This window comes from Canis lupus, chromosome 24 (genome assembly GCF_003254725.2).
Source record: "Canis lupus dingo isolate Sandy chromosome 24, ASM325472v2, whole genome shotgun sequence".
Classification (NCBI taxonomy): Eukaryota; Metazoa; Chordata; class Mammalia; order Carnivora; family Canidae; genus Canis; species Canis lupus.
Window position 1 is genome coordinate 46,663,096 of NC_064266.1, and position 116,155 is coordinate 46,779,250.

Genomic DNA, 116,155 nt, shown 5'->3' on the forward strand with positions numbered 1-116,155 from the left:
GGGGACACGGGCTGGGGCCGCCTCCGCCTCCGCCGCCACCGCCCCCCGCGCTGGGCGCGCCGCGCCGCCGCCAGCCGAGTGGAGGCGCGGAGCCCGGGAGGGCGCGGGCGCGGCGGGAGGTGTGGGCGCGGGGCGCGGGGGGCGCAGGGGGCGAGTGACCGAGGCTGCCGGGCGCCAGCGTGCGCCCCTCTCCGCGCCCGGACCCAGGTGTGCAGCCGGAGCGGGGGAGCCGGTGCAGCGGAGCGCGGGGAGCCGGGCGGGCGGGAGCGGGGAGCCGGGGCCTCGAGCGCCCGGGGAGCGCGGCCGGGGCTGGACGGGGCGCCCGCTCGCCGTCCCGGGGCCTCCCCGCGGGCTCCCCCTGCTCGGCCCCCGCCGGAGCAGCGCCCACCATGCGCCTCAACGGCTCGGCTCCCGGGCCCCGGGGCGCTGCTCCGGGCGCCAAGCCCTTCCCGCTGCCGCCCTCGGGGCTGGAGGCGGCGCTGCTGGTCCCGGGCCTGGGCCTCGGCAACGGCTCCAGCAACGAGTCGGAGCGGCCGCGAGCGGCGCCCAGCAGCGACCTGGACGTGAACACGGACATCTACTCCAAGGTGGCGGTGACCGCCGTGTACCTGGCGCTCTTCGTGGTGGGCACGGTGGGCAACTCGGTGACGGCGTTCACGCTGGGCCGCAAGAAGTCGCTGCAGAACCTGCAGAGCACCGTGCACTACCACCTGGGCAGCCTGGCGCTGTCCGACCTGCTCATCCTGCTGCTGGCCATGCCCGTGGAGCTCTACAACTTCATCTGGGTGCACCACCCCTGGGCCTTCGGGGACGCCGTGTGCCGCGGCTACTACTTCCTGCGCGACGCCTGCACCTACGCCACCGCCCTCAACGTGGCCAGCCTGAGCGTCGAGCGCTACCTGGCCATCTGCCACCCCTTCAGGGCCAAGACCCTCATGTCTCGCAGCCGCACCAAGAAGTTCATCAGCGTCATCTGGCTCACCTCGGGCCTGCTGGCCGTGCCCATGCCCTTCACCATGGGCCAGCAGAACCGCAGCGCCGACGGCCATCACCCCGGCGGCCTGGTGTGCACGCCCGTCGTGGGCACCGCCACCATCAAGGTGGTCATCCAGGTGAGCAGCGCGTCGCGGGGGGGTGGGCGGGCAAGGGCAGGGGCCGGCAGGCACTCCCTCAAGGCGCGTCCGGCTTCTCTGCCCCTCAGCTGACAAGACTCCCCAGGCTGCGCACCCTCTGGGACAGGGAGCGGGGTCACCAGGAAATGTGACTCCTGGGCAGCTGGGAAGGGGCGGGGGGGAGGGGGCTGGGTGCTGGGGGCAGCCCCACCCCCTCTGCCCTCCTTTCACTGCGGACCTGCCAGCTCTCGGCCCCCATCGCATCCCCTCCTTCTACCTCAGGAGGCTGGGCTGTCAGATCAGTGACGGCTCTGACGCTCCACAGATGGGCCTCGGCTGTCCCCAAAGTCCCTGAGAGCTAAGGCGGCCACTTTCATCGCTTCCCAAAGGCTTCATGGCCCCGGAGGCTACGTGCATCCCCCCATGTGGCCCCCACACCGCCCCCGTGCCTCCTGGCTCTCCTGCTCCTGCTCACACTTGGGAGGGGGAGCCGAGCCCGATGCCCCCTGCGCCGGTTCCTGGGTTAAGCCCCAGAAGTCCTGGCTGTGAGCCAGGTGATGGCAGCCCTGACCTCACGGGGGAGAGGATTCAGGAGAAAGCACGTGGAAGCGCTCGCGTGCTTCCTGGCACGTCTTGGTGGTGATGACAAAGTTGCTTTTGCTGGGAAGGTCTTACGTATTTGGGCGTGGTGGCAGGTGGGGAGCTGCGTGGGGGGGCAACACCGGGGCCCAGTGGCCAGCAGCCCCCGAGGGCCTCAGCAAGGTGCTGCGGGAGCCTGGGGGGAGCCCCCCCAGGAGAGCGGCTGGGATGAGGCGTCCCGACAGGCAGGGGAGTCGGCCCTGGAGAGAAGGCATCTCGGTCAGGGAGCACTTGGCAAGGGCCCTGAGTGGGAGGAGGTCTGGGCAGAAATGCCACTTGGGGTGGCATCATGGCCCTGGGACCGGGCAGCCATGGAGGTGCAGCGTGGCCTGAGGATGGAGGGTCTGGGTGGGGCCTGCAGGTGCTCAGCGGAGCCAGAGGAGGGGGCCAGGGTGCCCCCCGCCCCGTCCCCACCTGGCTGTCCTTGGACGCCTACAGCAGGGCCCGTGCTGGAAGTAGGACGGTGTGCTGGGGCGGGAGCTGGCGTCTGCCCCTCATCCCCTGGGCTGCGGCTGACCCTCCACAAGCCACCACCGAGTGCCCCCCACAACGCCTGTGCTGAGAACCTATGGCTGCGGGGTCCCCTGCGTGCAGAGCACCCCCACCCCAGCCACATGCAGCAGGGAGGTTAGTAGAGCCCGGCTGCCTGTCTGCAATGTGGTCTCTGCACTGGAGGCAACGGCACATGGGGCCGCGGGCCATGAACGGTGGGAAGTTGCCTGCTGCGGCTTCAGGGGCCCCGCGCCCCCCCCCCCAACCGCTCCTCTCTGGCCGGCTGTGCCCAGGGGCCTAGCAGCACGCCTCCTGCCTTCAAAGGGCTCACGTGGCCGGTTTGGGTCAGCAGATGAGGCCCGTAGCACTCGCTGCCCACCCGGGAGACGCCCCCACCCAGGCCCCAACCCTCTGGCTCCCAGGGCTCGGCCAGGAGCTGGTGGGTTGGAATCCTCATCAACAAGCCACAGCAGAGCAAGCGCAGCCCCCGAAACATCCCCTCTGTGGGTCCTGTGCGATCAGACGCCTAAGTGGCACCACTTCACCTCCCAAAGGGTCATTACTCGGACTCCCTGTGCTCGGAGGCTGCGACAGCCACGCATGCAGGGTGCGTCCTGGTCGTTCCCCCATTTGCCAGATGTCTGCTGAGCGTCGACTGCAGACAGGCCCCCCCTCTGCGCCACAGACATAGTGCCGCCCGGGCATTGACTCGGTGCTTGCTGGCTTCCTGGCGCCCTTGGAGACTGGCCTGGCTTCCCCTGAAGGCCCGAACCACGTGCGTGGAAGACTCGCACCAGGCTCCCTTCCCTCCGTGCTGACCGCTGCGGGGGCAGGGGGGCCTCACCACCATCCCTGCTCCCTTCTGCACGCCCCGGGAGAGGTGCCCCGGGTTCGCGTCCCCCACCTGGCCTTCCAGGCCACTGGGCAGGTCAAGGCGAACATCCACTGTTTTTAAGCAGTGACTCCTGACGGGGGTGGGGGGTGCCTGTCTGTGTGTGCCCCTCTCCCCGACCGTGCTGCAAGTGGGGAGGTGTTGGCCGATCAAACAGCCCCCCTTTCCAAAGCAGAAAAGCCTGCATGTCTCCCAGGAGGCGGCCGGCCCTCCCCGTCCACAGGAGCCCATCCCCGGGCACTTGTGCTCAGAAATCATATTTAGAAATGAGAGGATTTGGGATCAGATTTCTGAGCAACTTTGAATAGTCATTCCTGAATTCAGCCGGGCATTTTCTGAGCATGCAGCCTGGAGCTGGGCTGAGCGGAGCTGCTTGGGAGGGCAGCTGGAGCAGAGGCCCCCGGGCCTGGGCCCCACGTGGACAGGCGGCCGGGAGGAGGTGCCCACAGAGCCCGGGAGGGAACGGGATTCAGTCTCCCTCAGACTGTTGACAGCAGTGAAGACTTCCAGAATGGAAGGCTCGTGTGTGCCAGGCCATCGAGGGGTCTTCCCACTAGACCGTTGCCCTGAGAAATAGCCCTGCCTCCACCACGTACCCGGAACGCGTCTCCCTGGGTGCGCGGCGGTCCCCACGGAGGCCCTGCCCACGTGGAGCAGCTGTGCGGCTCCTGTCCGGTCCCCTGCAGTCCTGCCCGCTGCCCTGCTCTGACCTCAGGCACCACGTCCGTCCTGTGCCCCGGCCGCTCTGTTGCTGGCTTCAGGTGGGGCAGGGCCACGTCCTTCCCTCCCGCGAACGTGTGCGAGTCCTCACTGAGTACGCGGGCGGTCCAGAGGGCCGAGGGGACCAGTGACCAGCGGTGGCAGAGGCCTGGGGCTTCGAGCGTCTGGCTCAGCTCTGACTCTGCCAGAGGCTCGTCCAGCCTTGTGATGCTGGTGACCCCCAGCCCTGACCCAGGGCTCAGTGAGGGTCCAGCTGCCCCCCAGGGCGGTTGCTCACCTGCTCGCCGGCTCTGGTGCAGTTGCGGCCTCAGCGCCTAGGCACGTGCTGCTCCTGTGCCTGTTCTCATTTCCCCAGTTAAAGAGGGAGGGCCGGGGGGGTGCTGACCCCCCAGTCCAGGGTTCTAAAGCCTGGGGGACTGTGCCCATAGTCGTGCAAACACCTGTAACGCACACACAGAAACACACATACACGTGTGAACATGGAGTGTACATGCATGCACACAGACACGTACACACAGGTTGTACACACATACGTGCACACACACACACTTGTGCATGACCGCATTCCCACGCAGCATCCTGTCCACGTTGCAGGGTGGGATCTGGGGTTTGGACGCGTGCAGCGGGCAGGGGAGGGAAGCTCAGCGCCCAGACTTCTCTAACAGGTGTCCTGAGCATCGACACCCAGGATCAGGGTCGCCCCGGCCCTCGGTGCTGAGGGACAACGCGGGCAGAGGCCCAGGGCCCACGCTCGTCCTCACCTGGTGCCCCGTGGTGGCTTTGCCCTGGCAAACGGCAGGGCTTCTCCTCTGCCAAGACCTGGTTCTGCTGTTTTGGCAGTAAATTTAGTTTTTGTGATGCTCAGACCAGTGGTAAAGTATTTGCACACCGGGTGCAGGTGTGCTCCGTGAGCAGGGACGGAGGGAACGTGGGCGCCTCCCGGGGCAGGACGGCCCCTCCGCGGCCCAGCGGTGCCCAGGCGAGGGGGGGGAGCGGGAGCAGAGTCAGGGACCGCATCGCGGTGGCAGCCTCGCCCCCCAGCGAAGGGCAAGGCCTGGGCGGCCTGCGCCAGCACTGCCGTGTTGCTGTTTTCATGCCCCGTGCACCTCCCGTGGCCCCCGGGCTGGAGGACCCGCTCCTGGGGGCTCCCTGCTTCTGTCACCTGCTCAGATGGAAGCGCTTCCGCAGGGCAGGAGCTGGGCCCCACAGCCACCTGCCCCGGCCCTCACCTGATGCGACTCCACGGAGCAAGAGGCCGCAGGACCTCTCTCCACTGAGGCGAAGAAAACTGTTCCAGGAAAGCAGACCATGAGTCGTGTTCTCAGGATCTGCATCCTGCGGCACCTCGATTCTCCGCTCCTCCCCCAGCCCGTGAGCCCCCGTGACGCCGGCACCTGTGGGAGAGGTTAGCGAGCCACGGGGTCCCCAGGAAGGTGGCTGCGCGGCGCACGGACGCTCCTTCGGGTCCCCCAGGCTCTGGTTCAGGGACAGTGTGACATCGGTGTGCAGTCCCGACAGGGGAGCCGGCGGGGAGGGGGCCGCATGCCCCACAGGAGACCGAGGCCCAGCACCCGCCGCTTCCCGCCAGGGGCCCGCACCCGAGGGGACATCGCGGTGAGGTGGCTGCTGAGCCCGCGTCACTCCGGGGCCCGTCGGCCGGGGACGGGGAGGCTGCGTCACACCCTGACAGTCGTGCGCGCGTTGGGGAAACCCAGGAGCTGTGCTGGGGGTGACCTAGCGAACGTGGGTCCGTGAGAGGCGCACATGAAGCGCTCTGCGGCCCGGCCCAGCCCGTGAAGGCTCTGGGGGCGCCCGGTCCTCCGGAGGCTCCCTGCCCCGAGGGGCCAGCGGGGTCCCCCAGGCGGCGCTCTCCCAGCCGCGCGGCACCCGGGGCCAGGGGGAGGGCCTGCCACGACCCAGTGCTGAGCTCGCCCGGCTCCTCCCCAGCAGCACCTGCCGTTTGCTTGGCCGCTGCCCGCAGACGTGCAGCCACCCGGAGGCCCTGCGGCCGGCCCGGGCTCTTCAGGTCCCACCAGGAAACTGAGGCCCCGGGAGGGAGCCAGACCCGGCACCCGGCACCCGGCCTCCGCCCGCGGGGTGACGGCACACGCGACGGCAGCGGGGTGCTCCACCAATCCCTGGGCCGGGGTGGGGACCCGGGGGGGGGGCGCCCGGAGCGTCCCTACGGCTCGGGGGGCAGCTTGGGGCTCCGCAGCCCGGTGGCCTCACCGCTGGGCGGCCGCAGGACCCCGGCCGAGCAGCGAGACTCTGGGCCTCGTTCCTTTGCCTGCCGACTCCGGGCTCAGACCTAATACACGCGAGATGCCTGCCACGGCTCCGGGCGGCGGCCGGTGAGGGCGCTGGGATGCAGCCGCCTCTGGGGGGGCCGGGCCGTCGGATGCGTGGGCTCCCCTCCCGGGGCGGCGAGCTGTTTCTGTCACCCAAGGGCATCCACACTCTAGGGGTGCACACAGCAGGGCCCTGCAGGAAACCCTTTACTTTAACATTTACACTTAGTGAAAATCACTTTTCCTTTGTTTACTTCTGAGTTTTGGCAAGTGCACAGGCCCGCGGAACCACCTCCCCAGGGGCTGGAGGCCAGTCCCGTCGCCCCGGAGCTTTGTCTCATGCTGTTGCTTTGGGGCCCGCCGCGCCCCACCCCACCCTGGAACCCAGGATCTGTTCTCCGGGCCTTGCACCTTCCCCAAAATGTCACATAAACGGGGCCTCTGGGGTGTCCCCCCATGAGTCTGGCTTCTTTCACGGACTCTGGCACTGGTGGCTCATCCAGGCTATTGCCTGCATCAATAGGGTCTTCCTGTGTCGGGGGAGGATTCCATGGTTTATTTATCCATTTGGCAGGTGAAGGACGTTTGGGCAGTTTCCAGTTCGGAGCAATTATAAATAAAGCTGCTGCTAATATTCGGGTATAGGATTTTGTGTGAACACGCGTTTTCATTTCCCCCAAGCAGACACTTAGAGCTGGATTACCGGGTCATGCAGGACATGTGTTCAACCTACTAGGGAATTGCCAAGCCTTTCCAAAGCGGATGTGCCGTACGGAGTGTCCACAGCCACGTGGGAGGAGGACTCGGGGCTCCGCATCCTTGCTGGCAGCTGCGATAGGGTTTTTTTTCTTTTTTAAATTTTATTTATTTATGAGAGACACAGAGAGAGGCAGAGACACAGGCGGAGGGAGAAGCAGGCTCCATGCAGGGAGCCCAACGTGGGATTCGATCCGGGGACCCCTGGGGTCACGCCCTGAGCCAGGCAGACGCTCACCCACCGAGCACCCAGGTGCCCGGCACCTGCAACAGTTGTAGGTTTGGGTTTTATTTTCATTTAGCCACCCAGGGGGTGTGCAAGTGGGGTCTTGCTGTGGCTTGATTTGCGTTTCCCTAACGACAGGTGATGTGGAGCATCTGTCCGTGTGCCGTGGGCACCTGTGCTCCTTCTCTGCCGAACTGTCCGGCCAGGAGCTTGCCCAGGTGTTAAATGGACTTGTTTTCTTGTTGTTGCATTTCGAGAGTTTTAAAAATACATTCTGCATTCAAGTACTTTGTCCAGACATGTGATTTGCAGACATCTTCTCCCCTTCAGCGGCTTATCTTTGCGTTTTCCTAACACTGCACGTCCCCAAGGAAGCAGCTATGGTTCTGATTGGGTCCAACTTACCAGACATTTTAACGGATCATGCTTTTGGTGTTGTGTCTAGGAATTCACAAAGATCTTTCCTGCTGTTGTCTATCGTCTTTATAGTTTCATATTTAGGTCTGTGATCTGTTTTGAATTCATTTTTCTATAGGGTAAGATATGGGTGCCTTTTTTTTTTCTTTTCTTTTTTTTTTTCTTTTTTACATATACGAATCCACGTGGGCAGTATCGGTCATGAAAAGATGATCTTTTCAGCACTGGAGTTTTTTGGGCACCTTAGTCAAAAGCCGCCTGACCTCCTGTGCGGGGCCCCGCCCAGGCCCCGCTCCATCTGTGTGTCTGTCCTGCCCCTGCCCCCACAGGCCTCCAGCACCGCAGCTCCACAGGACGCGTTCCAAGCAGCCTGCGTCCTCCAGCTGTGCTCCTTTCCAAAACTGCTCTGCTACTTTTGTCCCTTGGCCTTCTACGTAAATTTTAGTCCCCACAAGAAAAGCATGCAAGGGTTTTGATTTAGAGGCGGTCAGTGTGTCAAGCCGTGCTGGGGAGACACGGCATCCTGACCCCGAGACATCCAGTCCCCGAGTACAATGATCCCCCCGCCAAGTTAGGTCCCCTTTGCTGTCCTTGGAGCCAGCTTCCCAGCATACAGATCCTGACGTAGTTTCTTAGATCTATGCCTAAGCAGTCATGTTTTGGGAATTATTTTTCTATTTCCAGTTTTCCATGGCTAGCGTAGAGAAGTGCGATTGGGCTTCGTGTGGTGACGTCCTGTCTTGCAACCGTGAAGAGCACACTTATTAATTCTACAAATTATTTTGTGGGTTCCCTGGGATTTTCTGCATAGACAGTCGCGTTTTCTGCGAATAGAGGAAGTTTTATGTCATCCTTTCCAATCTGTACACCTCTGATTTCCTTTCATTGCCCTATTGCTCTGGCCCGTGACTTCCAGTAGGATATGGAATTGGAGCGGAAGAGAAAACTTCCTGGCCTTCTTCCCCATCTTAGAGGGGAAGTCTTTCCACTTTACAATCAAGGATGAGGTTTTTTGTTCAAGGTTTGAGTAGATGCCCTTTATTGGATTAAGAAATCATGAATGGATGTTGGATTTTGTCCAGTGCTTTCTCTGCATCTATTGATTGGTATGGTTATGTGGTTTTTCTTCCCTAGTTAATATAGTGAATTACATTGATTACATTTTTATTGCAGTAAAATACATATAACATAAAATTCACCATCTTAGCCACCGCTAAGTGGACAGCTCAGTGGCCCGAGGCATGTTCTCGGTGCTGGGTGACCATCCCCACCACCCGTGTCCAGCAGCCTTTCACCTCCCAATGGGAACTCTGTCCCCAGGAAGCAGCTGGTCCCCGGCCACCACTCCGCCTGCCCCGGAGACCACCGCTCTGCCTTCTGTCTCTGTGGATTTGACGACTCCTGGGACCTTGTGTCAGTGGAAAATGTTGACTGGTGTTCAATGTCGGACCAGCCTCACGTGTCTGGTCTGGGCTCCTTTTTATATATTGCTGGATTTGGTTTCATATTTTGTTGAGAACTTTTGTGTCCATGCTCATGAGAGATGTCGGTCTGTGGCTTTACTCTCTTGTGCATCCTTGTCTGGCGCCAGTATCAGGGTTGCGCTGGCCTCATGGAGTGATCTGGGAAGTACTCGCTCCCTCCTGTTTCCTGGAAGCGATTATGTGGACCTGGGAGTCTGTCTTCTTGAAAGGTTGAGTAGAGTCCCCTAGTGAGTACATTGGCCAGGGGTTTTGTTGGAAGGTTCCAGCCATGGGTTCAGTTCCCTTCATGGGCGTCGAGAGATCCCAGGGTTGTGTTTCTGCCTGAGCAGGTTTGGGCAACTTGTGACTTTCAAGGAATTGGTCTATTTTCACATTTGGGGGCGAGGAGTTTGTGGCATTCCTGTCGCCCTGATGCTTCCTGCAGGTGCCAGGACCCCCCCTGCTCTCACGTTCCTGGTGACCGTGCACCCTCTTTCCCCTGGTCTATTCTGCTGGGAGTTTATTGATATTATTATGCTTTTTTGAATAACCAGCTTTCGGTTTCATGATTTTTTCTGTTGTCTCCCTGGTTTCTTTTTCTTTTTCTTTTTTTAAAGATCTTTAATTTATTTACTAGAGATACAGAGAGAGAGAAAGAGAAGCAGGTTCCATGCTGGGAGCCTGACATAGGACTCGATCCCGGGTCTCCAGGATCAAACCCTGGGCTGAAGGCGGTGCTACACCGCTGAGCCACCGGGTCTGCCCCCTGCTTTCATTTTTATTTACTTATGCCCCGATCTTCATCTCCTTTCCATGCTTCTTTTGGATTTAATTTGTTCACAGTCCCCTAGATTTCTTCAAGGTGGAAGCTTAGATTATTGACTCCGGGCCTTTACCCATCTGTAGTTTAAACATCGAATGCTCTGACTCCCCTCCTAAATGCTTGCTTTAGTAGGATCTTAAAACTGTGGAAACATATTCTAATTTGATTCAAGATATTTTATTTCTCCTGAGACTCCCACTAGTGTTTGGACTGTTTAGAGTCGTGTTGTTTAGTTTCCAAATGTTGACAACATTTGTCATGATTTGTAATTCCGTGTGCTTAGAGAACACACTTGCATGATTTCGGTTCCCTGGAGCTGTTCACATCTGTCCGGCGGCGAAGAGGCGCGACCTGTGCCAGTGAGTGACGTGTGCACAGAACACACACTGGCTCTGGTGGGTGTCTCTCCCTCTGAGGGTCAGTTGGGTGGATAACATGGTGTCATTTAGTTCAAAGCTTCCATTGGTTCTTTCAATGTAGTTTCTTTTCATCTTGCAAGAACTTGTATCTTTCCATTGATTTCAAGAGTGTTGCCTTTACCTCAAGGAGCATGGTTCTTGCACCTGCTCCAGAGTCCTCATCTCAAGTCCCACCATATACGCCTTCCTGAGGGAGGTCCGTATATTGTCTTTCCTGTGAGTATTAGTCATGTTTTCCTGGTTCTTTCCATATCAAGTGGATTCTGGGTACTTTCTGAACACTTTGAATATGGCTGTGTTGTTTAGAACCCCCTGGAGAATGTTGATGTTTTTAGTGGATTCTTTTCTTTGGGCAGAGAGCCCAGGTAGAGTGGCCAGTCGGCCTCCCTGGTGGTGGTGGCTCCGTCAGTGCTATCTGCAGAGCCCGTGCACACACCACGCAGGGTTTCGTTGGGAGGTGGCTTACTGGTGTGGTGCACCTTTCTGGTCCTTCCTTTACGCTGCTTCTTTAGGTGTGTCCATGCACGTGCAGGTCAAGGGTAAGCTCAGGATCTGTGTCAATTCGTGCACAGAAATTGGGGATCCCCTTGCCAGCTGTCTCATGGCTGAGATTTCCTCCCACACCCACCAGTTTCCAGAGACTCTTCTCTTAGTCCTCTGACTGGAAAGCCAGAGCACTCCATTTTATTTCCTCGCCCGACTTTCTTGGGTACACCCGTCTGTATTTGTTCTTGTAACGGCTATTCTGGGGCTGTAAGCATGCATCCTTAAGTGATCAAAGTCTGGTAAGAATTCACGTTGTGCCCATTCACGCCTGACACTTCTCACTTCTCATTGCTCACCTGGAGGGCTGCTTTAATTAAATAATTAAATTAATTTTTTAAATTAATTTAAATTTAATTTAATTAAATTTAATTAATGTCTGTTAAAAGGTGAATTTATTGTAAAATTCAGTAACTCTCCCTTGACGTATTTAACAGGTCACATTTTCCTGTTTCTTTGCATATCTAATAATTTTTTATTTATGCTGAACGTAGTAGATGGTGCATTGAAGAGCCTCTGTGTTCTGTTACCTTCCTTTCAAGAGTGTCGACTCTTGCTGGGGTGGGTCTTCCGGTTACAGACTGATCACCCTGGTTTACAGCTCGTCTGTGCAGCTTAACCAAAGGCCCAAGCCCCTCTGACTCAAGTCCCAATGTCCCCTGTGGATTGGGGGGTTTCTTTCAAGGCTCAGTTAGGCTTAGTTTAGGGCACAATGCTCATTCCTCAGGTGTGGACCTCCTGGCATCCGAGCAGAACACTCGGAGTGTTAATGAGGCCTCTGCCCTCCAGCACTGCTGGGATGCCAGGATGCCAGCCACCTCCCACAAGGCTGTCAACATTTCAACCTGTGAACCCAGCCCAGCCAGCCCAGAGCCACGAAGAGCCCCTCACAGGCTTCTGAGAACCCACCCGCCCAGGAAGTCCTCTCTTTTCAGTGACTTCTCTGCAGATTCAGACTGCCCTGCAGCCCCAGGGCTCTTGCTGAGCTCTGTGTCCTCCGCTGGAATAGCCATGCTGGGTCCAGACCTCAGCTCCTAATGTTACAATCAGGAAAATGTCCCCAAGGAGAGAAACGGGTGACAGTGGGGCTCGCCTCGGGAGTTTCCCTGCTCTCGGCCACTGTGGTCTTGTGCCGAAGCTCGTCCTGTGCCTGAAACGACTGGCTGGTGCATTGTGTACAGTTGCATGGTTGTTTATGACAGGAGAGCTAGTCCAGTACCCAAGTGGGAGTCATCCTGGATTTTAAACACTGCCTACTTTCAAAAATATCTGAGACAGTTTATGATAGAAGATGTTGGTTCAAAGGAACTATTAAAACAAAGCTGCAAAGAATACCCAATAAAGAAACATGGTTATCCTAGAAACGGGAAGTTGAAGAGAGCCACTGTGTTTGAGTAAATCTTATACTGGAGCTTATGAAAAACAGAGACATTATTTGGACTTAAGCATTTTTAGCACACTGTCTGTTAAAAGGTGAATTTATCGTAAAATTCAGTAACTCTCCCTTACATATTTAAAGGTTAAGAGCATTCTTCAGCGAGTTCTGTGCTCTTATAACTCAAAAATGCTTCCTCTATTTAAAAAAAAAACAAAAAACAAAACAAAACCCACATGATTTCAGCCTCCTGAAGTTCAGAGAGTACGGGCTGTTTGGGATGAGTCCCTGTTCGGGGGTTGCTAAGTTGTGACTGCTCCCAGCAGGCCGCGGGAGGCTGCTGTCCGGGGTCTAAGTTCCCCCGTCCTCTGGCAGGACCACGAAGCCTCCACCTGCGAGGGCGGAAGTGCACCTGGGTCATGTCACTTGGGAGCCCCGGGCGTCGGGACATCCAGGACTTGCTGGTGCCGAGCCAAAATCAAAGATTTGTCCATTTGTAGGTCCGTCTGCTTCAGGCTCTGTGCCCAACAGGATGTGCACGGTCGGAAGCTGTTGAGGTCACTATTTATTGCCTGGGGCTGAGGGAGAAGCGATCACATCTGTCCGGCCTCCCTCCCAGGATCTCTGCGTCTGGGCTCACCAGCTGCTCCTGGAAACCCGTAAAGGGAAGGAGCGCCGGGTGGGGGCAGGGAGCTCCCCAGCCTAGGGGAGACCCCTCCTGGACTGCCGCAGGGTGCGTAGCCCCGTAACGCCGTGGCTCTGTCTCCCCCACTCCAGGGGCGGGCCTGGCGAGGCGGGGGTCAGCCAGATGGAAAAACGTTCCGATTCTTTGAAACCAGCTTCTGGTGAAGCCTCGCTCTCCGGCGGCCTCCAGGGGGTCGTGGCCTCCAGGGGTCCCCTGTCTTCCCGGGACGACCGGCCAGGAGCACAGGCACCAGGGGCCAGGGCCCGAGGCAGGATAACGAGACGACGCAGATGCGAGCCCCTGTGAGCCAGGCGTCGGGCAGCCGGGTCGTGGCCAGTCCCCTGCGGCGCTGGCAGCGAGGCCCGCGTGAGGCAGGACTGGCCGCCCAGAGGCCCCCCTGCTCCCCACAGGCTGGCAGACGCCTGGGCCCTGGACTCTGCCCCGAGGCCTGCTGTGCTGAGGGGGCTGCCCTCGGGGGCACTGGCGCCCGCTGGAGGGACCCCTGCCGCCTTGGTGCTGCGTGGAGTTTGAGGAGCAGCGGGCACTTGCCAGGCCTGGGGCTTGCAGGGTGCAGGTCCGTGGGGGCCCTTTCCACCCTCGGAGGCCCAGAAGATTGGGGAGGCGGCCACGCAGACGCCTGAGCGTGGTCTTGTGCCGAGGTGCACCCCAGCCGCAGGAAGCTTTCGGGAAGAGCGAGGCGCCTCTGAGGCACCCCTGTCACACTTGCCAGCGTGCTAGACGCAGATAATTGCAGGGCACTTACACAAGCTTAGCACCCGTTCGACTTCCTGCAATTCATTTTCCTGACAGCTTGTTTAAAAGACGCCCGTCTAATGTATTAAAATGCCTACATTTATGTCAGATGTGGAGATGAGCTGGAAGAGGCGCAGAAAGCTTCCAGTTCAAACCAGCTGGGCGGGCCTTCGTGTCTGGAACAGGCTGTAACCCCACGCAGCTTCCTGCTCCTGCCCGTCCTGAGACCCGTGTAAGTGTCCTGGGGCCGCGGTGACCAGGGACCACGACTGTGTGGCTCAGGGGGCAGGAACCCAGCCCCTCGCGGCTCTGGAGGCCAGAAGTCTGAGGCCAGGGTGTGCGCAGGGCTCGGCGCCTCTAGAGCCTCCTTCCTGCCCCTTCCAGCGTCCCTCCCGTCTGCTGCCGGTGTCTTCTCCTCGTGTCTCCTGTCTGTGACTCTCCTTTCTATTATAGGGACGCTTGTCACTGGGTTTAGGACCCCCCGAATCCAGGGTGAGCTCATGTCGACATCCTCACCTGCATCTGTAAAGACCCTTTGTCCAAATAAAGCTACACTCACAGGTTCTGGAAGCAGGACCTGGACATACGTCCTGGTGTCCCCCAGCAGCCCCACTGGACAGCTCCAGGGCCGCCCGGCCCGGCAGGGGGCTTGCTCCTGGGCAGACGCTCTGTCTCCTGGCAGGTGACTGGTGCCCTGGGTCCAGAAACACAGCAGGTGCCGGGGCCTCTCTCTACAGGACGGGGGTGCGCGCAGACCCCGCGGCCCCCCATGAGCTTGCTCCCCAGCCCTGAGTACCTGCCGAGACCCTGGCTGTGAAGCCCCGACCCTGCCCTGTCCTAGCCCTGACCCTGCCCAGCCCCCGCCCTAGCCCTGACCCTGCCCCGACCCACCCCCACCCCCAACCCCGCCCCACCCTCGCCCCGGGACTCCCCAGGCAGGAGCTGAAAGGAGCCACGGTCCACGGGGCTCCGCAGGTGGGCAGCGGGCGCACAGGGGCCATGCTCACCCGCAGCCTCGTCACAGCCCCAACGGGAGCCCTTCGTTGGCATTTAGGGCGTCGAGCACCACTTCCAGCCCTTTCTGAGGTCCGCCTGCCGGGTTGTGATGACCCTTCCCTGACCTTATTAACGAATCACAAGGTAGTGGGGGCATCCTGGGGTCAAGTGCCCCCGGCTTCCCCCGTGGTGCGCTGGAGTCACCAGCGTGAAAACCCCGGCTCCGCCGCCTGGACAGGAGCGGATTGGCTCTGGGGCGGCAGCTGGGCCCGGCCCCGGGATTTCCGCCTCCATCGGTAACAAGCAGACGCCTCGTCATCCCTCCTGCCCCGGAGGAAGGGCCGCGGCGCGGGGAGCCCAGGAGGACGGGCTCTTTCCGAAGGACGCCCAGGGGGTGCCCGGCCTGGGGGGTGGCGGCGTCGGGCCCGGCCACCCCTCCCTGCACCCCGTGTCCCGCCTGTGAGGCGGCACCTGCCGTCCCCTGCCACCCGCACGCTGGTCCCCGGAGAGGCCAGCTGTCCCCTCACGTGTGGCCCCGGAGCCCAGCGCGGTGCTTCCCGAGCTGCCCAGGACGTGCCTCCCTATTATTATTCATTATTGGCGACTGACGTGGGGTCGCGTGGTACCGTCTGTCCTCCTCTCCGCCGACATGGGGCCCCCACCGGCCGCCCGCGGCCCTCCCACGGGTCACCGAGCTTCTGTCTCCAACAGGCCCGTCCTGCAGACTTTTACTGTCTGGTTTCTAAAAGCGGCAGAGCTCATTTCTCAACATCCCCTCTGCAAAGCTGTTTCTATTTCAGTAAAACTTGAAGCCGTTTGTGGCTTTAACTGCCCGCCGGTGCTTGGGCCCCATTTCCACACGGGGCCGGTTGAGCGCTCGGCGGAAGATAGCTTCTGACTGGGGTCAGACGGGCCAGGCAGGAGCCCCCCGCAGCACACCCCCGTCCAGGTCCCCACCCGGGCATAGCCCAGGGCTCAGGCCGCACCCACGTCCAGCCGCCGGGATCAGGACCCGTAACCCCTCTCAGCAGCCCGGGCGGGGCTCAGGGCGACCGGCCAGGACAGCGGGTGGCCGTGCGTCCAGCGGGGAGCGGGGAGGGCGGATGACTCAGGTGTTGGGGTGAGCGGTGATGTCTCAGCGGGGCGGGACCCAGCCCGGGGGCCTCCCTGCCCTGCTCCTGTGGATACGAGGACAGTGTCTGTCCGTCTGTCCATCCGTGGAGGGCCCTCGGCCTCAGCCAGGCAGCCCGGCTCTCAGCTGCGTCCCCTACAGGCAGGGCCAGTGCTCGCCAGCACCGGGGCTCCAGGCCTTGGCGTGAGGCTGGCAGGTTATGGGGGAAAAGGAACAGGAAGGCTGACGGGCCCCGAGGGCTCAGCCCCAGGCCGCCGCATCCCTGCCTGGCAGCCCACCAACACGGGGGCGGGGGGGGGGACATCCAGGACCCCCTGTTGGACCTGAGCTCAGCCCTGCTGGGCGTGGGGGAGGGGCAGCAGCAGGAGCTCAGGACCCCCAAGGCCCTGAGGGGGTGACCACTCCCCTGAGCCCACGACTGAGAGCCTCCCGAATGTGAGGCTGGGGCGCTATTGGGCCAAATGGGCAGGGTGGCCCCCCGAACGCCCAGGACGGGGCCCGGGGTACACCCCGGGCTTGTTGAGCAGAGAAGCTTCGGGGTTTAGGTCTAGTTGGTTTGGGAACCCTGGCAGGATGTGAGGCGTGGTGACAAATGCTGAGACCCCCGGGAGTGTCCCCCACAGTGGCCCCACCGTCGGGCCCAGGGGCAGGGCTGCTGTGATGCCGCCTGCAGCTGTGGACCCTGCCCGCCCCCGGGGGCTGCTGGGCTCACGTGGCAGCCCCGTCCCCCCGGAGCCCCGGGGGCAGGTTCTGCTCCCCCACAACAGGCGAGGCCGCAGGGGTGGTGGAGGGGGACGGGACCCTGGCCTCTAGCTCCCCGCAGCAGGTGGAGGATGTGGGGCAGCCACCTGCAGGGAGGGGCTGGCGGCCGTCGGGGCCCTCAGAGGCCTTCGGTCCCCCTCGGGCCATGGGGGGTGAGGACGGGTTCCCCGCCTGTCACCACCGGGGGGCGGGATGGATATGGTGGCTCAGGGAGTGCACAGCGGCCCCGGGTCCGGCCACAGCTGGGCGGCCTCCCCAGCTCTCACAGGGGCACCTGGCAGCCCTGGCTTAGGTCTTAATCCTGTAATTTTGCGTCTGTTTTAAGTGGAACTGGGTGCATCCTGAGGAAGGTGACGGTGGGCGCGGGGTCCCCAGGACGGCCGTGGGAACTAAGAACTACGGGGACCCAGGGACCGTTCCCAAACATCCGAGGGCCGTGACGGGGTTCTGCCTGGAAGCTGTTCCTTTTCTCCATTTCCGTGGTTGTGCCTTTTCCGCACGGCGGAGCTGGAGCCATTGGGGGGGTCCCTGTGCCGATGGGCTCCTCTCTCCCTCCTCCCTGTTTCCCTGGCCTGGGAGCCCGTTTCTTCCTGGCCCTGAGTAGCTCCCGCCGTCCGGATGTCCGCAGTTCACCGTCACCCGCTCGAGGGCCGCCCGGCCGCTCCCAGGGTCTGGCGATGCTGAGCCCCGCCGCCGTGGACACCCACGTGTGACACTCGTGTGGCCGGAGGTCTCTGCTCCTGGGAGCAGAGCCACCAGACCACATCCCGTCAGTTTTAACCAGCAGTTCCCCGATGACATAGGGTGTCGAGCATCACTGCACGTGCCTGTTGGGTCACCCGTAAATCTTTGATGAGCTTCAGATCCTGCGCCCGTGTTTTGAGGTATTTGTTTGCTTATTGGGTTTTAAGAACTCTTTGTATGTTTGTAGGTTTCAGAGAATTTTTCTGATTTTTTTAACGTGGTGAAATTCACATAAAATCTACCGTCGTAATCGTATTTGAGGGCGCAGCGCCCTGGCACTAAGCACGGTGCCGCCGTGTGCGGCTGCTGCCCCAGCCGTCTCCAGGACTCTCTTCATCTTGCAAAACGGACACTCTGTCCCCCCCCCGACCTCCCCCAGGGCCTGGCGGCCTCCGTCCCCCCTATATCCATGAATTGGTTCCCCCAGGGGCCCCCGTACGTGGGTCGGGGTGTTGTGACTGGCTCGTGGCACGGGTTCGACTCTGTAGGAGCAGGTGCCAGAACTCGCTTCCTTTCTCAGGCTGAGCCACATCCCGCTGTGCGGACGCAGCACATCCTGTTCGTCCCCCCCCGTGGGTGGACACTTGCTGGCTGTGGGGCTGGTGCTGCGGTGAACGTGGGCGTGCAAACGTCTCTCTTTGGGGAACACTCCCAGGTGGGACACACGGTAGTTCTTTTTTTCATTATTGTTATTGTCTGAGGAGGTGCCAAGCCACGTGGCACAGAGGCTGCATGTGCGTGTTTTACTTCCCGCACAGGAAGCGACAGGGGCCACCATCCTGCGGGCCCGCCTCGGGCTGGCCGGGTCACGCAGCCTTGGCAGCAGGTCAGACGTGGCCGAGGGTATGGGCCCCTGGTCACCCCAGCTGTCCAGGCTCGCGGTGGGGGCACCGTGGGGAGCGCATCCCCACGCCGTCTGCTCCCTGCTGGTGAGGGACGGGGACGGCCTGCCGTGTCCTGGGGGAGCCGCAGCTCGTCCCGCTCCTGCCCACCCCGTCCAGCCCTCCTGCCCTTCCTGGGCTGTGCCTCCCGGCCCGTTGGGACCCCCCAGTGGCGACCCTGAGGACTGTGCGGACAGCCGCGTGCAACGGGCGGCTCCCAGGTTCCAGAATGTGAAGCCCCCACCAGCGTCGGAGGACTTGTCACATGGCAGCGGAGAGGCGGGGCCCAGGCCGGCTGTGCCCCAGAAGGGAACACGCAGCCATGAATATTCACGCCGGCATTGGACTTGCAAATCCCCAGTAATTTAAATGTCATCAAGGCGTGCGGGCACCTTTTGGGGAGAAGATCTGTCAGAGAAAATGAATCGTGATCACCAGTCATGACGGGGAAGCGGCCTCCTCAGTCCCCGGCGGGGCGGCCGGAGGCTCCTCCAGGGTCACCGCTCCGGGGGCGTCGTGAGCGCTAACTCCAGGGAGCGGTGGGGGAGGGGACCCTGCCCGGCTCCCCACTTCCCCGGCTCCGGAAGAGAAGCCCTGGAAAGCCAGGCCATAGAGGCCGCCGTGGGCCACAGGTGGGGGACAAGGGCCCCGCAGCCGCCTGCCACCTGGGACCCCCACGGCCGAGGGCTGCGCCCACCTGGCTGAGCGGCGCTGCTGCGGCCAGGGTGCGGCTACTGGCTTTTCTGGGTGAAGCGCGACCGCGCCCGCGGGTGGCTCCCGCTGCTCCCGATGGCGTTAGGAGCTGGCTCCGACCCTCACGGCCGCCCTCCAGGCTGGGGACTCCTTGGACCGTCCCAGCTTACGGGGCAGGAGACTCCCCAGATGGGGACACCGGGGTCTCAGACACGCGGTAACATTGGGTCGGGGCGGCTTCTCCTTGGCGCTCCCACCCGTCCCCAGCGTCCTGTCCTTGGGGCTTAGCTACTCAGCATGACTCTGGTTCATTTTTGAGATGCAGGGGCCAGTGGGGGGCAGGTGACGGGGCAAGAGGGGGAGCCCTCCCCGCACACGCCCGTGGGCCCGCCCTGTGAGGCTCTGGCGTCCTCGGCCCGCTCGTCAGGCTCCGCTGCCGCTCGTGGGGGAAGCATGGGGGGCCCTGACATGTCTCCGGGTGTTGCACACGGACTTCCCGCCCCTTTGTTCTTAGGGGACGCCTTCAGGTCCTGGCACAAATGTTTCATGGGGGGGGGTTCTTTAAAGATTTTATTTATTTACTTATTCCTGAGACACAGAGAGAGGAGGCAGAGACACAGGCAGAGGGGGAAGCAGGCTCCACGCAGGGAGCCCGATGTGGGACTCGATCCCGGGACCCCGGGGTCTCACCCTGAGCCCAAGGCAGACTCTCACCCACTGAGCCCCCCAGGTGTCCTGTTTTGTGGGTTTTAAATGACCAAGGACAGTGGCCTCCAGGCCCCGGGGCTTCCCCGGCAGGTGCGCCGAGGCGGCCCCACTTCTGCGGGCAGGTGCACAGCCCCTTGGAGCCGGGCCGTCTGGTCTGAACAACGGACACGTGTGCCTCCCGGGGTGGAGGCTGCGTCCGAGGTGAGGACACGGCGGATCCGGTGTCTGGCGAGAGGCACAATTCCCTGCTGGTGATGGCGGCTTCTCGCCTGTCTTCACACGGTGCGGGGGCACAGGAGCTCCCGGGGGTCCCTGGTGCAAGGGCCCCACCCTCACGGCCCACTCACCCCCGACGGCCTCCCTCCCGACACGACACCCGTGGGCGCCACATCCCAGCGTACGAACCAGGGACGCAGCACTCGGTGTGCGGCAGACCGACCTCCGGGCGGCGGGAGGGGAGCGCACCCCCAGGCCGTGTCGGGGGCTGAAGAGGAAAGGCTCGGGCTGGGGAGAGGGCGGCCGGGGCCTCCAATGCCCCCTCGTCCCCATCTGCGAGGCCGCCCAGGGGGACCAACGAGGAAGGGTGGCCCAAGGTGGGGCACCCACCGATTCCTGTTCACAGTGCAGCGCCCTGCGGGGGGTCCCGGCCGCGGTCCCCACCACGCAGCCTGGTCGTCAGGGCCCCGCACTTACCCTTCCCGCCCCTGCAGGACCCGGCACAACCCGGAAGCTCCATGAGGGGACAGTTCGTTCTGAACACAATCCTTCAGCGGCAGCCTGGCTCAGGGCGCAGGGCAGCGGGGACGCGGAGGGCAGCGGGGTGAGGGCGCCAGGCCGGGTCCCCGGGGCCCGCAGCACCACGACGCGAGTCCGTGTTTAAGGGACTGCCCTGCTTCTGCTCACGCCGAAGCCAACTGGGAACACATATGGAGCCACACGCGCACGCTCAACACGCACACGCACTCACAGAGACGCACACACTCATGCGCTTGCACACACTTTTGCACGCACTCAGACACGCTCACGCACACTCACACACACTCGCCTACATGCTCACCGTGCACACACACACAGAAATGCACATCTGTGCACACACGCACACGGGAACGCTCATGCCCGTGGACACGCAGACGCACAAGTGCACATGACAAGCCCACGAAGCACGAAGCAACGTTTGCTGATGGTGGGGACAGAGGGAAGGTCCCCCTGAGACGCCAGCGAACCCAGACCCCGAGGGCCCCAGGCCCGCCGGCTCAGCTGCCCGGCTCCACGTGTCTGGCTCCACGCTCGAGTTCCGAGCCGTCGGCACAGAGCCCGCTCTCGCGCTCAGGTTCACTGAGATGCTGCTGCTCTTTCAAGAAGTCAGACCCACGGGTGAGCCTGTCTCCCCAGGAAATAAAAACGAAAGGAAACGGTCCCCCGGCCCCCTGTGGGCCCCTCGCCCCCGCTCTGCAGCACAGCCGACGGGGGACGCCGCAGGAGCCGTGACTGTCCTGACAGAACCAGCCCCCAGATTCGGGGGCAGGACGGCCCGCTCGGCTGCGTGATGATGCCCTGCCTGCCGTTCCCCAGCTTCCTCGGCGCCCTGCCTTCTCGGGGCTTCTTGTCAGCCCTGGGGTGGGGGGCGGATACTTACACGAGGGGTGTTTCTCTTCAAAGAGAGTGTAGTGATGCGGCTGATAAATCAAGAGCCACAGGACTCGTCGGGAAGGCAGTGCATCCACTAGCTTCTGCTGCGTAACAAAACAGCCCCAACCTCGTTGGCACGAACAGTAACGTTGCTTGCGATCCTGGGGTGGCGGTTGGGCTGGCTCTGCTGGTCTGGGCTGGGGTCGCCTTGGTGGCTGCTGTCCCCCGGAGGCTCCCCGGGCCTGGAGGAGTCCGAGACGGCCTCACGTACCTGCGTGCAGGTTGGCGCTGGCCCTTCCCTAGGCCTGGCCGTCCAGGAGACCAGCCACGGTCTCCTCACGCTGTGGTGGCCACGAGAGCAGGAAAGCGGCGGCCTGGCTCGGGACGCAGGGTTTCCGCTGCATGTCACCGGTCAGAGCCAGGCCAGCACGGGCTGGGCCGCAGACTCCACGTCTCGGTGGGACGGGTGGCCAACCACATCGCCAGAAGTGTGCGCCCAGGGCTCTGGAAACCGTGAGCAGCGTTCGAGGACCCTCCTCCATGGGCCACGGCTGGCCAGTTCATGGCAGTCTTGCTAGCGGAGGGACCCGTGACAGTTGTGTCATGACCCAGGATGTCTAGGGGAGCACCTCGCCGGGGTGGGGGGGGTAGGGAACATCGCGAGGCCACGGCTGCCCGTGATGGTTAAGAAGGCAGCTGGGAGGTCCCCAGGATTGCAAAGATGCAGGCCACCACCGCGATGGCCACGGGCGGCCGTGCTGCTTAGGGACATGTGGGGGCGGGCGGCAGCCGGTGTGGGGACAGCAGGCACGAAGGCCAGAAGACACGGCTGCTCACGCGGAAGCAGCCACAGCGGTCCGCGGCCTCGCAGCCCCGAGGGCGGCCTCAAAGTTAATTTTCCAGTGTTAGGAACGCGCTGTCTCTGCTCAGTCCCCCGAGCTTGGGTTTTTCCTGTAGCTTCCGAGCTGGTGAGACTTTGTCTCCCTGTGGCCGAGTTCCCTGGGATGACACAGGCTGGCCGCACTGACCGCACACCGTGGCCCACCGGCACCTGCGCGGGTGGTTGGCCCGCGGCCACGGCCAGCGCGGAAGCCCGAGCCCCAGGACGCCGGGCCGGAGGGGCCGCTTCAGGCCGTCCGAGAACACTGGCCTCGCCTGTAGGGCTGGTATCCACAGGGCCGCACAGGATGGCCCCGGGGGAGCCCGGGAAGTGCCCCGGAACACCGCACACCTGGGACGGACCTTCCAGAGGCCGCCGTTTTCACCTGGGTGGATGTCGGGAGACGTGGCGGTGGCAGCAGGAGCAAGGAGGCCCCGGTGGCCGCGGCCTGTCGGGGCGTCCAGCGCGTCGCAGCAGCAAATGGAGGCAGCGAGTTCTCACGCTCTGGCCGCCTCCGCCCCCCGCCCCCCGCCCGCGTGGCCAGGCTCGGCTGGGAGGGCAGCTCTGAGGACCCCCAGCTGCAGTTTTCCCCGACTCCGCTGAAGCAGAACAAATCCTGTTTCACAGGCTCGCGGCAGGGGGACCAGGACTCTGACAGCCCCGGGCTGGCTGACGGGCTCCGGGGAGGACGGGCTGTCAGATGACAGGGAAAGCTTGTGCTGAGACATTTGCATGAGCCGGAGACTCCTGCCACGGGAGGAGGACGTGAGGGGGCCTCCAACCTGGGGGACGTTGACCAGGGGACGCCCACCGGGGTTATCACAGCAGGAAGCTGAGGTCAGACCCCTGGACGCCCGAGAGGCCGAGTGTCGCTGGGGTCGCCCCCCCGCCTCACGCTGACCGCCTCCTGCCTGCCGCTGCCCCACCCCACCCACCCCTGCATCCTGCCTCAGCCCCCCACTGTCTCCCGACCGCCCACGGCGTCCAGCCCCACGGGCACCACCCTGCCGCAGGCCGCCCCGGCCCGGGCCCCTCCTGGCCCCCAGGCTCTGCCCACCTCGTGGAAGAGCCGCCCCCTTCACCCCTCCTCTGGCTTCTGCGACAGTGTGTGACGGGACCCCGGCCCAGCCCCGCGGGCTCCTAAGGCCCCCACCCCTTTCTCTCGCCCATTCGTGCCCCTCATCTCTCAGGTCTCTGCATAGACTCCTCCTCCAGGAAAAGGCCCCTCGTCTCCCCCAGACTGTCGTGCTCCCCACTGAGTCCCGTGTGTTCACGCACTCCACACACACCACGTACAGCAGATGCTCAATAAATGCCCGTGAAGGTCAGACGAGGTGGGCCTGGGCACCTGTGCGCTCAGAGGATGGGGGGCGGGCTGGTGGGCCCAGGAGGCTGACGGCAGACTCCACGGAGGCAGTAGCCCTGGTGCTGAGACACGCCAAGCGGAGACGCCAGGGTGGGTAGGACGCGTCGCCACTCACCCTGCGGTTCCCGAGCTGGAAGGCAGCCCCTGCCCTGGACCCATCCCCGGGGGACAGCCTGGTCCCCTTGAACTACCTCAGCTGCCATGTGCTCCTGCAAGAGAGAAGAGCTGGAGGCCGCGGAGGTGGGGGGGACAGCGAGCTTCCCTGGAGCCAGTCAGGCCCTCTGGCTCCGTGGGCTGTGGCGCCCTGCTGCCAGCCATCCCTGGCCCCGAGTCGGGGGGGCACCCGGCCGCTGCCCCTCCGCCCACGGGAGCTGGACCCAGGGGCGCGTTTGCCCTGGTCCTCGGGCCGAGGCCGGCCTGGACCCCCTGCCCCTGTTCCCAGGAATCAGGATCTTCAAGAGGGACCAGGCCGCCCCCCACCCCCACCCCAGCCTGAGAACGGATGTGCTCAAGCCGTTTGGCACGACCCAGACCCTGGCTGCCGTGCTCTTCACTGCGGTGCCTAGAAACACAGGGTGGCCCCTGCACGCCGCAGCGCCATCCCGCCCCTGCGGGGACGGTGGCACCTCTCAGGCTGACCAGCCCGGCCTATTTACTGTTTCAGACTCTGGCTGGAAAGGAGGGAAGCAGAGCGGGGCCCGGTGGCCACGTGGCTGTGTTCTCTCGGAGATGGAAGAACGACGGTCCCTAGGCCACGCGGGCGTCGGGGGCCTGCTCTGGGGTCACTGGGCGGCGTGCCGGCCGGCCTTGGCGACGTAGCTGAGAGCTACAGCCGGGCCCTCGCGGGGCGGGACGGGCCGGAGCAGCGGCCAGACTCACCACCACTGTTCCTGAGGCCGCGGCCACCCGAGGTGGAAGCCGGGGAACCCGGCCGAGGGAGCGTCAAGCATCAGTGCTGGACGTGGAGCCAGGGCCCCGGGTCCCCTCAGGGCCCAGGAGCTGGTCAGCTCGGGAGGAAACCGGAGCCACGTGCAGGCCCAGTGGGGCCCGGGCCGGGGTGGCCGCTCCCAGCCCTCCCCGCCGCCCCCCGCCGGCCGCTCCACCCCGGGTCCACCATAATCAGATTCACCCCAAGCAGGGACAGGGCGCTAATTCTATTGAAAGGAGCGGAGATGCTGGGTGCAGAGCCAGATGTCCACGGGAACACAGTGACCAGCGCTGCCGGGGGACGGTAATTCGAAATTGGGAAGGAACAGGATATTCGCTAAACTGCCCACACGATTTCTTGGCAAGAGAACACTGAGTCCTGGGGGGCAGGCCCATCGGCCAGCGATGCCGGGAGCACGGAGAACGGGGCGGGCGGCGGTACCAAGTGGGGGACGGTCCCCGGCCGAGCCCTGGCTCCGCAGCGCCGTCCTGACCACATTGCTCGGGTGCCCCGATGCCCGCTGCTGCCCGGGCTCGGACTCTCGGCCCACGGCGCGCGAGCTCGCCGTCTCACCCAACCCCAGCCTCAGGCCCCGCCGAGGCCGCTGCTGAACTCCCTGGAAACCCACCCCCGGCACGCGAGCGTCTGGGTCAAGACCAGGTCCCCGCGTCTTCCTGGCGTGGAGCAGAGCTGCGATGCCCGGAGCCCCGTCAGAGGCACATGCAGCGTCCCAGGGGCCTCGGTGCTGAGTTGGCACCACTTGTAATCCCTCAGAGTCAAATTAATTCCCTACACGTTAGAAAAATGCACACAAAAGGCTTAGCAACTGGATCCAATTCAGCTCGCATCTGAATGGGGGGCGGGGTAAGCAGCAGCCGGTCTTGCAAAGGGAGCGACCCTGCAAGACAGGCGTCACCCGGCGGGCGTGCGGGTGGGGACGAGAGCCCGGCACACCCCACGAGGGCCGTGGTCTCCACGTGTTAGGGCACCACTCGGGCACCGCTGCCCACGTTTTTTCAGGCACAAAAGTGGGGGCCGCGCTCACTTCTCCGCCACCCGTCCTTCTCGAGGATCTTTAAAGCCCGTGTGTTGCTTACTTAGCAGATGTCCCACTGATGTGAACGTTCTCCTGGGCTTTTTAGCCAACGGATATTTGAAAACACGGCAAACAGGCCTTCAGCCCACAGCCCTGCCAGCTTGCCGCACCGCACAGATGGCTTCCGTGTGGTTTCGAGAGTCCAAGAGCCAGCTCGCCACCCCAGCTGCTGCCGAGGCTGATGAGCCCCCCAAGTCCCAGCCAGAGCCAGGCCCCAGTGCGCCTCCTGTGTGCCACCAGGGGAGGGGCCGCGCTGCTCCTTCCCCGTCCCTAGGAAGGGACAGGCGCATTGGGAAGGCCATTTCCTTAATCCGATTGAGGGTCTCGCAGCAGCCCAGCTGGTGCCAGGACTACGGCAGGGCCAGGAACAGACAGGATGTGGCTCCAGGGGGGGCTTCTGTTCCAAGTTCACTCTCAGACTGTGGCCTCCGTGGCTGCAGCCCCACAGGACGCCAGGACTCCCCAGCGCAGGGCTGCTGGCTGTGGGAGCCGGTGTGGGGGCGGGGCCTCCTCCAGGGGCCACAGGTGTTCACCCCTTGTCAGGACAGGAAGGGCCTGGAGATGGGGTGGAGTGTTCCTGATGGCCCCTGCTCCAGCTGGCTGGGTCCCCAGCCCGGGGTCCCCCCACCTCTCCCAGCCCAGCCCCTCACAATGAGGTCCCCCACTCCCCATCCCCCTAGATCCCCCCACTCTCTGTCCCCTCCAGGTCTCCCCCACTCCCCACCCCCCAGTCCCTCCCAGGTCCCCCCCACTCCCCGTCCCCCCAGGTCCCCACTCCCCATACCCCCAGGTCTCCCCCCCAGGTCTCCCCCACTCCCTGTCCCTCCCAGGCCTCCCCCCAGGTCCCCCCCCACTGTCTGTCCCCCCCAGGTCCCCACTCCCATACCCCCCAGGTCTCCCCCACTCCCCATGTCCCCCCAGTCCCCAGGGCCCCCCCAGCTTTGGTGGGACTTCCACGGTGCTGAACCCCGCCCTCCCGGCTGGATCCTCCGTCCCTCTGAGCCCCCGGTAACTCCGGGCCAGCCTCCCCAGAAGATCCCAGCCCTGGGGGAGCATGGAGACCAGGTGAAGCAGATCAAAGGAAGGAGAGAGAAACGGAGCTTCGGCCCTGAGAGCCCTCCGAGGAGTCAGAATCTTTGGCCTAGAATTTGTTCTCAGAAACTCTCACTCACCCGGAACGGTGGCGTCTGGGCAGCTGAGGGCAGGCACGTGCCCGCGGAGCTCCCCCGGTGTGGGTCTGGCCCTCGGCGGGGCCCGGGTGCGCGCTCCTTGCAACGGCTCCCGGCGGTCACGCGGCCCAGTGACAGGGCAGCCGGCACCGCCGCTGCGGGTCGGGCTGGGTCCGGGCTCCTCGCTGGGTCGGGTCACTTCTCTGTGGGGTGAGAGCACCGACCCTCCGACCTCGTCCGTCCGACGAGCGCGCTCAGCGAGGTCCGCGGGGTCCTGGGGCCCCGGGCCTGCGGCCTGGCTCGGGACCAGCCTCCGCTCGCTCAGCTGAAGGCCGAGTTTGAGCCCGAAAGGAGAAGGTAGACGCGCTCGGGCGTCCTTTCAGACGGAGCCAACGATGCTTCCCAGAGCCAAGTGGTGGGATGGACCAGGTCGGGTCGGGCCAAGGCCTACGCCCGGCGCACCCAGGCCTGGACTCCTCCTCCCCGGTGGCCTTGCAGGTGCTAGACGCGACTCCCGTGGCCTCTCCAGGCCGCATGCCCCACCCTGCTGCCGGGTCCCCCCCCCCCCCCCCCCCCCCGTTGGTTCAGAACCGGCAGCCTTCCCTCCCCGGAGCCCAGGCCTGCGGCAGGTGCTGACCCTTGTGCGGCTCATCCCTGGGCCGCCGGGCCACACAGCTGCGACCACCGTCGAGAGCATCACGGTGCTTGTTAGGTGAGGGACAGGAAATCTGGGCTGTGTCACCTTGGAAGACCCTTGTCTTATCTTTGGCCCTGAAACGAGGACACACGCACCGAGGTCTGGTCCCTAGGCCTCCGGCACTTCCCGGTCCGGGGAACGTAGGGTGGCACGTGTGACTGTCATGTAAGCAGGGGGCACAGGACGCACACGTAGGTCCAGGTCCAAGTGTGTCCCACTGACTCCATCCCTGTGCCCTGAACAGAGGGCACGACGGGAGCCTCCCGCCCCAGGCCTCGCCCGGCCGTGTTGGCCTCCGCCGGGTTTCCTTCCCGGGACCCCCGGACGTGGAGCCATCTCCCTACTTCACGCAGCTGCTCTGGGCTTTGCAAACGGCCCACCCGTGTTTAGTGCCCTCCCGCCCACCACGGGCCGGCTGTTGGGCCTCGAGGCCGGGGGCGAGGGGGCATCTCTTCATCGGAACAGGCGGCTGAAGTAGAGAGAAATGGGCCGCAGCACAGAGCAGATGACTGCGAAGCAGGGGTGGGAGTGGGAGGAGGCCCCGGGGGCTCAGGGGACCCCCCGCCGACCCAGGGCCGGGCCTGCCGCCTGCATCCACAGACGCCCCTCACCGGGTGCAGCCTGCCACACGCGCCCCCCTTCCGGGCCGACCCGAGGTCCCTACACGCACCCCCTTATCGCTCAGCGGTCTCCCTCCGTCCCCGTCAGGAGGCTCACAGGGCTGGAGTCGGGGCAGCCCCGGGTCCTCAGGCAGGACCGGCCACGCCAGCGCCTCGAGCGACCTGGGCAGGCCCCACCGAAGCGCCCGCCTCGCCGCCCTGCCCTCCCAGGGACACCCTGGCCCCACGCGGCCGTGCTCGCGAGAAAGCCCGGTCTGAAGGCTCACCAGCCAGCCTGAGGCCAGGGTCCACACCCCGACACCCCGACCGTGCCCCCCGGTGCCCTCGCCTCCCGGAGACCCTGGGCCGCGGAGCCCAGACTGAGGGGAGCAGGGCGGGAGGCGACCCCACTCACAGCCTGCCGCCCTGAAGACCCGGCCTCCCTGGGTCGGAGGTCGCCCCGCGGCTGGTCAGGTGCCCCGAGGTGCTGGGCTGACAAAGCCGCGACCTGGGTGTCTGGGGACCCCAGCTTGGGACGCCGCCTCCCGCCGGCCGCCGGGGCTACCTCGAAGCCTGAGGGTCCAGCGGGAGGGCCCGGGAGGTGACGCAGGACAGGAATTTCTCCCAGGGCCCAGAGAATTGATTATTTTTTTCATCATTGTTTTTTTGTTTGTTTTTTACAGCAAATTTTAAAGCAGTGCGTGAACTACTTTATTTCTTAAATTCCACCAGGTTAATATGTGTGACAGTAAGATTTCCATGATTCTTCTGGTAGTTTTCTGGCTTTAATTTCTGTTTTAATCTCTGCTCCAACTGCATTGTTCTGCTGTGGGGTCCCTGGGAGTCCAGGTACCAGTTCTGAGAACCAGCTCGGAACGTCATGAGGGGAATGGAGAAATGCTTATTTTGCTAAAAAAAAAAAAAAAAAAAACCTAAAAGTCTGGGGCGCGCGGCTGCAGGCAGCTGGTCCAGGAGCTCCAGCGATGCCGTGGGCTCCCGTCCTCACACCTGGGCGGGTCTCCCCACCAGGCGATCGCAGTACCGAAGGTTCCAACCCCTCTTCCCTCACCCCTGCGGGCTCAGCAGGACAAAAGGTCATGAATTTTCCCTGAAGAGAAGGCCCGCTGGAGGGGGCCCCCGGTAGGGGGTGGGCACTTTCAGGGAGGCAGCGGGGGGTCCTGGGAGGGGGCAGAGGTCGTGGGCCCTGCGGGTCACCTACCCTCTCCGTCTTGCGGAGCCGCTGCCCGTGCCTCCCTGGGCGCCGTTGCACCATCTCTCTGTCCATCCGCTTCTCCGTGCCGAGCTGATCTCACGACGTCTGTTGAGAGTGTCGGGTAGTTGGTAAGTGGGGGTGTCTCCCCGTCTGGTACTGACCCATCGTCCTTCCTTTCCAGAACTTTCCTGGCTGTTCTTCGATGATATGTTTCTATCTGAATTTTAGGATCAGCCTGTCTGTCCCCGAGTCTTCTGTTTTATTGGGACAAATGCGTAGACCAGGCTCGGAGTCCGCACGGGCACCTGCCTGTCTGGGGGGCGCTGGCTTCCCTCAGCGGGGCCTTCCTGCCCTCCCGTGCTAGCACTTGCGGCGTTCCCAGAGAGCGTGCGCGAGGCTCAGGAGGCGCGTTCCTGTTTGCTCGGGGTCGGGGTGGGCTGCTCCCCTGTTCCCGGGAGTGGGGGGTCGAGTGCAGGACACAGCCCCCCAGCCATGCTGGGGCTTCAGCAGAAGGCAAGCCCCAAGGGTCAGGTGTGCCCCCCACGGTCCAGGTCCAGGCTGGAGGGTGCAGGAAAGGCATCCGCCCTCCGACGGCCCGTGAGGGCCCCGCCTGCGATGAGTGGGTGAGGCCTCTCCCACTGAGAGCTTGGGACCTCTTCCCACGGGGGCCAGGCCAGACCCCACGGGCCAGTGTGCGGGGCCCCGGCCCACTGCCTACCTGGCCCTCAGAAGCCGCTATTCTTACCGCCCGCGCTCAGCGAGGTGTGCTGTCTTAAATGTTTTGACATTTAAAATGTTTTGGATACGTTTGTTCTGTTTAAACTACACCCGGCTGAGGTGACTCACAAGGAACCAGTTTGTCTCCTGGGCCCAGACCCAGCGTCCCGCTGCACCCCCGCCCCACCTCCAGCCCGGCGAGAGCCCCAGAAACATTCCTGGGGCGGCCCCTGGCCCGTGCCAGCCCCTCCCCTCCCTGCAGAAGGTGGACGCCACCAGCAGGGAAGACAACGGGGGTGGGAAGGGCCCCCCCACCCCGGGACCTGCCCCTGAGCTTGGGCACACAGGAGAGAAGGGAGCCCGGCGGGGGCGGCTGGCGGGGGCCGGTGCAGGCAGGCAGTGAGCGCCGGGCGCCGGGGCCAGGAAGTGTGGGAAAGGCCCCTCCCCGGGGCCTGCTGGCCCTTCTCTGGCCTCTTAGCTCCCCAGCTTAGCAGAGCCATGTGGAACCGAACATATCCTCAGGCCCCCGCCTCCTGGAAGGCCTCGGGATCTCCCAGGTGGGGCCTGGAGCCCTGGGGGGGGGGGGGCGGGACCCCTGCAGGCCTCGCGGTGCCCTCAGGAGAGCAGCAAGTGAGTCTGCCCCATTCTGGACAGAGGCCGGGCCGCCGAGAGGAGAGCAAACCAGCGGGCAGCCTCGGGGGCTGCTGGGCGTCCCGGGCCACTGCTGCGGGAGCAGGACGGAGCTGCAGCGTCCTCACCCTGGAGAGGCTACTCCGGCTCTGTTCTCGAGGGTTGCAGGCAAACCAGGTTAGGAGGTGGCAGGAGGGGCCGCCCGGAACCCGGGGAGCCCTGGGTGTCGGCCACCCGGAACTTTCCGGAGGAGCCAGAGCCAGCACGGCCTCTCCACGCACAACTAACGCCTTTGTGAACGTGAAGTGCAAAGTGAACGCGTGGAGCAGCTGAGCAGGGACAGCAGGGCGAGGCGCCGAGGCCACACCGCCAGGGCCAGGAGCGGGGGTGCCCGGCGACAGGAGCGTTCAGAAAGAGTGAAAAGCCGAGCGCGGTTCACAGCGCTCGAGGCTGCTAGTCCGCTGGCCCGGGAGGCGATGCCAGGTCCCCGCTGCCCGTCAGGTCAGCCCCCTGCGCGGGGCGCGAGAGCCGGTCTCAGCCTGCTGTCCTGCAGGCTCTGGCTTGGGCTCAGACGGGCCAGGTCAGCTGTAGTCCAGCCTCTCGGCCTGTATGAGGCTCGGTTTCCCCAGATGCGAAGACATGGGAGGGAGAGGTGCTCGGAGGAAGCTCTCCTCAGTGAGCCGACGGTGAGGCAGGAGGAAGGGCCTTCCTTTCTGTCCAAACACGAACCGTCTGCGTACCTGAGGGATGCTGGGCTTGGCCGTCCTGCAGGAGCAGCCCGGCGCCCTGGGTCTGCAGCCGTGACTCGTCGTGTCCAGACCTGCGAGCGTAGAGCCCCGGCCGTTCGCCGCGGCCAGGACGCACCTGAGTCTGCTCCGCACCGTCTACACGGTGAACCCTGCGCAGAGGGGCTCACTGAAGGGACAGTCTGTGAACCCCACCTGCACCAGGCGGGAGCGGGAAGCAGGCGGAAGGTGGAGTGTGCGTCTGCCCAGAAGACCAGGCACCTTCCACACTGCAGGCCCCACCTGGTGCGACAGGCAGCAGGGCGCTGTCCCCTGCACGCCGGCCTGACGGCTGTCCTTCTCTTTCTCTGCAGATTAATACCTTCATGTCCTTCGTGTTCCCCATGGTGGTCATCTCCATCCTGAACACCATCATCGCCAACAAGCTGACCGTCATGGTCCGCCAGGCAGCTGAGCAGGGCCAGGTGTGCACGGTTGGGGACCAGCACAGCTCATTCAGCATGTCCATCGAGCCTGGCAGGGTCCAAGCCCTGCGGCACGGCGTCCGGGTCTTACGTACGTAACCGCTGGGCCCCCAGGGTGGGTGGCAGCCAGGGGCCAGCAGAGCAGCAAGCCTCACACCAGTGAACAGGGTCAAGTTTAAGCCCAGGAAATGGAGCAGTCCCAGCAGACGCCGAAGGCTGGCTCACCTACAGACTGCAGCTCTTACTGCACCCACCGTCCATCTACCCACTCATTCTTCCATTTCTCTCCATCCGTCCACCCATCCTTTCATCCATCCGTCCTTCCACCCATCTATCCTTCCTTCCCTCCATCCATATATCTACTCATCCACCCACCCATCAACCCACCCATCCATCCATCCATCCATCCATCCATCCATTCACTGATTCAACTAGTCTCCTGAGCACGGACTCTGGGTCAGGCAGCTTGCACACATAGCCACCGAGCAGCAGAGGTGGGTTACCGTGTGTGCGGGCGGTCAGGTGCCTGCTGGAGAGGCCTGAGTGCAACCCCACCGCATGATGACCCACATTCTCATGAGGATCCTGAAGACCAGCCCTTGCAAAGTCCCCACCCGGCCAGCCCCCAGCGCAGGAGAGCACGGAGTGGAGCTTGTGCTCATGTGGCTTGTGATGTTTCCTGTGTGGGACCCTGGGCCCGGCCTGTGCCCAGAGCTGGCATCCTGGTGGAGGGCTCTTTCTCAAAACACTGCCCCCCACTCTGCTGAAGGCAGCCCTACCCACCCCCTTCCCTGACCTTGTGCTTCCCAGTAGCCCTCCCGATTGCTGTCACCCTCCCCCTCGGCCGACTGGCCTCTGGGCCTCTGCCCCAGGCCACCTGACCTTCAGCAGCTGTGGTTTCTTAGCAGAGAGAGGTCCAGAGCAGCACTGTCAGTAGGAATATGACACAAGCCCTACGTGATGTTAAATGGTCTAGTAAGCATATTTTCAAAAGTAAAAAGAAATAGATAAAATTCATTTAAATAATTTATTCAGTGTAGTATTTCCAAAGTCTTGCCATTTCAGCATTAATCACTGTGGTAGTATTGATAAGAGAGCTCCCCAGCCCGTAGCCAGTGACCAGGGTCAGGCTGTGTCCAGGGGTCAGGGTCACAGCTTTGCTTCTGCTGTGTCAGGGACAGGCTTCCTGGAACGTCCCGGTGCCACCAACCTATTTCCTGCTGCTGCCAGCAGGCAGCCCTCCCATCTCCTGGGCCTGCGGGGTCAGGGCAGCTGCCCAGGGGCCAGGGCCCCAAAACCAAGCCCCTCCTGCAGGCCCCCCCAAGGCCCCAAGATGAGGACGCACCATCTCAGGGCCAGGCTTCTCTCTGCACCAGGACAGCCCAGCCAGCCCCAGGTTTTCCCGACCGGTTGACTGTTTTATTGCTTTCTTTCCCATTGCGGTGAAGTACACTCAGCATACGATTTACGACCTTGACCATTTTCAAGTGTCCGTTTAGGGGTATTACGTGCATTCACACCATCCGTTCCAGAACTTTGTCATCTTGCAAAACTGAAACTCTGTCCTTACGAAACACGAAGTCCCCACCTGCTCTCCCCGCAGCCCCCAACAACCACCGCCCCCCTCCTCTCTGTCTCTATGAATTCGGCTACTCCAAGGGCCTCATCCCAGCGGGATCGTCCTTTTGTGTCTGGCTTACATCTCTGAGCACTGACGTCCTTAAGATTCAGCTACGTCCTGGCAGGCGTCTGAATGTCCTTTCTTTTTATTTTTTTTAAGATTTATTTATTCATTTATGATAGACAGAGAGAGAGAGAGGCAGAGACACAGGAGGGAGAAGCAGGCTCCATGCCAGGAGCCCGATGTGGGACTCGATCCCGGGTCTCCAGGATCGCGCCCTGGGCTAAACCACTGCGCCACCCAGGGATTCCCCCGTCCTTTCTTTTTAAGGCTGAGTGTCTGGATGGCCTTCCCTGTGTTTATCCATCAGGTGTGTTGGGGGATCCTTGGGTTGCCTCCACCTTTTGGCCATCGTGAACCCTGCAGCAGTGGCCTGCAGACACCTGTTTGAGTCCCTACTCTCAGTGCTTTGGGAAATTACTCAGAGTAGAATTGCTGGGTCATATGGTAATTCTATTTCTAATTTCTTGAAAAATTGCCGTACTTTTTCCCAAAGTGGATATACCATTTTGCATCCCCACCAACCATGTGAAGAGGTGCTCGTTTCTCCACATCCACACCAAAAGGCACTATTTTCTCAGGGTGTTGTGTTCTTGTGGATTGTATTTTTGTTTTGTTTTGTTTTTTATATTAGCCGTCCTGGGTGTGAGATGATATCTTTTTTTTTTTTTTTTTTGAGATTTTATTTATTTATTCATGAGAGACACAGGGAGAGAGAGAGAGGCAGAGACACAGGCAGAGGGAGGAGCAGGCTCCATGCAGGGAGCCCGATGCAGGACTCAATCCGGGGTCTCCAGGATCATGCCCTGGACTGAAGGTGGCGCTAAACTGCTGAGCCACCCAGGCTGCCCCTTTTTTTTTTTTTTTAAGATTTTATTTGTGAGATGGTATCTTTTTTTTTTTTTTTTTTTTTGTGAGATGGTATCTTAATTGGGTTTTGGTTTGCATTTATCACATGATGAGTGACGTGGAGCACTCTTTCATGTGCTGATTAACATTTGTGTATCTTCTTTGGAGAAGCGTGTGTCCAAGTCCCTTGTGCATTTTTATTTTTTTATTTTTTATTTATTTATTTTTTTTCCTTGTGCATTTTTAAATGTGTAATTGGATTGTTTGATTTTTGCTGTTGCATCTTCATTCTCTGTGGGTCCTGGATTTTAATCCCCGGTCAGATGTGTGAAGCAAACACTTTCTCCCGTTCTGTGAGTCACCTTTTCGCCCTGGTGACCGTGACCTGTGATGCACAGCTTGCTCGTTTTTATGGAGTCGAGGGCATCTGCTTTCCCTCTGTTGACTGAGCCCTCCAAGAAGTCGCTGCCAGATTCAGTGTCGTCAGGTTGGCGCCAGTCATTTTCCTATAAGAATTCTGTAGTCTTCGCTCCTACATTCAGATCTTCGATCCGTTTTGAGCTAACCCTGTATGAGGTGTGAGGTAGGGGTCTGGCCTCCTCCTTCTGCACGTGGCTGTCCCATTTTCCCGGTACGATGGTCTCGGCAGCCTCGTAGGAAGTCACCCGCCCATATCTGTGAGGGTTCACCTCTGGGCTCTCTGTCTTTAGGCCAAGGTCACACTGTTTTGACGACTGCAGCTTTGTGGTAGGTTTTGAAATTAGGACACGAGAGCCTTCCAGCTCATCTTCCTCAAGGTTGTTTCAGGAGTCCCTCCAGACGCCCACGGATCTTAAGATGGGTTTTTCTATTTCGGGGTTTTGAGAGAGGTGGCACGGAGCCTGTAGACTGCGGTGGGTACACTGACAATTTAACACTGGTTAGTCTTCTGGGCTCAGACAGGATGCCCCCCTTCACCCTCCGAGACCCCGTCTCTCTGTGTCTCAGGGGCTGTGGTCATCGCCTTCGTGGTCTGCTGGCTGCCCTACCACGTGCGGCGCCTCATGTTCTGCTACATTTCCGATAAGCAGTGGACCCCGTGAGTACCGGGAGCCTGGGGCGCAGGGGTGAGGCTCGGGCTGGGAGAAGCTCCCCAGAACAGGTTGGCATGGGAGGTGGGGGCGCGGAACAGAGCAGCTCAAGGCAGGGCTGCAGGTCAGGTGTCCCCGCATGTTCTTGGTGTGACTGTGAGTGGGCTGGGGGCAGAAGGAAGGCCACGGAGGGATGGATGCCACAGGGGGATGGACACCACGTCCGTGGCTGAGGCTGCTCAGCCACGGGGCAGGTCACAGCAGAAGAGGAGAGCAGAGCTGAGAGTGGGTATGAGACGAGTTTAGAGCCGTCTGGAGAGAGACAGAAAGGGCTGGCCCTGTGGGACCTGGGGGCGCAACCACTGTCTGGGTGTCCTAGACTACCCCCAGGCTGGGGGAGCCGCGAGCACTCGGGGGGCCCCGGGGCAGCCACACCCACACGGGGCCCTACCGCAGCCCAGGGACACACAGCAGAATCAGTGACGGGAAACAAGCCCGCAGAGGCGTCCTGGGGAGCAGGCCCGGCTTCCAGAACCCCCTCCGCAGGCCAAATGCCCCGAACGAACCGAGGCCACGTGTGAAACGCTGTCGGCTGGGCAGCTGGCCAGAAGCCCAGGGCTCTTGCTGGGGCCGCTCACGTAGATGCCGCGGCTGCCGCGCGCCCCAGCCCCAGACTCCCAGGAGGAAGCATCTGCTCTGCGTAGGATGCTCTAGGCCCCGAGAGCCCCTCCTCGCAGGGGGTGGCGACCCCGGACATCCAAGCTCCCAGACCCCGGTGCAAGAGGCCAGCCTTGCCAGGACGCCCTTCTGACACGACAGCCCCAGGCCCCGCCGTGCGTGAGCTTAGCAGGGCAGCCTGGTCCGAGGGTCACAGCTTCTTCAAAGTGACGGGGAACCATGGGGAGGGCAGATCCAGGACAGACGAGGAGAAGTTGCAGGTAGCAGAGCACGGTGCTGAGTAAAGGGTTTCTGAAACCCAGGGCTGCCTGGTGAGGGAGTGAGATCCCTGTCGGTGGAGGCAAGCAAGCCGAGGCCCAGGAGCACAGCCCTCCAGGGAGCAGGGAAGGGGTCCGGCCGCACCCCTTAGCCCCAGCGAGCTGGCCTCCTGCACGCAGACGGGCGGGCCCGGTGTGCCGCAGGGAGGGGTGGAGGCAGGCGGGGAGGACGGCCACAAGCCAGCCCCCCGACCGGCGCCAGCGGGAGCGTGGTCGGAACTCCCAGCACCTCAAGAGATGCCGCAGCCCCGGAATTTGTTCTGAAATAGCCCCACGTCAGAGAATTTAATGTCCTTGTCCCGAGCACCGAGGGTCGTGGCACCACCAGGCCGGGTCTGACAGCCTGCCCTCGCCCCCAGGTTCCTGTACGACTTTTACCACTACTTCTACATGCTGACCAACGCGCTCTTCTACGTCAGCTCGGCCATCAACCCCATCCTGTACAACCTGGTCTCTGCCAACTTCCGCCAGGCCTTCCTGTCCACCCTGGCCTGCCTGTGTCCTCTGTGGGGGCGCAGGGGGAGGAGGCCGGCCTTCGCCAGGAAGACCAACAGCGTGTCCAGCAACCACACCTTCTCCAGCAACGTCACCCGGGAGACACTGTATTAGGGCCGGGGGGAGGAGGGGAGGCCCAACGGCAGCGTCGCCCCCTTCCCCCCTCCCCCTCTCCCTGCAGCCCCCCACCCCCGGGGCAGGAGCAGGGCTCAGCAGAGGCCGGGGACTCAGCGCCCACCCCCAGAGGCCTCATTTCTCGCAGCTTCTCCCTCTGCCCCTCTTTGAAAGCCGGAGAGAGATTGCTTCACCCCAGATCCAGAAAGGGCCTTTAATGAGAAGAAATTAGTGGTGGGGGAAGGCAGGTTTCTTTGTTCCCACACTACGGGGTGATCCGGGAGGACAGAAATGAAAGGCACAGGCCGGGCCGGGCTGGCGTGGGGAGGCAGCCGCCCCGAGAGGCAGGGCTGTGGGCGGAGGGCGGCCGCTGCCCTGGCGCCCCCGGCGAGGAGAGGACCGCTGGCCTCCTCTGGTACGGCCTCGGCGCCCAGACCCCTCCTCTCCACGGGCGGTGCCCAGGGGCCCCCGGGGGTCGGGGGGGCAGGCGTCGGCTGGACCCGGCTCCCCGTCCTCCTCGCCCATTTGTGGGGACTCAGCCACAGGTGAGGAGGAGGAGCCGTGGACACAGGCGCCCGTGGCTGCCAGGCTGAGGCCCCGGGTCGCCCGTCACGGCCGTGCACAGCGGCCCCAGCCCCGGGCACCCGGAAGGGCAGGCGCCTCCGTGGTCTGTAGGAGCCGGTCTCCAGACAGGATGGCCTGGCCCTGGCCGTGCCCTGGCAGGTCCCCTGAGCCGGGGGAGGCCGAGGCCGTGTGAGCTGCCTCACGGGAGGCTCGAGGGGCAGAAGGGCCTGGAAAATGAAATATGGGCTTTTGTTACAGCAGGTTGTCACTGGGCTCCTGAAGGGAGCAGACGGGCAGCGGGTGGGCAGCCCTGACCCCGCCGAGGAGGCCTGCTCCCAGCCCGGGCACCAGGACCCGCCCCTCCCGTAAGAACGGCCGTTGGCTGGCACGGTACCCTGCGGCGGCGTTGGACCTGGGCCCTCTGCTCCGAGCTGTGCGCTCCGAGAACCCCCGGCTCCTTCTGCAAGAGCGGCGCCGGGTGGGCAGCCGCCAGCAGCCCCCCAGGACCCCGGGACCCAGGCCAACCCAGACCCCACACACGCCGTCGGCTCCGGGCAGGCGAGCAGGACAGGTGGGCAGGCGGCCAGTGGGCGCCTGCAAGCAGAGGCTGGTGCCCAGGCCGCGGGTGTCGAGCACGGGCCTGGACTCGTCCCGAGAGGCCCTGAGAGCCACCCCCGCGCTCGGCACCTCGGCCACGCCGTCCTCCGAGGCTGACGAGTGGGCGTGGGCGCCGTCTGGGCCCGGCCGATGTGCCCTCCCGGAGGACCCAGCCCAGGACGGGCGGAAGACGGGGTTCCCTGGGGTGGGGGCAGAGTGGACGCACGATGGGGACACCCAGCAGCCCGGACCCTCGCAGGCGCAGCAGGGACAGGGTCTGTGCGGCGGCCCCAAGTGCCCGTGACCGTTGCGGTCTTCACGTTCCCGTCTGCGCACTTCCCGCAGCCACAGACGCGTCCACGCACAGCCCGCGCCCTCCGTGGGCCACCGGCTCCGTAGAGCCCGCCCCTGGCCACGTCACGCAGTCGCTCCAGTGTCCTGTGTGACTGTCGGCCGTGATGCTAACCCCCGTTGTGTCGCTCGCACAAACCTGCCCCAGCCCTCGCCACGACCTACCGCGGTCGGCAAGAACAACCCCCCCGAGTCCCAATAAAGGAGACGATTGCCCCCCGCGGCGTGGACTCTCATGTCGGGGGCCAGCGGGCCTGCGTGCGCCCAGTCGTTCGCTCGTTCATTTATTCCTCGGGCGCCTGCTGACACGGCACACAGCCGTCCACGGGGCCTTCAACCGAAACCACGTGGGCTCCCACAGGCTGGAGGGCTGGGGCCGGGACCCCCCGGCTCAGGACCAGAGCTTCAGGAGGCAGCGGGAGAGGAAGGAGTGTGTGCCAAAGGGGACCCACCTGCCATGGGGTCCCCTCGAGGCCTGGAGTCGGGGAGACCTGTGGGGCCGGCCCCCTGCCCCCCTCCCACCGAGCTGCTTCCCATCCATGGGCTGGGCACAGAGGAGGCCTCGTGACGGGCGTGTGGGTCCTGCGAGTGTCGGACTCTGGGCTCCGCAGCCGCTCTAGCGGCCCCCAAAACGGAGGGAAGCGAGTCAGCTGCCCCCCGCCAGGGGTCAGCGGCTGGGGGACACCTGGGGCCCGGGAGGAGTGCTGACCCGTCCCCACACGGCTGCCCCGTCTCCCCCGCTGAGCCCTCCCCTCTGACTGGCAGCGTCCCCGAGGACCCCAGCCTGGGGACCAGCAGCACGGCACCAGCCTGCGGGGCCCCGGGGGCCTGTCCCTCCCCTTGAGTCCCCAGGGCCAGAGGGGCCGGCTGGCCCCCCAACACCGCTCGCCTGGAGGTGCCACCTTGCCAGGCCCCAGCCTGCCCCATGTGTGCACACGGCTCATTCCTCCACCTGCCCGGTGGGTGCGGGGTCCCTCACTCCCTCACTCATCCACCTGCCGGGTGCTCCGCAAGGACCGGTGTCCTCAAAGCTGACTTGCTGCTCCGCTCTGACCGGCACAGGGATGAGGTGCGAGGCTCCGGGTGCTCCCACCTCGGCACTAGGCGTTGGACGCCGCTCGGCAGCTGGGGAGTCTCGGGACCCGCCTCCACCCCCAGGGTGGGGGGCTCGCTGGCCAGCTCCAGTAGGTGCACTGGCATTTTACAAGAATATCCAAAGGAATGAAACTCTAACGGTAGACTTTCAGGCCAGCCAAGGAGAGAAAAATAGGGGGCAGCGGGCAGGCAGTGTGAACCCTAGGCACAGGCCAGTGCCGCTGTCCTGCGAGGCCAGAGCCCTAGACACGTCCCTCTGCAAGTCTCCGGACCTTGATCTGCACTCGGGCACGTGCACGCAGAGGAGCCCGCCCGCCCGTTCCCCTGGGGCTCCCTGGCCTACCACCCTGGCTAGGCAGCAGGGGGGCTTCGTGCAGAAGTCTATGCGTTTAAATGTACGCTTGAAGGAAGGAGCCCCGCCATCAGCCCGGGCGCACCCCCCATCCCCCAGCACTGCCCACAAGGATGATTCGAATTCCAGTTTTCATCAGAGCTCCGTGGAAACTACGTCCGGGCTGAATTCACAAAGGGAATGAGGGTGTGGAGGCGGGAGGGAGGAGCCCCCGACGCTGCACGTGGGGCAGGGCTGGGGGCCGCACACACATGTGCACACACACACGCGCACGAGGCGCAGACCCCCGGCCTCCACCCTCCCGGCTCCCTCGGGATGGAGAGCCACGTGGGGGCCCCGTCCAGCTCCAGGAAGCCCCTGGGGGACGCCTGCCAGGCCCAGAGCCTGCCAACTGTGGAAGGCCCCACAGAGCGCGTGGGGACGGGCGTCCGGCCTCATCACCCCACAGCCTGGACAGGGTCAGTGGGCTCGCATGTGGTGTCAGGAGACCCAGGAGCTGTGGCTCAGGGTGACCTGAGAACCGTAACCCCGCCAGCTGGGTTTGAGGGCCGTTTGGCCCGACGGTCAGCCCCCGGCTTCTCTGCGCACACAGATGCTGGTGCCTGATGGAGACTCGGAAAATCTAGTGCGCACACGTCCTCCTCCCTCAGCAGTTCCTGTGGGCGCTGGGCCTGCTCGCCTGCGCAGAACAGGAGACGAGGGCAGGGGCGGGGGCACCTCCACAGACACGCGGGGTGAACCCAAGGCACAGCCCGACCCAGTGCGGGGTCCTCTGGGTCTGCAGCCGCCGCTCAGCTCAGCAGACCCCCCTCCGCGCAGGGGGAGAGTGGACGGCAGAGCCACCGTCTCCGCACGACCTGGAGCAAGGTGAATGTGCACAGAACATTCCGGAAGCCTTCCCGGGAGGAAGCAATGCTGCAGGTTAGGACGGACGGTAGCCAAGGGGGCAGGGGCTGCTCTGGGTGCCCATCGGCGTGGCAGGGGGTCCCCTCGGGCTGTGCTGGGCCACCCTTGGCCAGAAGGCTCCAGGGGCTCCCGGGCCCTGCCTCTGGGGAAGCGAGACGTCCCCCAGGGCTGTGCCTCCCAATGTCCAATCCAAACTAAACCCCAGGGGGGACGTGCTGCTTGCGGCCTGATGCCCGCTGAACCCGTCAGTTCAAAGGCTCAGGGCTCATGCTCCTTTGCCTCCCGAGACCCACCGCTGGGCTGTGGGAGGTGTGGGGGCCCCGCCCGCCACTGTGCTGGGAGGGGAGGTCTACCCCCACCTCCGGGAGTGGAGGCTCCATGCTGGCGGCAGGGGTGGCTCCTCCCCTGGACAAGTGGGGCTCGGGGGAGCTCCCAGGACCCTTGCCCCGAAGCTGCCCGCTGGTAAGACTGGGCACGTCGTCGGGCGCGGCTTCCTGCCCTCCCCAGTCGCTGGCCTCGGTCCTCCGGCGGCAGAAGGTCCACCCCTGGCTTTTCCTGTCTCGCCTGGGCTGCAAACGGGCAGCTTGCTCGTTCGGCCTCTGGCATCTGTGCGCGGTGAGCGGCACGTCCTCGGCCGCAGCTGCAGGCTGCACGGCGCCTCGGAGACGGGCCTTTAGGCCATTGGGCCCCCCCCACGCACGTCGGGCCCATCCTTCCCTCGGCCCCGCGCACCTGCACCGTCCCTTCCTGCAGAGGGCTCGGCTTCCTGCAGACCCCGGCAGGGCACTGTCCCCAGCACGTCGAGGGCTCAGTGGGGAAACATTAGTCCCCTCAAAAGAAGGTTTTTGGCAGAACGTTCCCTGGCATTCTCTGTCTCCCACGGGAGTTCAGGGGAAGACTCGGCCCCCCTGGCCCTCAGGACGAGACGCTCCCTGCAGCCGTCCGGGGAGCCCGGCATGCAGACAGCACCGTCGGGGCGCCTGTGGCATGTGCCCGGGGGCTTCTCAGGGGTTGGAGCTGCCCGGGAAACGTGCGGGGACCTGGGCCGGGGGGCACTCCTTGGCTGGGAGAGGGGAACTGCGCCCCAGCCAAGCCACCTGCCTCCCCTGGAAATGACCCCCTTGCGTGTCCCTTCCCCGCGGGGCTCCCTCCACCTGCCGTCTTGAGCCCGGAAGCTCACCCACAGGGTCTTTGGGAGACCACGCTGATCCTGAGTGACCGTGTGTCTTGTCAACGTGAGATGTGCCGGCTCTGAATTACTAATAATGATGACAATTAAATATAATACTAAACGGCTGGGCCAAATCCTGAAATGCTGAGGTTGCAAGGAAGCTTCCAGAGACCTCACCCCCCTGCAGGGGCAGGAACGGAGGAGGGCACCCAAGGCTGTCCTGGAGGCGCCCGCCCCCCCAGCCAGCACCCCGGCCCGCACTGGGCCCTCCGGCTGGGCAGACGCGTCGCAGGGCATCCTTGTGTGGCTTCTCTGCTCTGCTTGGCAAAGAGCTCCCTGTGGGCGCCACCCCGCCACGCGCCGACCGGTCCACACAGCCACCCCCCCTGCCTCTGCTTTTCAAGGGCCGTGAGCTCAGCCTCCGAGCCGGGGCGAGACTTGGCAACAAGAGGGCGGGACAGGAGAGCGAGGCGGCGGCGTGGAAGGCGGCCTGGGCCCGCCTGCCTACCCGGCCGTGTGCAGATCCGCTGGCGAGGGGAAGGCTTTCCCTTCATTAGGAAGGGGTCCCTTCCTGTCACGGGAGGTCTGGGTGACATGAAAGAGTTTGGGAACCGAGTGTGGTGCGCGTCTGGTCCCACCCGACATCATCACCACGGGCCGACGGGGGGCCTGTTGTCCCAGCCGGTGGCTGTGCCAGCTGCCAGTGCAAATGCACCAACCCCTGGCCGGCGTGCACGCCCTCACACACACCTGCGTGCCCGCCCTGGGGATGCAGCCCCGTCAGCCACACGGCGCCCTCTCATGAAGCCAACTTTCAGACACAAAGTTAAAATAAATCTCTCACATTCAGATGTTTCCAAAAGCAAAATGGCCTGTCTGGTGTCCAAGAGAGGTCCCGTCCCCGAGTGCCCGAGCAGAGGACTTGCCGTGTCTGACCGTGGGGGCTCAGGCGTGACAAGGGCCCTCCAGGTGTCCTGGGAGCTGGGCCGGGGGCCGGGCCTTTACGCCCATCCTTCCCTGCCTAGCCACCTCCGAACACAGCGCGGGTGAGGCCGGGGAGCCAGCGGGGGGGACAGTGAGGAGGGGACAGCGGGGGGCAGGACAGCAGCGAAGGGACGCGAAGTCCCTGCCGCGCTCTGGTCAGTCGTGTGATCTCGCAGGGGTCGCAGAGCAGGAAGGAGGCAGTTCCTCTTCCTGGTGAGTAAATGGAGTCAGGGCGGGAGAGGGGGTGCCGTCCCTTGGGGTCAGCAGCTCTGGTGTCCCAACTCGGGCCCAGCGTTCTTTCCACCAGGCCCCTCCCATGTCCCCACCCCTGGCCACACACAGCCCACCCGCCCCCACGCAGGTGTCACCTTACGGGCCTTCCTGCCTCCGAAAGCGCTTCGCCCTGGATGGGCAACCAGCACACAGCCAAGGCTTCTCCAGCCCCGAGTCATCCGAGGAGCCCGATGGAGACGTGAAGGTCCCATTTCAAAATCATCTGTATCACCCTGGGGGCCTCAGCGGCACCCAACAGGAGGGGACGCCCCGGAAAACATCAAATTCCCACCCAAACCCCAGCCTCCCAGCGTCCTCCAGGGACTCCCGCCCAGACTGGGCCACCCAGGGAGGCTGGCGGGGGGACAGAGCCTCCAGCTCGGCAAGGAAGCGGAGCCCCCCTCACCCCAGGCAGGCTGGTGGCTCTAATCCGGGGAGGCTGCTTGGAGGAGGCAGTACAGGGGCAGCCCTGGCTGTGCTCCCCCAGGGCCCACCCGGTACGTGGAGGTTCCCATGGACGACTTTGCCTGAGCCCCTCCCTGGTGCCAGAGCCAGGCTGTGTGGGGACCCTGAGTTGATCCCAAGGAGGACAGATGGGAATCGGGAAGACAGCAAATGCGATGGGGAGACTGGGGTGCACAGGGAGGAGCTCGCGGGGCGGCTGGGAGGAGCACGCTGGCCCGGGGGTGGGAGAGGGACCCGCGAGAGCAGGCGGGAGAGCCACGGGCAGGTGGGCAGGGCCGGGGGTCCCGTCTGAGCTCGTGCGTGGGGCGTCCAGGAGCCACCCGTCCAGCAGCGGGCCCGGCCCTGCGGAGGGGCCCCCGGCGCCCGGCGGACACTGGGTCAGCCGGCGGCTCGGTCTGTCCACATCCATCACTGCTCTTGGGCCCAAATGAGTCTAATCACGTTCCTCCTCCCGGCAGCCAGGCTCCTCCGGGCGCCCCTGTCATCCGTTTACATTAGAAAGCGACTCGTCAGTGGGCCCGGCTGGGTGGGGCGGGGTGGTGGGGGGAGGCCCAGCCACCCCGGCCTCCCGCAGAGCAGAGCCCCACTGCACAGCAGGCCGTGTCTCCAGTTCGGGACCCCAGGTCGGGAGCAGCCCCCGAGACTCGCCCTCTGCCCACTGCAGCAGGAGGAGGGCCGAGAAGGAGCCCTGAGCGGGCTGTCCCCCGTCCCCCGCAGCCCCGGGGGGTCAGCCTTGGTGGGAGTGGGCGGGAAATGAATTTTCAGGCCCCCCCATTCCACCCTGGGTCCTGACCCTGCCTGCCCCCCACCCAGACCCCAGCCTGGCCTCACCCAATGGGAGCACCAAGAAAGGAGAGACGGTCTCTTGCACGATAAGGTGGCTCTGTGCTCGGGAGGCCTCTGTCCACCTCGGTCACCTCACGATGGTGACCCTGATGGACGCCGAATCCTGGGGGGTCCCAGCCGGGCCTGCTGCTCCCCTGCTCCCAACACCTGCCTCCGCACCCTCCGGTCTCCCCGTGCTCCCGGCGGAGGGGCAGCCCTGGCCGCAGCCCCCACCCCGCCCACCTCCCCGAAGCACCTGCCGGCCTTCCGCCCGCCCCGCCGTCCCCTCACCAACCGCAGGGAGGATGACCGACCGCTGCACCTCCCCAGCATCACGTCTCTGCCTACCAACCTCCTGCGATTTGGCGTCCCTGCCGCGGCCCCAGAGGACTGCCAGCACCGCCGTGTCACGGGGACGTTGAGGCCCCGGCTGTCGGGCAGGCCGGTCGGGATCGCGGGGCTGGGAGCCGTGGCCGGCGGGGGCCTGCACCCGGGGCCTGCACCCGGCCACCTGCGCCCTCAGCAGCCCGGGCCCCTGCCTGCCGGCGCGTGTGCCCCCTCCGGGTCCCCGGCGCTGCCGCAAGGACAAGCCCGACCATGGACTCCCCCTGCTGCTGCAAGGGAAAGAGGCTCCCTCCCCTTTCCTCCACCATCTACTTTAGAAAACTGGGAATTGTAAAGTCTTTCTGGAGTGGGGTGTACGTTCCTTTGGGAGGTGTGTAAAGCCCTTTAAAGCTAAGGAAACCTGTCACCAGCTGACTGCCCAGGGCCGTGTATCTCAAGGACCTGGGAGCCACCTCCCTGAGATGAGTCCTCAGGGAGGCTGGCACCACACCCCCCGAGGCAGGAGCCGACTTCCCGGGACACCTCCCCCCAGAACTCCCTCCTGCCATAAAGAGGCCAGGCCTTATTTCTCCTTCGATGAAGCCAACGAGTAACACAGATGGTCACCCCAAGTGCCCGGTGGGTTTGCGGTGAGCCGCGTGGGGTGGATGGTTCCGTCAAGCGCTCCTCCCGGAGAACTCGCCCAACGAGCCGAAGACCGCGTGTCCAGTGGGTCGTGTTTTCCTGGCTCTAGGAAAGGGTGCGATTTCCTTCCGTCTTCGGCACCTCTTGGCAGGCGGCCTGGAGGCACGTTGCGTGCTGGCGTAGCGCTCATTCGATAATGAAGCCGTTCTCTCTCTCTACCTTTGCAGAGAGGTTTGCCCGGCTAGCAGGTTCTGTTTTTAGCTGTATTTCCCCAACATGCCATGAGTCACTCCGACTCCGTGTGCCTGGCGCTGCGTCTCTCCTCGTGTCACCTGGATGCCTTCCAGCCTGAAGCTGCTGAGCAGGGGATGCTTGGCTTTCTCACGCACCCGTAGATGTGGCTCTTTCCCCGAGAAGAGCCCACGTGCTGCTGGAAGAGTGGTAGGTGCTGTACCCCGACATGCTGACACCCCTAAAAATAAAAGGAAGCCCAGCACAGCCTCCCACGGCCCCAGAACACACTCCAGCACACCTCCCCAGCCGAGCACGCACGTAAGCGCTTCTCATCCATCCAGAAGCCAACGCCACGTGTAATCCAAGGAACCATGACAACAGCCTCACTGCTGGCCACCGGCACACGCCCGGCGGAGCTGCCGGCTCTTCAAAGGCAAGTACCTGTAGGTGACTTTAAACGGCTTTCTGGCAGTTACTCGCCGGGGACCCCAAAATAGCTTCCCAATCCGCTTACGACACCAAAGAGTGGCAAAGCTGGTGCAGAAAAATGCCTTCCCTGCTGCCCCTTAAGGCCTCCCAGAGGCGGCCCGGGAGGCTGCTGCCCTCCTGAAGGGACCAGCCAGCAGCACAGGAACGTGGGCAAACGGGCCGCCCCGTGTCAGCACTAACACCTAACTGCAGCTTGCACCCCACCCGTCCACGCACACTCAAACGTGCCTAATTCCAGCGACAGCTGCCCGGCGTCCGTGGGAGGCAGGCCGCCCACCCCCGAGGGCTGGATCCTGTTCACACGGGCCCTTCCACACCAGGGCAAAGGGAATCTGCAGATGGCACTAAGGCCATAAACATTAAGGTACGAAGAATATTCTGAATTTCCAGGGGGGCTCCAAGTCACATAAACCTTTAAAAGCAGAGAACTTCTGGGGCATCTCCAGAGGCAGGATGGGGAGACTAAGAGACTCCAAGTGTGGGAGAGACCCCACCGCTTTTGCTGGCTTTGAAGGTGGAGGCAGAGGCCCGAGCCAGAAGTGCTGGGGACACCCTCCGACCACGGCCAGCAAGGACCCGGATCCTGAGCACAGCCTGCACAAGCGGGTGGTGCCTTCTTCCCGGAGCCCCCATAGGAGCCGTGCTGGTGACCCCTCAATTTCAGCAGACGACCCAGCTGAGCCCACCAGCCCTCTGACCTACAGAGCCTGAGACTGTCTACGGCGCTATTGGCCGCTGCTGTGGTGTGGTGACCTGCTGCGGCAGCGCCAGGGGACGGATATGAGTCCTGCGGTGCACCTTCCTGCGAGTCTGCAAATCGTGCCCTTCCGACACAAATGCAAGGTGTCTTCAGTCTTTTGCTATTAAGAAAGCTTTGTCCGGGCACATGCCTGCGTGCACAGGGGCGGAGGATAAACCTGCTCCTGAACCCTGAGCTGAGCTCCTCCCCCGGCCCTGTGCAGAGGCTGTGTCTGCACGTCGACGTCACCTGCGGACTGGACGACCTGGCTCCGCCAGACCCGGGAACCCCCGGCGCCCTCCCCGCAGGTGTGCTCCAAGTCTGGGAGCTCTGCAGCCATCCCCTGCTTTGTCCTGAGCAGGCTACATCCTGGATCTGAGTTGGGGACCACGAGTCACCTGGGGTCACCTTGGATCCGTGCCTTCAAGGCATCGACAGGTCTGAGCTCCCAAACCAGCAAGGCCCTGCCTTCCATGGCATTCTGAGCACTACCCTTGAGGAAGATGGCTGTGGGGCAGGGTAGGCAGGACAGCGTGGCCACCGGCCAGTGGGCAGAGGAGCGGGAGGCAGACGGAGGACAGACACGCTAGCCCTGGCTGGGGCCCACATCCCATGGGCCCCTTCCCTCCACTGCTTCCCCTCTCTGCTCTCGTGGCCAGCCCTGCTGGAACTTTGGCTTTCCCAGAAGGATCCTTTGTGACTCCCAGGGTTCAGATGTGACACAGGCTCAGTGCTGGGGTCACAGGAAAGATTGTGTGTGGATGGGCTGAATTGTCCGGGTCCCTTTCTTACTCGAGCCCAGGAGAAAAGGTTTGCTTTGCAGAGAAGTGCTCCTTGTGATTTCTCAACAACACGGAGGGAGAGGCCTCTGGTGGACAGGCCGGGTCTCTGAGTCCTGGAATCGAGCAGGTTACATCAAGAATGCAAAGGAAACAGCTTGGTCCATCATCTTGGCCTGTTCTGTGTCCACCACACTGTGAGGTTGGATTCCTTTCCTGCTTCGGTCAGAGTTTCCCAGACTGGCCACCTGAAGGCTGCTGAGGTGTCTGATTTGGACATGGGGAGAGCCCCAAGCCCCACAGAAGCAACCACTGCCAACCTCACAAACAGGTGGAGGAAAGAGGAGGTTTTAGGGAAAATCAAGTGTTAATTTTTATGGGAAACAGAATTCTCAGTGGCCACGAGTCAAGATAGTTGGGAAACAATGACACACAGACAGAAAAATATTTGTGTCATTCACCACGATGCTGCAACGAGGTGGGCAAAGTGGGTCGCCCTGGGCAGTACAGTTCTGAGGGGGAGAAATAGCTGTCAGATATGCAGAAAGGTGGTACGAAGAAGAACCTCACGTGAGCACCTCGTGGCCTCAGGGCGATTGGGCCTCCTCCTGCTGCTGACACACCTGCTTCAGCCTTGTTATGCTTTATTTCCTATATGTATTATGTTCTCCTATCACCAGTGTGAGCTGTGTTCACTCCTCAGTGCCTGGCACATAGAGAGTGGGCACCCCTTTAAGTGTTTATAGGTTGGATGGATGGATGGTGGATGGATGGATGGTGGGTGGATGGGTGGATGGTGGATGGGTGGATGGTCGGTGGATGGATGGATGGATGGATGGATGGATGGATGATGGATGGATGGTGGGTAGATGGATGGATGGATGGTGGGTGGATGGATGGTGAATGGATAGGTGGATGGATGGATGGGTGGATGGTGGATGGATGGATGTTGGGTGGATGGATGGATGGATGGTGGCTGGATGGATGGATGGATGGATGGATGATGGATGGATGGATGGTGGGTGGATGGATGGTGGGTAGATGGGTGGATGGATGGTGGATGGATGGATGGATGGATGGATGGATGGATGGATGATGGATGGTGGGTGGATGGATAGTGGGTAGATGGGTGGATGGATGGATGGATGGATGGTAGGTAGATGGGTGGATGGATGGTGGATGGATGGATGGATGGATGGATGGAGGGTGGATGGATGGTGGGTGGATGGAGGGTGGATGGATGGTGGGTGGATGATGGTGGGTGGGTGGTGAAGGAGATATGCAGGACACTTCAGGAAGAAGCCACTGTTCTTTTCACAGATTGTCATGCCCCTCCATCTGCAGAGAGGCAACATGAGGAAGCTTCTTGCCTGCAGAGCCAAAAAACCAGCTAATAACAAGGCCAGGGCCTGCCAAACTTTGCCAAGGAAATTTCCATTTGGAAATGAGGGTTGTGCTGAGTTTGGCAGCTGCACCATGGACATGGACTGAACAGCTGTGCCCATGGAGAGAACTGAAAGGATTTGGTGCTTGAGTGCACAGATCACAATTAGAACTTTCCACCAGTAGCTCCACGGGGGTGCGGGGGTGGGGGGGGGGAAACATAGTGATGTGGCCACAGACACGAGGGTAGAAAATCAGCCCTGGGCCAAGCCCCAGACCCCATGCAGTCTCACATGACAGGGAAGCCCAAACAGGCCCAGCCCAGGTGCTAGAGATCCAAGCCGTTCCACCACCCCTCCTACCTGCTGCTTCTAGATGGTTCCTCCCCCAGTTAGAGGCTTTTGCATAGGGGGGACCTCCCACCCACTGGCCATCATAGGGTGGGGAGACCATGCACCTCAGGACCATGACAGGGGCAAGGGAGGAGCATGGCCTCAGAATACAAGCATGTATTCCTCATCGCTTCCAGGGGAGGGAGTTGGGGGCAAGGGGAGGAAGAAGGATGGGGGTGGGACAAGGTCGGCAGCAGCCCCCCAGCACCCCAACCCAGGGCCAGGTGGGGACGCAAGTAACTCACACCCCGTTCTGGAGAGCATCCCCTCGCTTCCTCAGGGGAAGCTCCTGAACCAGGAAATGAAGCTCCCCTTCCCCCCCATCGAAGCCCAGGGCTTGCAGCGCGATGTGTCTGCTGCTGACTTCATGAGGCAGTGAGACGCGGCAAGATCTGGTGCCTGGAGGAGGGAAGGGGCTCTGTGCCCCACAGTGGGAATTTCGGGGATGGGGGTGCCCTGTGAGTACTGCACGTGCCACGCATGCAAGAGCAGCGGCCGGGAGTGGGCTTCTTCCCCGAATCCTCCCCCCGGCCCAGACCGAGGCCCAGACGACCCAGGGTACTCCGAGGGACCTGCTAGGGGCTCCTTTGGGGGTGCCAACAATCGGGTTCTGGCCCAGACTGTGGCAGAAGCTCCATCTGCCGTGTTCAGACCGCGGTGGCCCCGCAGGAGGGGCAGGCGGTGTGTCCCGGGGAAGCAAGCGGCTCTCTGTCCCCCCCGCCCCAAGCCTCCGTAGGTAAAACCCAAGCAGCTTCACCAAAGCCGGAGGCATCGGTCAGCATCACCGGGAGCTCTCCAGCCGGGTTAGCAGGCAGCACATTGCGCTGGGCACGCGCCGGGCAGACAGGCTCTGCCCCCCCCCACACCCCCACCCCCACCCCCCGGCCAGCGGGCTGCCTGACGCGGGGCTCGGGAGCCGCTCGCCCTGAGGCAGGCCAGGCCGCCCTGGCGTCCCTGGGTTGGGGTGTAAGCAGCCCGGGGTTTTGCTCCAGCTCACAGCCCTCCCCCCGGCCTGAAACACGGTCACGGCTGAGGACAGCTGTCAGCTTTGGTAGCCACCGGCTACTGCGGCAAAAGGGGCGCTTGGCTCTGAGCCCCCCTTGCTTCACCCCAACATTGGAGTCTGTCTCAGGAAGGGCCAGCATTTCCAGCTTAACCCAGCACGAGCATGAGCGGGCCACCGGGGCGTAGCCTGACTCAGCAGCCTCAGAGATGAGCTAGCCAGGGGCCCCCCTGGTCCAGGCAGGTGTCCTGTGTCCACACGGAGCCCGGGGCCCTGGGACCCAGTGCACAGAGCTGCAGGACAAGGAGCCCAGGCGGCGGGGGGCGGGGGGTGTCTCAGACGGAGACGCCTGCTGCACACAGGGACTGGAGGGCCCTCCCGAGCTATCCTGTGTCCCTGCCCCTCAAGCCCGAGTGAGGGCAGTGGAAAACTCATTCTCACATGACAGGAATCACATGGGGTCAGTGGGGACAGACCAGAGTGGTGGCCAGGACTGTGGGCTCTGGGGACACGAGATCACGGTGATTTCCACTGCCGGGGCCTCGGCGGGTCCTCAGCTGCCCCATAACAGGGCAAGGGGTCCTCTCCTCCCGTCCAAAACCAAGGAGAGCTGGTCCTCCGTGAGAGCGTTTCCTCCCGCCGGGCCCGGAACGGTTCTCTGCACGAGACCCCAGGAACCCTGAGTGGCGTCCCGCCCCGAAAGGCCTGCGTACCACGTCTATGGATCTGTGTCCTGGCAAACACACACCACGGCGCCTACGCGCACGCTGACCTCCCCCTCCAGCCATCAGCACTGTGGGGTTCAAGTGACACGAAGGTGATTTCATTTTAAGAAGCAGGTTGGGGGGCAGCCCGGGGGCCTCATCGGTTAGCGCCGCCTGCAGCCCAGGGCGCGATCCTGGGGTCTTGGGATCGAGTCCCACGTCGGGCTCCCTGCATGGAGCCTGCTTCCCCCTCGGCCTGGGTCTCTGCCTCTCTCTCTCTCTCTCTCTGTGTCTCTCATGAATAAATAAATAAAAACTTTTTAAAAATTTAAAAAAAGAAAAAAGAAGCAGGTTGGGGAGTTGTTTCAGCAGAAACGCTTGCTCCGGGCGCCGAGAAAGCCAGGATTCGGGAGCTAATCATATATGAAATCAGACAAACGCCATTTGTGACAAGGTGCCGTTGCGGTAGGGCGGTTCGTGCCACCCAGGGCCCCCGCTGACCCTGAAAGCCCGCATCCCCCTCCTCGCTCACGGTGGACGGAAGCCAGGCGAGGCCAGGACGCCGGGCTCGGGCCGTGCGGGGCCCGGGGCTTCTCTCTCAGGGTGACTTTTCCTGCCTGTAAAACCGAATTGTTTCCTTTTACAAAGAGAACATTAGTTACTCTCCGCGTTGACCCACGAATCATTTCCTTCCATGGTACGTACCCAGGGAAGCGGCCGGCGCCGGACGCCGAGTGGACGGGGAAGGACCCAGCCTCGACCGGTACGCCCAGGCCCTCGGAGCGGGAGGCCGTGGGGCAGGGGTCGGCTGCGCATCATGCTGGGAGGGCGTCTTCCGCCCCCACGTCCGCAGCCCTGGAGGTCCAGGGTCCGCCCCGTCCCCGGGCTGGCCCATGACCTGCCAAGATGCTGAAATAAGCCCCCTGAGAGCAGTGGGGCTCCCGTCCCCACACCTCTGCCCATGCTCTCCCCGCCCTGGGCGCCGACCCCACTCCTGGACAACGGGGTTCCTGCAAACTGGCCCATGGGCTCCCGGGGGCTGTGGGAAGAGGAGGAGGAGGAGGAGGGCCGACCTGTCAGTCCCCATAGCGGGGACAAAACACAAGTGCCGTCCCCTGGGACGCCCACCCTCAGGGTGAGAGCCTACACGGTTGGCCCTCTGCGGTCAAAGCCTGGCTGGCGTAGCAGACCCCTTACTCAGCAGTCCCGTGCCTTAGTTTCCCCGCCCACAAATAGGAGAATAATAGTCACTGGCAAAAAGTATCCAGGGTGCGTTCTGACGGCCTGGCCCCTACGGTCAGGGGAGGCCATGGTTCCCACAGCCGTCCCTAGGGCCTGGCTCCGGCCACCAAGCGCTTGCAGGCCACGCGTCCCCAAACGGGTAGGAGACGTGAGGCTCAGTTTCCCGGGAAACCAGGAAATGAAAAGATGATCTAAAGCAGCTCAACCTGGCCCCCAGCCCGCGTCAAGGTCCCCGCAGACCTGGAAGAGAGGCCACTGGCCAGAGCCCCCCGTGTGGTCCTCGCACGAAGACCCTGGAGGGTGGATGTGGACTCCACGGATTTGGGTGTGGTGCACGTGCGTGTGTGCACATGTGTGTGTGCACGCCTGTGTGCATGTGCCCATAAGGGAGAGTCTGCGTTTCTGACAAGACCCCCGTGTGGGCATGCGTGTGTGCTGCCGGTGAGTGTGTGCACGCTGAGCAGCCCGGGCCGCCAGAACTTGCCCCTCCTCAGCAGGGTCCACCCTGAGCCCAGGGACCGGAGGGACGAACGCACCCGACTCCAGGGCAGCGTGGCTTTTCATGGCACATGTGCCCAGGGGACGTCAAGGCGGGAGGTGGGGACATCGATGGTTGTGCGCTCTTACCCACAAATGGGCGCCTGGGGAGCCGGGCCTGGGGTCTGCCCTTGGCTGTCACAGCCCGCGTCACTCACCCCTCTACATCCTAAGGCGCGCCCCGCGGTGCCAGGGCATCCCTGTCCGCCCCCCCCCCCCCCCCCGCACACGCTCACTTCAGCGAGAAGCAGGCGCCACACTGCGGGCCTGGCATGAGCATAGTGCAGGAGCCATCGAGCTGCTGACCGGACAGCAACGCAGACAGAGGAGCAGGATCATCGGCTGCAACACAGGACACACGGTAACACTCGGACAGAAAATGAGCAAAGAATACGTTTGGCTCTAAGTTTATCCCACACAGTATTTGAGACATAAATATACTGCAAAAGTATTCTTTTTTATCTGAAATTCAACTTTCACTGAGGTCATCTTTGATATGTTAAGTCTGGCCACTCCACGAAGAAGGCAACGCACCCCCTGACCCATCAGGAGTGCCCAGCCACGGTGCCTGGCACCCCGGGGCTCCCCTCCTCCTCTGGGCCAGGCTTAGCCCCGCAGGTGACAGCGGGTGCTGCGAGGATCCACCGAGCTGACTGCACAGCCATGCCCAGTGGCAGGACAAATGTCCCTGGGGCCATCACAGCGCTTCCTCATCGGCCGTGTCTGAAGAATTGGACTTTCTTTCCAAAATGCGTTGACTGGCCCCTGGGGCAGATGCCAGGGGAACAGGAAAAGCCTTCACTGGGTCTCTGCCTGCAGATTTCTGAGACTGGAGCCGGTCTGAGTCCAAACAGCGGGTGAGGGACGCCCCCTAGAGGTGTGACTGTGGGCTGCAAGTCCCAGCCGGTCTGGAGTGGGAAACGCCACCCTGGCTGGTGCCCCGGGGGCCCTGGGGCACCTCACCCGCTGAGGCCCCTCAGCCCGGGACCGGGGATAACGCGCTGCCCTCAATGTGCAGATGTGAGGGCGAGGCCCGAGGAGGCCCATGGTCGAGCAGTGGACGTGGGTCCGCAGCTGGCCTCCCAACTCTAAGCTGTGCCTCCTACGTCCGGGAATTCCTCCCGTGTCCCAGAGGTGACTCCAGTGCGCGCCAGGGAGGACTGGCCCGCAGGGGAGTGCCAGCCAGGCTGGGGAAGGATCCCATTTCTGTCCCAGGGACCCGGTCAGAGAGGAGGACACTTCCCCAGGGCAGGTGGACACACCAGGGCGTGTTTGATCAAAGCCTTCCAAACACTGCTTCCCCTGAACCCAGCTCTCACAACCAACAACCAGGTGGCTCCTTGGGAGTGGAGCATAGGCGCCCTTTGATAAGCAATGGTCACTGCCTTCCGAGATGACATCAGCTCTCCAGGCAACACATTCCACGTGGGCAGAACCTAGAGCTGGTCTTGGGAATAATTCCCAGTAGCCAAATTCATACAAGACTGATGAATAAACCGGGTGGCTTGTGCGTTCACCGGCCATGGGAGAGGTCCCTTTCCAGGGCCTACGTGTTTCCCTCTGGGGCCCCAGCCTGCCATGGCTGGGATTAGACACTTGGGAGGCCAACTGCATCTTTTGAAGATGAAGACAATACAGGAGGCGGGGGCGGGGGGATCAGGAGAGTGAGTTGGTCAGTTGGTTACTGGGTCTGTGAACCGATGGTCACCGTCCACCTGTCGTGTGCCACATCGGCCCTGGCTGCCGTGATGTGACAAGCCGGCAGGGAAGGCGTGACCAGCAGGCAACGAACGGGGAGCCCTGGCTGACCTGGTAGGACCGCGGGGGACCCACTGGCTCCTCCTGTGCGGCGGTCAGGGCAGGAAGCTTCGCCATGGTCCCACCGTCCAGGACTGAGCCCCCACCCACGGCCCGCCTCCCTCCCCAGCCTGCCAGGCCTGGCCGGCTCTGGTCCCCCTGGGCCCTCCAACTGGGCTCCCCCTGCAGGCCACCTTCTAGCGCCCGGCCCCGCAGGCCTGTCCTGCCGCCCTCTGCCTGCGACCGGCCCCCCAGGGCGCTCTGCTGACCCCGGGACCCGAGGGCCATGGAGGGCAGGCGCATCCGCAGCAGCTCCCTCCGCAGACAGGGCTCCAGCCCCAGCCCGCTGAGCCCGCCCTGACCCACCCCGAGGTCCCGGGGCCTGAGCCTGCTGGGGGCGCGGTCGGGGCACCGGACCTTCGGCGGTACCGCTGAGCAGCCCCGGGAACGCCGGTGGCGAGCCCACCGCACGGAGGAGGAGGCGGAGGCCGCGGAGGGGCCCGGGCAGCCGAGCAGGGTCCACGCCCCGCGGGAGGCCAGGGGCGCTCCCCGCGGCGGTACCAGCCCCGCGCCGGTGGGCGGGGCGGGGGCGGGGCCTGGGCGGGGCCTGTTCAGGGACGGCTTGGTTCGGGGGCGGGGCCTGTTCTGGGGCGGGGTCTGGGCGGGGCCTGGGCGGGGCGGGACCTGGGGGACGGGCAGGGCCTGCTCTGGGGGCGGGGCCTGCTCTGGGGGCGGGGCCTGCTCTGGGGCGGGGCCTGCTCCGGGGGCGGGGCCTGCTCTGGGGGCGGGGCCTGCTCCGGGGCCTGCTCCGGGGGCGGGGCCGGCGGCCCTGGTCCAGCGATGCCTCGGAGGACTTCCTCCCTGCAGGCTGCCCCGCCCCGGCCCCGCCCCCGGAGCAGGCCCCGCCCCGGCCCCGGCCCCGCCCCCTCCGGGGCCCGAGCGGAGGGGGGCGCGGTGTCACCTCCACGGAGGCCCGCGGTCAAGGCCAGGTCAGGTCGGGCCGGGCCCCTGGGAGCCGCCGGGCGTGGCCAGTGGCCTGCTGTTCCCGCTTAGGGCCGCAGTCGGGGAAGTGCGGCCGCAGCCCCGCCCCGCCCCGCCCGGCGCTCGGCTCGAGGGGCCGCACCCGGAGCGGCGCAGCGGCGCCCCCGCCTCGCCTCCGGTGCGCTTCCGCCGTCCGCCCGGGGCCGCCCGTGCCGCGCCGCCCGACCGCCAGGGGGCGCCGCGGGGCCCGCCCCTCAGCTGCGCCTGCGCCTGCGCCGCGCGCGAGCCGGAGCGCGCTCCCGCCGCGCGCTCCCGCCGCGCCAGTGCGCCTGCGCGGAGGCCGTGGCCGCGCCCGCTCCCGCCGGGGGCTCGTCGCTGGGCGGCCGGGCCATGGGGGAGGCCGAGGTGGGCGGCGGCGGCGCGCCGGGAGACAAGGGGCCGGGGGAGGCGGCCACCAGCCCGGCCGAGGAGACGGTGGTGTGGAGCCCCGAGGTGGAGGTGTGCCTCTTCCACGCCATGCTGGGCCACAAGCCCGTCGGTGAGCGGAGGCCGCGGACCCGCGTGGGGGCGGGGCGGGCCGGGCAACGGCCGGGGGGGCGGGGCCTCGCAGGCCGCCCGCCCCCCGCACCTCCTCCTCCCCCGCGCCCACCCGCCCTCCCCGCCGACCGCGGCCGCTCCTGCCCCCTCCTGCATCCTGCTGCACCCCTCGTCCACTCTCCTGCACCCCTCCCCTCCTCTGCCCTCCTCTGCCCTCCTCTGCCGTCCTCTGCCTCCTCTGCCTCCTCTGCCGTCCTCTGCCCTCCTCTGCCGTCTTCTGCCCTCCTCTGCCCTCCTCTGCCGCTCCTCTGGCCTCCTCTTGCCGTCCTCTCCTTCCTCTCCCTTCTCTGCCCTCCCCCTGCCCTCCCTAGCCCTCCTCTTCCCTCCTCTACCCTCTCTCCCCTCCTCTGCCCTCCCTGTGCCCCCGCTGCCCTCACGCTGCCGTCCTCATCCCTTCCTTCTGCCCTCCCCTGCCCTCCCTGCCTCCTCCCCCTCCTCTCCCCTCTCACCTCTCTCCCCCCTCTCCCCTCCTCTCCCCTCCTCTCCCCTCTCTGCCCTCCTCTGCCCTCCCTGCCCCCTCCCCTGCCTCCCCTCCCCTCCTCTGGCCCTCCCCTCCTCCTAGGCCCTCCCCTCCCTCCTCTGCTGCCCTCCGCTGCCCCTCCTCTTCCGTCCATCTCCCTTCCTCTGTCTGCCCTCCTCCCCGGCCCTCCCCTGCCCTCCCCTGCCCTCCTCTGCCCGCCTCCTCCCCTCCCTCACCTCCTCTGCTGCCCTCCCCCTGCCCTCCTCCTGCCCTCCCCTGCCCTCCTCTGCCCTCCCCTGCCCTCCTCCCCCTCCTCTCCCCTCCTCTCCCCTCTCCCCTCCTCTCCCTTCCTCTCCCCCCCTCTCTCCTTCCTCTCCCCTCCTCTGCCCCTCTCCCCTCCTCTCCCCTCCTCTGCCCGCCTCCTCTCCCCTCCTCTCCCCTCCTCTGCCCTCCTCTCCCCTCCTCTCCCCTCCTCTGCCCCTCCTCTCCCTCTCCCCTCCTCTGCCCTCCTCTCCCCTCCTCTGCCCTCCTCTCCCCTCCTCTGCCCTCCTCTGCCTTCCTCTGCCTTCCTCTGCCCTCCTCTCCCCTCCTCTGCCCTCCTCTCCTTCCTCTGCCCTCCCCTCCCTCCCCTGCCCTCCTCTCCTCCCCTCCTCTCCCTTCCTCTGCCCTCCTCTCCCCTCCTCTCCCTTCCTCTGCCCTCCTCTCCCCTCCTCTCCATTCCTCTGCCCTCCCCTGCCCTCCTCTCCCTCCCCTGCCCTCCTCTCCCCTCCTCCCCTCCTCTGCTCCCTCCTCTGCCTCCTCTCTCCCCTCCTCTGCCTCCTCTCCATTCCTCTGCCCTCCCCTGCCCTCCTCTCCCCTCCCCTCCTCTCCCCTCCTCTCCCCTCCTCTCCCCTCCTCTCCCTTCCTCTGCCCTCCTTTGTCCTCCTCTCCCCTCCTCTCCCCTCTCTGCCCTCCTCTCCCTTCCTCTGCCCTCCTCTGTCCTCCTCTCCTCTCCTCTGCCCTCTCCCTTCCTCTGCCCTCCTCTCCCTCCTCTGCCCTCCTCTGCCCTCTCTCCCTTCCTCTGCCCTCCTCTCCCCTCCTCTCCCCTCCTCTCCCCTCCTCTCCCCTCCTCTCCCCTCCTCTCCCTTCCTCTGCCCTCCCTGCCCTCCTCTCCCCTCCTCTCCCCTCCTCTGCCCTCCTCTCCCTTCCTCTGCCCTCCTCTCCCTTCCTCTGCCCTCCCTCTGTCCTCCTCTCCCCTCCTCTCCCCTCCTCTGCCCTCCTCTCCCCTCCTCTGCCCTCCTCTCCCCTCCGCTCCCTTCCTCTCCCTTCCTCTGCCCTCCTCTGTCCCTCCTCTGTCCTCCTCTGTCCTCCTCTGTCCTCCTCTTCCCTCCTCTGCCCTCCTCTCCCCTCCTCTGCCCTCCTCTCCCCCTCCTCTGCCCTCCTCTCCCTTCCTCTGCCCTCCTCTCCCTTCCTCTGCCCTCCTCTGTCCTCCTCTCCCCCCTCCTCTCCCCCTCCTCTGCCCTCCTCTCCCCTCCTCTGCCCTCCTCTCCCCTCCTCTCCCTTCCTCTCCCTTCCTCTGCCCTCCTCTCCCCTCCTCTCCCCTCCTCTCCCCTCCTCTCCCTTCCTCTACCCTCCTCTGCCCTCCTCTCCCCTCCTCTCCCCTCCCCTGCCCTCCTCTCCCTCCCCTGGCCCTCCTCTCCCCTCTCTCCCTTCCTCTGCCCTCCTCTCCCTTCCTCTGCCCTCCTCTCCCTTTCTCTGCCCTCCTCTCCCTTTCTCTGCCCTCCTCTCCCTTCCTCTGCCCTCCCTCTCCCCTCCTCTCCCTTCCTCTGCCCTCCTCTCCCTTCCTCTGCCCTCCTCTCCCTCCTCTCCCGTCCTCTGCCCTCCTCCCTCCCCTCTGCCCTCCTCTCCCCTCCTCTGCCCTCCTCTCCCCTCCTCTGCCCTCCTCTCCCTCCTCTGCCCTCCTCTGCCCTCCTCTGCCCTCCTCTGCCCTCCTCTCCCCTCCTCTCCCCTCCTCTGCCCTCCTCTCCCCTCCTCTGCCCTCCTCTCCCTCCTCTGCCCTCCTCTCCCCTCCTCTCCCCTCCTCTGCCCTCTCTCCTCCTCTGCCCTCCCCTGCCCTCCTCTCCCTCCTCTCCCCTCCCTCTGCCCTCCCCTCTGCCCTTCCCTGCTGCCCTCCTCTGCCCTCCTCTGCCCCTCCTCTCCCTACTCTGCCCCTCCTCTCCCCTCCTCTCCCCTCCTCTGCCCTCCTCTCCCTTCCTCTCCCCTCCTCTCCCTCCTCTGCCCTCCTCTGCCCCTCCTCTCCCCTCCTCTCCCCTCCTCTCCCTCCTCTCCCCTCCTCTGCCCTCCTCTCCCCTCCTCTGCCCTCCTCTCCCCTCCTCTCCCCTCCTCTCCCTCCTCTACCCTCCTCTCCCTTCCTCTACCCTCCTCTGCCCTCCTCTCCCCTCCTCTGCCCCTCCCCTGCCCTCCTCTCCCCTCCCCTGCCCTCCTCTGCCCTCCTCTCCCCTCCTCTGCCCTCCTCTCCCTTCCTCTGCCCTCCTCTCCCTTCCTCTGCCCTCCTCTCCCTTCCTCTGCCCTCCTCTCCCTTCCTCTGCCCTCCTCTCCCCTCCTCTGCCCTCCTCTCCCCTCCTCTGCCCTCCTCTCCCCTCCTCTGCCCTCCTCTCCCCTCCTCTGCCCTCCTCTCCCCTCCTCTGCCCTCCTCTGCCCTCCTCTGCCCTCCTCTGCCCTCCTCTCCCTTCCTCTGCCCTCCTCTCCCTTCCTCTGCCCTCCTCTGCCCTCCTCTGCCCTCCTCTGCCCTCCTCTGCCCTCCTCTGCCCTCCTCTGCCCTCCTCTCCCCTCCTCTGCCTTCCTCTGCCCTCCTCTGCCCTCCTCTGCCCTCCTCTGCCCTTCTCTGCCTTCCTCTGCCCTTCTCTGCCTTCCTCTGCCCTTCTCTGCCTTCCTCTGCCCTCTTCTGCCCTCCTCTCCCCTCCTCTGCCCTCCTCTGCCCCCCTCTGCCCTCCTCTGCCCCCCTCTGCCCTCCTCTACCCTCCTCTGCCCTCCTCTATCCTCCTCTCTCCTCCTTACTTTCCTCTCCCTCCCTCCTACTTTCCTCTGCTCTCCTCTGCCCCTTCTCCACCCCTTCTGCATCCTTCCTCTATCCCCTTCTCTGTCCCCTCCTGCCCTCCTCCTTATGCCTCCTGTACCCTTCTCTACCATCCTGAGCCCACCCACACCTGCCGACCCTGCCCCCTCCTGCCCTCCACTATTCTACCCTCCTCTGTCCCCTTCTGAGCCCACCCACCGACCCTGCTGACCTGCCCCCCTCCTACATCCCTCCTGTACCCTCCTGAGCCCACCCACCCCACCCTTCCCCCTCCTGACCCTTCCTGTACCCACGCTTGCCCCCTCGAGCACACCCACCCACCCCTTGCCCACCATGCACCCCTCCTCTGTCCCCTCCTGAGCCCACTCACCCCTGCCAATCCTGCCCCCTCCTGAGCCCATCCAGCCACCCTGCAGACCTTCTTCTCTCCTGTACTCTCCCTCTGTATCTCCTACACCCACTCTGCTACCCTCATCTTTACCTTTCTCTCCTTCCCATGCAGACCCCTGCCTCCTCCCCTACTCCCTTCCCCCTTAGCTACTAGCCTCCCCTCCTTACAGGTTGACTCCTCTCTGTCACAGGTGTGAACCGACACTTCCACATGATCTGTATCCGGGACAAGTTCAGCCAGAACATTGGTCGGCAGGTCCCATCCAAGGTCATCTGGGACCATCTGAGCACCATGTATGACATGCAGGCACTGGTGAGCTGGATCCCACCCTCCCCGGTCCTCCTAAAGCCGGGCCCCCCCCTTCCCAGACACAGCTCCTCTTCTGTGTCCGCCAGGCCCTGTCTCGGGGGGCCCTGTGCCCTGTGCATAATCCAGGGGCAGCTGTTACTAAGGGAGCTCCAAGTGGTTTCAGGAAAAACACAAACCTGGTGATGGGAACTGGCTACTTTCACAGAACCTACTTTACGTGGGGCGGTCACTAACCATGTCCCCGGGGAAGTGACCAGGGAGCTGAGGCCTAAGGCCACGTTGGTCTTACGGGAGGCCCTGGGGTCTCCAGGCAGGAACATGACGGATCCAAGTGCAAGTCAGGTGAATATGGCTTCCGTGGGAAGCAGGCAGGCAGGGTCCCCGTCCTCATGGACCGCCAGCTCATGTCCTCTGAAGGCAGGCAGGTTCACTAGGGAACCAGCAGGGCCAGAAGGAACAGCAGGTGTCCGGGCCCTGTGGCAGCACGAGATGGTGGGTCAAGGAGCTCAGAGGAGGCCAGAGCCCCTGGGGAGTGGGGTGGGAGTGGGACTTACAGGGGAGCAGAGGGGTAGGAACCTGTGGCGGGGTGAGGGCGGTCTCTGCCTCCCTGGCTGACCCAGGGCCACACCAGCCCTGCAGCTGAGTCCAGAGTTCTCTGTCCAGATCCAGAGCTTCCCTTGTTTCCTGTTGGCCGTGGACAGGTCATGGCATGTCCTTGTTGTACCCTAGAGAGGGGATAAAGGTGACAGCTGTGCCCCGGGGATGGGAGGCCTGGCCCAAAGGTTGAGCGGCTGTTGCTGGGAGCAGCTGCCGTGCTGAAGGAGCCCCTCCCCAAGGGCCTCACCCCCACATCTGTCACGTTCTGGGGTCACCTGGTCCCCAGACTTGCTGTGCCCTGACACTAGGCCACTGGGGCCAGAAGCCAGACACAGATGTGAGGGTGGCAGGGGCGCCCTGTCCTGGGGGGGCCCCTGGTACAGCCCGGAGACAGACCCTGACGCCCGCAGCAGGCCCATGAGACACCGGGAAGCCTAGGGCTCCACTCAAGGGTTTCGGTCCAACCCTCTCCCTTGTCTTCATCCTGCCTGTTGTCCGGGACCAGGCGAGACCTCAAGGCTGTAGCCTCCTTAGACCCCAGTAGCCCTGTGGGGCTGATGGCAGAGGCAGGCAGGACCCTGGCAGTGTGAGTCCATTGCCCCCGCCCCCGGGGGACTTGAGGCCCAGGACTTGGGGTTTCTGAAGCTCCAGGAGCTAGCGGTCAGCGCGTTTGCAGGCTAGCAGGTCGCTGTAACGCAGCCCCCAGACTGCAAAGAGGCCCCCGCCCCATACAGACCCTTTGTGCCAGCTCCCCTCGCCCTTCCACCAGTGGTCCTGGGTCTCCGGGGTCTCTGTGCCTGTTGGTTTCCAGGCGGCAGCTTGTCTCTCCAGCCCCTGCTCTCTAAGGCTGGAGGGACCAGTGTCCCGCGGCAGTCACTGCCCTTGAACGTACTCTGATGGGGACGGAGCCGCTGTAGGGCAGTTGTAGGGCAGTGTGGGCACTGCACCCACCCTGTCCCTAGGGGCGTGCCAGGCGAGGGGTCCGCCCAGCCTCCTGTCCCTGACCTCTTCTGCTGGCCGGTCCCCTGCTTCACAGAATAGCTTTGCCTTCTGCTTGTCTGTTAGAAAAGCCCAGCTCCTTGTAGACTGCAAGCGGAAAGGGCACCTGCCCCGCTCACCCCCACCGCCTCCGCCACCCCACACGGTTGTAGGCCTTCATCGGGTGCTCCTAAATGGGCTCTTCCGTGGTTTTGGTGACTTGGTAAAATCACATATTTTTTTGTTTCTTTAACAAAAATCATCGTTTTTGCCATCAGCATGAATCTGAGATCCTTCCATTTCCAAATCCAGAGAGGAATTTCGTCCTTCCGGAAGAAATCATTCACGAAGTCCGAGAAGGTGAGGTTCTGGCAGGTCGGGTCCGGTTCGGGGTTAGAAGGCAGGAGGGAGCCGGGGGTGATGGTGTCGGGCACGGTCTCGGGCCTCAGGGAGGAGTGAGGGTCGCTGGCCTGGCGGTGCTGGGCCAGGTGGACGGGGGGTGGTCTGGGGAGCCTCGGGGGCTGGGGGGAACTGGTTCAAGAACAATCGGCTCTCTTTAAAAGCGGCCTGGCGGCAGCTGAGAACCACACACACAGCCGTCCCCGGCCTGAGCCGTCCGCAGCATTGGGCAGGGCCGCGTCTCCCACCGTTTTGGTAAACGTCAGCTGTCGCCCCACAGGAAAAGTGGTCATTGAAGAGGAAATGAAGGAGGAAATGAAGGAAGACGTGGACCCCCACAACGGGGCGGACGATGGTGAGCGGGGGGCACCCCGACCCACCCCTGGGCCCCGGCACAGCCCCATGTCCCCCGCCTGGGCGGCCCTGTCGGCTCCTCCACCCGCTTGAGCGGGAGCCGCGCGTGGGGGCATGTGGCCCACGGCACGCGCGAGCCCAGAGCAGCCTCGGCCCGGCACGTGGCAGGCGGACGGAAAGCGCGCGCGGCGGGCACAGGCGAGCTCCGCGTGGCAGGGTCGGCGGGTGGGGGGTTGCACGCAGGGCCTCGAGGGGGCCCCGTCGTCAGGAGGACCCGCCTCAGGGTGGCGCGCGTGCAGAGGCAGGTTTCTGTAACCGAGCAGGAAGATGAAATAAAACTCTGGATATTCTGTTTTCAGCCAAATGATTTTGTCTCCCAGTTTTTTCGTCTTCAGGAAGCTTGGGGAAAGCAACCGAGAAGTCCAGCAAAGACAAGAACCCGTCAGACTTGGGGTCCAAGGAGGGGGCGGACAAGCGGAAGCGCAGCCGGGTCACCGACAAAGTCCTCACGGCAAACAGCAACCCCTCCAGCCCCAGCGCTGCCAAGCGGCGCCGAACGTAGTGGCGGCTCAGCCACGCAGGGGGCGGGCGCTGCTGTCCCCCCGCGGCCCCCCGGACGCCCCCAGCCCGCCGCCTGCCTCGGTGCCTGAGGCTCCCACAGGGCCCCCTGCGACCACCTGGGGCTCCGGTGGGCCCGAGAGTGCGGGGCCGGCTCGGGCGCCGAGGCCCCGGCCCCTCCCCAGTGCCGCGGTGAGCTCCCGCCGTGTGGGCTCCCGGGAGCAGAGCCCCGGCCCGGGCAGGACCCCCGGAGTGGCGGCCCTGCCTGCTGCGTCCTTGAGGAACCTTGGTCTTGCTGGGCGACCCGGCTCTGTCCGTCTCTCCGTCTGTCCGGCGGCCAGCCACTCTTCGTAAAGCGGCTGCCACCTCGGGAGAGAGAGACAGGCTTCCCCGCCGCACAGCGCCTGCGCCCGAGAAACCGAGAACTGGATACTTTGCCTCATTCACTTGTACTGTAACGATGTATATAATTTGGTGGTATTTCACTATTTAATTTTTAAGAAGCCTATTTTACTAGTGTTTTATATGAAAAAAATACTGCAGAAGTTAAACCTGTGTTGTATTTTTCCTGAGATGCTTTGTGTTAGTGACTACTGAGACCCTTTCCGCTCGGTTTTTATATGCGGGAAACAGAGTTTGTACGGGCTATTTTTGTATCACCCGGTAACTTGCAAACAGACCAAATGAGTGTGTGGAGGGAGGCGCAGGCCGGGGCCGTTGACACGCTGTCGTTTGAGTGCCGACCATTAAAGCACAAGAGAAGCAGCCAGAGTCTTGTGATTTTGATGCCAGAATAAGTTCCCTTTTCTAACAGCAGGAAGCGGATTTTTCCAAGGTGCCTAAGGCAGCCTCCACTCGGGCCTCTTAGTGTTCACCGGATACAATGTATGCACCAACTGGAAACACAGCGGGAGTGGAAACTTTGTTGTTGAGTGTGACAAGTCCTTCAGATACAAAGTGCTAGCACAGCAAACAAGCAGAGCCGGCGGCGGGCTCGTCCTCCCGGCCGTGAGACTCCGGGCTGAGTCTGTCCTCCACGGGGAGGGTCCAGTCATCCAGGCAGAGCCAGGAGGAGGCGCCCGCCCCCCGGGTCAGCCACCAAGTCCCAGGCTCTTCATCTTGACAAGTCTCGGGGAAGGTGAAAGCCCAGCCACCATCTGGGAGCAGGAGGCGGGCAGCGGTGCAGCCCACCAGACCCAGGCTCGCGCCCCGCACACTTCGGGGTAGCCCAACGCGGTGGGAGGCCGGCCTGCACCAAGCCCACCAGTCGCCTGTGGGGCCCGGGCCCCTGGCACAGAACCCTGGGGCTGCAGCTGAACAGGGCTAGCCCAGCCCTGCGGCCCTGCTCCTGAACCAGGAGCGCCAGCTCAGCACAGGTGGACCCGCGGATGGGAGGCCTGGGGGGCTGGGATGCTGGGGGGCCAGGGACCAGGGGACTGGGGGGCCAGGGGGCTTGGGAGCCGGGGATCTGGGAGGTGGGGGGCTGGGGGCTGGGGATGGGAGGCCAAGGGCCTGGGGGGCAGGGGGTGGGGGGCGGGCCTCCTGCACGGATCTACCTGAGCAAGAGCCTGGTCAGGGTTAGGGCAGGATCCAAGGCTCCACTTCCCCACACGCTCCTGCCACTGGTGTTTCTTCCGTGTTCTGAGAGGCGGGCCCATGAGACCTGCAGGTCCATGGTCGACCCAGGCTCACCCCCCGGGCACCCAGGCAGGGCCCTCTGTCGCTCTGTGTGCACAGGCAGGGAGCATGCTCCGTGCGTGTCGGGGGCCAGGGCAGCCAGGGTCCGCTCTGCGCCAGGTCCTGCAGGCGCGCGTTGTGATGCCCGAGAGAAGCCTGGTCCCTCGAGATTCGGAACTGGCAGGGAAACGGGGCAAATGGCTCTGTGGTAGCCAAGGGTCCTAACAAAGGTGGGGGGATCTTCCCCAGGCTGCAGGTAAACCCCCACCTGAAACAGTATCTTCAGGCACCTCAGAACGTGCTGGAAAAGCCTGGTCAGTAAATCAGACCTGCCTGGTTATTTGCTGCCCTCTTAGGAGAAGGGGGGAGGGCCGGGCAGGGCACACCCATCGAGGCAGGTGGGTGAGCCGGTGGCCCCTCAGCCTCAGGCATCCTTTTGGGGCCCCAGTCCCCATGCCCTTGTGCCTGCAGGGGCTGCAGTCCTCGGGAGGGGTGAGGTCGCCCGAGCACCCCGACCTGGCGGGCCCACGCAAGTCTCGGCTCTCGCACAGCGCGGCCTGTCGAGGGTGCGTGCTGGTGCGGTTGGGGCAGGTGGAGCTCACAGGCATCTGGGAGCTGAACCTCCTGGGGCCTCAGGGCCTCACGACGCCCTCACATGAGTCGGAGGCTAGAGCTGGGATGAGGCCCAAGGGGTGAGGAGGCACAAAGGGAAGCACAGTGGTCCACGTGGTCTGCGTGGTCCGCGTAGACAGGGACCTGCTGAGGCTGCGGGCCAGGACCGGGACAGAGCAGCCCCTGTCCTGGGGGGGGGTGGTGTCTCAGCTCCCTGGGCTCTGGGCCAGCCTCACCCCCACCCCACGTAGCACATAGTGAGCAGCAGTGGGCTGCAGCAGGGCTCCCTGGGGCGGGTGGGGTGAGGATGGGACTTTGGCCGAGTAACGAGTAACGTGGCTGCAACTGGCTCTGCCTGGGAGCTCCACGGGACCCCGCGGCGGGGAGCGGGCCACCCTGCAGCACAGCGCCCCGCCCGCCCCCCCGCACCCCCGTGCAGCAAGCAGCGGCCATCCCGGGCCACGGAGGGCACACGGCCACGTCTTTAGCATGGACGGCGGCTCCCGCTTCATCCTGCGGCAGGATCTGGCTCCCACTCAGCAGGCCCGAGGCGGGCCCGGGCGAACGGTACAGAAGAGCAGAGGAACGGAAGGCGCAGCTGGCTGCCACCAGTTCTTGTAAAACAGCAATGGGGCGATGTCCTAAGAGCAGCCTTTCAGGGTGTCTGTAGTCCCGGCCCCGCTGGCCGCAGCCCAGGGCCACTCTGAGCATCGGCTGCGAAGACCAAGCAAGATGTCGCTGCGCCTTCCGCTTGTCTCTGTTTTCTGGGGCAGGAGCGAGGCCCAGCCTCCCCCCAGTGCCTCTCAGAGCAGCCACACCCTGTGCTGCTGCCCCCAACACACGACACCTCTGTCGGAGGCTCCTGCTGCCACCTGCCTGGCCGTCAAAGCCAGGGGCTCCAGGGCCAGCTGTCCGTCAGGTGACCCGCAGGCCAGGCCCCCGTTGGCAATTCGCACTGGGCCGGCCTTGCCACATGCGCACGGGCTGCCCGCTCCCCTGAGACCTGCCCTGGCCTCTGTGGCTGACCGCGTGCAGAAATGCCCAGAAAGCGGCCCTTGGGTGGCTCTGTCGTTCCAGCGACCGCTTGGTTTTAGCTCAGGTCTTGGCTCCGCGCCCAGGGCAGAGTCCGCTTGGGTTTCTCTCTCTCTCCCTCTCCCTTTGCCCCACCCTCCTGCCTGTCTCTTTCTCTCTCTCTCTCTCTCTCTCTCTCTCAAATAAATAAATCTAGGAAAGAAGGAAGGAAGGAAAGTAGAAGGAAGGAAGGAGGGAGGGAGGAGGGAGGAGAAAGGAAGCAGGAAGGGAGGAAGGAAGCAGGCAGGCAGGCCCAGATGTCTGTACCTCTGGGGAGTCCCCACCGTCCTTACAGGAAGTGGGGTGGTGTGAACACCAGGTCCAGCCAGGTGAGAGCAAACCAGAGAATGAATGAGGATCCCCAGGAAAGGCCTGCAGCTGTGCCCACAGCCGAGCTGGGAAGGTTCTGGTGAGCTCTGGGCGGCCACTGGCTGTGCAGGCGGCCTAGGGCCTGCGAGCTGGCTGGCAGGGAGCTGAGCAGTCAGTGTCCCTGGGGGGCTGGGCTTGACCCCAGGACTCACCCTCATGGCCAGATCCATCTAAAAGCCAGGTTTCAGTTTTAGCTAAGGCTTTTGAAACAATAAAGTGGTGTATTAGCTACAGCAGGCCGCCCGGGGGGCCACCCCCACCTTTCATTCTAGGGGTGGGTCCCCAGCATGGCTGCAGCTCCTGTGACCACCAGCACAGGTCAAGGAGGAGACCAGCGAGGGACCCGCAGCCTCTGGGAGGCTTGCAGCTGAAGGTGATTTCCAGCCTACACCTGCCTCTGAACAGGTGTCTGAAATGTGCGCGTGTAAGTAAAGAGGGCAGCTGCCAGCAGCCGCCCCCAGCCCCTGGACAGGCCCCTGAGGGGTGCCTAGTTGTCACATGTGTTGGACGGCCTCGGGGTGACCCCCAGTCATTTCTGTGTCCTGCTGTCGGGCCTCCCTTAAGTGCAGGCAGCACCTGGGCCTTCTTACCACTGAAAGACTGCGGCTAAGGGGACAGAGTCTGGGCCCCCAGTGATGGCACACTGTAGCACTCTCGGTGCCCTGAAGAAGCCAGCGGCCCCGCTGTCAACCAACTATGGAGGAACACAGGGCTCTCCGCCTTAGTCCCCCAGGAATGACTTCTGCCTACAGTCTGGGGGGTGGTGGAGGCTCCCCAAAGGAGCCTCTAATGAGACCCAAACCCCACCGACACTTGGGGGGTATCGTGGGTGAGGATATCCTGGGGCGTCTTCTGGGAGGATGGCTTCCAGGGGGTACCTTCCTGGGGGTCATCCCTACAGGGTAACATCCCCCAGGGGCAGGCATCCTCCTGGGAGAGAATCCTCCAGGGGAGGCTTCCAGGGTGGGTGGGGGTAGGGGGGTATTGAACTGGGGGGTATTCTGGGAGTGATTCTCTAGGATGAGCATCCACCAGGGACGTCCCCTGCATCCTGGGAAGGACATCTTCCAGGGAGGGACATTCTCAGAGAGGACTTTGGGGGAAGTCTCTAGGGGGTTGCCCAGGGATGGATGAGGGTGGTGGTGGATATTCTGGGAAGGATTCCCCCGGGGGAAGACGTTCTCCAGGGACAACCTCAGGGAGACATCCTTCAGGGGGGACATTCTCCCAGGGGGAAGGGATATCGTGGGGGCTCCTGGGGGGGACATCCCGGGTGGGGAGCATCCTCCTGGGAGGAATCACCGGCGGGCAGGGCCGGGGGAGACACCTGGGAGGAATCTCAGCCGGAAGGGGGCGGGCGTCCTCCGGAGGGATGCTCCGGGAGTGGGGACATCCTCCCGGCGGAGGGCGGCCTCGACCCGCCCCGGCCCCGCCCACAGGCCCGCCCCGCCCCGCTCCCCAGGCCAGGCCCCGCCCCTCGCCCCGCCCACCAGCCCGCCTCGCTCCTCCAGGCCTGCCCCGGCCCCGCCCACAGACTCGGCCCCGCCCCTCGCCCCGCCCACCAGCCCGCCTCGCTCCGCCAGGCCTGCCCCGGCCCCGCCCACAGGCTCGGCCCCGCCCACAGGCTCGGCCCCGCCCACCAGCCCGCCTCGCTCCTCCAGGCCTGCCCCGGCCCCGCCCACAGACTCGGCCCCGCCCCTCGCCCCGCCCACCAGCCCGCCCCCGCCCCGCCCCCCGGCCTGGGCCCGCCCCCGCGCTTCCTCCCTCGCTCACTTTCGCTTCCGCCCGAGCGCGGAGCCGCCGCCGCCCGAGCATGGACGACCCCGACTGCGACTCGACCTGGGAGGAGGACGACGAGGAGGACGGCGAGGGCCCGAGCGCGGCGGGCGACGAGGACGGCGAGGCCGGCGCCCCGGGGGACGCGGACGCGGAGGACGAGGACGAGGACGAGGAGGACGCGCGGCCGCCGCGGCCCGGCGCGCTCCAGGTGCAGCCCCGCCCGCGCCCGCAGCCCCCGCCCCGCCCCCGCCCCGCCCCGCCCCCCAGCCCCGGCCCGGCCCGGCCGCGGGACCGAGCCGACCCTCGCTCGGGGTGCCGCGGGGACCCCCGGCCACCTGCCGCCCCGGCCCCGGCGCCCCCGCCCCCGCCGCGGCCCCGCACGGCTCCCCGCAGGCCCCGCACTTGCCCGAGCTAGGCCTGCACCGGCCCGGGCTGACCTGGGGCTGCCGGTGGCTGTCGTTACCAGCTGACACTTTTGTTACCAGCCGATGGCCTGTGACCAGGGGTTACTTTTGTCGCAGCTGCTTACTTGTTGCCATGGTTACTTTTGTTGCTCTAGTTACCCCTCGTTACTACCAGTTACTTTTGTTGCCACTGGTCCTCTGGTTACCACCGGCTACTCTTGTTACTAGCGTCGCTGCTCCTGGCCGGTGTTGGGGGGCGCTGGCACTCCCCGGCCTGGCATTGCGCCCCCGTGCAAGGACGGGGTCCGGCTGGGCTTCCGGGCAGCATGGAGGACCTGGCGCCGTAGCTGTCACTTGTGGAGGACGGGGTGCTCGCCTCGCGTGTGGGTTTGCAGGCTGCGGGTCTCTGGGCCGGATTCTCCGCCCGGCAGAGGAGAGCTCTGGTTTGAGGGCGTATCCGTGTGGGGCAGGGGTCGGCGAGAGGGGCCCCGCGGCCAGGAAGCCCGGAAGGCCGAGCGCGTCTGCGGTGTCCGGGGCAGGATGAGCTTCTTGAGGAAGCAGGCCCGGGCACAGGCCTGGAGTCAGCTGGGGTCCGGCGCTCGCCCTGGGGCAGATGCCCACTTGGTTGAGTGCGAGGACACTGTCCTGGCCGTAGTGCCACGGGCCCCACTCCTTAAGCAGTGCTCTGGCACCTCGGCCACCCCGTGAGATGCCCGCAGTCCTCTGACTTCTACAGCTTCTGTCCCTCTGCGAGTCCCAATCCCCGAGCCCCCACCACCACCCCGTAGCACCCCCAGCTGCCCCGCACTGGGCCGTGGCATGGCTGTTTGGTGCCCTCTTGAGCTGACCTGGGGAAGCGCCCAGGGGGCCCCAGGGAGGACGAGAACAGGAAACTGATGGTGGGCAGGGCCAGCTTCTGAGTTTTGCTTTCTCTGCTCGCCCTGGGCTGGCAGGCGAGGACATCACCAGCTTGGGCAGTTGGGCGGAGAGGCACCCCCAGACCCTCGCTGGAGCTCAGAACCATTTGGAGCATCTTGGGGAGTGGCCATGGGGCCAGAGCCAAGGGGCGCGGTGTAGGCCTGGCCTCCTGACTCCCCTCCCAGTGCTCTTTTGCTCCTTCCAGGATCCTGGGACCCAGGTATTTCCGTGGCTGGAGCTGTCCCCTCTGGCCACGCCCAGGAGCTGTCTCCTCTGGTCACACCCAGGAGCTGTATCTGCCTGGGCATTCTCCTCCCCAGCTGCAGTCAGACCTCAAGCCAGGCTCAGCCTCACTAGTGCTTCCCACCCTGTAACGGGGTGGATCAAGCTGCGTTTACCTAGCACCCTGGTCGCCAGTTACTTCCATCCTTCCCAGGCCCCCGGGGTGCCCGGGCTGCAGAGACAGGGGCTATAGGTGTTGGGGGAGCAGCGGGGAGATTCTGTATCTTGCTGAGAAGCCCCCTTCTCCCCCACAGCCATAGGCCTGGAGGCCAGGAGACACAGGGTCTGGGCCGTGAGCATTGAGGTTGGGTAGAGACTGGCTCCCTGAGCCTCAGTCATTCATTCCTTTGTCAGACAAGTGTTTGGGGCCCCTCCCGGGGTGGTCAGCTGTGAGGCCACTGCCCTTGGGGACACGAGCCTAGTGATAATCTAGAGCACAGTGCAGAGAGGAAGTGGCGGGGAAGTTCCCTGAGGGAGGTCCTGGAGCTGTGGCCCAAGTGAAGGTAGCCAGCACGTATGGGAGTAGGAAGTGGGGTGGGGTGCACCCCAAGAACGTGCCGGTCAGCCTGGGAGTCCTGAGAGCTGGGGCGCGCAGCAGGGCCCGCGCAGGGGGCAGGCCTTCCCCGATCCCTCCCGTCCCCTCTGGTTTTGTCGATCACTGACCCTGGTCCTCGCTGCCCTTTCTATGATGGGGGCTCGCTAGGGGTGGGTCCTGCCTCCTGGTGGGTCTCCCATGGGGGTCTCATCCCCTCTCCTCTCTACGCAGACCAGGATGCTGGGGTCCCGAAACTGGCGAGCCATGCGGGACACACGCAGGTACCGGCACCAGTACCCGGTAGGTAGCAGCTGCCCGTGGCACCCTCACACCTCGGCAGGCCTCCTGGGACAGAACCCTCCCACCCTCCACCCGGAGAAGGCCGTCTGGGCAGTGTGTCCCTCGGCCCCTCTTCTCAGACGAGGTCCCATGTCCCTCCTGGGGCGCCGCTCCTTTCCCTACTCAGTGTGGCAGGCGCAGCCGGCCAGCTGTCTGACCCTCAGCACCCTTGCCTGTCCACCGAGGGGACCAGCAGGCCACGGCACCTCCCCACAAGGCCCCGCATGTTGGGGCCCGTGCTGGTGGCATTCCTGTAGCCCTCAGCCCCGCCCTCCGCACCGTGAGTTTCGGGGCGCAGGTGTAGGGGACCCGCCAGCCCTGGCCCACGCTGGTGGGGAGGGGAAGGTGCTGGTCCCGGGGAGCTGCTGTCCTCCCTGCAGGTGGGGCGCCCAGGCTGAGGACATCGGAGGTGGGCGGGCCGAGAGCAGACCCGCCTTCCCCGGGGAACATTCTAGTGTGAGGGCCCAGGAGGCAGCCTGCGGCTGGAGGCGCTCCGACGGGCACCCTTCTCTGGCTCTCCAGGATTTGATAGAGCGGGATGGCAACGGTGACATGCCAAACCTGAGTTTCTACAGAAACGAGATCCGGTTCCTGCCCAACGGTGCGCGCCTGCTGGGCTGCCCCAGCTCCGTCGTGGGGGCGGCCGCCCTGCGGGGACCTCGCCAGCCCGGCCCCGCGGCGCCCCCGGAGGCCCCCAGGGGCCGCCCCGGGTGTCCTGGGAAGGGCCAGCCCTCCGGTGGCTCCTGCGCTCTGCTGCCTTAGCGGAAAGCCGCGTGCACACTCACCGGGAAGAGCGCTTGGTACATTTTTAAATGGTTGGAAAAGACTTAAGGTGGAATGGCATCGCGTGACGTGAAAATTATATGAAATTCAAGTGTCCGTGGCCGTTTGGGAGAGTCTGGCGGGACCGCCCGTCGCTCGAGCGTTGCCTGAGGCCGCCTTCCCACTAAGCGCAGCAGAGGACAGCGGCCTCCACGCTTCCCTGTCCGGCCCTTTGCAGGACAGCGGCCGCCCCCGGGAGGCCGGGCCGCGGGGTGGGGTTCTGCGGGAGGTCGGGGGTCAGCCTGCAGGCCGTAGTTGGCAGGGGGCGGGGAGGCCAGCTTTCCGCAACGGCAGGTGCGGCCCGGAGCCCCGTGTCCTTCCCCCCAGGGGCCTCCTCACCCTCAGTGAGCAGTGAGCTTCCCATGTCCAGACTGCAGAGAAATCAGGGGCCTTGTCTGGGGAGTGATGTCACAGGAGGAGTGTAGGCTTCCGAGCCCCAGGGTCCTTGGGGGACAGGGGAGGGAAGAGGCGGGCTTCCAGCTGCTCCTCACTGACATGTCCCCGCGGGGGCCCCCAGGCTGTTTCATCGAAGACATTCTTCAAAACTGGAGGACGGACTATGACCTCCTCGAGGAGAATCACTCCTACATCCAGTGGTGAGTGGGGGGGTTGGGGGGCTGGGGCGGTCTTGGGGAGCAGAGGCCCTCTGCCTTTCCAGAGCCTGCCTTAGGGCGCTCGCCTGTGCTCGGGGGCCCCACTGTCCTGCAGGCTGTCCCGAGCCTCTGAGGCTGGGAGCCCGAAGCGCACGTGAGGGACAGAAGGAGCAGCAGGCAGGCCGGCCTCCGGGGTGGGCCCCGGTGCCAAGAGGCCGCGTGGACGCTCTGGGTGGCAGGGTTCTGACAGTGGCCTCAGGTGATCCTTGCCGGCACGACTGCCTTGGGGACCCTTGACATCGCCCCACAAACACAGGGTGCATTTGAAGATGGCGTGTTGGGGGCCTCCCCTGGGCACAGAGCATCGTGGGGAATAGCTCAGCATTGATGACAAGACAAAGAACGTAAAGAGGAGGGGCGCCTGGGGGGTCGGTCCTTAAGAGTTTCGGCTCAGGTCGTGATCTCAGGGTCCAGATGGAGCCGGTCAGCTCTGTGCTCAGCAGGGGACTGAGACTTCTCGCGCTCTCCCTCTGCCCCTCCCCCACACGCCCACACTCTTTCTAAAAATAAATATATCTTGGAAAAGAAAGAATAAAGAGGAGAGCCTGGGGCGCCCTGCCCAGGGCTGTGAGCAGGCGCACAGACTTCCTGGCACGTGTACGCCCCGTGCCCAGCCCCTAACCCTGCCTGCAGCTTTCCTGCCCTCACCCCGGCCTGGGACTCGTGAGAGCCCACATCACGCAGTCATGCAGCCGGCCCTCCTGGGCTTGGGCTGTGAACCCAGGGAGGGTGGTGAGCGTGTGCCCGTGGCCGGGAGCCCGAGTTTGCCACCGATGGGACCTGTGCCGTGTCCTCTCCCACAGGCTCTTCCCTCTGCGTGAACCCGGAGTGAACTGGCACGCCAAGCCCCTCACGCTCCGGGAGGTCGAGGTGAGCTATGGAGGCTGGGAAGCTGTGCCTGCCCCGGGAGCCCCTTCCCTCCACGCTGGTCCTTGCCTCTGCCCCCGGTGCTCCCCCCAGGCTTCTAGAGAAATCTGGCTTTCTCTAGCAGTTTGCCCCAAGTCGGGGAGTCCAGGGCCTGGGCTGTGCACAGAATCATGATGACGGGGCTTCGTCTCACCTGGCCGGGGCGGGAACAGGGCACTCTGGGAGGGATGGGAGGCTCGGGGGAGCCGAGGACACAGGGTGTGTCAGCCGTGTGCTCAGCCCTGGGGCCCACTGAGCTGTCCCAGGGGATGGCAGATTCCTCTGGGAGCTAAAGCAGACACCCCAGGCCCCTGTGAGACCTCTCAGCAGCTTAGACGAAGACTTCCATCGTGAATGCTTCTCTGGGCTCCCGCACCCTATCCCTTGACCCCAAAGTCTGAGTGGAGGCCTCTAGATGAGCCAGGGCCCCAGGGAGGCGTCAGCCAGCCTGGTGTGCCAGTGAAGGGCCCTGAGCTCCCCGCTGGCCTGGGGGGGGGTGTGTTCCAGGCATTTAAAAGCTCCAAGGAGGTCAGGGAGCGGTTTGTCAAGGCCTACGAGCTCATGCTGGGGTTCTACGGGATCCAGCTGGAGGACCGGGACACGGGGCAGGTGTGCCGAGCACAGAACTACCAGAAGCGCTTCCAGAACCTCAACTGGTAAGGACTGTCCCTCGCCCCTCCCCAGTTGAGGGGGCTGGGGCTGTGCTGGGGTCAGCGGGTATAGGGGGGCACTTTGGGGGAGGAGGGACCCTGGGGCACCGGGCCAAGGGACTGAGGCTCTAAGCACCCTCCCTGTTTGCAGGGTTGGGTAGCCCCAGGTGATAGGGTGTGAGGAACCTAAAGAAAGTCCTACAGTCAGTGTCAGTAATGTTGCTCCTCCACCTGCTGGTGTGGGGCAGGGTGCCCACTGCTCAGTGAGCTTTGCAGGCACAGACCCCGTCACCCCTCCCTGCTGAGAAGCACTGGGTGGGGAGGAGGGCGGGGGTGAATCCGCTGATGACACGCGGGTAACAGCCCCCGTGTGAGTCCCAGGACTGTGGAGGGTCCCCCCCCAGCTCTCCTGCAGCACGGCCGGGGGAGGAGGGGTTCCACAGGGCCAAGGGCTGTGTCACAGCCCCACCTGCACCAGCCGGCCCAGGCCGAGAGGGCGGCGGAGACTGCGGAGGGTCCCCGTGCCACCAGCGCCCTGCTCCCCCGCAGGCACAGCCACAACAACCTCCGCATCACGCGCATCCTCAAGTCCCTGGGCGAGCTGGGCCTGCCGCACTACCAGGCGCCCCTGGCGCGCTTCTTCCTGGAGGAGACGCTGGTGCGCCGCGAGCTGCCGGCCGTGCGCCAGAGCGCGCTCGACTACTTCGTGTTCACCGTGCGCTGCCCGCGCCAGCGCCGCCAGCTGCTGCGCTTCGCCTGGGAGCACTTCCGGCCGCGGCGCAAGTTCGTCTGGGGACCCCACGACAAGCTGCGCCGCCTGCGGCCGCCCCCCGGCCCCGGGGACCCCCGCCCGCCCGCAACGGCCGGCGGGGCCGAGGACGGGGAGCGGGGAGGGGGCGCGGGGGGCCACGGGGAGGCGGGCCCGGAGCCCCCAAGCCCCAAGGAGAGCAAGAAGAGGAAGTTAGAGGCGAGCCGGCGGGAGCAGGCCCCGGGGGAGCCGGGCGCACAGGGCGCCTCGGACGTGGAGAAGATCGCCCTGAACCTGGAGGGCTGCGCGCTCAGCCAGGGCGGCCTGGGGGGGGGCGCCCAGGAGCGGGCCGGGGAGGCCGAGCGGCCCTGTCCCCAGCCCCCGGGGCCCAAGGTGGCCGAGGAGGTGAGGAAGAGAAGGAAGGTGGACCAGGGCCCGGGCGGCGGCGCCCCGGGGGACGGCGGGGAAGACGGCGGGGAGGGGCCCGAGGGGGCCGAGGGGCCCGAGGGGCCGGGGTGCGCTGAGGCCAGGGAGGCCGAGGAGGGGGTGCAGGAGGCAGAAGGCGGGCGGGGGCCGGAGCAGGCCGCCCTGGGGAGCTCAGCCGGCGCTGGACCCCCGGTAGATAAGGAGGCCGAGCCGGGGTCTTAGCCCAAACCCCGGAAGCCTTAAGGGAAGTGTGCCCGCGGCCCCCTGGCCCCGCCGCAGCTCTGGGGACCCCCGCTCACTCTTGCAGCAGCGCAGTCGCGGGCAGCGGGCCGGGCATCAGTGGGACGGACTCGCCGGACTCAAATCCTCTCACCTCACACACGCCCGCCTCCCTCCTCTCTGCCCCCGCCCCCGCCCCTCTTTGTAAATTGGCCCCTAAGGGTCTGGGGGTGGGAGTGGGGTTCATTTTCTTAGTCTGGTGCCGAGGCCTTTTCTGAATAAACTCATTTGACTTTGCGGGTCGAGTCGTGGACAGCGGTCCTGTGGGCAGCCTGGGCTGGGGGGGCGGGGGCCCTTCCCTGAGCGGTGCCGCTCCTGGGGCTTCCTCCCCTTGGGCAGCGGCCAGGCCAGCGGTGGCACCACTTGGCCGTGTGAGCCGCCGGGGAAACAGCAGTGGTACTGAGCCCTGGACACACGTCCGTCCTCTGGGCCCCCGGGCCGCACAGCCTCCTGGGGCCCTCAGCCCCGTGCCCTTGGTCCCTTGGCTGCCTTTTGTCACTGGCTTAAGAGTGAAGCTGGGGGCTCGCGCACAGTTCCCTTGGGCGGGCTGGGCGGGGAGCAGTGGTTTGGGAGTGCCCTTGCCTGCCCTGACTTGGGGTGCAGTGTGGCACCTCAGGGTGAGCTCCCCAGCCTTCTCTGTGGCCCTGTCTCCTCTGTCCCTACCCTGGCAGCCACAGCAACCCTCCACACCCGGACGGCCTTCGGGGCCTCCTTGACCACCCCCCGACCTGGCAACCTGGCGTGGGCATAGCGCCCCTCCCGGTCCTCAAGGCACGGCTGGCTCTCAGCCAGGGTTTGTCCCCCGGGACCAGGACCCTCCCTTCCTGACACGCTGGCATTTCTGCATCAGCACCAGCGGGGTGCGGGGCCTGCAGAGGCCCACGTGCTTGCCTTTGAAGAAATGAAATGATGGGGGTCACAGCTCTCGGGGGGTTTGTGGGGACACAGTTCCCTCTGAGAGTTACTAGCTTGATTTGGGCTCCATTCTCATGAAGAGTGTTGATGGTTAGCTCCTGTCCTGGGGGGGGGGGGGGGGACAAAGTCATCTTGGGGGAGGGAAAGCCCCTGAGTTAATGTTCCCCAGTGCAGCAGCTGGGGAGGGGTGTACCCCGTGCCGCTGACCCACCCCCGACCCCCACCTGCCGGGATGGGCAGGACCAAGGGTGCCTGAACTCCTGTTTGGCTCAGTGACGGAGTTTCCAGCACAGAGGGGAACCTGAGGCACCAAAATGAGTGGGGACGTCCAGCACGGAGTCTTCAGCAGGGTCCTGCTGAACCCCTAGTAGTGAGAATCCTAAGACTGGACCCTTATGGGGCACAGGTTCAATAAAGCAGCACAAACCTGGGAGGGAGAGCCCCTTGGAGCAAAGCTAGGAATGGTGTGTGGGCCCAGCAGTGGGGACCTAGGGCCTGGCAGGCAGCTCTGGCCCCCCCCGACCGCCTGCACACTCATGGATAATGCTTTGGTTTTGCCTGGTGGCACCGGGTGTGGGGACTGCTGTGGCCGCTGGAGCTTCGAGGCGGGGCAGCTCTCCATGGGGAGGGGCTGTGGAGGGAGGGATGGGTGGGGGTGTGGGTGGGGCAGGGGTTCAGGCACCACGTCCCTCCCTTGACCCCGGTGAAGGCCAGCTGGGCGTCCTCTGAGTCTGATCCAGCATGGGGGTGGGGGAGGTGGGCCGGGCAGGTATGGCCCAGGGGAGATGGGGGGGCTCCCCAGGCTGCGGGCTTGGGGGTCGGGGTGGGATGGCCCGCCTGTCTGAGGGTGTCCTAGGATGACCGAACTCCGCTGGAGGGCAAGAGCTTTCGAGCTTCCCTGGGCCCCCCCCCCACCCGGGATGGAATCCACGCGCACCCTCCCATCAGGGCCGCGGCTGCGTGGGAGGGAGCCGCCCAGTCTACCCCAGTGGGGAGTGAGATCTTGTCTGAACCCCTTTGCTTCCCCCTCCATCCCTTGCGTTTTCTACTCACTGCTCCCGTGGGAACCCTCGGCACCTCAGAAGTCCTGGGTCCCCCCCCCCACGGAAATGAAGCCCATGTACAGACTGGTCCAGAGTCGTGACTTTCTCAGGTGTCCATCGGTTACAGATCCGACTGTCCCGACTCCGCGTCGCTCGCTGTTGCGCTTGGCTAGTGAAAGAATGAGGGAGAGCAGAGTTCCTGCAGCTGTAAACCCGAGAGCAGCTTGTCCCGGGGAAGTCAGGGTTCCCACCCGGCTGTGGGCCGAGAGCCTGCGAACTCAGTGGGCCTGTGGGTGACCCGGGTCGGAGAGACCCCGTGGGGGCCGCCCTGCCGTTCCTATGCCCTCCCAGGGTGAAGCAGAGTTTGCCCGAATCCAGGGCCCCCGGGCTGCCCGAGGCTTGTGAAAAGCGGGACCGGCCGACAGCAGCCTTAGGGGGCCCGTCCCTCAGCGCCTTTGCTCGGCCCCACGGCCCTGGTGATGCTTCCCTCCTCTGCCAGGGCCACCACTTCGTCGCGCTCGGGGGTGGGGGGGTGGGGGGGCAGAGCCGGAGAAGAGTGTGGCCCTTGCCGGGGACGGAGGACGTGATGGACCGACCATCCGGAGAGTGACAGTTTGGAGACAGGCCCCCAGGGATGGGAGGCTCGGCCCTAGACTTCGGAGCAGGGACCAGCTGTAGGGGCCCCGTCCTGGGGCTTCCTGGCCTCGGGCAGCCCGGGAGGTCCCCCTGGGTCGAGGCTCCGGCCGCCCCTCCTCCAGCGGGGCCCCTCGGGGCCATCCACACCCTGTCGAGGAACAGGAGAGAAAAGAGGGTCTTTCTTTCCTGCTCAAAGGTCCGTGTGTGCAGCTCATCCGTCTCGGGATAATTTTAACTCCGAGGCTGGCCAGAGGCTGCCACTGGGCTCCTTTCTTCGCCGGCGCGGCGCGGGGCGGGGGCGGGCGGAAGCCCCAGGTGGGCCCGGCTGAATGGGGGGCTTGTGCGCGCGGGGCGGGACCTGGCCGGGGGCCCGCGCCGCCCGCCGCCCCGCCCGCCCGCCCGAGCCCCGGCGCCCCAGCCCCGCCGCCCAGAGGCGCGCAGAGCCGCTGAGAGCGCGGGCGCAGCCATGGCCGGGGCCCCCACGCTGGCCCTGCTCCTGCTCGCGCGGCTCCTGGCCGCCACCCTGACCGGGACCGGGGCGCAGGTGAGCGGGCCGCGGCGGGCAGCGGCGGGGCGGGAGCGCGGGGCTGGGCGCCGGCGTCGAGCAGCCGCCGGGGGACCCTCCCCCCGCCCCGCCCGCGAGTGAGCCTGGAGCCCGGGACGCGTGGGGACCCGGCGCGCCCGGAGCCACGGCCGGCCTCGCCGCAGGGCCGAGTCTGGGCGCCCCACCGGGTCCCCGCGGACGCCGGGACAGCTCGCCGAGCCCGGGACGCTGCCCTGTCCTCGCCCGGCCCAGGGTCCGCCGCCACCAGAGGCACAATGTCGCCTTTGTTCCTTAGGCTCCCCGTGGCGCAGCCCCTCCTGGCCAAAGACCGACTGCAGATACCGCCAGCCCGAGGCCTTGGGGGGGCCTCCGAGGCAGGCGTGGGGCGGGGGCTCGGGACCCAGGAAGAGGGGACGCTGCCGGGCTGACCCGAGGCCAGCCCGGGGGACCGGCCCCACCGGAGGGGGGAGGGCACAAATGTCTAATGACATTTCTCCGTTTCAGAAAGTGGGACCTCAAGGCCCCCCCGGTCCCCAAGGGCCACCTGGGAAGCCGGGCAAGGATGGCATTGATGTGAGTTCAGGGGTGGGAAGGGCCGGGGAGGGTTCGATGTGGTTCTGGCCCGGCCCAGCCTCCCCGAGCCCCCAGGCCTGATGGACTCAAAACCAAGCCCCACTGGCCAGGGCTGCGAAATGGGACACAGACGGCCCTTGCGCCCGCTCAGGGTTCACCCCACAGGGACTGTGTCCACAGACGGGGAGGGGCGCCGCTCGGTGGTCTCTGGGCTAGAATTGGGTACTGAGGTGTGAGGGCCCAGGCGGTGGAGGGGACTTGGGAGCTGGCTCTGCCCCAGACACGGTGCCCTCCAAGGGCATCCCAGGTCAAGGGCGGCCCCGTCCTGCAGCCTGCCTCCCCCAGGACCGTCTGGGGTGAACCCCCAATGCAGCCACCAGCATGAAAGGTGCTCCAGGCCTCTCCTCACCCATAATGTGCCGCAGGAGCCCCCTTGACCGGTCCCTCAGCCTCTCTCTGAGTCTCCGAGGGCCTGGATGGCCCGGGGTCTCCTGTCCACCCCAGGCCTGGCCGACCCCGACCCACAGGGTGCTCAGCGACAGCCCCATGGGAGTGGGGTAGGGGAGGGCAGCGTGGCCCAGGGCTGGCTCCCATGCTCCTCCCAACCAGGCCTGGCCCCTGGTCCCCCAGGACTCCCAAGCTGACCGGAGTCAAGTTGAGTCATTCCTTCGGGCGGGGGGGGCTCCCTCTTAAAAACCTGCCCTGGAAGACTCAGTTAAAGGGTGTCAGGCTTAGTGGTCATGGGGGATTGGGGTGCCTCCTTGGGCCTCGGTGAGACTGGGGGGCTGCCTGAGAGGCAGGCGGCCTCTCAGTGCCCACAGCCCACCCTCTGAAGATTCTTAGGCTGAGTGGGGGCTGCTGCAGGACAGTCCCTTTCTCCTGGAGGCTCTGTCCCTCTGCCCTCAAATGGTCCTCAAGGGTGGGCCCTGTAGGGGCTGAGCCCCGGCTGTCCAGCTCCCCCTGTCCCCAGCTCCCACCTCTGTGTCTGACCCCAGAGGGGAGGCACCCCCAAATGTGGATGACTTGGGGTGCCTGCATGTCATCCGCTGGGGCCTCTGGGGCCAGCTGCACCCCCCTAAGCCCCACCTTTCAGGAGACGCTGCTACATGTGGGTGTCTTCCCCTCTGCAGGGAGAAGCTGGGCCTCCCGGTCTGCCCGGGTCCCCGGTGAGTGTCCAGCCCCAGTGAGGGGAGGGGTGGCCCTAGAACAGAGGGGTCATTGACACCCCTTCTCACCGCGCCGGGCTGGAGGCCTCAGAGGGCTCAGAGCAGGGGCCTGGCCAGGAAGCGGGCGGGAGGGAGTGTGTGGGATTCTGTGTGTCTCTGGGTAGGGGCTGGCTTGCGAGCTTTCTCTGTGCCAGGCAGGCCAGGTCACTATAGCGGGTTAGGGGTCCCCCAGTGAGCTTTCATGCAGCTGTTCAGGCTCGGGAACTCAGGGTCCTGGGGCACCCTGGGGGTGGGGGGCCCACAGAGGAGCACACTGCCCGACACTTGGGGGGCCAGAGCAGCAGGTGAACGAAGCATCCAGGTGAATGTCCCCCAGGTGTGATGGAGCAGGAGGGGGCAGCTGGAGGGGCAGCCTGCTGGGGCCAGCAAGGGGGGCCGAGGCGCCCGAGCTGGGGGGCTGCAGGAAGGCGGGCAGGGCCTCTGGTGCACAGGGGCTGCTCCTCAGCTGCCTAGCTGCCTGGCGGTGCCCCGGCTGGGAGACACTTCTCTACTGGGGAGGCCAGGGCTCTGGGCTGCGCCTGCGCTCACGCCTCTGCTCCCCCCACCCCCTTCCCCCAGGGACCAACAGGGGCCCCAGGGAAGCCAGGGAAGCCAGGAGAGGCCGGGCTGCCAGGACTGCCCGGTGTGGACGTGAGTGCCCCCCCCACCTGGAGGAAAGGGTTTAATCCCCAAGTCTACCTTAATTGCTGTTCTCCAGCTGTGCCTGCTGCGTCCCAAGAGAGGCAGCGGATGTCCCCGGCAGGGGGCCGCTGGCCTTCAGCCCCGACCATGCCCCCTCCCCCTCCCCGACGGAGCTGAAACCGCTGCCCCGCTTGCCAGGGCCCCAGGCCGGCGCCAGGCCCCCGGGCTTCGTGAGGGCCGAGCAGGGCTCTGGGAGGGGCGCCCGGTGCGCGGCCGGCCGGAGCGGAAGGGGCCACCCCAAGGCTCTGTCCTCTCTCCCCAGGGCCTGACGGGGCAGGACGGACCTCCCGGACCCAAGGGCGCACCTGGGGAACGGGTCAGTGCCCCCCGCCCCCTCCCCGCACTGCACGCCCTCAGCTCAGGAGCAGGTCCCAGGTTCCGTGGGGTTCTGTGGGGCTCCACGTCCACGGGAGGCGCGGGCTGGCGAGCGGCCAGACCACGGAGTCCCACGCCGGCCTCTGGTCATGGTTGTCCTCGCGTGCAGCCCGGGTTGGGGGATGAGCAGCCCTCGAGCGCGTCCTCCTGGGACCAGGCCAGCTCCAGGCTTCGTGGGGAGCCCCTGGGGGAAGGGACACAGCAGGGGAGGGGCCCCAGGTGCCAGCACTGGGTCCCTAGCGTGCGCCTTCCTGCTGCCTGGGCGCCGGCCCTGTGCCGCTCGCTCTAGTCATTTCCTCAGCCGATTGGGGGCAAAGGACGTCGCCGCCCCGGCCTCAGGCGTCTGTAAGGCAGCCTCGTGGGGGGCGGGGGCAGGTTTGCACTCAGAGCTCTGGGAGCCTGGGCCCAGCCCTCCTGACCGCTGCTCTCCTTCCGCAGGGAAGCCTGGGACCCCCGGGGCCTCCCGGGTTGGGGGTGAGTATCGCTTCCCCCCCAGGCTGACCAGGTGGGGGCCCCCGGGAGCCTCTGCAGGGCTGGCTCCGGGCTGTGCGCTCTCTCCCCAGGGGGGCGTCTCCTGTGCCAGGCGCTGCCCCCCGGGGCGCCTCCCTCCTATCCTGGGGGAGCGACAGGCAAACCTGTCCTGGCCCTGCAAGTTCTGACCCTATGCTTGGCCTTGCAGGGCAAAGGCCTCCCTGGACCCCCCGTGAGTACTGACCACCCTCGTGCCCCCCACCCCGTCCCCCCGCACGTGCCCAGCCCTCTCAGAGACAAGCTGAGGGGCCTGGGTTCCTGTCCCTGGAGAGGGGCTGACCAGCCCTGCGTGGGGGCCTCAGAGCTCTGTGGGTGCAGAGCCCCGCGTCTCACTCTGTTTCCTCCCCCAGGGAGAGGCAGGAGAGAGTGGTGTCCCCGGTGGAATCGGCCTCCGGGGCCCCCCGGTGAGTGGCTGCCCCTGACCTTCCCCCTGCTCAGAGCAGGGCCCTGCCTGTCCGGCCCCCCAGGGCAGCCACCGAGGGCCTCCCCCGCTTCTCCTCCCTTCCCTCCCTTTCCCCCCCAACCCCCCTTTCTTGGTGGAGCCCTGACTGTCCCCAGGGATGTGGACAGACCAGGGATGTGCCTTGGACGGGAGCACAAGGCCAGGGCAGAGTGGGAGCACCCCGAGGGCACAGGCCCGGGAGGCTTCCCTCTGGAAGTAGCTGGTCCCCTCAGCTCAGGCCGAGGCGGGCCCTGCTCCACCTCACGCGTCATTCCCCCCAGGGACCCTCTGGACTGCCAGGCCTCCCCGGCCCCCCCGGACCTCCCGGACCCCCCGTAAGTCCTGGGCAGGGGGCCCCAGAGCCTCTCAGGGCAAGTGCCGGGCATGGCAGGCTTGACAGCCTGTCCCCGGGGCCCCCAGCCCCAGAACCCACGCCCACCTGGGCTCCCACCCACCTCCCAGACCTGCGCTGGGCCGCTGACGGGGGACGGGCAGGGCCGGGGCAGGTGGTGTCTGGTGGTGGTGGTGCCAGCGCGGGTCTCGGCGGGGGGCCGGGGAGGGCGGGGTCAAAGCCAGCATCTTTGTGTTCCAGGGTCACCCAGGGGTCCTCCCTGAGGGCGCCACTGACCTTCAGGTAGGCGCGCAGCCATCCTTGAAGGGGGCCCCCAGCTCGGGGACCCATGTGGAGAGTGGCCCGTCCCTCCCGCCGAGACTCCCCCACAGGAGGGAGGGACGGGCCTGGGCACCCCGCCACCGGCCGCGCAGCTGTGACCAAGCCGCGGGGCTCCTCAGGGTGCGGCCGTGTCCCGCGTCCCGACGGCTCCCGCTCCCCCCGGCTTTGAGCTGCGTGCGTGGGGAGCAGCGTCTGGGGAGGCCCCGGGCCTCGCGGAAGGGCCGGCGAGGAGGGAAGGCTGGGTCACCCTGCGTCCCGCGGCCTGGCCAGCTGGCGTCCCAGGGGGAGGGCTTGGCGATCTTCCGGAATCGGGAGCAGAGGTCGATGGCACCGGCTCTGTGCCCCATCAGCTGTGGAATGATCTAGAAAACCCAGCGCCATCCCTTGGGTCTCACCGCGCCCCGGGCCTGGAGCATCCCACCTGTGCCCCCAGGACACCTGTTTGCTCCTAAAGCAATTTGTGTCCCGAGAAGCGCAGCCTGAAATTTGCCGCGGGGACGCGGGACGAAGGCCCCTGTGCGGCCAGCAGCCACCATGGAGCCGCCGCCGAGCGGGAGGCCGGGGCTGTGCAGGAGCTCCCTGCACCCGCAGCCGCCCTGAGGCCCTGCCCGGGGTCCCCGGAGGCCCCGGTGTGCCCGAGGCCCCTCCGCTCGGGGGACGGCCTGTGCCAGGCCCTGGGAGCCCGGGTCTGTCAGGTCCCAGGTTGTCTGGGGGGTCTGACCCCTCTGTTTTCCGACAGTGCCCGGCCATCTGCCCACCAGGCCCCCCCGGTCCCCCAGGAATGCCGGGGTTCAAGGTGAGGCGGCCCTCCTCGCCCCAGGGGACACAACAGCCTGGTCTAACGTGGGGCTGGAGGTCTTGGGGGCAGTTGGGGGGACCCACGGGTCCAGAAAGCCCCGGCTGTTGCAGGAAGAAAGGTCTGACTTCCCACCCAGCGGGGGGCCCTGCTCCGTCCCTGTCCCTGTGTCCCTGCTCGACTCTGCTCCACACGGAGTGGCCACCAGGACTGGGAGGCACTGGGAGAGGGCTGGGGCTGGGGAAGCCGGACTCAGGCCCCAGCTCCCTTCGCTGGCCCGGCCCTGCCCCCTTGCCCTGTCCTCAGTTTCCCTGCAGGGGTCTGTTTGGGGCCGCTGGGGGTGGGCTGTGACTCCTCGCCCCCACTGGCTTTCAGGGGCCCACCGGCTACAAAGGAGATCAAGGAGAGGTCGGCAAGGACGGCGAGAAGGTGACCGTGGGCCACAGTGGGGCTGGCCGCCTGGGGGGGTCTGCCCGGGCAGCGGGGGTGCTGGGGGACAGGCCCGGGCGGCGCTGGCAGGGGGCAGGGCCGGGGCTGCACAGGCGAGGGTGGGTGAGGGCGTGCTGGCCGCCTCTGCCGCTGCTCAGGGCAAGTGACTTGGGCCAGGGTCTCTGGACAGACCCCACCTGCCCGGTCTCACGGGGCCGCTGCCCGCGGAGGAGGGGGCTGTCCGGGTGAGGCTGGGGACACCATGAGCCCCCCAGGCGGCCCCACAGCAGCCCGGCAGAGGCGTCTGGAAGGGCTGGGGGCTTTGCTGGAAGCCGGGCTGTGGGGACCCCTGGCCTCGGAGGCTCCACGGAGGAGAGGGCGATGGCCCCGCTGCTCGGGCTCAGGGTGGGGGTGCAAGGGTGCGGAGAGCTGCCGGGGAGCTGCACCCACCCAGCTGACGCCGCTTCACCTCCGCTGCAGGGCGATCCTGGCCCCCCTGGGCCCGCTGGCGTCCCTGGCTCTGTGGGGCTGCAGGTGAGGGGGGCCTGGGAGGCTGGGGGAGGGGGAGGGGAGCCCCTTGGACGACCTGCAGGGGGGCGGTGCGCCAGTACCCGCCAGGGGAGCCCAGCCGGGGTCCTGCCTCTTGCAAATCCCAGGGGGGTGGGCCCCCCGCTGCCCCCTCCAGGGCGAGTGGCACCCCCTCCCGCTTCCCCTCCCGCTGCCCCTCCAGGGCCTGGCCTGAGGCCAGGTGTTCCTGGGACGACTGCAGGGCCCTCTGGGGCTCCAGGCGGTGCAGTCCTGGGGGGCTGCTGGCCCAGGCCCTACCTTCCCATCTCCCTCCTCACAGGGGCCTCGGGGACTCCGAGGTCTGCCCGGGCCGGCTGGGCCCCCAGGGGATCGGGTGAGTCAGCCAGCGCCAGCCATGCCCCGTCAGCCCGGCCCTGGGGGGCTGCCTCCAGATGGGGAGGGGTCCTGGGGAGGGGTCCTGGGGAGCCCGAGAGAAGGCGCGGACGTGGGGGAGGATGGAGGGTTAGGGGCCTCTGGGCGGCGGGCGGCTGCAGGTGTTCGGCTGGGGCTGCCCGAGGATGGAGCCCAGTCCCCTGGGGGACGCGGGCCAGACCCCCCCTCTCCTTCTCAGGGTCCCATCGGATTCCGAGGGCCGCCAGGGATCCCAGGAGCCCCCGGGAAAGTGGTACGTGTGCATCTGGGGGGGCGGCCGTGCAGGTGCGGGCTGTGCTCCTCCTCCTCCTCACACACCTCCCCCAGTCCCATGCGGCCCCTCCCCGGGCTGAGTCCTCTCGTGGCCCCATCCCCTGGGCACCCCCAGCAGGTGGCACCCCTCCCTGGGCAGGTGTCCAAGGGCACATCCAGGGGGCAGTGGGTCGAGTGACCAAGGAGCCTGTTCTCAGTGGGAAGTGGGCATTCTGGTCTCCACACACGGGGGGAAGGTCAGCACCCCTCCGCCCCCCTCGGCAGCCCCAGTTGTGCCTCCCCCCCCCCCCCCCCCCCCGACCTCAGCCGGGCTGAGCCCACCAGTCTCCCTCAGCTCAGCTCTCTCGCCATCTCTGGCACTTTATGTGTCGTCCCACCGCCCCCCCACCCCTCGGCACCCCCTCTACCCCCACCCCTCTACCCCCTCCATCCCCTCTGCCCCCACCCCTCCACACAGCCCCGCCCCCCCACCCCCTGCACCCACTCTATCCCCACTCCTTGGCACACCACCGCCCCCCACTGCCCACCCCTCCGCAAACCCCCACCGTTCCATCCCCACCCCTCCACACACCCCCACCCCTCCACCCCCTCCATCCCCTCCCCTCCACCCTCTCCATCCCCTCTACCCCCACCCCTCCGCATACCCCCATATCCCCACACCCCCTCACCTCCAACCCCATCATTTCAGGGTGACAGAGGCGAGAGGGGCCCAGAGGGTTTCCGCGGCCCCAAGGGTGACCTTGTAAGTAAGAGAACCTTGCTCCTCTGGGTCCTTCCTCCAAAACACCTGCTCCGGGGCGGGGGTGGGGGGTGGGGGTGGGGACGCCCAGAAGGCACGTGCCGGGGTGGGGGGCTGCGCTCTCCTGGGCCCGGCCTGCTGGGGTGCTGGGCAGTGGCCCCGCAGCTCTAACGAGCTCCCCTCGAGGCCCAACTCGGGGTGCGAATTCCGGCTGCTGACGCTGCTCCAGCTGCGGCGGGCGGGGTGGGCTCGGCCGGGCCATGCAGCTGTGGGCCGGGCTGACAGAGAAGGGGACTCGCGTGAGCAGGTGAACAGAAGCTGCCGGATGACCAACTGAGGCGACCGTCCGCAAGCCGCCATTCGCCGCGGTCACCTTCGGACCAACCTCGCCGCCCCTGGACGGAGCGCGGCGGTCGCAGGGGCACGAGGCGGCGAGGACGCGACGAGGAGTCCGGGCTTTCCCCTGGGCTTCGGGGTGGGCCACCGCCGCTGTCCCCAGCCCCGAGCACGGCGCCGGCCCCGACGTGAGGGGGCCGCCTAGGCTGCCTGGGAATTGGGGGCGTCGGCTGCGGGGAGCATTCCTCAGGGGCCAACTGTGTGTCTTTCAGGGCAGACCCGGCCTCAAGGGAGTCCCCGGGATGGCCGGGCCGGGCGGGGAGCCGGTGAGTACCCACGGCCGCGGTGCCGGGCGAAGCAGGAGTCGCGGCCCTCGATGGGTCCCGTCCTCTGTGGCTGCCCCCCCGACAGTCCCCCTGCAGCCGCGGGGCCGCCCCGGCCGGCACGTGGCCCCCAGTCGGCCCCCGATCCCACTGGGCGCGGGCCCGGCGTGGCGCACACGGCTTGGGGGCCCCAGTCGAGCTCGTCCGCCTTCCAGGGGCGTGCAGCCAGAAGGGTGGCCGGGCAGGACCCGTGGGCGCGGGTGTGGGGCCCCCTGGGGGTCGTGGGGCTGCCTGGACCCCGCTCTCGGGCCCCATAGGCTCCTCCGCCCGCCACCTCTGGGAAGGCGGGGCCGAGGGGGCACGAGAGGGAAGCGGCCTGCTGTCCTGCTGGCTTCCCAGCCTGCGCGGGGTTCTCCGTCCCCAAATTTGTCCAGACGGTGGGGTCGGGAAGGCCACTGCCCAGCTCCCCAGCCTGTTCCGTGTCTGTGACACGGGCCACCGTGTCGTGTGGGTGCCGGGGGCGGCGCGGGGTCACAGCGGCCTCAGCCCCCCGCCGGGTGCCAGCAGCCCTCACCTGCAGGCCCAGGGCAGCCCGGTCACCGCGCGGCCGCTGAGCTGTGTGACCACGGCCGCCCCAGGGCAGCCCGGGCTGCGCGCACGCGGTGCCGGGAGGGGAGCCGGGGCGGGAGGAAGGGGTACCCAGGGGGCCCAGCAGGCCTCACGCCGTCACGCGTCCCCAGGGAATGCCAGGCAAGGACGGCCGGGATGGCGTGCCGGGACTGGACGGCGAGAAGGTTGGTGAGGCGCCGGCGGCCTAGGCGGGAGGGGGGTCTGCGGAGTTGGGCCTCCCGGGCCTCAGCACCCCGTCCCCCGATCTCCCGCAGGGAGAGGCCGGTCGCAACGGTGCCCCAGGAGAGAAGGGTCCCAACGGGCTGCCGGTGAGAGCACGGGCTTCCTTCGGTGCTCGCGGGGCGGGGCTCAGGCCCTCGGGTCCCTGAGTGGGGGCTTGCGCCGGGGGAGGTGCTCCCTGCGGGGCGCTCCCTGCGGGGTGCTCCGCAGCCCTGACGCCTGCCTGTGATGCGCAGGGCCTCCCGGGTCGAGCAGGGTCCAAGGGCGAGAAGGGAGAACTGGTAGGTGGCTTCTCTGTGCTGGTGGGGGGAGGGGCAGCCCGGCCGGACCTGGAGGGGGAGGGGCCCGGGGGGGGGGGTGCGGGGCGGCACCCAGGGCTGGAGGGGAGGGAGGGGGAAGGAGGGCGGCACTCAGGGCCCTCCCGTCTGTGCAGGGCCGAGCTGGAGAGCTGGGGGAGGCTGGCCCCTCGGGAGAGCCTGGCATCCCGGTAAGTGTTCCCCTGCCCCGTGCGCCCCCCGAGTCCACGGACCCTGCTGACACCCCTATCCCCTTGTCCTCGTGCAGGGGGACGTTGGCGTGCCTGGGGAGCGTGGTGAGGCTGGCCACAGGGGCTCGGCGGTGAGTGAGGGGCTGCGGCGTGGCATGGGGGGGCGTGGAGTGTCACCATGACCCAGCCTCTGTGGGGGGCGCGCAGCCGTGTCTGTGGTGACCCCGTGAAGGCCCCGGGGCGGAGAGGGTTGGGCCCAGCTGTCCCGTGTGCGCAGCCCTGCCTGGGGGCAGGTAGTGAGGACCCTGGCCCGGGGCCCAGGCGGCCGTGGATGGGGGGCTTGGACCCAGGACGACTGCCGCGTGGGACCGGAGGGCGAGCCTGACCTCGGCCACCCACCGCCCCGCCCCTCTGTCCCCGGGGCCCCTGGGGGGGCAGAGTGGACTCACTTCCTGCTTCTCTCTCTCAGGGGGCTCTGGGCCCACAAGGCCCTCCTGGAGCCCCTGGCGTCCGCGGCTTCCAGGTGTGTAAGGTTTGGGGCCAGACTGTGTCCAGGAGCCGGGGGGGTGGGGGGGTCCCCCTGGGGTCCTTTGTGGGTGCTGACTAGCTGGGTCCTTGTCTGTAGGGCCAGAAGGGCAGCATGGGCGACCCCGGCCTGCCGGGTCCCCAGGGCCTCCGAGGTGCCTCAGGTGACCGGGTGAGTGGCTGTGGGGGTCAGTGCTCCAGGCTCCATGGGGGCCTGGGGGGCGCTGGGGGGCCTGGGGGGCCGGGTTGGGCTGTGGGGCCGGGGTGGGGGCGGCCTCATCTGTTGGGTTTGCCAAGGACCTGGACACGCGGTGCCGCTGTGTGAAGACCCCACCCCCTGTCGCTGTTTCTAACTTTCTGCTGCTCCTGTGACGGGCGGTGGAGTCCCCGTGGGGCCCCTGCTGTCCCGGGACAGTCGGGCACACAGGGCAGCACAGAGCCCGGCTAGGATCACTGCGGGTGGGGCCCAGGGGACGCCCACCCAGCCCTCCCTTCCTACCCGGGGGTGGCGGGGCCACCGAAACCACGGGCCTATGGCCGGGCCAGGGGGCCCTTCGTTAGCTTCCAGGCGGGAAATCTGAAGGCGTTCCCGCGTGTCCCACCCCCAGGAGGTCACACCTCGGCCCCCGCCCCGTGGGCCAGGCTCCCACTCCTGCCGCGATTTGAGCAAATGGGCAATTTTTATTTTACTGTTCTCGGGAGAGCCCAGCAGTTCCCCGACCCGTCCCTAACCACACGGTCCGCGGCGCCGCCCCGACGACTGCTTGTGCGAGGGCCGCGCAGTCCGTGGCACCTGGAGCGCCCGCGGCGGAGGAGCCGTGAAGCAGCCGTGGCACTGCCCGCGGGACGGCGCTCCGGGGCCCTAAGACCACGGTTCTTTGGGAAGATTCCAGCACCACCAGGGCAGGCGCGGAGCGCTGGGGGGCGGCGGGGCTGAGCGCGGGAGCGCTCTGCCTTCGGGGGGCTCCGGGCTCCCTCTCATGCTGACCTCCTCTGTGCCAGGGCCCGGGGGGAGCCGCAGGCCCTAAGGGAGACCAGGTGAGTGGGCGCCGGGGCTCAGGTCCCCTGCACGCGCGGCCGGCAGCCCAGCTCCCCGTCGTCTCTCTCCCTTGCTCCGGGGGGACACCCAGCCCCACTTCACGGTTGGCTCCCGGGGGTGCGACCCCCCTGACCTGGGAATGTGACCTTGTGAGGGGCGGCGGGGCGGTCCTGGGCCTCAGGCCCGCTTGTGGGAGCTCAGAAATGCATCGCGGGAGGGGGAGGGGGCGGGCCTGCCACCTCCCGGAGGACCTAGAGCAGTCCCAGCGCCTGCGGTTCTGCTGGGCAAGAAGGCCGGCGTGTCCTGTCCCCAAGTGCGGTCAGCCGGTGCCCCACCCTGGGCCCGGGGCTCGCGTGCCAGCTCCCGGGGCCTGGGGACAGCTCTCTGACCTGCAGGCCTGTTGTTTCAGGGCGTTGCAGGTTCCGACGGCCTCCCTGGGGACAAAGGAGAGCTGGTGAGTGGGACTGGGGTTAGGTCGGCCTCACTGATCCACAGGTGGGAAGGAACGCCAGGCTTGGCTTGCGGGGGGGCGGGGAGGGGCGTGGGCAGCCCCGGGGAGGCCGAGGCTGTGGGCGGGGCCGCAACTGTAGCCAAGACACCTCGGGGCTGCGTGTGCGCCTGCGTGGCTTATCCTGCCCAATTCCTGGACGACCTTGACCGGTGGGGCCCTGGGACCCCATCCCTGTTAATCCCATGGGGGGCCTCTGGCAGTGGATGTGCAGCTGGGAAGCGTCCCGAGGACACGCTGGGGACGGGGAACCCCAGGCACAGCGACGCTTAGACGCTCGTTATTTATTACGTGATAAGAAGGAAACAGGAAGCCCAGTAAACGTGTGTAAGGAAACGTACCGAGCAGATGCCGCAAACACTCAGGGAAAATAAGTCACACAGACGTGAGTGGGTGGAACACGATCCCAGCGAGACACACAACGTCCCCGGGGCACAGTGGCCGCCCGACGGCCTCAAGCAGCCCCGTGGTGGTTTTGGGGCCGGTCCCCGTCCTCCCCAAATCGCCCTGCGCGAGGGGCTCCCACCCAACAGCAGTGTCAAACACCTGCTCTCTTGCAGGGTCCCGGTGGCCCGGTCGGACCCAAAGGAGAGGTAAGCGGCTGCCGGCCATTCCCACGACAAAATCCAGAGGAGACGCCGGTGGGCCTGCCGGGGAGCGGGCAGGAGGGGGGCGGGGGCGGCGCTGCCCCCACTGCTCGCGCCCGACCCGCCGCCTCCTGGTCCCCTCTAGGCTGGCAGTCGAGGGGAGCTGGGCCCCAAGGGCATCCAGGGTCCCAACGGCACCAGTGGCGTCGAGGGCCTCCCGGGCCCGCCCGGCCCCGTGGGCTTCCCGGGCGTCCAGGGCGTGCCCGGCATCACCGGGAAACCGGGGGTTCCGGTAGGTCTTTCCGTTCTTGAGGGCAGCGTTCTGTGGCATCGGGGTGGCGGCCGGGCAGGGCACGTCGAGGAGCGCCCGCCTGCTCCCGTCTGCTGACGGACTCGCGGGGTGAATTTCAGGGGCGAGAAGCCAGCGAGCAGCACATCCGGGAGCTGTGCGGGGGGATGCTCAGCGGTGAGTGCCCCCCGCCCCGCGGGCCTCCCGCAGGCCTCGCGCCGCCCGCACCCCGGCCTCCTCCCACCCAGGGGCGCCCCGGGCAGGCCCAGCAGCCTGTAGGCCTCGGGGTGGTCCCGTCTGCACCGGCGGGGCTCCCTCCCCCCGGGATTTAACAGAGGCCGGGTGCGCGGCGGGGCAGGGGGGTGTCCCCAGATGTCTGTCCGATGAAACGCCAGCGGGGACCGAGCCCTGCGCCCTTGCAGCGCTGAGGGACTGAGTGGCCATCTCTTGGCCTCTCGGACTCCCAACCGAGGCCTGCTGCCTCACCCCCTGGTCCACGGACAAACGTAGCAGCCCCGGGGCCCCTGCCCCGAAGCCAGTGGGGCGACGGCCGCCCGCTGTGGCTCATCCTACTCTGCAGTAAACGCTCGCATCTCTGTTTCCCAAGAACAAATCGCGCAGTTGGCCGCTCACCTGAGGAAGCCTCTGGCGCCCGGATCCGCCGGGCGGCCTGGGCCAGCGGGGCCCCCAGGCCCCCCGGGGCCCCCAGGCTCCATCGGCCACCCCGGTGCCCGAGGGCCCCCTGGATACCGCGGCCCCACCGGAGAGCTGGGGGACCCGGGGCCCAGAGGTGAGTGGGCCGCCGGCCGCGCCCCGTGCCCCGTGCCCGGGCACCCTGGTACCTCAGCGGACGTTTCCCTCGAACGCCGTCAGGGCAGCATTTGGGGAGGAGGCGGCACCGGGGCCGTCGCAGAAGGCAGGAGTGTCCCGGCCCGGCGGCCCCCGGGGAGCGCCTGTCGCTGACCCCAGCCCGTCCCTCCCCGTCCCAGGAGCTCTTCCAAACCGGCCTCCAGCGCCCACTTCTGTGTGGGGCCGCGGTTGGCCGGATTCCAGGACCCGCCAACTTACTGACCAGATAATCGCGTTCCTGAAAACCAGCTTAAGAGAAAGGTTTCCAAGGGAAACTTCGCTCCCATCCCCCGTCGGCGGGCGCAGCTCGCGGAAGCCGCCAGCTCGCGGGCTTCTAGGCCTCGAGGCCGAGCCCCCACGGAGCCCCCACGGAGCCCCCACGGAGCCCCCACGGAGCCCGGCTCCGCCCAGACGCGAGGGCCCGTTCCCTCAGCCGGCTTGGCGCTGCCCTGGAGGCGCCGTCCTCCACGTGGGGTCTGAACACCTTTGAAAATAGAGTTCAAAACTCCGCGCCCTCCCGGTCCTGGCGCTCCTGCTCCTTCTGGGTGTTCCCCGGGGAAGGCTGTCCACGCGGGCGCCCCGCCCGTCACGCGCAGCCCAGCGCACCCTCACGCGTCTGCTTCCCGACAGGGGCCCCCGGGGACCGAGGAGACAAAGGCTCTGCAGGCGCGGGTCTGGACGGGCCGGCCGGGGACCAGGGCCTCCAAGGTACGTGCCCGTCAGCGGCGGCTCTGTGGCCACACAGCTGTCCCCGGGGCTGCGGCTGCGGGTGGACGCGTGTCCGTCTCCCGAGGAACGACGTGCCTCTCCGGGCGACGCCTCTCGGGCGGTCAGGAGCCGTCTCAGTGACCTCGTGTGACACCAAGAGGCTCGGGCGGGTCTGTCCCTGCGCGGGCGGCTGGGTTCCAGGCAGGGAGAGCCGTCCAGCATCAGCGTCAGTCACGAGCCAACACAGCGCCCCCCGAGGTGGCCCACGCGTACCCGGGATGCTGTCAGGAGCAGCGCCCCCCCCGCCCCGTCCATCCCCCCAGCCGCGCACACACGTCACCTAGGACAGCGTGGGTCACGCTCACACCCCCTCCTCCCCTGCAGGCCCCGCCCACGCCCCCCAGCCGACCCCATGCCTCCCTGTGCTCAGGGGACCCGTCCCTGAGGTGGGGGCCCCCGGGCTCCACTGCAGCACCCCCATCCCTGCTCACCAAGCAGCTCTGCACACGTACCCCTCGCCCCCGAAAGACCCTGTCTTCACTCGAGCTGCCATGCTCGGGGCAGACGCCAGGCCTCCACGGCCTCCCCACCTCGTCCTCCGCGCCGCCTCCTGCCCTCGGCCCTTCCAGAGGGAGGAAGCAGCCCCTAAGCAGCAGGGCTGGGGGTGGCGGGCTGAACGGATGGAAGTCACCACCGACGTCCTCTTCTCCCGTCAACACTCACCTTCCCGCTCCGCCTCCAGGACCACAAGGCGTGCCTGGCGTTAGCAAAGACGGCCGCGACGGGGCCAACGGCGAGCCCGGGCCTCCAGGCGATCCTGGCCTCCCTGGTGCTGTGGGTGCTCAGGGGACACCCGGCATCTGCGACACCTCGGCCTGCCAAGGAGCTGTGATGGGAGGCGGCGGGGAAAAGTCAGGTTCTAGAAGCTTCTAAAACGTAACCAAAGGAACTGAGGTGGTGGTGCCGATGCCAGCAGGGAGCTCTGGAGGGACGCCAGGAGTCGGCGGCACTCTGTGCCGGGAGGGGACAGCATGCCACCCGCGGCAGCCCCCGCGGCCCTCCTGGCCTGCCCCTCGTTCCTCGGTGGCAGCAGCCGGACACTTGTCCCTGAGAGCATCCGTCATAGACCTGTTGCCCAGTGTCGTCCTCCGTGCATCTCCACCTGTGCATCAGCTCTAACATCGTACCTCGGGCACGGGTCCCGTGTGCACGACCGAGACCCCACTTCTGAGAGGGAGACAGGGCACAGGTACACAAAGTCACGTACGATTCCACGAGACCTAAAACCGCAAGCTGTTCACACAGCGCTTGTGTAAGGAGATCTGCTCACAGGTAGCGGCAGATGAACCCGAGCGACCCCAATCTAACAAATAAAGGATTTCACGTACGGTACCCCCTCCACACATGGTCTAGTCTGATTTACCTGCTTCCTGGGTACAAACTTTTGACTGTCTCTGAGTAACAGTATTTATTGAAGGAAAGTCTACTGCTATTACCTGTTGTGATAAATAAAGCCACTCGTGTGAAAGCCTCAGTTCCAAACACTACAGTTTATTACACAGAAAGTAATGACAATACGAAATGAGGGCGCTGAAGTAATCCACTGTGACAGTATTTCATTTCTGGACAAAGTGCCTTCAAAGGGAGTCTCTGGAAAAGGTCCAGCGGGAAGGCTGGACAGGGACCAAGTTCCGCAAACGCGGCCCCGGGCGACTCAAGTCAGCACAGGGGGGGGAAACAAAGGAGCAAAATTTCCAAACTACTTCTAATCAAGAACAATTTAACTTGTTCCAATTGCTAAGTGGGCATATTTAAAATGTAAATAAAATAAGTAAAAAGCGGTATACCTTGGAAGACTAAGGAAATTACAAAGGATGTTAATTTTTGAAGTTATCATGTTAAGAAAACATGATGGAATCAGGCAGATAATTGAAAAGTTTCTTGCTAATTGTCAACATGTCTTCATCCCCAAATGGTCTAAGAGGACACGAATGGCTAAGTATTTTGTTCTAGACAAACATCTTTACGAAACGTCCCCACCGGAGGCCCCTCAACTCGACTCACGTGCCCCAGAGCCCGACGGCCGGGCTCCAGGACTGCGCGGACGCGCGGGGTCCCGGGCTGCAGCCGCCACTGCCGGGAACTAGCGGTCCCTTCCGGTCACTTGACGTCCATGGCCGGGCTGCTCTGTAGGCTCTCCTGTGCGGGACGCGCCACCAAGGAGTCCGGTCTGGTCAACTTGAGCCTTCTGCCAGTTTTACCGCAAAACACACTCTCGAATTCCTGAAGTTGAGAAACAACCATTAATGCCCTAAATTCACAGACCTGGAAACCATCTAAGAAACACAAAAGGCCGGGGGGGGGGGGGGGGGGGGATGCCTGGCTGGCTCAGTCAGTGGAGACGTGCGGCTCTGAACCTTAGGTCATGACTTCGAGCCCCATGCTGGGTATAGAGCACTTAAAATGAATAAAAATTTTAAAAACTAAAAATATACAACAGGCTGAAATTAGGAGCTAAACTACTTTATGTAAAGGTGTCATCCAGGAACTCATATCTCATAAGGGGTGTATGTGATAAAATCAAGAATTCAAACATCTTTCTCACATTTACACATATTGTTAATTTTCTAATGGATTCCCATAATGCCTGTCCATATCATAAAGCCAAGCCTTCTTTATTTAAAAACAAGCAGTCATACTTGTTTTTTTAAAGATTTTATTTATTCATAAGAGACACAGAGAGGGGGGGGGGGGCAGGGACACAGGCAGAGGGAGAAGCAGGCTCCATGCAGGGAGCCCAATGTGGGGCTCAATCCCGGGACCCCAGGATCACGACCTGAGCCGAAGGCAGATGCTCAACCACTGAACCACCCAGGGGTCCCATATTTTTTTAATGTAGTAAGGTCTACATACTACTTTACCGTTTTAACCACGTCTGAGTGTTGGGTGGGCTGCATCCAGCCCGTGCACAGTTGCACAGCAGCACTACCATCCGTCTCCAGAACTTTCCATCACCCCACAGACACCATGCCCACCACGTACCCCACGCACACCGGGGAGTGCTCCGTGGCAGGCCTGGCGTCAGGGGCCGGCTCTGTAAGACTCAGCTGGCTCGGGGAGCCTGGCAGGGCCGCCCTTGCTCCCGCAGCTCTGCCCCAGCTTCAACGGCGGGGTCGGGCTGGGCCATCCTGAGCACGCGGGGCAGCCCCAAGCTCAGGAGAGCAGCCAAGTGCAAGCAGCAGCCTGAGCTCTGAGCTCCTTGGCCTCTGCCTGCAAAACAAAGATCAGAGGTCTGCAAGATGCGCAAGCTGGGAAACCCTAGGACATCAATGAAGGGTGGGGGAGAAAGAAAGGGAGCCATCGTGAGGAGACCAAGGTCTGGCTGAGATCTGGGGAGCTGCTTTACAACGTCCCGCGCACTGGAACTAGAGGGTGTTGTGCTGAGCGAGGGAAAGCCAATCAGAAACACAGGAGCTCACTCACATGCGGAATTTAAGAAACAAAACAGGATCGAGGTGGAAGGGAGGAGAAAATAAAGAGGCCAAGCTCTAGGGAACAAACTGAGGGCCGCTGGGGGGCAGGGAGGGGGCAACGGGGGAGGGGCACGGGGGCCGCGGGGTCTTGAGCCCTGGGTGTGACAAGCAACTGATGAATCATTGAGCTCCACCTCTGACACCAATAATACATTATATGTTAATTAATTGAATTAAAAAAAAAAACCTCCAGCGAGGGTGGCAGGACGAGGGTGCAGGCAGGCGTCCCAGTGTCTGCGGCAGACCTCCCGGAACACCCCCTTACCTGGGCCTGGATAAATTTCCCAAAGTTTTTTTAAAACACCACATTCTTCTACAACTAAATTTATGTTTATAGATTTTTCTGTTACGGTACAAAATATGCCACATGAAACTTTCCATTTTAGCCACTGCAGGTGGTTTTCTCCAGGGGCGTTAACTACCTTCACCATATTGTGTGACCACAACTTCAGACGTCGTCATCCCCCAGACACTCCGTCCTCATGGAGCACTGACCCCCGCCCGCCCCCACCCCGCATCCCACTTTCCGTCCCTAGGAATTGGACACAGAAGTGGACTCATTTAGCATCTGTCCTTTTGTGACGGTTTCCTTGGCTCACAAGAGCGTCCTCTGGTCCACACACTGCGGCAGGCACCGGAGCGCTTCCCTGGCCGAAGCCTACGCCGCGCGCACACACGTTACTTATCCCCTCCTCTGCTGACGGTCACTCGGGCGCTCCCACGTCTTGGCCACTGTGAATAGCGCTGTTGAGAACAAAGTGTCCATCTGGGTCCCCGCTTTCAGTCCTTCTGGGCACCTACTCGCGAGTGGAACTGCTGGGTCACGTGGTAATTCTAATTTTTTGCAAACTATCACACGACTTTCCTCCGCCGCCACGTTACATTCCCAGACTTGCTCTTGCCATTTGTCACAGCCACACCTGGCGTCTCAGCTGTGACGTGTATGAAGGGGCACATCCACTTGGCTGGCATCTCCCTGATGAACGGAGGTGCTGGGCATCTGTTCCTGGACCTGTTGGCCATTTGTTTATCTTCTTTGGAAAAAAGTATTCAAGTCCTTTGCCTGTTTTGAATCGTGCTGCCTGCCTGTTGCTGCGCTGTAATGGGCTTATACTGGCTTCGTGTCCGGGGGAAGCAGAAGTACTCTGCTGCGCCAGGAAACCCGCGAACCTCCTGGATGGCTGGACACGTGCCTGTCCGCTGTCAAAGTGGCGTCTGCCCGACGCCACCTGCCATCGGCAACTACCACCTGCGCTCAGGAGCTATGCCTGCACGTATCTCTAATTCTCTTCCCAAACTTTAAACGGTTTTAGGGTCTCCATGCAGCTGAAGATGAACCACACTTTGACCATTTCCTATATGGAAATGACACTCAAAGCCCAAATATAAAATATTTGCCTATATTTGAGAAGGTACAATTTACCTTCGGGAATTACACAAAAGTCACAAGGAGGGAAACCATCATTTCTGACGTAAGAAAGGACTCCAGAGAGATCCCGAACGACGTGCACACGGTGAGGCCGGCGCTGGGCGTCCCCCTGCGGTGAGCACTTCGCCAGCAGCAGGGAAGCCACCGTGTGGTCTGGGTTCTCCAGGGACCCGCCACCTCCTGGACGGGGCCGAGGAAGCCGGCAGCTGCTGTCCTTCTCCCTCCACCAGCATCTGTTTCAGTGAAATGATAGACTTGCGAGGGAGTCTTAAAACGAATCAGAACACCCTGTGGTGGTGTCCGGCCAAAGCCGACATTCGCCTCAGATCTGTGGGGAGGAGAATGCCAAATAGAAAGTGGCTTCCTTGGGGCGGCTGCCTGGCTCAGTAGGAAGAGCGGGAGATGCTGACCTTGGAGTCGTGAGCTCAGGCCCCACGTTGGGTATGGAGAGGACATAACTAAAAGTAAACTAAAGAAAATGAGGTGGATACATATATTTCTAAAGATCTTACTTATTTGAGTGAGTGAGTGAGAGAGCATGAACGAGGGGAGGGGCAGCGGGAGAAGCAGGGAGCCCCATGTGGGCTCATGACCTGAGCTGAAGGTAGGCGCTTCACCCACTGAGCACCCCCGGCGCCCCAGAAAGTGTACTTCTTGGAAGGAGAGAGTGGGGGCTCTAATCCCACGTGGAAGAGCTGCGCCAGGAAGGGGGGAGGCGGAGGACAGCAGGCGGACACACGCACCTGACGGGGCTGCCCCAGCTGGGCAAGCGGTCGGGGCCAGGCCGTGCCTCTTGGAGCAGGCCTGCCAGGCAAGAGGAGGAGAGCAAAGTGTCTCAATCGCCAGCATCATCTCACCCTAACACAATTCACCAGCGAAGAACACGCATTCTTTTCAAATAAACACGGAACTTTTAATAATTGACCACAGAAGAGGTCACGATGGGAGTCTCCACAAACTTTCAAAAGCCATTTCTTTATACAGACCATCCTCACTGATGACATCATAAAAAATGTGAAAAACAGACCAAAAGCTTTTATACCCAAGATATCAGAAAGAATAAACCTTAAAAAAAAAAATAAAGAAGGTAACTAAGATTTTAAAACAACATAAAAGCAGATTATGGTAGAAAAAACCCTAGCACTGCCTCGGCCCGCTCCCCGAGGCCAGGACACGCGAGGCCTCGGGAAGGATGAAGGCCTAGAGAGGACGGAGCGGCTCCAGCACCAGCAGAGCCCGTGCGCTGGCCGCGGCCGCCGCAGGGAGCTTCTCCTCCCGCCGTGCCCACCCCACAGGCCACCGTCCCACCTTCAGGAGCCAGCGAGGGGGGGTCTCTTGTGCAGGCGTGGGGCACCTCTCAATACGGGACCGGCGGGCCCTGCACGCCAACTGGACGCCGTCAGTCCCTCGGCCGCGCCCCCCAGGACTGTGGACTGATTTGGGGCCGAGAACCCCTGGGGCCGGGAGTTCTCACAGCCTCACAGCACAGAGTGCAGGCCGTGAAGGGAACGTGGGCCAAGGGCCGGCGGCTTCAGGGGGGACAGGAGCGAGGGGCGGCCCCCAGCCCTGCCGAGCTCCACGACCCAGCAGAATCGGGGATTCTGGACTGGATCCCGACGGGGAAAGTCATAGAGGACATTACTGGGCCAATAGGCAAAATCTAAATGCTGACCCCGAGCCGGACGACCACATGAAAGCAAGGTTAAATTTCCTGATTTTAGCACGTAAGAAGATAACGTATCTCCCTGTAAGATAAACACGAATATTTACGGATCTTCGATTCACTGTTAAATGGTTCAAAAAATATATGAGAGATGAAGCATGACACAACAAATGGGTTAAAATGTCAATACCTGGTGACTTGGGGTGAGTCTGGGGGGACACAGAGCTCCTCATACCATTCTAATTTTTCTAAGTTTCAAATTCTATCAAAATTTCCCATAGAACACAAGTCATCTAAATTCAGAAATCTGGGGCACCTGGGCGGCTCAGTGGTTGAGCGCCTGCCTTCAGCTCAGGACGTGACCCCGGGGCCTGGGATGGAGTCCCATGTTGGGATCCCTGCATGGAGCCTGCTTCTCCCTCTGCCTGTGTCTCTCAGGGATGAATGAATAAATAAATACATTAAATAAATAAATAAAATACAAAGATTTTCTAGGAGACGCCTGCAGACACTGGTGCCTATAACGACTGTGAAATTATGCAGCAAACGTGAGTGCGTGAGGGGAAAACGGTTGGCCCAGGGGTCAGGTGGGGGCATCAGGTACCATCGTGCTCTATGTCTGTTCCTTAGGAAAAGAACACAAAGTGACCTGAAACTAACAGAACACTGTACGATAATGACACTGGAACTAAAATGGAATTAAAAAAAAAAAAAAAAAAGACAAGATAAAGAGCACCAAGGGGACCAGCCATTGGCTGACAATGACCAGACCCCTCTACTGATGGCCTTCTGGACATCACTTGACACCTGCTGGGCACTGAAACTGCAGCACGTCTGAGACAGAGGCTGGACCCCCCCTGTGAACCCCATGTCCCCCGTGCGGTCAGCACCATCCACCCAGCTGGGCGAGCCAGGTCCCTGTCCCCCGTCCTGCCCTCCCGCTGCCTACTGCCCCTGGCCAGCCCCGGTTTCGCCTCTACGCCTGCCCACCTCAACCTCTACTTCCAGGGTGACCTTGGAAAACATCAATCAGACGGTACCTGTGGAGACAGCACAACAGGCCTCCCTGGAGACGGGGTCGGGCCACCTCGGGGGCTTGCGAGCTGCAGCCGAGCGACATAGGCAGAAAGACTTACGTGGCGAGGGGGGCCGCCGCCACAGCTCCCTGCCCCAGCAACACTGCACTGGCCACAGCCTGCGCTAGTGGAAAACCACCACAACCACCAAAACCCCCTTCTCCAGCAGACTTCCGTCCAAAACAACCGCCCTGATTCCTCCCTAAAACCTAAGAAAGCTGGCCTTCCCTGTCTCTTGGGGCTTGCATGTGTACACTCCAGCTTGGGTATCCTGAATTGCAGTTCCTGTATTCCCCAATAAACTCATTTTGCTAGTAAAATCACTGACTTTTATTTTATTTTTTTAAGATTGCATTTATTTTTTATTCATGACAGAGAGAGAGAGAGAGAGAGGGGCAGAGACACAGGCAGAGGGAGGAGCAGGCTCCATGCAAGGAGCCGGATGTGGGACTTGATCCCGGGACTCCAGGATCACACCCTGGGCCAAAGGCAGGCATCACTGGCTATTTTAAGGTTGACATGCCACTGCTACCTAAAACCCTCCAGAGCCCTCGACATCCAACCTAAGGAGCCCCCTCTGCAGGCAGGGCCCGCAGAGCAGCTCTCCTCCTCGGGACAGGACGGAGACACCTGAGCACCAACCACGTCACCAGCACTGTCTCGGTCTCATTCAAAGGATGATCCCCAGCATCTCGAACATAATAAGCCTGGGTAGAGTGATCTGTGGAATGAAAATATATACTAAAACGATTTAGGAAAATCGTTTAAAACACTCACATAGGTGCGCCTGGGTGGCTCAGTGGGTGAAGCATCTGTCTTTGGATCAGGTCATCGTCTCAGGGTCCTGGGATCAAGTCCAGCGTCGGGCTCCCTGCTCAGTGGGGAGTGTGCTTCTCCCTCCTGCACCCCCACCCCCGCTCACTCTCTCACAAATAAATAAATAAAATATAAACAAATAACAAAATTCTCATGTGTCTTATCTGTAAAAACACAACTACACAAATCAGAGAGACCAGTTACTAAGAAAATAGCCATAGACCCTGCTTGGGGAGTTATGTGCTAATCCCAACAACATGTCCCCGACATCTACTGCAGCCTGTTTCTTTCTCTCTTTTTTTTTTAAAGATTTATTTATTTATTTATGATAGACATAGAAAAAGAGAGAGAGAGAGGCAGAGACACAGGAGGAGGGAGAAGCAGGCTCCATGCAGGGAGCCCGACGTGGGACTCGATCCCAGGACTCTAGGATCGCGCCCTGGGCCAAAGGCAGGCGCTAAACCTCTGAGCCCCCCAGGGATTCCTGCAGCCTGTTTCTTGACACCTCCTAACTCTGATCCAGAAACAATCTACACATTCAATGTAATTAAGCTTCAGAAATACCCAGGAAACATAACACATATGGAATACAAAATATAGTACCCATAAGTTTTAGCTTCTTTAACCTCTGAATATATACAAAGACAGTTAACAAATTTTTTGTTGTAAGCACCTTCATCATGAATGAATTATATCAATAATTCACTATTAATAGGTACACAAAGCTAAACGTTAAGTCGTTTTCAAAAACATAAAAGCTTTTCTCCAAAGAAGACACCCAGGTGGGGAACAGGCACACAAAAAGATGCTCCACATCCCTCGGCATCAGGGAAACGCAAGTCAAAACCACCATGAGATCCCGCCTCCCACCTATCAGAATAGGTAAAGTTAACACGTTAGGAAACAACAGATGTTGGTGAGGATTTAGAGAAAGGGGAGCCCTCTCACGCTGCTGGTGGGGATGCGGGCTGGTGCAGACGCTCTGGAGATCAGCGTGGAGGGTCCTCAAAGAGTTACAAACAGAGCCACCCTACGACCCAGCAATGGCACTACTGGGTATTTACCCCAAAGGGTACAAAAATGCAGATTAGAAGGGGCTCCTGTATCCCAACGTTTACAGCAGCAATGCCCACAGCCAAACTGTGGAAAGACAAAGACAATTAAATACATTATCTCACTCATACGTGGAATTTAAACAAACAAAACAGATGAGCAAAGGGAAAAAAGAAAGACAAAGCAAGAAACAGAATCTTAACCCTAGTGAACACACGGAAGGTCACCAGAGGGCAGGGCTGGGGGCTGAAGGAGCGCACCTGTTGTGATGAGCACCAGGTGAGGTATGGAAGTGCGGGGCCACTGTATTGTACCCCTGAAACTAATATTACGCTGTATTAAATGGCTGGAGTTAAGATTTAAAAAGCGATAAAAATATACATAAAAGCTTTATTTTGATTAAACTTAACAGTCTGCCTCTAACAAATAACATCAAAGAGTACCTGTATGATAAACATAAATGATCTAATCAGGAGGAATGTGACACAAATGTCACTCAATCGCGATCACACGTACAATGAAACCCCACAGCTCACGTACCGTGAGGACCACGCGGAGTCAGAGGGGGCAACAGAAACACAGACCCCCGCCAGGATCTGGACACAGCAGGCTCTTTTTAAAAGGCTCCCATGAGTGTGCACCCACCTCAGCTCGGTCCCTAACAGATGCTGCGGCCACACAGCGGCTTCGACAGCACCAGAATCAGGGTGCGCTGGTTTCACCTGAGGCCTCATCGGCACTCCCCCTGACCACCAGCACGCCGACGCCGGTACCTGGAGTCGAGGCCCCCCGGGGCAGAGCACTGAAGCCAAGGCAGTGAACGCCTCCGTCCCTCCATCTGAGCCACCAAGGAGGGGGCAGCCGGACTCCCACTCACACCACGTGTTCCGTCCCCCACGAGCCGCACTCACGCGCTGGGATTGCCCCTGGGGCCAAACAGACAGGGTCAGGGCAGTGCCGGCTGCCCGAGGAGCCAGGTGCTCGGGCCCCAAAGCCCCCACGTCATCCCGTCACCCAGCGTGTGAAAGGGTCTCTCTTCTCCGTCTTTGAATGCATTTGAATTTCAGACTGCTTCACGTTTATCTGCCTCTCTCCCCTCCTTAATTCTTAACTATTCTTGTTTTGTCCCTTCACAGAGTTCTCAGAGGCTGAAAATGTCATCACCCCTGAAGCCCCTTCAAGCCCCATACAAGCTGCTGCATACGGCAGGTGCTCAACGTGTTATCTGACGACTGCTACCAGTCACTTGGTGAGTCACTTGGTGAGTGAACCAACCCAGGCTGTGATTATTACTGTGGTAAATGGTGAGTTACCACATTAACGAGCGGAGCTCGTTCCCAGTGAACTCAGTATCTGACGCTGGATTCCAGGGAACAAAGGACACTCTGGGATACCTTAGGGAAAAAACGATAAATAAGATCACTGAAAACATTCGTAAAATTCTGATAATCTGCCCTGAACACTGACCTTTTTCAGAGAATCTCCATGTCTTTCCTGAATGTACTTTAGAAACGCTGTGGTCCACTGCAGGGTGGTCGCCTTATCCGTCTCCGCGTTGCAGAACGGGACTAAAAGGTTCAGCTCATCACAGCAAATGCGGATTCTGCGCCTACAGTCAAAACCCAAAGTAATCAAGCTGAGAAGTGGAAGCAAACGTCTCCCGGCCTGGCACCGGGGCTCGGGGACCGCGCTCCGCTGGTACCGCAGGGCCGTCCTGCTGCAGGCTCCTCCCCACAGACTTCTCATGGGCCAGGAGCAAGGGCCAGGTTCAAGTCTCTAGACCAGGGATGGAGCCAAACCCCCAAAACTGGAAGCAAAATTCTGTGTGTGCTTTTTCTGGGTAGATGTTTTTTCACTCAAAAGTTACCACCCCACTCTCCATGTGCCAAGGAACTCACCCACAGCTAGAGGTCAAGCTCTGATCTCCAAGGGGGTCCCGGTTCAAAAAAGGATCACAGACTACCAGCCTGCTAACGTCCTGAAACCCCGTCTCTTTAGAGGTAATTCTTTTTTAGAGAGATAAGTTAAATCACAAGTTGAGTCTTACGATTAGGCCATTTTAAGTCTCACGGATGATACTCAGTGTAATGCCAGGTCCTAGAGAAGCTGACACGGAGAAGCTTGCGCAGCACGACCCTTGATGCCCACCTTCCCACATGCACACTTGGGCTCTGACGTGGCAACCTCATAAGGCCAACACGACAGCTGGCATTTTGACGCGTTCTCGAACTTCTAGACAGAGCCAGACCCTTTTCACACCCATGTGTTTGACTGCAGGACGTAGCTCTACTTTACAGACAAGAGCCGGAGAGGTGGTGAGCCTGCAGTGTGTGAACCTAGGGAATGTCAGGGTGTCCACACACGGTGTAAGGGTCCTACACGTAAGTACTCAGTAAATGTGGATGAAACGCCAGAGTAGGAAAGCTCTTCTTCATTGTTCACACAACATCCTTCAGAGAGACAGAGAGAGAGACAGAGAGAGAGAGACTGTGTGTGTGTGTACAGGTCTAAGAACGATCACTGGCTGGCTAGCTAGCTGGAATATCCCATAAAAAGAAATAAATTGCCTTAGGTCAACCCTGGAGCTTCCAAGTTGAGTATTTGCCTTGCCCCGTGCTATAGAAAGGAAACTGGTCCAAAGTACCCCGCAAATGATTCAGTTAATTAACTTAAAGAAACATCAGGTAAAAACCCACCTGAAACAGAGAAAAATTAACCACCTTTTGGTTCTACATGAAATCTAAATAAATTCTGCAAATAAAACGACCTAAATAACAGTTTTACACCCCTTCTTCCCCAACATTCTTAGAAGAACCAGGCAAAGCCGGTGCCCTGGTGTGCAGCCCAGCTGTCTGCTGGAGGCCCACTCACGAGGCCGGCCCCTGAGGCCTCTGGGAACTGGGATTTCAGGAGGGTTCCCAGCACCATTAGTTAGGTGCCTAACTGTGCTTAAAATGTCTGTACAAACAACAGGGCTCATGCTGAGCGCTGGCTCTCCTTCTGGGGGCCCGGGGTTTGGCGGCTCGCCAGGTAGGGAATGCCTCCATGACCCGCCCCGCCAGGGCAATCTCGGGGCACCGTGTCTCTCGCGAGCGTTCCCAGCTGGCAACATTTTCCCCGGCTCGGGACCCGGTGCTGGGGGAGCGGAGTGCATCTGGGAGTCCCCTGGGAGGGGACACCTGGGAGCTCGCCTCTGGCTCCCTGGACTCCTCCCCAGGCACCTTTGCTAAGTTTGCTGTGTCCTTTCTCTGTAATAATTCAAAGCCGTAAGTCTTCGTAATGAATCCTCAAGCCTAGGGGTGATCCTGGGGACCCCGATCCACCTAGCAAAACAAAGTCAACATTTACTCTGGCCACTCTTCTCCACTTTGCACACATTTTGAAATAGCTAAACTACTGTTCATGACTAACTTGCCGATTACGGCTAGTACCTATAGTAAACTTGCGTGTTGACGAGCAATCACACGCATTACCTTCTATCTCTTTCCATGCGGTTGTGCCTCTCCCTACGCTGCGACCTTCCTCCCTGGGGCCCGCTCTGGGTCTGCTCCCCGAGGTTTGCCTGCGAGGACTCCGCGGGCGGCCAAGCGCCCTGTGTGGCGGTGGAGCCTTCGCCCACGTTCTGAATCTCTCCAAGGGCTCTTCGTTCTACATTTGTGTCCAGCTGACGTATTCTACTCCGATTCCTCTTATTTATGGCTTGCTTACATAGCGCTTCTTCTTTGCAAAAGAAGAAAAAAGTGGTATTTTAATTTTTTATTTAATTTAACTTGTCCCCGTTAATGCTGAACGTATTTTGTGGCATTTTTCAGTCCAAAATAGACACGTGAACAGGCAAGGAACACCCAGAATGGAACGGGAAGAGCTGTACCCACTACAGTAACTGGTGCAAGCAAGCAGTTAGCACAAAGCTCCAAGCTCCAAACCACAACAGTGAACATAAATCTTTAAAACACTGAGTATTATGTACTCAGTACATAACCTTGTCAAAGTCCCTTTTCTCATCAACAGGAGTTAGCTGCCACCTATGAATAGAGAAACCAAGACTTGTTCGATTTTTCTGATGTTCAGAATGGGGAAAAAAAAAACCCAAAAACCGTTCTCCCAAGGATTTTCTTTTATACAATTATTCAAACGTGACAGCCGGTACTCTCCCTGCCATGCTCAGAAGAGGACAAGACCTAAGTGCCTGATGGTTACATGTGCCCTCAGCTGACAAGTGATTCCGCCCACGGGAGGAGGAGTCACACCACAGCTCTTACTCATGCTAGAGGAACACGGCAAATCCCACCACTCGGAGAACCGCCGGCGCCTAACTAGCATGCGCGCTGATGTGCCTTCCCGAGACGCCAAACAAAACCAGAGTCTCTGTGGCAAGAGGCTCCCTACACACAACTCTCAGAACAGGACCTGCAAGGAAGACATGGCGGGGAATTCACAGCGTTGGGAATATTCTGCTCCTGAAGCTGAGGAGTTAGCACATGGTTTATTTTACTATCAGCCTTTCCCTTCGCAAATGATAGCGCATCCTTCTGTGTAAAAAAGTGCTAACGAGGAGAACGTCCCACTGCCTTGAGGAGTGCGGCACTCCATCCCGGCCCTACCCGCATCAGCTCTGGAAAAGCTTAATGTTATTTTGTTAAGCCGAAAAATAACCTGTTTGCAGGAGGAAAGGGTTTATGAGCTCGCTCTCAAGGTGAGCGAAGTCGGCCTTCAGCAGTTAATTTCTACCACTTTCTGAATCACCTTATGGCCTCTCGCTCCCAACTCAATCTGCAGATTGTCTCCTAAAGCTCCTGGTAGACTTCAGCCTCCTGCCTCACTCACGAAATATAAAATATGAAAAAATAAAACAACAACTATTAAGTGCTTTCAGCAACTTGAAGGAAACTGAAAATTCATGTAAGTCCATCATTTTCCTGTTTACAGAGGTTACTGGAAAGAAAAAGCCGCCCCTAAACTCAGTGTTTCCATACTAAGCATAAAAACAATGTCTGAGGGGCGCCTCGGTGGCTCAGTTGGTTGAGCGGCCAAGTCCTAAGTTTTGCTCAGGTCGTGATCTCAGGGTGGGATCCAGCCCCACGTCAGGCTCTATACTCAATGGGGAGTCTGCTGGAGGTTCTCTCTCTCCTCCTCCCCCACTTCCCCCTTCCCCCGCTTGTGTGCTCATTCTCTCTGAAATACATGGATAAATCTTTTAAAACAGTATCAGATGTCTGAAACTCAAAAGAATGTTCAAAAGTGTAATGACTGGGAGAAAGGGGAGGAAGAAGAGTCCCCCAAGTAGAGATACGCTTCCAAGACCACTTCATGTTCGCCCGCGGCCTCTCCCCCTCCCCACCAGGGCCAGGATGCCAGCAGGGCAGTGCTCCCTCTGCTTTATGGCTTACCTCCTACTTTAATCCAAACCTGCTCAGGCAAAGCTTTGTTTCTACTGCCCAAAGTCTGTTTAGTGGATTCAATTTCCTGCTGGTAACAGAAAGAAAATGCTCTAGGCAATCCGATGTCCTGATGCTTGGCAGCTTCGAGTATAGAACATGGGTTACCAGAGCCCTGGAGAAAACGAAGCAACAGGAAGTTTACCATCATGCACACAAATCAAATGCATCTAACCCAGGTTACGTCAAAGGTGTTAACGCAATTCGGGTAACTTCAGGCACATTGAGGATTGTAAGATTTCCCAAACCCCATCGACGCTCTTGATCTTAAAAATTATTAAGCTCGATGAAAGAAAACCAAATCCTTCGGACCTGATGAAAATAAAACCCATTTCGTACAAAAGCGCAGCACGTGACGGGCCTGTCGCTTACCTGCGTCTGTGAGAGGCTCGATCCCCCGGCCGCGGAGCAGGCATTCGCCGTGAACAGAGGGCAGGTAAACTGTAAGGCGGTGGCGGCCGCCGCGGTTTTATTTTTCACCAACGTCGTGCATTTGTTCTGCTGCTGGTGAAGAGGAACGTTCATGAATTCGGAAGGATGTCGGATAAGAGTCACCAAACTGCCAAGACAAAGGGGACCCGGAGACGCGTGAACCACGTGTGGCAGGCCGAGGGTCCCGAACGCTGCGATCACCAGCACTCTCCCGGATAGCACCGGGATTTCTAGGCAGCTCGGACCGAGCAGGATGAGCCCCCTCCTCGTGGAAACCTCTAGAGAACAGTGATCCACCAGCGATGCAGGGGACAAGCTCAAACTTCTTCCTCACAGAGGACCACGGGGCTAGACGTCACCTGACGCCAGTCTCTCTCCATCTCTTTAGGACCTTTCTCCAAAATCTGATGACTAGGGGCAAAATGGGGGAAAACCACAGGGGTGCGAGGCATAGGAAGCCGAGGCGCCACCCCAGCAGGGGCTGCTCCCCTGCAGCAGACGTGTCTGGGACGTGACCAACGGGCTGGCATCCCGGCTACAGGGTGAAGGTGCCTTGTGTCATCCAAGCCTCACAACAGGACACTTTCCTTCCCCCAAGGCTCATCTGTGTGTGGAGCCCCCCTGGCCTGATGGCCTGAGCCAGTGTGTGTGTGTGGGGGGGGGGGGGGATACGCTCCTCCTGATATTTAGGTGGATAATTCGGCGCAAAAGCTTCGGGTCCTCAGAGCGCCTGTGCACTCGGGGTGCAGAGCAGAGGGCCCGCCCGGGGTAGGCATCTGCACTCCGTCGGCTCGCGGGCACGTGCACGGGGCACCCCGCGGGGCCTGCCTCCCTGGAGACGCCGGCCAGAGGGGGCTGGGGGCCGCCGCGCACACCCAGGCCCAGCCGGGCACACAGCGGAGGCCGCAGCGGCGGCGGGGGCGGCGCACGGGGTGCACGGGCGGTGCACACCCACCGGCGGGCCCGCCCCGCGCCCCGCGCCCCCGCGCCCCCGCGCCCCCCCAGCGCCCGGCCCCCGGGAGGGCGGCGGGGGGACACCCACTTGTTGAGCGCCACGCCGGGCTCGGGGGGCTCCGCGCCGCGCGGGGCGGGCGGCGGCTCGGCGGGGATGCTGTTGAAGCGGTCCTCCAGGCGGACCCGCACGGCCGACTTGGCCCGCGCCTCGGGCGCGCCCTCCGCGTTCTCCTTGCCGCCGCCGTCGGGCACCTTGGGCCGCGGCGCTCCCGGACCCGGGCCGTCGGCGCCGGGCGTCTTCTCCGCGGGCGCGGGCGCGGGCGCGGGGGCGGCGGGCGCGGCGGGCGCGGCGGGGGCGGCGGGGGCGCCCGCCTCGCTCAGCAGCATCATGCGCAGCTCCTGGAAGTCGACGTGGCCCAGGCAGGGCGCGGCGCCCGCGAAGCCGCCGTCGGCCAGCGCGGGCGGGCACAGCACCGGGTACACGGGCGCCGCGCCCCCGCCCCCCGCCGCCGCCGCCGCCGCGCCCCCCGCCGCCGCCGCCGCGAAGCCGCCCGCCGCCGCCGCCGCCGCCGCCGCGCCCGGGGCCGCCGCCGCCAGGAAGGCCGAGCTGAGGCGCGCGTCGAGCTCGCCGTCGGCCGCCGCCGCCTCCATGTGCGAGTAGAGGATGTGCTGCAGCTGCGTGTACTCCACCTCCGTCATCTCCACCAGGCTCAGGTCGGTGGTCGTGAAGCTCAGCCCCGCCTCGCCCGGCGCCGCGTCCGCGCCCTCGGGGCCCGCCGGCCCGCCCGCCTGCGGCGGCTCCCGCGGCCCGGGGCCCGACATGCCGGCGCCAACGGCGGGGCGCGCGGGGCGGGGCCGGCGGGCACCGGGCCGGCGCGGCCTCGCCGGGCGACGTTGGGGGCGGGAAACCGCTCGGCCCGCAGCGCGCCTGCGCCGCCCCGCCCCGCAACGGAAACCCCACCCCCTGCGCGGCGGCCCCGCCCCCGGCCCCGCCCCCGCCAACCGCCCGGGCCCCGCCCCGCCCCGCCCCGCCCCCGGCCGCGGCCGCCACGGGAGCTGCGCGCGCAGGTGTGGGCGGGGCGGAGCCGGGGTGGGTCGGACAGGGCCGAGATGAGGGAGGCGGGGCAGCGGGCTGCGCGCGCAGGTGTGGGCGGGGCGGGGCGGGGCGAGGGCTGCGCGCGCAGCTCGGGGCGGGGCCGGGCCGGGCGGGAAGGGTGCGCGCGCTCCAGCCCCTCGCAGGTGCGGCCTCGGCTCCGTGCACCTGGGTGACCCCGCGGCCGCGCCTGCTGGCAGTCGCTCGCACCTGCGGCCGCCGTGCTCCCCGTGCTCCCGCGCCGCGTCCTCCCTCGGAACAAAGGCGACGTCGCGCCGCGCACGCGGTCTCAACACTGCTTTTTTGCTTTCCTTCGGCCGAAAGCGGCCTCGGCAGGGAGCGGCGCCCTCGGTCCCGGGCGTCGTGCAGCAGGAGACGGGTCCCAGCTCGGACTCCCCCGCGGGGCACGGAAGCCTGCGCGGGTGGTTGCGGTGCATCGGCTTGAGAACCGGAATCAGAGAGACACGAGATGCACGGAATGACGTGGGCGAGGCCTGGAGGGTCCCGAGCGTGGCGCCCACGCAGACCCCTCGCGGAGTCATCGGGACCGTGTGGAAAGGCGGATCCTCATCTAGGCCCGGGTGGGACCTGGGAGCCACCGCGTCCCACGGGCCTGGCGCTGGGTCACAGGACCCTCCCCGCAGCCAGATCGCCGAGGGGGTGCAGTGTGGCTTCTCACCCCCGGGAGCAGAGACCCTTGGCACCCACGGCGCTTTTTTATTTCTTGTTTGGGTGGACTTCTTGCAGATGTGAGTCTTCGAGGCTTCTTTTGCTTAGACGTGAAATGTGAGGAGGTCTGGCTTTCCCGGAGTTTGCACCATAAATGTGAACAGAGGACCAAACCTGCTTTTCTTTTTTTTTTTTTTTTTTTTAAATTTTTTTTTTTTTATTTATGATAGTCACAGAGAGAGAGAGAGGCAGAGACACAGGCAGAGGGAGAAGCAGGCTCCATGCACCGGGAGCCGGACGTGGGATTCGATCCCGGGTCTCCAGGATCGCGCCCTGGGCCAAAGGCAGGCGCCAAACCGCTACGCCACCCAGGGATCCCCAAACCTGCTTTTCTAAAGTCCGCGTCACTCCCAGTGGCTCTGCCTGCCTCCCCCCTCCGGAGGCAGCCCTGAGAATCCAGGCCGAGCCTAGGGTGCAGGGGTGAGGAAGGGTCCAGCCGTGGCTACTGTGAGCACAGAGCAGGCTTCTGCCCCAAAAGGGCAGGCAAGAAAACAGTTTGAGAGGGACCGTGAAGAAAGGACTACGGGTCAAGGGAGGGCAGCACGGCACACATGGTCATTATCTACGGGAAGACCCATGGTAGGTCCTAAAGTCAGTTGAGTGGCTCTGGACCCACGGTGAGAACAAGAAGCGCATCCTCTGTGTGAGCCACGCGTCAGGAGAGTAAGCGTCGCGTGTGAAACCGTTCCACCAATATGCATTCTGTGAAACCAGCGTGGCTTGATTTCAAAGCCACGTGAAGATATTACAGGAATATAAAACCATAGAGCAATGTCGGACGTGAACAAACCTGCAAAAATTCTTCATACGATCTTCACAAATTGAATCAATCGAAGAGGATTCTTAAAGAGAATGATGCATTGCAACCAAATAGAACCTATTCCAGTGAGACAACATTTGTTTGCATTTGGAAATCCGCCAGGGCGCCTGGGTGACTTGGTTGGTTGAGCACCTGCCTTTGGCTTGGGTCACGATCCTAGGGTCTGGGATCAAGCCCCACAGTGGGCTCCCTGCCAAGCGGGGAGCCTGCTTCTCCTTCTCCCGCCTCCCTCCCCCTCCCCCCTCCCGCTTGTGCTTGCTCTTTTTGTGTCAAATAAATAAAATATTTTAAAAAGAAAGAAAATCAACCAACATCCTTTACTATGTTAACCGACCGAAACAGGGGGAAAAAGCGTTTGACAGATCTAACATCCATTTCTGATTAAAAAGCAGAACAAAACTCTACAAGCCACGAAGGGAAGGGAACTTCCTGCACGTGGTCCGGGGCATCTCTGAAATAACTGCAGCTAGCACGGTACGTAAGAGGACGAGACTGAATGTCCCGCCCCAGGTTCGGAGAAAGGCAGAGACGTCCCCCGGCACTACTCGTGTTCAGCTTCCTGCTACGGGCTCTGCTCGGCGCGGGAAAGCGAGCGGCGGCGAAGGCGTCCAGCCGGAGGTGTAGCTGGCTCCTTGCAGACGACGTGATGGGCTCTGTAGGAAGCCTACAGAATCCTTGGGAAGAGCTGCCGAGGGACTTCACCGAGGTCACGGACTAGAACACCGTTCAGAGCTCACTGTGGCCCAAAGCCAGCAACGAACCTGCGCACGCGGCGGCTAAAATCGACGCCCTTTGTAATCGCTGAAAAATATATCCTTGCGTGTAAATTTAACAAGACGCGCGCAGGGTGTGTGTGTTGGGTCGCGTGCTGGGTGTTTTCCTTAAAACTCCTCTGTGCTCTGTGTGTTCATCCCTCTCTCCCCTGCCGCCCTGGGAGCCACGGATCTTCCTGTGTCCATAATTTTACCTCTTCCAGAACGTCGTGTAGTTGGCATCATGCAGTGTGCAGCCTTTTCGGATTGGCTTCTTTCACTTCGTGATGTGCGTGGAGGGCTCCTCCGTGTCTCTCGTGGCCTGACAGCTCGTTCCTCCTTAGCCTGAGCAACACCCCCCCGCCTGGACAGTCCGCAGTTCACGCAGCCGTCCCCCACTGGAGGGCTCTTGGTTGCTTCTGAGCCCTGGCAGTCATGAATAAAGCTGCCATCAACACCCGCGGGCAGGGTTTTGTGTGGACCGGAGTCTCCTACTTCTTTGGATAAATGCCAACAAGAGCGGCTGTGGACCGTGTGATAAGAGTTTTGTAAGAAACCTGCAGCCCGTCTCCCAGAGCGTTCCCGCCGGCCACGGGTGACATCGCCTGCTGCTCCGCACCCTCGCCACCCCTTGGTGTCATGTTCTGGCTTTTGACGGTTCTGATGGGCGCACGTGACGGCCTTTTGCAGACTGGGTCACGGTGCCAGCTGGGCAGCCTCACCTTGCAGGCCCTCACCTTGCAGTGACTTCCAGGAAATGGCGTATGTGCTAAGTGGGCAACCGGCTTATGCAGCTCCCCGTGCGCAGCCGGGGTTCACGGATCTGGGAATCAAGGGGTGGAAGTGCGCTGGCTCCTCTCACCGTTAGCGCCTCTGAGCCACGAGCGGGATCTTGGCTGCCTGTTCCTGCAACTTCCAGTTCTAGAAGACGCAGTCCGAGGGGGAGAGAGCCTCGTCCAGAGGACGCAGCGGTGGTCTCGGGCACGGAGCGCGGGCCAGGTGGTGAAGAAGGCCCCGCGGCCAGATGCGGCCAGATGCGGGACGAGGACCACGCAGACTTGGGAGACACATCTGCGCGCGCTGTGTCCTTCTGCGCTCTTGGCCTCTGGCGTCTGACATCAGCAGTGTGGACAGCGGCGGGCCTTGCCCCGCCCAACGGGGGGGCCCCCCCGACCCCCGCCCAGACTCCCCGCTGCCCCTTGGGGCAGCCCCCCTGACCCCACCCCGTTTCCTGCCCCCTGAGTTGGATCCCACCTGTGTGTCACATGATGGGTCTGCCTTCTTCCCCTTACTTGGCGCATTGAGGTGCCCGCACGACTCTGGGTGCCCCTGCGGGGACAGAGGGGACTCGCGAGGCCCCGCATGGGCACCGGAGAGGGCTGCTTACCGACCGTCATGCGGGAGCATCCTCCTCTGTTTCGGGCCACTTCCCACCCCTTGGAGCCTGGTGACTCCCCGGGGCCCCCACAGACTTTCCTCAGCTGCCTTGCTCTGCCAGGACATTCTGGCGCCCGATGGGCCGCGCGTCAAGGTGCTGGGCTCCTGGAAGGGCCACACGCCGTCGCAGCCACCGAGATCCGCACCCCGGAGCCAGCTCTGGCCCCTCGGGGGTGACATGGTCCTGTTGCTGATGTGCTTTGGGGGTCGGTGTCTGGTGACTGGCCTGCTGGGTGATGGGAATTTAATTTGAGGTCGTTGATGAGAAACCGGCAAGTGTAGCACCTGCCCTTCCTACCGTGGTGCCTGAGGCCGCCCCTGTTGCAGCGGCAGTCCCCTGGGGGGGCTGTGTGACAGCGTTGACCACAAGGGGAGCAGGTGGGGCAGGTGTGCCCGGGAGCTTGTGTCTCTTCTGCTGGCTTCTAGGGCAGGGAGGGGACGATGTGATGGCTGCAGGGGAGCCTTCTTGCAGCCATGAGGACAAAGTGACAAGCAGAGGCCGGGTGTCCCCCTTGGGAGTGCCTGGCTCTAGGTTCCTGTGAGGCAGGCGGACAGAAACCTCTCAATCTCCTCCTTGGGCTCCTGACTGTAGCTCCTTGGTGATACATCCCTGCACGTCGGCCACACTCGCACAGAGGAGAGGGGCTGGAAATACCATCAGGAACGCGTGTTTCTGGGGCCTCGGGGCGCGGGGACAGATCTTAGGGCCTCGGACCTGCAGGGAGCATCCACTTTCATCCTCTCGAAAGCAGCAGGGTGTGAACCTTCTGAACAACGTGGAAAACACGAATAATGCTTCTGATGACGACTCGATGCCTTTGGGAGCCGCCCAGGATAAAACACATGCAGCAAAGATGTAAGAACGTGTAGAGTCCCGATTTTGTGAAGGAGAAGCAGAGGGGAAGAAGGTTCAGGGAAAACCCCCGTGACCAGCACTTCCGGGCAAGTCACGGGGCGTGTGGGTGCTCCTGCCTCCCCCAGGGGCCTGCGGCCACCACCCACCCCAGCAGCTGGGGCCCTGGACTTGCTGGGGGGCCCGGCACCCGTGAGCCGTCTGGGAACGGGCTCCGCTGGCTGTCCGTGGAGGGTCCCCACGGGCACCGCGATGTCCAGGGCCCGGGGACTGCCCTGGCTGGCCGCGTCCGCACTCCTCCCGGCTGGGTATCTGGGGAGCCGCATGCAGCTCAGCGAGCCTGCATCATGGTGACGTTGGCTACGTGGTCATGGGGTGGGGGTGACGGATGGCAGGGGGAGGGCAGAGCTGCCTGGCGCCACGTGAGGGTTTTGTGGAGCCTGTGAAAGGAGGGCTGTGGGGCGAACACAGACGAGGCCAAGCCTTTGAGGCGCGTATGATGGTGGACTGAGGCCCTGGGACGGGCCTCGTCCCCGGACGCACTGGGGAAGCCCTGGGACAGTGGCCTTGGCGCCGTCTGTCCTGTGGGCAGGGGTCTTGGAGCTGCAGGGCTCGGCTGCCAGCAGCTGGGTGCAGAGGCCCTCCGAGCTCGGGGCTGGCCCCTCCAGGCACCCCCAAAGGGGCAGGCCTGTCGCACGCTTGGACAACACATCCTTCGGAGGCTACAGTGGCCTGGGGAGGGGGCTGCCCCACACCGGGTCCCCCGTGGAACCCCCTTGATCGCTCTGCGTCTGGGGCCCTCCATGGCTGGCTGCGCGCTTGGCGAGGACCCCAGTCTGTTGCTGCCGCCCCTCCACCCAGGATGGGACCCGTCCTGCCGGAGGGATGTCTTCCCCGCTTCTGCG

General features: G+C 63.7%; 6 protein-coding genes and 1 long non-coding RNA gene across 18 annotated transcripts; 4 read left to right on the plus strand and 3 right to left on the minus strand.

Moving 5' to 3' along the window:
- The first annotated feature begins 259 nt into the window (after positions 1–259).
- Positions 260–38,590, plus strand: NTSR1 (neurotensin receptor 1). Its single transcript, XM_025470636.3, has 4 exons — positions 260–1,112; positions 31,543–31,744; positions 35,171–35,261; positions 36,608–38,590. The coding sequence occupies exons 1-4, from the start codon at positions 390–392 to the stop codon at positions 36,855–36,857; spliced, it is 1,266 nt and encodes a 421-aa protein (XP_025326421.1). The 5' UTR covers positions 260–389; the 3' UTR covers positions 36,858–38,590.
- Positions 38,591–56,044: 17,454 nt separating this feature from the next.
- On the plus strand, positions 56,045–64,152 carry LOC112674242 (MRG domain binding protein). The gene is made up of 5 exons (XM_025470639.3): positions 56,045–56,227; positions 60,383–60,504; positions 62,355–62,436; positions 62,756–62,830; positions 63,210–64,152. Exons 1-5 carry the CDS (start codon positions 56,080–56,082, stop codon positions 63,389–63,391), a joined length of 609 nt encoding a protein of 202 aa, XP_025326424.1. The 5' UTR covers positions 56,045–56,079; the 3' UTR covers positions 63,392–64,152.
- On the minus strand, positions 60,682–69,459 carry LOC125753493 (uncharacterized). The gene is made up of 2 exons (XR_007405471.1): positions 69,333–69,459; positions 60,682–61,226 (listed from the first exon to the last, which is right to left on the minus strand). It is a non-coding gene; the product is annotated as an uncharacterized LOC125753493 (long non-coding RNA).
- LOC125753492 (uncharacterized) lies at positions 63,962–68,329 on the minus strand. 2 transcript variants are annotated; one of them, XM_049100325.1, is made up of 4 exons: positions 67,015–68,329; positions 65,720–66,390; positions 64,944–65,375; positions 63,962–64,544 (listed from the first exon to the last, which is right to left on the minus strand). In XM_049100325.1, exons 2-4 carry the CDS (start codon positions 66,385–66,387, stop codon positions 64,502–64,504), a joined length of 1,143 nt encoding a protein of 380 aa, XP_048956282.1. In that variant the 5' UTR covers positions 66,388–66,390; positions 67,015–68,329; the 3' UTR covers positions 63,962–64,501. The 2 variants fall into 2 exon arrangements, with proteins under 2 accessions (XP_048956282.1, XP_048956283.1); XM_049100326.1 differs by having other exon boundaries at positions 64,944–65,241; positions 65,333–65,375; positions 65,720–68,327.
- Positions 68,881–76,094, plus strand: OGFR (opioid growth factor receptor). 4 transcript variants are annotated; one of them, XM_025470632.3, is made up of 7 exons: positions 68,881–69,103; positions 71,266–71,334; positions 71,896–71,974; positions 72,713–72,791; positions 73,652–73,718; positions 74,262–74,410; positions 74,954–76,094. In XM_025470632.3, exons 1-7 carry the CDS (start codon positions 68,930–68,932, stop codon positions 75,798–75,800), a joined length of 1,464 nt encoding a protein of 487 aa, XP_025326417.3. In that variant the 5' UTR covers positions 68,881–68,929; the 3' UTR covers positions 75,801–76,094. The 4 variants fall into 4 exon arrangements, with proteins under 4 accessions (XP_025326417.3, XP_025326418.3, XP_025326420.3 ...); XM_025470633.3 differs by lacking the exon at positions 68,881–69,103 and adding an exon at positions 69,369–69,435 and having other exon boundaries at positions 71,266–71,315; XM_025470635.3 differs by lacking the exon at positions 68,881–69,103 and adding an exon at positions 69,523–69,667.
- Positions 76,095–78,864: 2,770 nt separating this feature from the next.
- Positions 78,865–94,573, plus strand: COL9A3 (collagen type IX alpha 3 chain). The gene is made up of 31 exons (XM_025470649.3): positions 78,865–78,995; positions 79,500–79,568; positions 80,699–80,734; positions 81,353–81,424; positions 81,738–81,791; positions 82,289–82,324; positions 82,732–82,785; positions 83,105–83,158; positions 83,416–83,457; positions 84,236–84,292; positions 84,668–84,721; positions 85,202–85,255; positions 85,569–85,622; positions 85,860–85,913; positions 86,622–86,675; positions 87,281–87,334; positions 88,072–88,125; positions 88,216–88,269; positions 88,417–88,461; positions 88,614–88,667; positions 88,745–88,798; positions 89,137–89,190; positions 89,293–89,364; positions 90,195–90,230; positions 90,641–90,685; positions 91,300–91,332; positions 91,472–91,618; positions 91,738–91,792; positions 92,223–92,405; positions 93,095–93,172; positions 93,915–94,573. Exons 1-31 carry the CDS (start codon positions 78,918–78,920, stop codon positions 94,103–94,105), a joined length of 2,031 nt encoding a protein of 676 aa, XP_025326434.3. The 5' UTR covers positions 78,865–78,917; the 3' UTR covers positions 94,106–94,573.
- Positions 94,574–94,703: 130 nt separating this feature from the next.
- Positions 94,704–110,399, minus strand: TCFL5 (transcription factor like 5). 8 transcript variants are annotated; one of them, XM_049100335.1, is made up of 6 exons: positions 109,655–110,399; positions 108,553–108,739; positions 108,133–108,208; positions 106,216–106,459; positions 104,210–104,351; positions 94,704–95,455 (listed from the first exon to the last, which is right to left on the minus strand). In XM_049100335.1, the coding sequence occupies exons 1-6, from the start codon at positions 110,386–110,388 to the stop codon at positions 95,333–95,335; spliced, it is 1,506 nt and encodes a 501-aa protein (XP_048956292.1). In that variant the 5' UTR covers positions 110,389–110,399; the 3' UTR covers positions 94,704–95,332. The 8 variants fall into 8 exon arrangements, with proteins under 8 accessions (XP_048956292.1, XP_048956290.1, XP_048956291.1 ...); XM_049100333.1 differs by having other exon boundaries at positions 106,216–106,462; XM_049100334.1 differs by having other exon boundaries at positions 108,133–108,211.
- Positions 110,400–116,155: the final 5,756 nt, after the last annotated feature.

Coding starts and splice junctions, on each gene's coding strand:
- NTSR1 (XM_025470636.3), top strand. CDS start 390: ATGCGCCTCAACGGCTCGGCTCCCGGGCCCCGGGGCGCTGCTCCGGGC. Junction 31,745..35,170: donor GCACGGCGTCCGGGTCTTAC/GTACGTAACCGC, acceptor TCTGTGTCTCAG/GGGCTGTGGTCATCGCCTTC. Junction 35,262..36,607: donor TCCGATAAGCAGTGGACCCC/GTGAGTACCGGG, acceptor CCTCGCCCCCAG/GTTCCTGTACGACTTTTACC.
- LOC112674242 (XM_025470639.3), top strand. CDS start 56,080: ATGGGGGAGGCCGAGGTGGGCGGCGGCGGCGCGCCGGGAGACAAGGGG. Junction 60,505..62,354: donor TGTATGACATGCAGGCACTG/GTGAGCTGGATC, acceptor TTTTGCCATCAG/CATGAATCTGAGATCCTTCC. Junction 62,437..62,755: donor CATTCACGAAGTCCGAGAAG/GTGAGGTTCTGG, acceptor GTCGCCCCACAG/GAAAAGTGGTCATTGAAGAG.
- LOC125753492 (XM_049100325.1), bottom strand. CDS start 66,387: ATGCTCAGAGTGGCCCTGGGCTGCGGCCAGCGGGGCCGGGACTACAGA. Junction 65,376..65,719: donor AGCTCTAGCCTCCGACTCAT/GTGAGGGCGTCG, acceptor TTTACTGACCAG/GCTTTTCCAGCACGTTCTGA. Junction 64,545..64,943: donor CTGACCAGGCTCTTGCTCAG/GTAGATCCGTGC, acceptor TCCTGCTCCCAG/ATGGTGGCTGGGCTTTCACC.
- OGFR (XM_025470632.3), top strand. CDS start 68,930: ATGGACGACCCCGACTGCGACTCGACCTGGGAGGAGGACGACGAGGAG. Junction 71,335..71,895: donor GGTACCGGCACCAGTACCCG/GTAGGTAGCAGC, acceptor CTGGCTCTCCAG/GATTTGATAGAGCGGGATGG. Junction 74,411..74,953: donor CGCTTCCAGAACCTCAACTG/GTAAGGACTGTC, acceptor GCTCCCCCGCAG/GCACAGCCACAACAACCTCC.
- COL9A3 (XM_025470649.3), top strand. CDS start 78,918: ATGGCCGGGGCCCCCACGCTGGCCCTGCTCCTGCTCGCGCGGCTCCTG. Junction 83,458..84,235: donor AGGGCGCCACTGACCTTCAG/GTAGGCGCGCAG, acceptor GTTTTCCGACAG/TGCCCGGCCATCTGCCCACC. Junction 92,406..93,094: donor GGGGGACCCGGGGCCCAGAG/GTGAGTGGGCCG, acceptor GCTTCCCGACAG/GGGCCCCCGGGGACCGAGGA.
- TCFL5 (XM_025470650.3), bottom strand. CDS start 110,388: ATGTCGGGCCCCGGGCCGCGGGAGCCGCCGCAGGCGGGCGGGCCGGCG. Junction 108,740..109,654: donor CCCGGCGTGGCGCTCAACAA/GTGGGTGTCCCC, acceptor TTGTCTTGGCAG/TTTGGTGACTCTTATCCGAC. Junction 108,296..108,552: donor CGAGCCTCTCACAGACGCAG/GTAAGCGACAGG, acceptor CGTTTTCTCCAG/GGCTCTGGTAACCCATGTTC.